Consider the following 144179-nt stretch of genomic DNA (forward strand, 5'->3'; position numbering starts at 1 on the left):
GCTGAAAAATAACATAATCCACCTGTAACTTAGTGTAATATAGTACAATCAGCAGCAGTGAATTGACAGTGTGCTTATAAATCAGTATCATCAGTTGGGTCTATCTTCTCTAGATTCTGATTCGGGAGCAAATGACACACAACTAATGATGGGACGGGATTATGGGATGAACACAGGATACTTTATCACAATGTACAGAAAAAAATGACTTTTGTATCCAGCAGTAGCAATAGTTCCCCCAACAACAATATGTTGTTCATTTAGTTCCCATGTATAGTTAGCCTGGTGTGTATTCTCTTTGTAGTGTGTTATGTTGAGATCTTGCAAGCTTGTCTGTCCCAAAGCAACGGTGTCATCTATAGTGGGACTCGTGTGACTGCTGTGGTGTTGGAAAAGGCTGTATCTTCTTGCACCTTTATCCTGGTCCTGCCTCTTAAACTGTTATTAGCTGTTATTATTTAATAACTGCTAATGTTTTCTGTCTTCTCTTCAGGTGGTTACAGCTCAGAAACAGCAACTTCACTATGATCAACAAGTAGGTCAAGTATGGACACCACACCTCGTCAACTGTATAGAGCAGGGGTCGGCAACCCGCGGCTCCGGAACCGCATGCAGCTCTTTCGTTCCTCTGTTGCAGCTCTCTGCAGCGAGCGGTGCGGAGCAAAGACACTGATCAAAGCCGTTCACTTTTTCACGCTAACTGCCTCAGAATAGTGGCAACTAGTCACTCATCAGTGAATGAGCGAGAGTTACACAACAACTGAATGACACTGAATGCCACACCACACTCATGGTTGTAACATCAACCAAAAAACACTGAACTCCCACAGTGCATTGCAGCTCATGTACTAGTTGCTTTCGAGTATTTAATTCAAATGTATTTTTATTTTAGTGCATTCGTTTTTTAAATATAATTCTAAATTTGAATTGATGGTGATCTTTTAACATTAAAATAAAATGTATTTAATTTTTTGTTGCACAAAATATACGCCACAACTGCCGACATACGACACCCGCTCCACCCGGTTCAGCCCGCTATTTATTGAACTTTTCGACCCCAGGTAAGCCAACCATGGATAAATCCCCGTTTTGTATGCATAATGAAATTTCGTTTTCTCTGTAGCAGTTGTTTCATTTCATAAATGCAACACACTATGGGCCTAGCATAGAGGTGAAAACGATATATGCAGTGTTATCTTCATTTTAGATGTCAAAGGGGTTTTGTGGCTCCCAGTGTTTTCTGTCCAAATGGCTCTTTGAGTGTTGAGGGTTGCCGACCCCTGGTATAGAGTATGGATTCATTTCCAGTGACGTTTCACCAAGTTTCTTTTTCTTTCTTTATTTTTTTTTTTACTTTTTTCTTTCATTACCAGTTCAGTTGAATTTTGTTGTTGTTGTTTTTGTTTCAGAACCAGTCATTTTAATTGAATAGATTTTTGAATATTGCTGTAATAATGGCTACCTGCTACAGTTGAATAAAAATACGGAGAATGGAAAATTGTAGCTGTTCTTGTTCAGCTTGGTCTCATTTTTTCTCATGTTCTCATGTTTTGAAAAGATCAAATTATTGTTGTATACTGTTATATTACATCTAATCTAATATAGCCTACAGCCTTTTTAAATAAAATAATGCCATTAAAACAACTAATAAGAGCATATTTCTGTAACTTTAAGCATTATTATTCATATTACAATGTTAACTTGCCGTCTTTATGGGTAATTTCATTATTTTAAAATGTAAAATGATAAATTTGATGTTTTCTAAAATTAACAGTAAATTCTTGCAATCTAACCAAATATCTAGTTTTGCAACAGTTTTTTGGCGTGTTTTGAAAGATTAATCACATTATTTTGTGTCATATACTGTTGTATTACATCAAATATAAATTATTATACAGTCTCTTCCCATAAAATAATGTAATTAAAACCGATTAATAACAGCATATTTCTGTAAATGTAAGCATTACTATTCGTAATGCTTACATTTATTTACTCCACAGGTCAGATATTCAGCACTCCAGACCAGAGACCCTCACAAGATGACGGAGGGGGAGGGGAGGAGAGAGTGAGACACAGTGGTTAGTAAATTATAAGAGATAGAAAATAAAATGGTAAGATATTAGAGGACAGGAGCCAGAGAAGAAAGAGGAGAGGACATGTCCTCAGTGCATCGTCCCCCTGCAGCCTAGGCCTATAGCAGCATAACTAAGGGATGGTTAAGTCCAGCCCTAGCTATAAGCTTTTTCAAAAAGGAAAGTATTAAGCCTGACCTTAAACGTAGAGACTGTGTCTGCCTCCCGAACCCAAACTGGGAGCTGGTTCCATAGGAGAGGAGCCTGATAGCTGAAGGCTCTACCTCCCATTCTACTTTTAGAAACTCTAGGAACCACAAGCAGACCTGCACTTAGAGATTGTAGTGATCTGTTGGGACAGTACGGTACTATGAGGTCTTTCATATATGATGGAGCTAGGCCTTTCAGGGCCTTGTATGTAAGGAGGAGTATTTTAAATTCAATTCTAGATTTTAAAGGGAGCCAATGAAGAGAAGCTAATACTCGAGTAATATGATCTCTCTTGCTAATTCCTATCAGTGCTCTTGCTGCAGCGTTTTGAATCAATTGGAGCCTTTTTAAAGAGCTACTTGGACAGTCAGACAGTAACGCGTTACAATAATCCAGCCAGGAAGACACAAATGCATGAACTAGTTTTTCCGCATCATTCTGAGAAAGGATGCTCCTAATTTTGATGATATTACGAAGGTGAAAGAAAGCAGTCCTGGTCACCTGCTTTATGTGAGAATTAAAGGACATATCCTGGTCAAATATAACACCAAGGTTTTTCACAGTAGTACTAGAGGCCAAGGTAATGACATCCAACAAAAGCAGGTGATTAGATAATGAATCTCTGACATGTTTAGAGCCAAATGCGATAACTTCAGGTTTGTCTGAGTTTAAAAGTAGAAAATTACAGGTCATCCAAGCCTTTATGTCTTTAAGGCATGCTTGGAGTTTAACCAGCGGATTAGTTTCATCTGGTTTCATGGATAAATATAGCTGGGTATCATCTGCATAGCAATGGAAGTTTATGCCATGCTTTCTAATAATATTGCCTAAGGGAAGCATGTATAATGTGAATAATATTGGTCCTAGCACAGAACCCTGAGGAACTCCATCGCTTACTTTGGGTTAGGGTTAGGGTTAGGGTTAGGGTGAGTCGTTGTTTACATGGACAAACTGGAATCTGTCTGACAGATATGATTCAAACCAGTCTAGTGCAGTTCCTGTAATCTTGATCACACTTTCAAGTCTCTGTAGTAGAATATTGTGATGAATAGTGTCAAATGCAGCACTGAGATCTAGCAGGACAAGTATAGAGACAAGTCCATTATCTGAAGCCATGAGGAGATCATTGGTAACTTTAACCAGAGCTGTTTCTGTGCTATGATGAGCTCTAAAACCTGACTGAAACTCTTCAAACAAACCCTTCCTGTTTAAATGATCAAGCAACTGATTGACAACAACCCTTTCCAAAACTTTAGAGATAAAAGGAAGGTTGGAAATTGGCCTATAGTTGGCTAAAACATCTGGGTCAAGAGTGTTTTTTTTTAAGTAATGGTTTAATTACAGCAGTTTTAAAAGACTGGGGCACATATCCTGTTAATAAAGAAAAGTCTTTCCAATTTCTGTGTAATTACTTATAGTAAATTCAAATGTTACAAGAAAATGATCGGAGAACCGGTTGTTGTAACAGATGTTACAGGTTTGTTGTGGTAATGTTCTATTCAAGCCATAGGTTGAGCCTAGAAAAACTTTAGAGTGGAAAGAAGTCTTAATCAAGATTAAAAGATTCAAAGAGTTTATTGTCACATGAACAGTATAGAAACATTATCCTTGTAGTCTGTTCTTTTTACACCTCTTAACAGTGTAAAAGTGTAGTGTAATAGTCAATTACGTCACCTAACCCCTAATATGCTCCCCACTGCTCCAACTGTACGCATTACTGTGTGTGAACAAGTGGATGGGTCAAACAGCAGGACAGAATTTCCCCTCAGGGATCAATATAGTATATCAAAATCAAAAATGTTAGTGGGACAAATATTGCCTTTATTTTAAAATAGGTCTAAGTAATAAGTCTGTATTTTGCTGGTTTTAGGCAGGTGTGCTGTAAATGTGTGTGCTGTAAATGCAAATGCTGTAAACTAAGAATGCTGTCAAAAATAAAAGTGTTAATAGTTTATTTTCATCAATTAACAAAATGCAGTGAATGAACAGAAGAGACACTTAAATCAAGGATTGATACTGGTTTGAAGGCAAACGGTAGAAACACCAAACATCGATGTGATTTAGATTTTTCTTTTGTTTGTTCTTTTTTTATCAATTATAAAATGCATTCATTGTTTATTTTTTCGAAAGTATTCTTTTTTACACATTTTTTCCACACCTGCCTAAACCTTTGACATGGTACTATATATTTATTTTTGCTTCTCATAGCAAACCTAAACTTGCCTTTAGAAATCTTTTATTCACTCTAATATAACACTAAGAATCATTGAAATGCACTGTCCTGCTTGTTTTTAGAAACAAAATGTTTCTAAAATGTAGCAAGGGGCCCCACAGAGAGTTTTGTCAGTACCTACTTATTTTCTGTATTATGTGGAGGTCTTGTAACTATTTTTTTTTAACAGCTTAAATAGTTATGCACATAAGATTGTCAGCTATATGCAGTATTATTAGACCCTACATGTTTCCTTCAGCTTGATGTATGTATCTATGACAGAAGTTTGTTTATCTTGTTTTTCCTGTTCTTCTTTTCTCTCTATCTTCTCTGTTTCTACCTGCCTGGCCTTCAGCAGATGTGTCCTTCCATATGAGCTGGGTTCTGCTCAAGGTTTCTCCCTGTTAAGAGGGAGTTTTTCCTTGCCACATTGCCCTCGGGCTGCTCTGGAGGTTTCATGTTTTTGTAAAGCGTCTTGAGACGATTTGTATTGTTATTGACAATATATAAATAAAATTGAATTGTTATGTTCCTCGTGTGTTATTTTCAACACACACATTTCTCTAAAGTCAGCAAAAGCCCTGTGCTGCAATGAGGAGAATCTCTTTTTCTTCTATTTCATGTCCGCGTGGTGAAGAATGATGCTGCACTCTGATTGGCTGCCGGCCGCTGACTTGCGCTCCATCCTGCAGACCGACTCTGGCAGAGCCGGCTCAGTCAGCAGTCCTCCCTCTGATCCTGAACACCACTACCTGCTGCTGCTGCGTCTCTCTCTCTCTCTCTCTCTCTCTCTCTCTCTCTCGTTCTCATTCATGAGCGCGAGACGCATCTGCGCGCTCCAGCGGCCGCTGCAATTTACCGAATTCACCTGAAGCAGGAACAGGATCACTTAACAATGCGTGCCAATTGCATTATGTGCCTTCGCAATCCATTGTTACTTTACTCTTTTAGTCTGACGAGGCAGTGACGAGGAAGTAAGCTTCACCATGGATTGCCTTTTTCTTCTGATATGGACCTTACCCATCCCGCTAGTTGGTTGCACTTCAATCAAGCTACTTTCCACCCTGTTGTCCTGGAATATTATCAAGGCATGTTTCAATTAATGGAATTCATCTATATATGCAACCTATATGTAACTTGTGACAAAACCAAACAAGTATTTCTCTCTTTTCAGACTGGTTTATCAGTTTTAATCATTGTGAAGATTGATTCCAAATTAAGCTCAGGCGCAACTCATGTTTCAACAGAGGAATTGCATTTATCTTAGCTTCTACTGTTTGCATTGCTCGTAGCCTGTTGCCACCTGTCCATTCATTATTTGTTGTTGCCTGTTTTTGCAGTCACTGCACATTTGCTATTCGCACGCCTCCCACGCTGTTTCAAGCGGTTATTCTTCCAGCAACAGCCACAGATTAAATCATGGTAAGTGCTTGTCTTCTGATATCTCTGGCTGTTTCTTCCAGCTGGCAGTGTGCCATGTTTGTAGACAAAATTGGAATAAAATGAGTTGCATAGCAGTGATCGGTTCAGTTATATTACAAATTCCTTGTGGAATGTCTGTTTATGTGGTTAAGATAAATGTTAGGAATCCTTATTGAGCTCTTCATAATGTGTTGTCATGCTGCTGCTCCTGTTATAGCATGGCCAGTGAGTGCAGAGCTCAATCAAGGGTTCCCCTTTCATTTCATTATCATTCTACAGAAACTGTAAAAAAGATTTACATACTTTAATTTAGTGAAGGAAATGGGAGCTGGAAGCATCGGAGCAAAACAGATATATTGTGTCTCAATGAGGGTTAAATGTAAATGATCTAATCCTGACTTTACCAAATACATTCTGGAAAATGTTGGGCATAACTAACAAAAGCAGAAGGAGATAAAAGAATATGTCAAAGTATTTTTGCAGAACAAAGTACTACACATTGGAACTTTCTGACATGACCTTTCCACCCCTTTTCTCCTCAGACTTTGTGTTTGTAACCCCAGTGGAGGTAGACTCTGAGGGAGCATACCTGACCCACAATGTGGGCAGGCCACGCCCTCGGAACAGGAGATCCCTGTCTCCTTCCCTGCACTACCAGCTCTCTGCCTTCGGACAGGACATGCACCTAGACCTGCATCCGTCTTCAGTGCTTGGTCCGGGGTTCACAGTGCAGATAGTAAGCTCAAATGGCATTGCTACAGTAATGGACGACCCATTGTTACACAACTGCCTGTATCAGGGATTTATCCGTAATGTCCCAGCTTCCTCAGCAGCCATATCAACATGCTCTGGATTGGTAAGTGTGCCAGTCAGTTTTGGAATAACTTTTTATATTTCATATTCTGTTTAAACTGATCACATGCTTATCTCCTGAAGTGGATTAAATGGTTTCTACGTGGTACGGGAAACATTACACTGCTGACAGTACAGTACATGAAGAAAGACAGTAATTCAGTTAATTGCAGAGACAGCAAAGTCATGGGATGACATAGTTAGTACTGTGAAGTAGTGGGACCCTGAATTGCTGACTGAGTGACTCGAGTGGAGAATTTTCTTTTTTTGACATGTGGAAAGCCTTCAACATCACATTTTCCATCCATTCCCTTTTACTACATATCACTATAGTTTTTGTCACTGCTAAACTATTGTGCTGCCTATGTAGAATAGCAGAAGAACTAAGTCAACAATGTTGCTTTTAGATAGTGACAACCTTTCATCTTTGTGTTTAGCGCAGAGCTGGAGTCAGGACAGATCTGTAATAATCATATTACAGTAATGTTAAAGGCTATTTAAGTTACACAAATTGTAAATTGAATGATTTTGACTTGAACCAATTCATGAGTTTTTTACTGGAATTATTTGTACTTATGAAATCTACAAGCCCACATGAAGCAGAAATTCATAGAAATATTCAAAAGTTTTAATTGTAGAAAAAAATACACTATTAATAACAGTTTGCCATGAAAATCCAACTTCGGGGGGCGTTCCAGTTGAAAATTCTGACTCACAACTCTGAAATTCTGAGGCTCCCACTAACAACATTCTGTTGCCAGACACCACAGGACACCCACAGAAGGTCCATTCTCTAATGAGTTACAACTGTTTTGAAGGTACAAGGGAGACCTGCATAATATTAGGAAGTTGGTTTTAATGTTTTGCCTGATCGGTATATTGCAAATTTGGCAAGCCTAGATTACAGGACTAGTGTGTAGGATTTTAATTATGTTTTTGTGAGTGCATAATCATCAGTGACCATGAATTGTCATGTGTTCATCAGCTTAAAAATATTGAATCCCTACACATCTACATAGGCAGTGAATTCTCTTTGGGCCTCCATGGTTTAACACAAATTCAAAATGGATGAAAGAGGGCCTTTTCAGATTTTATGGAAGTGGAAACCACCATATGGTCTCGTACATGCTAAGAAAGAGTAGGGTGAGAGAGAGGTAGTCAGATAGATAGATAGATAGATAGATAGATAGATAGATAGATAGATATCACTGTATTTTTCAAAATTCTGACGGTACCACAGTATATCACTGTATTTTTTTTATGCATAATCAGGTGTTCACAAAATTTTCTACTGGCTGAGAGAGGAAATAATATAGTAGCTAGACTAAGGGTGTACTATTCTACTATTATGATAAACATAAGTAAACATTATAGAATAATTTCACACCACACAGTAAAATAGGTTTGCATGGTCCCATGTTAGCACTGCAACTTTTGCCCAACAAACCAATTTTAAAACCAAAAAACCCCAAACTTCTTCATGGTCCTGTTGTTCTGCCATTTCATTTACAAACCTTTCCATCTTCACCGTGCCAGTAACACAGCTGCACCATGCGTCTTAATGAGCGCTACATGGAAAATGGTCTAGTCCGTCTCTATAATCAAATACAAATATTAAAAATTCATATCACAACGAAGAAAAAAATATTAGTTTTCGGTATGAACTGGTATCCTGCCCAGCCCATTTATTTTAAACACCAAACACTGTAATTACAAAATTGCTTTACTGTGTTGTTTTGTACTCTGATGGTGTTGATTTTGCTGTGTACAATTCAATGCAGAGAGAATCTCAACACTTTTAAAGTTTCTATATGGGTTTCTATACCCCAAAGGGTGTTAATTTGAATCTTTTTGAAATGTTGGTATGTTAACACTCAATAATAACACTCTTATTATTGACTCTTCTTATAGTTAACATTTAACACTTCTCACTTTATTTTAAAATGCACCACAGTAACAAATACAAAATACATTTAAATCATATAACTGTTTGTACAAGACATTAGATCAAACTTTCTACATACGTTGTTCCCAAACATTAGAGAAAATGAGAGAATGAGTCCTGCAGCTCCTACAGCAGGTGTTGAACTGTCTCTAGTCTCCATACAAGATTGGCCTCAGTGTCATGGTAGAATTTCTGCTTAAGGAAACACATACAAACACAAACAAAGTTTTTAAAAAGGCGTCAGAAGGACCAGGACGGAGTAGCCTGCAACAGGGCAGTAAAGTTGTACCCAGTTAACTTTACCACTATCGCTGTCTTGTTAGTCTCTATCATCTTTACCAATATTTTAATGAGAAAGACAGAAAGCACCCAAATAATGTATCTAAATGTCCCTGTAGGATATTTGAAACACTTTCTTCTGGTTTATGTACATAGGCACCGATTGTACTAATGTAGCATTGTTTAGTTTGGGTCAAACAGACATGTTCACACCATTGTATTTCTACAGTCTTTGTTTACTTGGTCCCTGTTTTTAGCTGTTATATTAACTACTTTTTCTGCCATTGACAGTAATAACTGTAATATTCTACACAGTTATATTAACCGTGTAATTGTCCATGAATTAGCATTTGCTGACTTTGGCATAGCTAGAGAGCTCGTCGTAGAAATGAAGAGTTAAATGTGTTGCACTGAAAGTTAATTCACCAACACTCCATTTTAACACCAACTATTTATTCTCAGAGTTATATATACATTACATTACATACATTTAACTCTACAAAGAGTAAAATTAACTTTAATTTTCTTGCTAAAATTTCGCCAACACCAGAATTTTAACTCCATAGCATTTGCTGTGCTATTATGACACATTCAAGATCTACTAAGTAATTATGTGTGTCAGATGGTTAATCCTAAAAAAACAAACAAATTGGGTGCATTACATTAGGCACCTACAAGAGCACTGAAAAACTGAAATCATCATCATAATACACAGTTGTAAAAGAAGTGGCAATTACAAATCCTGGGGTAGAGGGGCCCCTGCTGATATTCTTTCAGGGGGGCCAGAATTCCTAGCAACTGCCCTGGTCACAATAAAACACCATTGACCCGTTCTCTTAAAAAAGGACACAATTCAAGGACACAATTAGATTTTTTTTCTTTGCCCAAGGGGGAACCCAGGGCAATCAATGATTGGATGGTCATTTGAACTCTTGCTATCTTTATGTTAGACATTTGCTCAGGAGAAACGTTCTGTGTGTTTGACTGGTGTGACATATTGGACAATGAAAGGACAAAGAAAGCATGGTTGTGTTCTGAAGGGTCAAAATATGATCTTCATCTAGTCTTCTACCAAGAATATTTGCACGTAGAAATGATCTTTCAAGCTGGCCATTCAGCCTACGGATGAAACTAAGCCATTAAATTGGGAATAAAGACAGTACCTAAGAGGAGGAAGTCAGTTGGTGTTGAAGCTCTCCCAAAGGCCTGCTGGTCTCTGTAGAGAGTTGGAGAAATTGACTGTTTTACTGTCAAAATGAGTTTGGAGAAGAAATTAGTGAGAGAAAGAGAAGACCCTGCATGAAGGTATCAGGGCCAAACCACGGGCAGGCTGTTTTTAAACCGTTGGAAGTGGGATTGGCTGTTGTAATGAGGAGCAGGGCAAGACTGTATTAAGAGCAAAGCACGTTGGATGGATGACTAGCAATGTAGGATTTTCTACTGTATATCCTTAGTAACTGAACATGGCATTATTTGCTGTTTTTTAAATTACTGTCTCTAGCTTCCTAGGAGGCACCATATTTAATGACAGAATCACCATGTTTCTTAAGCTTCTATTCATGCATCTCGGGTTATTGCAGGTCTTTTCAGCAGTGTGAAAGGATTGTCACAGCATTTCTTCTTAGGTCAAATGAGCCTTCAAGCTACCTGGGAATTTAACAGTTTGGCTAACCTGCAGTGTGAAACACGTCCCGCATTGTCCTAAATTACCCGATGATGCTGATGTACCTACCTGTTGCATTCTGATTTTGCTGTCTGTGTTTACCTTGCTGTGTTCTGGCACTCTTTAATGTGTTATGATGATGTTGTCAATGCGATAACGAGAGGGAGGGGGAAAAAACAGACATGCAGCTCTCACAGTGGGAGGTCAGACAAGCGAATGATGACAGTCTGAAAGTCCATTTGTGCCAACCAAGGCAGATCAATCCTGGTCAGAAAATCCCGCGGCAACAGGCTATTTGAAATGTGAAAGCAGTATGTCAAGTTATCTGTTTCTTTCTTATGAGAGATGAAAGGATGTCATTTCAGATGTAATGCTCTTTTCTCTGAGAAGTGGCTATGAGGTGGGGGGTCATGTTTCTTTCTTCTTTAGAGACTTAGCCTCATTTAGGGTCACTTTGCTGTTGCCCCCAATTGTCTTCGCATGGTGTATGAGGGATGGTCAAAACTGGTGGACAGTCTGAACTCTCACAGGTTTTTACTATGTAGTGCCAGTTCAGAGCTGTTCACCCCCCATGAACCCCTGTCCTCCTATTCCCTTCCATGATAGTGTTATGATATAGGCCCTGCATACTGAAGCTGATGCTTTTCTGCATGAAAATCCTTATAATCTAACCAGAAAGGTTTTGCAGATTTTAGATTATGAACAAATAAATAATGTGTGACAATAATAATAATTTCTAAAAAATACAACCAGGTGATCAAAATCCATGCAGTTCTGAGAAGTGTTATTTCCTTCACAAGGCCCCTTTTTTTCAAGATGATAATGAGCTAAACATGGCTCTTTGATGACTAAAACATGATGAGATGTGTATGACTTTTCGTTGACAAGACGAGACTGGATGTAAATTTTAGTGTGTGGTCTGTCAGACGTTCAGAATGCATGACCATTCTGCCACTTCACTATGGGCAGTGGGGATTCTCATTGGCTGTTTTGAAGCAAGGGGAGCTCGGCTGACATAGTAAAGGAACATACCGGTAGCTAATTCATGTTTCATTCATTCATTGCATGATGAATCGACTTGACTACCTGGCTAGTGTGCGATTTAGGACTTTACCACTTGAGCAAAAGTTGGAGATTTGGAGTTTTGGAACCATGTTGACCGGAGGATTTAATCATTTTTCAAGAGTGAAAAGACAAAACTAGGTCATTCAACCAGGAGTGGTTTAAACAGAAAACTTGGTTAAACGGGAGCTCTATCGGTTAAACATCTGTGATGTTTAACATCTGTGATGTTTAACTGGCAACATGTGTGGGTGTGTGGGGGGGACACAACATCACAGAGCTGTTTACCTGTCTATGGAGCTGAAATGGCTTTTTGGCTGTGGTTTATTATGTGTGGTGACTTTTGCATGGCCCAAGATAGTGTCACAAACCTAAAAAGATGAATGCACCAGTTTAATACAATATGGAGATGGCTATTAGTCAGCTTTCTATTTAATATATAAAAACTATTCATTTTATGAGTATGTGTTCATTTAAGAGCAAAAATACACATTACCATAGCACCTCTATAAAAGTAAACTATTATATTATATAGGGGCTATTCTAAGGTGTGTTCCCCACTTTTTCACAATATAGGTCTACTATGACTGAAACATTGTAAAAGACCTACGAGACCAGTGCGCGGCGTTTCTTGGCCAGCTGAGACACACTGCCACTGTGTTCTCCACAGAGGGTAGGGAGGGAATCTCTAAACAGAACCAGAAGAGAAAAGTTCATCTTTAGTTGCCAGGGAAAATAACAAGAAATGTGAAGTGGTACAAGCATAATAGAGATGAACAAAATATCAGTAATATTAAACAGCACAACATACACATTAATTTTGCCTGATCTTTTGTATGTTGTCTGTGAACTGCTGCATGATTCCCTGAACAAAGACTGAGTCGAAGGTCCGCTTCTGGAGCTGGCTGTGGAGAATGTCTACATGAGGCATGATGAGTGGAACAGTTTCGGGAAGAAGCTGAAACTATCATCCTCCAGTAGTTTCACAAACCCTCCAGCTTCTCTCACATGGGCAGGATCAAACTCTCCTGAGTCCCTGATGGTTTCAAAACACTGGAACAGTTCTTTGTGGTCAAAAACAGTGTTCACAGCTTGGCTGTGGAAGTTCCACATCACTGTGCTTGCTCTTGGGAGTCTGTGGGCCACCACTCTATCAAGTACACTGGTTCTCTTTGGAGATCTTATAAAAAAAGCCAGAGAATGCAGCCAGGTCTGAGAAGAAATAACTCACTTTTGGGATATAGGAAGTCACCTGCTGCGTGATAAGATTAAGTTGGTGAGCATAGCAGTGGACATAGCGTGTATTTACATAGACATCTTGGATCTTCTTATGTACACCACTTGTAGCTCCTCTCATGACACTTGCACTGTCATATGCTTGGGAAATGAGTTTCTCTTCTGGATGTCAGGGAGAAAGGAACTCAACCTATCCAGAAGTGCTGTGGCGATGGACTGTGGCAAAAACCTCTCTTGGACATGATGGGCTTTATCAATGTAGTGGATCACAAGCACCAGCTGACAGTGGAAATGTCCATTGTTTCATCAGCCTGGATGGAGACAAAGTCTGCACTCCTGATTTCTCCAATAATACACTCTCTCAAAACTGACAGCACGCAGTCAAGGAGTTAATTCTGTACAGTCTTAGATGTTCCCTTAAACACAGTGACAGTCTGCAGTTGCTCATGCAGAACTGCATCCAGTGATGCTACAAAATCCATCAGTCTTCTAAAAACACCAGGATTTTCTGAGCTTTCACTTTCATCATGGTCACACAGGGCAAGTTCAAATGCACCACATAACTTGACACAGTCTATGTTTTTTGATAGAATGTGCCTGTTTTTGTCAACCTCCTCATTGTGCTTACGGATCCCTACCCTGTAACCTTCATCGAGGTGAGATGAAATGTTTGTTTTCCCAAACATGGCTAGTTGCAGTGCATGTTCCATCTGCAACCCAGAAATTTTCAGAAAAGTGCTTTAAATCAGTCATACCCATTTTAAACCATGCTGGGTCTGATCTTGACATTTGAAAAAGGATGCAGGGAAAGCAGAATAAAGCATTAGCCTCGCTACAGGTAGTGGCTTGATTTGCATACCACCATCCTCCCGCAATGGGGCTGACGTTACAGCTGCCTGTCACAAAGTGTGGCTGACAGGTCGAGCCGCGGGAGTTGGAGACTATCGGACAGAGACGCAAAATGGAGAAAGAGAAATTAAATAATTCAGTGAAGTTACTTAACGTATCAGGAGAAGCTTGACATGAAAGAGCTCCGACCTGATCAGCCGAACATCACAATTAATCAGCAATGTAAAGACAGAGGGAGACAGAACACTCTCTGTCGGTGTTTTTCCAGGGCCTGGTTTAGCAACGAGGCTTGGCTAACTGCACGGCGGTGGTGGGTAAAACAATAGACATAGATACCATAGACATAGTATCTATATTTATGTGTAAAACACACTACAAAAAAACACAAAAGTGTGCCTAAAATTGATTTTTTAATTGGTTGTTGCAGGAGCTTAGACAGACACGTCCTACTACACCTAGAGTCCAAATTTACTTTCTTGCAGATGTCGTTGACATGGTTGTGATGTGGTTATCAGAGGTTATCAATTTACAAACTCTGTCTACACCAGGCGTTTGGCTCCCTGTGTTGTGAAAAAGGTGTCTGCTCTTTTCCCAGGCTTTGATATTGATGCTGAATGTAGTTTGTGGTTGCAGAACACATCGTGATGAGACTATAGGAATATAGATGGGTTTGTGTGCAACATCATCGCACATATGTGCATGCAGCCAGGGGGCAGACATTTCTCATTTGTTTACCAGCAGAGTCAGCAGAGAAGGAAAATGACAAGGACCTGTTGTGCTGTAAACTGCATGAATCGACAAAAGGAAGGCTGGAAACTGTTTAATATCCCGAGGGGAACTCATCCTTTTGCCAAGATAATAGGTAGGTAGGTCATTAAAAGGGCAGATTGGGGTCCCGAAGGTCCTAAAGGTGTATTATGTAAATTCATTGAGCGAAATACCCGTCAGTATTCGGGGGGTGGGGGTCCCTATCTTCCGATTGTTGCCCCAAATAAATAAATAAAAGAAGCCTGTAGTTCTGTTTATAGAGACGTTGACAGGTGAGGTGCGACAAACTAGTGACAGGGAGTTACTGGCAGCCCAATAACTCCTTCTGACCACAGCAACCACATCTGTAGGCCTATTTCTTCCTCACTAGTTTTTTCATTACGGATCGAGAATGAGCGAGTGAGCATTCGGGAGAGAAACAGGTGTGCACTGGCAAAAACTGAAACAAGACAGTTGAAGAGAGAAAAAACACAGAATACACAGAGGCTTATGTCTTTATATGTCCAAGAGACATCATGTTGTGAACAAGGGAGGATCAGATGGTGGCTCAGGTTTGGTGACTGTCACTGTCAGTTGCACGTCTGTCAGCAGCTGCTCCAATCACACACGTCACAAACATTATTTTTAAGGGGTAGATGTTGATTTTGTTAACAGTGACTTTGTTGCCCGTTACTTCATATCTGTTGGCTGCTGTCTTATCTTCTGCAGTCGCCTTTTATTTCATTTATTTATTTCTTTTGTTTTGGAAAAATTTGAGACCCCCCTCAAATTTTGCTTTTGAGGTTTTCAGCAGGTCTCACGGGTTAATGGATAAATTGTACTAATATATAATATAATAGTAATAGCCTACATGTCACTCTCCTGAACCTTCAGTCCACTGCGGACGGTTGTGTGTACTAGTAACAGATCAGCGCATTCACTCTCATAGGCTACCTGGTATACTGTGGGGTGTTGGTGTGTGATGGACTTGAGGCAGCTCTGTCAGGTGTCGCTTTGGTTGGCGGAAGTTGTTGGTTTTCAACTTTTGTGGCTCAACCTTTTTGTGGGACATGTCTTTCCAATGATTTGGTTGGGATGTGCAGGTGACCTCCTCGGTGCGTCTTTGTCCTGACAGCTCAACTTGGCACATGATGGCTGCAGCAGAGACTGGTGCAATGGATAGATGAAGAGAAATCATATACTCACAATATCTGCTGTGCGAGACTTACCCTGCCATGCATGTGCAGTTATTCTCTGGCTGCTACAACCTGAACTCGTGTCATAACTGACAGTAGTTTTGCACATACCATAAAGTACATAATTATACGCGTCCAAAGATCTGTATGCATGCAAACTGTCCTTAGTCTACACACTAAGTTTCTCAATTAGATATCTGCCACTATTAGATATATGTATATGTCGGGCCATATTATAGCTGGCCATTTGGACATATCTACAATCCATTCCTCACTTGGAATATGATATGGGTCTGGTAATTTCTCACCAGTGCTGAGGACCAGTTTGTTTAGGGAATTGGTTCCGTCTGAGCTGCTGAGGCTGTTGATATAATTGGTCTGAGCCATCTCTGTCAAGACCTAGCTAACGAGCTGTCAGACCTGTAGTGTAAACCTATATTTACAGTGACATTGGCGTTGTTTTTAATATTGGCAGGCTCCATCTCCGTCTCTTCCATTTTCAGATTGATTGTTTTGGATCAGAACACATCAAGGACAGGCTTATTGAGGAGGTTCAGTACAAATACTTGTATGACTTAAGTGAAAGTTTCAGTCGCCATTGTTGAAAGTGAAGCAGAAAGTGGTCTGTGGCCCCACGGCGGTTGGTAGGGGTACCTACCTAGGTTCTCTGGTGTCCTCTTGGCTGGGCTTTGTCTTCCGGTGCTGCGTGGTGACGGGTTTGTGGCGGCTCCCTTGGGTACCCGGTTGTTCGGGTACGACTGGTTCGGGTGGTGGCTTGGTGCTTCCCCTCTCCCTTCGATGGGGGGCTGGGGTCTCTTCCTGGCGGGTGGGGGTTCCCTCTTCCTGTGGTCTCCCTGGCCTGGGTGCGCCAGGGGCATGGGGCCGGCACCTTGGCCCCCCTGCTCGGATGGTCCCTGGTCGGGACGGGCCATTGTGCTCGCTTGGTCGGTCTGGGGGTGTTGATCGTCGCTCGCCATCTGCGCTGGGGTGTGGCTTGCCCCGTGGCCACGGTGGTTCTCTGGTCCTGTCACCCATGCGCCCCACACTGGGGTGGAGGTTTTGGGTGCTGGGGCTTCTGACCTGACTCTGGGCCCTGGTAACGGTCTTGCTCATATTTAGGGAATGCCCACATGCATGTGTGTTGTCACCTGCCAGCCCGTGCTGGATCACATCAAGAAGAATTGATGAGTCCCGGCTATTAAGGGCTGGATTATTGTTTTCACTCTATCACTACGTGCCCTATGGCAAACTTCTCTCCTTCCATTGGGACACCCTTACCCCCCTGAAAAGAAAGTGAACATGTATTAACATGAGTTATTGCACAATATCAGTGTAGTGAGAAGTTGTACAGATTCATGGCCACAGGCAGGACTGATTTCCTGTGACGTTCTGTAGTGCATTGTGGTGTAATCAGTCTGGTGCTGAAAGAACTCCTGTGTCTGACCAGTACGTCATGGAGTAGGTAGGACACATTGTCCACGATTGCTAATCTTGAAGTCCAAGATGGCCACCCCTGTGGGTAAACAGTAATAAGAAGCTCCTGTAATACTCTGTTTTACGTCTTGACCTTCACTTGGAAGTCTGTGGCAACTTTGAAGTAATACAAAAGATATCCTTGTCGTGTGATACAAGACAACAATCCAGTGTTTAGATCCTCTGATATACCACTAGCTACCCGCTAGCTACCCGCCGAGCTAACATTACAGCTAGCCGTAGAAGGACGACTTTGCCGGTGTTTGTTATATCGACCCCGAATCACACTGTTGAATGAGGACTGATCTTCCAGTACAGGCTGTTCAATACGCTTACCGGAGGCAGCTCTAACTCAACAGGCCCTTTCTTTGGGCCTGTGCCGGTAAGTCCCGTTTCCCATCTTGCTGACCTAGTGTGGGATTTATAACTCTGCATTTTTCCCCTGTGGGCTCCCGTTGTGGAGCCCTTGCGAGTAAGTCTTGCTCAGTGCCACCACTTACATCCCTCACCTAACACAACACCTGCCCTGTGTTGCGTTCACCTTTACTGGCCACAGCTATTTGTGTTTCCTCAGTGTTCATCACGTACAGTTTGCTATCAATCATGGCTCAACTCACCTCACCATCCTGTGGCAGCTGCACCCGCCTCGCTCAGAAAGTTACCGAGCTTGAAGGACGCATTTCTAACCTGTATCAGATCCGCGAGGCTGAGCTGTTTATGGACACAGTCACATTCGATCCACCGGCACCCGAAGCCACTTCTCCTGCCACTGCCATTTCTCCTCCGGAAATCAACCTCCACGACCACTGGATGCGCCAAGGTGCCAAGCCCAAAGCTCAGGGCTCCTCCACCCCATCTGCACCTGAATCCTGGTCGCTGATCACTAGTCAAGACAGACGAGGGCGCCCCACCGCGCCGCTCCACACCTAAACATTACATTCACTTGGAAAATAGATTTTCCCCACTGGACCAAGATAATCCTACTCCTCTCACGGAGGAACCCCGACCCTCTCCTCCGGCTCTGCCGTCTCCGTCTCCTCTGGCTCCACACCAACTACGCCGCTCCATGTCATTGTTTACACGACATGGAGCCGCATGCGTGCATCTTGAATACTTGAGACAACTGTCTCACTGATCCCGCGTCCCAGGTGGAGCTTGGGCAGCCCTCTGTGCCATCGGCCACACAACATCTGGGCTCGTCCCTCTCTGGTCTGGTGCAAGTGGCTCAGCACCCCGTGAAGCACAGCACCTCCACCTCTACTAACACCAGCTCCAACTTGGGGAAAGCGCTCCGCTTCTCCTCCAAGAATGGGCCTCAGTCAGCGAGTACGCGTCACTCCAGACCCCCGCTTCTTTTTTCCGTCAGTGGGTCTCGGAGGGCAACAGGCTGCTGAGGATATTCCTGCCGACCGCTCCCCTGTTCTTGTTGTTAGAACTTCTATGGTCCGACACGTGGAGATCAGCAGATGCAGCACTTCCTGCCACCCAGGTGCGCTCGTTCAGGACATCAATGACATCATCCCACAGCTGCTTTCTCAACGTCCATCAGTCTCCACCGTGGTCGTACACGCTGGTACGTGCAACCTAAAACTGCAGCAACCGGAGAAGCTTAAGGAGGACTACATCTCCCTCATAAGTACTATTATGCACTCCAACAAACAGTGTGTAGTTTCTGGCCCCTTTGTTTCCCCCTGTTTAGGTGATGTAAAATTCAGTAGACTCAGACAACTCCACATCTGGCTGAAAGGATACTGTCGCAGCCGAGACATCCCATATGTGGACAACTTCACCTGTTTTTCTAAAAGAACTGACGTCTTCAAAAACGACCGTTTCCACCCAAATCTTAATGGAACTCGCCTCCTATCCCTGAACATTGAACTCACCCTGCAGTCCTGCATGGCTTACTCTGTTTGACAGTCACCAATTCCACACTCCAAGCACTATAGCAGTCCACTGACAATCTCATCTATCCCTGTTATCACAAACTTTAGGCAGTTCAGAGAACCTCAGTAATCTTGTCCATATCTCTCCAATTATCATCTCCCCACACAGAAATGCACCTCAAAAAATAAAAATAAAAATGGCTCTATTAAATGTCAGGTCACTTACAAATAAATCATTTTTAATAAATAAACTCATTAGTGCCCACAATCTAGAATTCACTCTACTTACTGAAACCTGGCTGGATAAAAATGCAACTGCTACACTCATTGAGAATGCACCTCCAAACTTTAATTTCTTCCATACCACCAGAACTGATAGGAGAGGTGGTGGAATTGCTGCTGTTTTCTCTGACGCTTATAGCTGTAAGGAAGTCCACCTTGGTGAATTCATATCATTTGAATACCTTGCCTTGTCAGTACACTGCAAATCTACAGTCTTAATAATAACTGTTTACCGAATCCAAATGTGGATTTCTTTCTCAGCTATTATCTAAAGTTTCCACTGATTATGACTGTCTTATTATATCTGGTGTCTTTAACATTCGCATTGACATTGAAACTGATCCAGATTCCATAAGCTTTAATAGTCTGCTAGAGGCATTTGACCTCTCTCAACATGTCCGTGGACCCACCCACAATAAAGGACATACTCTTGACCTTGTCATCTCAAAAGGACTTAACATTACAATACCTCTTGTTGTGGATGTAGCTTTTTCTGATCACTGTTGCATTTATTTTGATGCTTCTGCTTTCCCTGTACAACGTAATAGCTCTCGATTACTCAAAAGATGCAAAATTAATGACAATACTATCAAAAGCTTTCAGAATAATATAAAAGAGATGTCGCTATCCACAATATCTTCAACTGGGGACCTTGTGGACAACTTCAACTCAAAAATACAAAGTGTCTTTGACAAATTGCACCACTCAAATAATTTGAATACACTAAATATGTAAAAAAACAAAAGGCTCCCTGGAGAAATGGAGTGGACATCAGATGCTTAAAGAGAAAGTGTTGTCAGGCAGAGCAACAGTGGAGAAAAACAAGACTTCATAATGACATTTATAAGAATAAACTGAATGACTATAACAAAGCAGTCAAACAGGCTAGACAGTCATTCTTTTCTAAAATTATCAATGAAAATATAAATAATAGTAAAGTGCTTTTCTCCCCTGTTGATAGACTTACCTTCCCACCATCCATCATTCCCTCTGAAATGATGTCCTCAGAAAAATGTGATCAATTTGCTTCTTTCTTTAATAACAAAATCATTTCTATTAGACAAAACATTAGTGCCCTTAAATCTAGCACTGAACTCACCATTCCTTTCTCCAGGAACTCCACCTGTGTCATATCTCACTTTAACTCTCTAGATCTGACAGAACTTGACAATATTGTTGGTCAGCTCAGGTCCTCGACCTGCTTCCTGGATCCTCTCCCAACTCCATTTTTCAAAACTGTCTTTAACTGGTCTCTTCAGTCAGGTATATTTCCCGCGTCACTAAAAACAGCTGTCATCAAACCACTTCTGAAGAAGAACAATCTGGATCAAAGTGTCATTACAAATTAAAGGCCCATCTCCAACTTACCATTCCTTAGCAAAATACTTGAAAAAACAGTTTACATTCAGCTCAAGAATTATCTGGCATCAAATAGCCTTTTAGACACCTATCAGTCTGGTTTCAGTCCCCACTATAGCACAGAAACAGCACTTATTAAAATTTTAAATGATCTACGTATAAACACAGACTCCAAAAAAATCTCGATTCTTGTTCTACTTGATCTTAGCTCTGTGTTTGACACCGTTGACCACAAAATTTTATTGGAAAGGCTTGAAAGGTGGGTTGGCTTGTCTGGCCCAGTTCTAAATTGGTTCAGAACCTACCTTTATGATCGGCAGTTTTATGTCTCCATTGGTGAATTCAATTCAAACAAAACTAACATTACATGTGGGGTACCTCAAGGGTCAATTCTTGGACCACTGCTATTCAATCTCTACATGCTTCCACTCTCTCATGTCATACGCAAACATAATCTTAGTTACCATAATTATGCAGATGATTCGCAACTTTACATTTCACTACACCCAGATGACCTATCACCCATAAAATCCCTTACTCAGTGTATCAAAGATAGTAATTAAAAATTAATCCACACATTTATAACAAGTAGATTAGATTACTGTAATGGTTTATTCACTGGACTCCCGAATTCAGGTATTCAGAGGTTACAACTAATTCAAAATGCAGCTGCCCGTATTCTGACTGGTACCAAAAAATATCAACACCTGTTCTTAAATCTTTGCACTGGTTACCTGTTAGAACAAGAATCAATTTCAAAATACTGCTCCTGGTTTATAAAGCACTACATGGTCTTGCACCTCACTACATCACAGATATGCTCATCACTTACACCCCAGCAAGAACACTTCGGTCAACAGGCAGTGGCAATTTACTCATCCCTCGCACCAGATCCAAAGAAGGGGAGGCAGCTTTTAGTGTATATGCCACACAAAAATGGAACACCTTGCCTGACACAGTTAGACATGCCACATCAGTAGCCATCTTTAAAAACTTATTTTTTCTTCTTTTTCTTCTTTTTTCAACAGCATTCTGCTAAGCTGTGTGCGTGTGTGCATGTGTGGTTGTGTGATTTTAAGTGTGTATGTGGTGAAAATTGTATACATATGATTGTTTACTTGCACCTTAACCTTTCAATTGATTCCAAACTGATTTTTATGTAAATGTTTGTATTGTAACTATGTATACCTCTTGTAAAGCACATTGAGTCTGCCTTGTGCATGGAATGTGCTTTATAAATAAAATTGAATTGAACTGAATTGAAGATGGCTTTAACTTTGTGAAGCATTCTCCTGTCTGACACCACCGTCAGAGGGTCCAGCTTCACTCCCACAACGTCACTGACCTTGTGGATCAGTCTGTTCAGTCTGTTGTCCCTACCCTGCTGCCCAGTACACAATAGCATAGAAGACAGCACTAGCTACCACAGACTCTAAATCATTCTGAGCATAGTCCTGCAGATGTTGAAAAAAATCTCAACTGCCTCAGAAAATCGAGGCGATTTTAGGAAGATTTTAATTACACTCAAACATTACATGTATTTACGCACACCTCCACATTTCTAGCTCTTCGAGCTAATACTGAGGTCTGCAGAATCTTATCATTACACACTCTCACCTCATTTGCAGCATTGTATTTTTTAAGTCAGTAACAGTATGAGAGCTGAACTGTAACCCAGTTAGAGAGCAATTACCAGCACTTTGAAGGAGGACAGTTCCATTTGCATGAGCTGGTGTGGGAGTAGTCCTGTGCCCTGCTGTGTCTACATGGGATAACGAGTGGAACCATGCCCAAGGCCACTGTTTGTGTCTGTCCTCTTCTGCTGTGTTCCCCAGATTAGTGAGGCCAAACAAGGGCCCATATGAGACATTTATACTTGTGCGCTCGTCAGTCTAACTCGCTCTGTAACAACTCCGCCCAAGCACTAGACAGCGCTGTATCTTATTTGCCAGTCGGGTAAATTTTTGTTTCTACTTTATGCTTCACTTTCCAATTCCTGCTTTACTTTGAACAATGGCAAACACAAGTCATACAAATGTCTGTATCTCCAAACCTCCTCTGTTAAGATCACAGAGCTTTGGAAACACTTTAGCGCAGAAGCCTAAATTACGCTTAAAGCGTACTGAAGTGTTGCAGAGGCTCCAGCATTAATGCACACCCCTTCACCGACAGCATGCGTACCTTGCGGCATCACCTCCCCAGAAATGTAACTACTGTGATTGGTCCACTTAGTAATCACGTGTTTTTGCTTTAATATTTCCTGTTTCTCCATCTCAGTGATTTTTCGAATTAATTGATTTGGATAAATAAAGAATCGTGTAGGGGAAATAAGTTATTCAACATTTAAGTCTAATAACTGCACTTGTCGATAGGAGGCAGCACTTACAGATGAAAGTACACTGTAAGATTTAAGCAATTACTATTGGATCATTATTAATTATTAGTAATTAATCTGTCAAATGTGAGGCATCAGCTCTCAGTACAGTGATCATCTAATCCAGCTCACAAGGACCTTTCTGACGATGACTCAAGTGAAATATATGGTTTATTTACACAATTGGTGAATAATCAATAATAAAAAATATTATGAATAATATAACAATTGGTATAGAAAATGATGAGAATAATGAGATAAATGAGTTTTAACGAAAGTGAGAAGTGTGAATGAAACTGAGGACGCATACGGAACCTAATCTGCTAAATTAAAAATTAAGCAAGTAGGGTTAAGATTTGTTCAGATATATCACACATACATCAACTCCGCTCGAAGATGAATTTATTTATGCACAGGGAACTCCGTTGATGCCGCTTCAAACCACTCCAGGTGACCAAGGCTGTCCTTGTGAACTCAGTCACCACCACGGTGCTGTCGGGGGAAACCAGCGGTACCAAGGTGTTGAGAGCCGTTTGATGTGACACGTGTCACCTGCAACATTGAGTCTTCCTCAGTGCACTTATGAAGTTGCCATGTGGCAGAGTCTGATGACGTGTGGTAAAAGAAGTAGTTGCCAATAATGAAATAGAAAAATACTTGCAATGGCCGGTGGAAAATATCTACAAAAATATCATTAATGCATGACTGTCTTGACAGTTAAACCAAATTCAGCTTGAACTTTGAAAAAGTCGTGCATTCAATGTGGCGAGAAAAATTCAAGAATAAAACTTAAACACGCCAATAGGTGAAAAAAGACGAATACGAAGACAAAGACAAATAGAACGAAGAGAGTAAAACAACAAAAGAACTAAAAAGAAGTGGAAGAGAGCTAAAGGACAACTGAAAGAGAACCGGAAAAATGACGGTGAGGCGGAGAAACTATGCAAGCTTGTACGAGTGCACCAACTTCACAACCCTACTCTCATACAAGGTTGACAATAATTCCGGATCCACTATGTGATGGACTTCCTGCCTCAACAATTCGAGAAGACTGGCCAGACGCTAGTTTATCACACCACTTCTCTCCGGGGTGTAATTGTTGTAAAACTGGTCTTTCAGCCTTTAGAGTGATGTACATTTGCATGCTTTCATTTCAAGAGCATTGAATAATGTTGAACTCAGAATTAAGATGAGACACATGGAATCAAACACTTTCAATCAAACATCATGTCGGCCTGAAAATGCATTATCAGAAACATTCATTCATTTCTATGACTTTCCTCAAAATCCTGACTCCTACTATTGTTAATAATAAGCTATGCTAACTAGTATCGAGAAGAAGGAAAGGTAGATTATATTCAGGCTACGCTAACTAGTCTTGTTTTGTAGAATATAAACCTATTAAAACGCTATAACAGTAATACTTGGTAGAATTACGTTCCAAAGATATTTCCTTAACTTGCCTCTGGATGGTGTGGTTCCATGGTAGAACCTTATGATAAAAATATTCAAAGGCTAACCTCGTCATCGTAAGGCCCACAAAAATGATATCAATATCAATCACAAGCTGGGTGTAGTTTAAACATTGTATTTTTGTGTACATTTCATAGTCTCTAGCTGTAGTCAAAGAGAGGTGCTGCAGTTCTAATTTATGTACGACATTTATCTTATATTTTTCTTATATGTGGATTAGCATGAGAATAGTCTTAAAGGCAAAATAATTCTTGGTTCTTGTCGTTAGGAATGTACTTAAAATCATGTTTTATGGCTTTGTTTTATGGGCTCAGAAATCTGCAGAAGAAAACAAAACAATCTTGTCCATTATGGACTATCCCGAAAAGTCCTTCACCTCCTCCTGGTCAGGGGAGAAATCAGATGTTCTCCTGCAATCGGAAAGGTTAACTGAAGAGGTGTACTGCAGATAGTAGATACAAATGTTGCAGCCGCTGTTGAAAGTTAAGCAGGAAGTGGAAATCAAAATTTAACCCAACTGGCAAAAGAGACACAGTATCGTCTAGTATTTGGCTGGTGTTGTTACAGAGCAAACAAGACTGACAAGCGCACAAGTATAAGGCCTGGTTCAAAGTCAAAGTGAACAACGCAATGGTGCAAATGTGTGCATGAGCGGAATTTGTCCATAACATTTATTCCATTCCTTTTTGACACTTTCTATGCTCTTTCCCATAGCAGAAGCAATTTCTTTCCTCGCATTCGCCCATGAGTGTGGTGGTATTCTATTTTTCCCACTTGACGCTTGGAAACCACATCAATAAGAGTAGATCAAATTGTTGAAGCAGGAAGTCCATCACATAGTGGATCTGGAATTATTGTCAACCTTGCATGAGAGTAGGGATGTGAAGTTGGTGCACTCGTACAAGCTTGCATAGTTTCTCCGCCTCACCGTCATTTTTCCAACAGTCTTCTTCTGTTGTATAACAAAGTGGTTAATAAGTTCATTACATACATTAGCAGCTCCCACGGTCAGATTGTATTACACACGTTGCTGCGTTATGGCAGCCAATTTGTCACTGTCAGGAACTTGGCACAGGGACAGGGACTCAAAAGCAAAACTCGAAGCTGGCAGTATGGTTGAACAAAATGTTTTACTTGGAAAAAGACCAAACAAAAGACGCTCTCATGGAGGATACAAAAATGTAACAAAAGGCTCACACTAAGGAGGTTGAAGAATGAAAACTAAATGCAGTCAGAATCAAAAACACAAGACCTGGTGTTTCTAAGACTTGGCAAAACTCAAGTGACACAAGACAAACTGACACAAGACAAAGGGAGACAAGGGCTATTAATACATGAGGGCGGGGAACACAGGTGAGACGAATCAGGGACTGGGGAGGCAACCACAGAAGAGAGAAAAATCACCCAAAGGAAAGAAGTCAAGTGCCTGAAACGAGAGGGAAAAGGTGAGTACAAAATAAAACAGGAAGTGAACGACAAGACATGAGTGAATTAACTTGACATAAAAGTGCTCAACAGAATTAACAGACTTTACGTGACATGACAGTCGTTTTATGTCTCCAAGCGTTGCGTCATTGCATTGATCTTGTTGACTATGAACCAGGCCTAAATGTCTCAAACTGGCATAGGCTACGTGGCCACCCTTTTATGACACTAAATAACTTTTTATGCTGATAAAACAGCTATTTGAAGTTACAATATAAAAATTCATTACCTAGGAAAAGGATTTTTTTTTTCATGTTACAGACTGATGACTTTGCTGATGGGAAATGACCTGGCTCATCTTGTAATCTGACTGTGAGATTATGATGGTGTGACAGTGAGATAAATGAGCTTGAAAATGTGACAGGAAAGTAGTGTTTAGGGGTGAGTGTTTGCCCTTTTAATCTAACCAAGTCATGCAAGTAATAATGTAAAGTGGGAACTAGAGGTCTTCTTTCAGACACCTAGTCTTTCTCTGGTTTCTCAGCAGGGTGTCTGTGAAACTCTACTACTCATCTATCCTGTCATCAATATACAGATCAGTAGATTTATTATTTATTATTTCATTGAATGAGGCTGGCAAAGATGGTTACAAAAATAGTTTCAATAATCAACAACGTGATAATGAGCATTTTGAGCATGTTTAAACACATCAGTTTGCTGTGATCACCTGTAATTTTCGGTTATTTGAGACATTTTGTGATTTATTTTTAGTATTTCTTGAACTGGGTCAATGACTCAAATATACCATCCTTGGAAGTTCATAAGATTCTAGAAAATGTCAATGGCAGAGGAAGAGGAGCAATGTCGATTTGCAAAGCACAGTAAACACAATTTACTGTGTCTCATAGTTCTCATACATCCTCACTCTTCACATCTTCTTTCCGAGTCGTTTAATATATCCCTATGAAATGCAGTGATGCCAGCTCCATTTTAATGAGTTAATACAGTTATTCATAACCCAAAACAAATAGTTCTTTCCACAATATACTCCCAGCGCAATGCTGGAGCATTTTTGTTCTGCAGGCAATTCAATGCTGTTACTTACGTGATTGACAAAGCAGAACAAACCTCCACACAACTTGACCACACAGACCTTACATGTAGTTGAAACAATGAAATTTGACCCACCAAGAATGTCATAACAAAGTTATTGGTAATTGTAATGATGGGAATGATGAGTGTTTGACAATAAAGAATCTTGAATCTTCAATTTAAGATGAATTATGTCAACAAAAAGAGACTTTTTTTTTTGCATGAATGTTTTTGAGTAAATTATTATTTATATTAAACCCCTAACCCAGATCTCATTTTAGTTTATTTTGCGTGTTTGTGTAATTCAATTTCTTTACAGAAAAGTAGTCGTTCCATGCATTTTAAGACCTCTCCTCCCCTTAGTAGTGGTAAGTTCTTGCCACTTTGTAAATCTGCATAATGTTAGGATAAAGTTTAGGTTCTAAGTTGTAAGGATGGGGTTGATCTGGGTGGGTTAGCTGGGAACAGCTGCTTCAGCTATTCTTTAGCTTTGTGACAATTTATCAGGTATTTATCATAATTAAAATAAAAAATAGTTACTCCTAGATTTTGTGAGTAGTCACATTTTTAATCATTGTCTATCCGTTGTCTGTGTGTTTTTCAGTCCGGTTTAATCCGTGTGTCTCAGGATGAGTATTTAATAGCCCCACTACCCCAATTTCTGGCTGAAGAGCACAACTACACTGCTCCTGATGATCATCACCCACATGTAGTCTATAAACGCTCAGCAGAGAACGTTGTCCACAGAAGATCCAGCAACCCATCTGGCACCAGTTCTTCCAGACCTGACAACCCTTATATTCACCAACATCATCATCAGCACCATCATGACTTCCATCATTGGAAGCAGCCAAGGCAACACTTCTGTGGACGTCGAAAGCAATGTATGTAAGGGAACCATATAGTCCTAATATGCTAATCGAGCTGACACATATGTATGATTGTAACTATGCATTCATACAATTTGTAGCATGACTAGACAAAACAATCATTATTATATACAGTCGTGTGCAAAATGCTGTAAACTAAAAAATACTTTTGAAAAAGGAAGTGTTAGTAGTTTATTTTGATCAATTAACAAAATGCAGTAAATGATGATGCCATCACTTCCAGGACTTCTGGTTCTTCTGTACACTGAAGACAGTTCTCAATGACCTTGATTGTATATTTGGGGTCTTTGTCCTGCTGCAGAATAAATTTGGGGTCAATCATGTGCCTCCCCGATGGTACTGATGGTGGATAAGTGTCTGCCTGTATTTCTCAGGCAATGAATTAAATTGAATTGAACTGAACTGAATTCAATTGAATAAGGATCAATGCTGGTTTGAAAGCAAAGGGTAGTCACACCACATATTGATGTGACTTTGAGTGATGCTCCAGCAACGCCCAGCGACCCTAGTGGCAATAAGTGGTATAGTGGTGTAGTGTATAGTATTTTATCGCAGTGTATAGATGATTTCATAGTGTATGTAATGAAATTTGTGAAATCATCTCATGTCATCTTCTACTGCCGCTTGTTAAAAGAAGCTAAATAATGAAATAAAGTGGTCTCTTTTGGTCTCTTTCTGTACATGTTTATTTATTATTATGTATCTTGGCTGCATTAAATATGAGTTAACTCCATAATGTATTATCATCAATTGTGACCATTGTAATAGAGCAACAACAACCTGAGGTTATTCAACTCTGTGACTAGTTTGAGCTTTCTTTAGAGGGGTGATTGGAAACTGCATGTGGAATGGATTTCCTTTGTTTTCAGCACCAGAGCCTGTCCCTTATCCCCTAGCACAAGCCAGCAAAAAGACATTTATGTGACCCTCACTGTGAAATTTCATCTCTCCTCCCTTCCTTTATTGCCTTTCCCTTTTTTGTCTTCCTAGATGCTCCCAAGCCTCCCGCAAGGGACAGTTTCATCACGTCTGAAGAGTATGCTGTACCTGAGGCTGAAAGGCCAGGGAGGGCAAAAAGATCTCCCATCAACACCAACAGGGTGGGGGGTCTGAATGTGGAGACCCTGGTGGTGGCAGACAGGAAGATGCTGGAGAAACATGGCAGAGAGAATGTCACCACCTACGTTCTTACCGTCATGAATATGGTGAGGGTGGGAACAGAGGAAAGGAGGAAAACACGAAAAGAGGAAAGGAGGAGGGGCAACAACACTATTAAACAATGATAATTCAAAGAATTCTGATTGCTCTATTTCTCCAAGCTCTGTTCATTAATTAAACATGAGAGAATCTCAGCAGACCATTACAACCTGCCAAGTGTCATATGGGCTGAAGGGATTTAATGTTTGTAAGAAAATACAGCATATTAGTTCTGAATGAAAAGATGAGTTTATAAGCATTTAGATACAACTTTTCTCCATTCTGTACACTCAGTATATTCACCTGAACCATATATGTGTCTTTTTGACCAGTTGCTTTTGGTAGCTAAAGTCAGTCCCTCGCATGACCCTTGCATTGTATTATTACAGTCTCTTGAAAGTCTCTCTAGATTAAATAAAAGTGCATGAAACTGACACCACTCCAGATATAAGAGGTCTACATGTACGCTTACCTAGATCAGAGCAGTGCCTGCAACCAAAGCATGGTTGAGTTTTATTTGGTATTCTCTTTGGAAGATGCACATACAACAATTTGATAACAATGTATACATTTGTGAGGAGTGGTATTTGTTACAATGCTGGCTATAAATGTTTAACGTATATGTCTAATGCAATATCCATGCTTAAGGTTCATTAAAACTTTTTAGAAAAGGAATAGCCATTGTTATTTTACCATGTTTTCTGTTGAAAAAAGGTTCAATAAGAGGTTATACGTCATCAAACTGTTTTCAAATCATTAACAGGTCTCTAGTCTATTTAAAGATGGCACCATTGGAACGGACATCAACATTGTAGTGGTAAGCTTACTGCTGCTGGAACAGGAACCGGTGAGTGGATTCAGATTAACACTGCAGAACTTCATTCAGTTATGTTGTTTTTCACAGGACACTGATTCAATCATTCATCGCTCATCTTCCTCCCTTCACTTCTAGCTGGGCTTGACTATAAATCACCATGCTGACCAGTCCCTCAACAGTTTCTGCCAGTGGCAGTCAGGTATGGTAGGAAAAGGTGGTAAACGGCATGATCATGCTGTTCTCCTCACTGGGCTGGACATTTGTTCCTGGAAGAACGAACCCTGTGACACCCTGGGTAAGATAGTGTTCAGCTCAGCATAAAATGATAAACTTCTAGAGTTTAGAGCTTAACAACAAAGTTTTGTGAGACATGGGAGCTGTCTGCAGGTATAATAACTTGAAATCCCTACCAGTTAACAGTAATAATACAGATGTGTGATTTCTCTTTGTCCATGTTGTTTTTCTTGCGTAGAAACAATATGTATACAGACAGCAAATACAGAGGAACAGAGGGGCATAACATTTAAAAAAGTTCCCTGGACTCAAACGCTAACACCAAAAACTTAAAAGGTACCCTGTAAAAATCCATCAGAGTCCATCAGATTGGCTACCAACAATAGCAAAGACACTATGAAACTAAACCAGTGTTATTCATGTTTAACATCTAGCTTTCTAAGTTTAACCCACACAGTGGATGTTTCTACTTTACACATTCTTAACATTTTGAGTCCATTGGGAGAATCTGCTGCTAGGATATGAGGAAAAAACAGGGCTGATCGCTGAGTATTCTCATCAGCTATTCAGTTACAGTAAATCCCACAATTATCTTTTGACTCATCCTCAAAATCTAAAAACAAACTGTGGCATAGGTGACAGATGTTAGTTGCCTGTCAAATCTGTCAGAACAGTGAATGTGCTGGATACAACTCAGAAAGAGAAGGAAAAGAGATACATGGTTTTTTAAGATATTTGAGTTTTGCCACTGTAAGTATTTTATGTTACCAACACAATATACTCCTCACCATACCATCATCTCTGCAGGTTTTGCTCCGATTAGTGGCATGTGCAGTAAGTACAGGAGTTGTACTATCAATGAGGATACGGGACTCGGCTTGGCTTTCACCATCGCTCACGAGTCAGGACACAAGTATGTTCAGTATCAGTCATGATACATCAAAGTCAAATGCAAAGACAATGATACACCAAGTGGTCGGCCATTTGACAATGTTATTCTGTGTGTGTCTGTGGCTCCCTCACGATTGCCACTTGTCAGACTGCTGCCAGTAACCTTTTAGACAATTCATTTTGTATAATGATTTATTGCCCCCCCCTAGCTTCCTAGGCTGCCAACATCTTTCGCTTTCAACTTTTGATTGACAAACAATTCTACTTGCTGACATGAAGAGTTATTTCCTTTCACAAAGACCCAGAAAGTATGTGCCAAGTCGGCCGTTGGATGTGGTATGTTAAAGTACCATCCTTTGGTGTGAGGCAACATCACAAATGGCCGTCATTGCTTTATCGTCAATTTGATGTGTCCAGTCTTTAGGATGACCTGATTTAAAGGGACAAATGCAATTTAAACATTAGGGAATAACGTTCGGAGTGATCTTCATGAGCAAATTTATAATGTAAATAAAATAAAACGACGGAAAATAACGCATGCACTCGTCTCTTAAAGGTTCTTGTCTTTAAAGTCTTTAAAGATCTTGTCTGGATATTTGTGTCTCCTTGTGTACCACCAACACAACAACTTACACTTCATGCCACTCTGTGTAAGTCTCATTATGTGCAAATTGAAGTCCCTTTTCTTCATTTTACTTTAGTTTTGGGATGATCCATGATGGGGAGGGGAACCCATGCCGCAAGACAGAGGGTAATATTATGTCTCCAACTCTGGCTGGTAACAACGGGGTCTTCTCCTGGTCCACCTGCAGTCGACAGTACCTTAGTCGCTTCCTTGGGTAGGTGCTTCCCTAATTCCCTAATTTCCCAGTCAGTTGTCAATTTACTAGCTGAATGACACCGGTGGTTTACTCTATTCACCAGAACAGCCCAGGCATCCTGTCTTGTGGATGAGCCCAAGCAGATTGGTCAGTACAAGTATCCTGAACAGCTTCCTGGACAGCTGTACAATGCAGACACACAGTGCAAATGGCAGTTTGGCTCCAAGGCCAAACTTTGCAGCCTTGATTTTGTAAAGGTAAGATATTTACCATACATTTTAACGTGACTTTCTTTTGATTGGCTAAAAAAAATACCACAAAAACGGTTAAGATTACCTTATGCAAATCATCCCAGTATGTTTGCACATGGGTTTGTTAGCTTCATATAATCTCTATAACATGTGGAATGCACGTTAACATGTGCAAGTTAGCATGAGCAATCTGACTTCAATAACAGGAAGAGTAGCTGCCACCTCCAGGAAGAATAGGGATGAATAAACAATAGTAATATAAATAAGTAATCATAATTTTTAATCATCTTTTTAATTAGGCTTTTACATGTTTTTATTTCTTCTTAAATCTATTTTATCACATTTGATTTTTATTTAGGTTATTAGTGGTTTACATGGTTTATGGTTCTTTTATTTACTTTCATAACCTATTTTTACTGGATGAAGGGTGTTTTACTTTATTTATTTTATTTTTATGTATTTATTTGTATTTAGCCTTTTAGTTTTCCAGTGTTTCCTCGTGGGGGCCTGCCACGCTTGGGGCTATTCCTGTCTGCCTGTGGGCTGCCATCCCTTAGGTCCCCTCGGTCTGGGTGGTTAGATGCTCCGCACTTAGGCGTGGGGCCGACCTCTTAGCCTGGGTCGGTGTGATCGCTGTGGTGGTGTCCCTATGGTCAAGGGGCTGGGACCCCTTGACGTAAAAAGAGAGTAACTCTCTTTTTACTCTCTCTCTTTAATCTCTTTTTAGCTCCGATATGATATGATATGATATGATATGATATGATATGATATGATATGATATGATATGATATGATATGAGATGATATGATATGATATGATATGATATGATATATCACCTGCATAGCATGGACATCACTTTGGTTCAGACTGAAACATGGTGTTTTCTAACGGAATTTGTGTGCTCAAGATTATGATATAGGAAGTCCTCTATACAAAGTCCTTGTCATTCAAGCAGTGACACTGGCCAAAAAGCTGTGCCAACAGCAGAAGAAAATCACTGCTATGTAGCCGTCACTGTTGAGAATATCATTACTTTCCTCAGACAAATAAAAAATTCCCTTCGGCCATAATTTTTTTAATGTTTACTTTAATTCAACCATTGGTACTGAGCCGTAGCCTGACGTGCGCCTCCCCAGAAATGTGGCTACATGTGACGAGTGCTGTCATTGAGCCGCTTGGTAGAAACATATTTTCATTATCGGCGAAATATTGCCAAACCTTTGTTGAATGTGAAGCAGTACAAACTAAAATGAACTCGAATGGCAAGACACAGCACCAACTAGCGTTTGGGAGACGTTTTTACATAACTAGCCAACCTGTCGAGTGTTGGCTACTAGGGGTTCAACAACTTCCATTTTTTTAAAGTTGACTAATATGTGACGACAGAGAAGTCGAGTCAGTGTTCAGTAGTCGAAAGTCAAAAGTAATGCTTTGCAACAATGAAATCTATATTCTTGACCTGAATACATATATGTAGTGTTTCACACAAAGAAGCTCGAAGGCTTTTCTGCAAGGTAACTGAAACTTAAACATGGGCTGCTGTTGGCTGTAGACTACACCAACGTTATAAACACCATCAATCTGACACTTCTAATATTTGACTCTCACTCTGCAAAAACAAAACAAAAACCAACCACAAAAACCACAGCAACAATGTCAACTAATATAACACAAGAGAGCTTATCAATACTGTACACTGCAGGGATATATTGTCTATTTAAATCTGCACCCTCAGTAGCATTTAATAGTACTTTACAGCACGTTATATCAGAATTAAAACTTTCTTTATACCAGAGGAGTGTGTTTGTGTCATGTGATTGAGGCTAGCTGACTTCCAGCTTAAAGCGTCATGGCACTGCAGTAAAGTGGACTAATCCAAAAGGTGCTGAATAAGAGCAATTGGACTTCTTTAGTTTTTCAGCTTCTTCAGAAGTGAAGAAGCTACTCAGATGAGTGGCGAAATGTCTTCAAGAAAATTCTACATGTCCACTTGCCCTTATTCAACACCTTTTGGATAACCATGACCTGGATGATTGAGAACTTTCACAGACATAAAGTGGACTAGTTGACTAGTCGAGAAAACCCCTACTGCCTACGTGCGTAGGTTACGGCGTCTAATCGGGCAGAGGAATAAACTGCACTTAATGATGCAGAAGTAAAGTGGCACTTTATTAATTAGCTGGATTTTTGCACAAAGACCCCAAAACACCTAAATTCGACCGTCCATTAAAATGCATTCCGTATGAATGCACCCTCCCCCCAAACAACCACCCACCCTTTGTAATCTTGGTATAAACCTTTATGTTAGGTGCTTTCAGGGTGTGAATTCACATGTAAATGACGTTTAAAATACTAAAAGCTTTCTTATTGGAGAGCTGCTGGGAAATGTACTTGCCCAATGGTACATATGTCAGCTTAGCTCACATGGATGCACTTTGGCTATTCACAACTCCCTCAGGCAACTCCCCCTGTTCCAAAAGAACATGAAATACTGCCCATCTCCATTTCTTAGACCTATGTGCTAGTTGCTGGGTGGTATATTAACCTACATGCTGATTTACCATGGTTTTGGATTATCACTTCTTTAATGATTCTTTTGTCTGTGAGTGGCCCATGTACAGTAGTCAGCCAGTTGCTCTATGTCAGAAACGTACATCTGAATGAAGAGAAACACACACAAGCTTTTCCCCAGTTCTTCCCCTGCTTCCTTTCTGGTGCCTCACTCATGGCCAGTTGCAGTTGGGCAGTTGGGCGGGTTGCCAGACTCTGCCGCCTGTCTCTCGACCCCAGCTCTCCCTCTGTGCTCAGTCTCTCGCTCTGTTTCTGCATTGTTGGGTCAGATGACACATACAATTATAGCCCGTTTCATTAAGAAAGCACAGTGATTCGATTTGACACAGAGGCTTTGTAGAGAAGCCTTTCAGAGGCAGTGGGGCCTTACTAACCAGCATGATGGTGGTCCTGGAAAGAGACAGCTGTTGTCAGGTCAAGGAGAAGGAAAGAGGGGAGGAACGTGATACCAAAAGGTGCCATATTATGACAGCTGAAAACACCATTCCGTATGTTTTTTTCATTCTGTGTTTTGTTTGGCAGGACATCTGCAAGTCACTGTGGTGTCACCGTACTGGGCATCGGTGTGAGACCAAGTTCATGCCTGCTGCAGAAGGAACCAACTGTGGTCCAGATATGGTAAGAAAAGGTCGTTTTGGTCAGTAGCATCCACTCCCCAAGATTCTGCCTGGCAAACTTTGTCATTGATCCACTATTTAGACACTGTGTATAGATTTTTAAAAAATGATGAGTGACGAATATGGAACTAGCATTTAAGAATTTTCACTATCCAGATCCAAAGTAAATCTCTGCACGTTAAGAGAAGAGAGCTCAAAGAAGCTCAGTGGATGCTTACTAGAAAACAGGGGAGTTACTAATATCAATAAATACTCAATAAAGTATCCATCTGTGCTGCTCATGCATGCACATGTAGATTTTCAAGTAGGACTACATCATCTTTTCTCACATGGTAAGATTCAAATTTACAAAAAGAGAGATAGTGATCTGTGTAGGGTTGGATCGACTATCCACGGCGACATAGCTGACTCTCAGTGGGATCGAATGTGGTGTACTCTGGACTGTGGTTGTGTATGTGCTGTTGAGTGCGCATGCATGTGTGTTTCAGCTGTAGTTAGAGAAACTGTGGTCATGTGTTCAAACCAGCAAATTTAGGCAAGATGCGCAGACTAATGTTAAAGTACTGAAAAGAAAGCTATTTCTGTTGTCTTCTACTCTTTTGTTTCCTTCTTTCTCTATTCTAAGTGGTGTCGGAGGGGTCAGTGTGTTAAATATGGGGAGCATGGTCCTCGGGCGGTCCATGGCCAGTGGTCAGCCTGGTCCCAGTGGTCTGACTGCTCCAGAACCTGTGGAGGAGGTGTCATGTACAGGGAGCGCTCCTGTACCAGTCCAAGGTATACATGCACATACATAGATAGTCTTCTAATCTGATTCATTTTTAGCCATTTTAATGCTTTAGATAAGATTAGCAAGCCAGAATCATGATGAAGTTCACACTGTTGCTTCTACAGTAAAAAAAAAATCTGAGTTGCAGTTTAGGCCAGAAAGTAATTCTTGATTGTTCAAAATTCATGTCCAAAAGCCTTTCTTTCTGAACAACTGGAAGCCTTCTCTATTAGGTGGCTGTCATAATAGATATATACACACATTCAGTACACACACACTGCTCTCATCAGTCATGCTGGCAATCCAGACAGACAGTCTATCTCTCCCCATGCTCCAAGCTGCAGACTCAGATCCCATTGTGCCTATGTCTTGGTTAGCAATTTAGCTCTGTGCAAGTCATTACAAGAATCAGACATTTTTTCATAGAATATCTCAGAGCAGAGTGATCAAATTTTGGCGTGGCTGTCACAGAACAAAGTAAAGGTACAATAAAGCCACAATAGAATGAGCAGATCTTAAACTGAATGAACTGTCAAAGAATAAAAATGAGTTTTAACAACCTGTTTAATGTGCAGAGGCAAACTGTTCCAGAGATTGAGGGGCTGTATATGAGAAAGCAAGTGCTTCAGTCTTGTTCCAGATACAACCATAAGACAGAGCTTAGCAGACCTGACTGACCTTATGGTGCACGTGGTCGTGGGAGATCACAGATCAAAGGCAACACTAAAATCAAATCATTTAAAATGATCAATCAAATTCTATCTTATCAATCCAAAACTTACTGAGAGCCTGTAAAGGGAGGCCAGGAAGGGCGAGATATGCTCTTGTTAGTTATCAAGCTGTAGGGTTCTGTGCCAGTTGTAAGCATGACTGAGAGGCTTGTCTAACATCAGTACAGATTGCATTACAGTAGTCAAGACAAGATAAGATAAATACTTGGATAACGCTTTCAAAATCTTTATTAATGACTTCACTTTGGATAAAAGCCTTAGCTGGAAAAATGGACGTTACCATTGTATTAATCTGTTTTCCCAATTTAAAGTTCTTTAATTAGGCCCCCAAAACACTATTTGCTGAAAAGTCAATTCTGACAAAATAAATGAATACCTGCCATAAATTAAATACCTAAATATCTGACATAAATGCTATTTATTTATTTATTTATTTACGCACCACTTAACATGCACAACAAAATGATATTCAGATTTGTTCTCCTATTGGTTGCTCGAGTATACGGATCGAATGCACATGCCTTTTCACAGTCAGCCATGTAGTGTGATTTGAAATGGTGCAGCAACGGCAGGGAGGAGCTAATATAGACATGTCGGTAATAAAGAGTAGATGCCGCATTCACATAATTAAGAGTAGACACAGCACTGATTACTCCTGTGTGAGAAACGTCATTGCCATCTTGGACCAGTCTACACTCAGCCTCCAGCTGCAGCTACTACAGTACTGAAGCACTGGACCGGAGCACTGTGCAGCTTCTCCTGTAAAATCAGTGGACAGAACAAAATGGGACACAAGGAAGGACTTTTCACAAGTAAGACTGAACATCTCTATTGGTTGTTGATTCAGTAGTTACTGTCTTGTAGTAATCTGTTCAGTCACAGCTAGCTAATTAGGGCTAACTCATGTTTAGTGCTAGTACTAAAAGTTATGCTATGAAAGTTAAAACTATGAAACTTTATAAATCATGTATTTATAACACAGATGTAGATTACAGCTGACATCATGAATGCTGTTGTAGAAATAAGCCTAGTGTGACTGGTATAACACTGACACTGAAAGGCAGTTTTTCCTTCAGACTGCCTTGGAAGTTTCAGGACAGTTTGTATTGTTATTGACGCTATGTAAATAAAAGATTATTGCATTTTTTTGGCACAGACAGAATGACTGTATCCACCTCTAACTAGTAAACTACTTCTCGTTATGCTTTTGTTGATTCACAGTAAATATGCTATGTTATATGATACAGGAGCAGCCAGGATCACTTGGAGCTTCTGTTGATTTCTAATTACAATGAATTCTACAAATATATTTCATAATTTTTTTATGTGCTGTATATTTTTTTGTGTGTGTTTTCCCTCAAAGGGAACAGAACAATAATCCATCTGCACACCAGTTCCAGTCCATCTTCCACTGTCTGATGGTCAGACCACGTGGTGGTACAGGATGAATATATATTGCATATTAATATATATATTTTTTCAGTTTGTTATGGCCGCAACGCCAAGACCACCATCACTTTTGAGATTGCGATGTATCACTTCCTCCAAATAGCTGAGGGTCGATTATTGTGCCGGTGTACGACACTAAATGCATCAGACGGGGTCCACAGCAAAAGGCAAATAGTCCTGACTGACAATGTTTATTTAATTATTTCTGTCATATTTTTAGGTATTTATGTATTTTTTATTTTGGCAGAATTGGTCCTCCATATAGCTCATGTTAGAGTTGGCGCTAATAAATGTTGTTCAACCATGATTGCAACACAGGAAAGAATGAAGATTTCTGAGTAGATGGCATGTAGAAGGGTGCATGTGAAGTGGTGCATCAATAAATTAATTAATTAATAAATAAATGGACAAATAAATAAATAATTAGCATTTATGTAATATATTTCGGTATTTATTTATTTAATTAATTATTTATGTCATATATTTAGGTATTTATTTATTTATTTAATTATTTCTGGCATATATTTAGGTATTTATTTATTTTTTATTTTGTCAGAATTGGTCCTCCATATGGCTCATGTTAGAGTTGCCGCTAATAAATGTTGTTCAACCATGATTGCAACACAGGAAAGAATGAAGATTTCTAAGTAGACGGCATGTAGAAGGCAGAAGGTGGGACAGTTGCCTGTGCTTATCACTTGAAGCAATGAAATGAATTTTGGACCAGTCACAGCTATTGTAGTTTGCAACACCAAGACATGTTGTTACATTTCTTTGGAGGTACATGTCAGGCCATGCTAAGTGTGGGCACATGCCTCACAGTATAGATAATTCACATATAGTACTCATTCTTCTCATAATGATGAATATAGGTCATTATGTTGCAGAATAATGTACAGTTTTAATTCACTTTCAATTCAGTTCAATTTTATTTATATAGCGCCAATAATGATACAAATTGTCTCAAGACACTTTACAAGAAATTACCCTTTTACTTTACAAGTATGACAGGAATCATGGGCAGGTTGGTGAATTGTTCATCTAAGTAGGAGTGGACAAGTGGAGGAGGCCATGATGACTGTGGCAGATGAAGTTTATGGAGCTCCACAGGTCTGATACACAGCACTTCAGACCATGAAGACTGGGCTGGTTGATGAGGCCACGACAGCAGATGTAGGTTAGAAATCCACAGGTCAGATATTCAGCAGTCCAGACCAGAGACCCTCACAAGAAGATAGAGGGGGAGGGGAGGGGAGGGGAGAGAGGGAGACACAGTGGTTAGAAATAGAAAAAAAATTATAAGAGATTAGAGGACAGGAGTTTGGTGCCGAAAAAGAGAAAGAGAAGAGGGCATGTCCTCAGTGCATCGTCCCCCTGCAGCCGAGGCCTATAGCAGCATAACTAAGGGATGGTTAAGTCCAGCCCAACTATTAGCATTGTCAAAAATTGAAGTCTTAAGCCTGACCTTAAACGTAGAGACGTGTCTGCCTCCCGAACCCAAACTGGGAGCTGGTTCCATAGGAGAGGAGCCTGATAGCTGAAGGCTCTACCTCCCATTCTACTTTTAGAAACTCTAGGAACCACAAGTAGACCTGCACTTTGAGATCATAGTGATCTGTTGGGACAATGTGGTTCTATGATGGAGCTAGGCCTTTCAAGGCCCTGTATGTAAGGAGGAGGATTTTAAATTCAATTCTAGATTTTAAAGGGAGCCAATGAAGAGAAGCTAAAACAGGAGTAATATGATCTCTCTTGCTAATTCCTGTCAGTGCTCTTGCTGCAGCGTTTTGAATCAATTGGAGGCTTTTTAAAGAGTTATTTGGACAGCCAGACAGTAACGCGTTACAATAATCCAGCCTGGAAGACACAAATACATGAACTAGTTGAAACACATGAAACCAGGTGATTAGATAATGAATCTCTGACATGTTTAGAGTTAAATACAATAACTTCTGTTTTGTCTGAGTTTAAAAGTAGAAAATTACAGGTCATCCAAGCCTTTATGTCGTTAAGGCATTCTTGGAGGTTTTTTTATTTTTATTTTTTTGTTTTCTGTTAGGGGTTCAAAGTCTTAAAGTCTTAGTGTAAACTAATAATTTCCTCCACACTTTGAAAGAGGACAGTGGAACCATTTGACAGAGTTCATTTTCACTAATTAACAAAAACTGAAGGGAACACAACTGCCTCATACAGTACACACTCACGCACTTATACATAACTAGATCATGCCACCAAGGCTACTGCACTCTCTTGATTGGTGGTATGATCACTACCACCAATCACACGTGACATCACACCCCTGAAAACAACCCTGAAAACTAAGCCCCTATTTCCTTTTTAATTGCATTTCAATTTTTGTTTTGACAGCCACCTCAGGTAGGATTTTTTCACATCTATTTCAAATGTGTTTTCAGCTGTTACCAGTCATGCATTTATTTATGTAAATGTAGAAGTAGTGTTTTTTCTCATTATCATATTCTGTCAGACGTATAAATTCTGTTCAGATACTAAATGTTGAGACATTTACCCATCTCGACTACATCATCCGGTAACACTTTCTATGAAGGTTGTATTTATAATGCCCTATGAATGCACTCATAATATTTTATAAGGTGTCTATAAAGCATTATAATGGTCATTATTACCATCTATACATATTCACAAGTCGTCATAACCAACTTCATGATGCATTATGACAACTGGTTATGAATGATTATTATTTTAATCTGAATAGTGCATTATAAATATGTCAATATCTGCCTAGTCCCTTGTTCATTTTATGATGCATCATAACTACTTTGCTTTGCTAAATGTGCATAGTGATGCATAATGAGTTTTGACTTCACCTATAGTGCTTTATATCTGTAGTTATAAGTATATGTAATAAAGTTATAATAATGTATATATCTCCCTACAGCACACTGTTATAAACAGCTATGCAATATCATAAGTGCTATTTGTCAGCGCTAAGTAAAGTGACAAGAATGTGACACTATTATTAACAGATATAAGTTACTATGAGTAATTAAATGGTGCAATGAACTAAGTCCTAGGTCTGGCATCTTTACCCCATATGCACAATGTTAATGTCATAGGTGTTATTTGTCAGCTTTAGGTAAATTAGTGCAAATGAGGTGTTGTGGATATAAGACTATTATAAACAAATATGAGGCACAATGAAATGAGAGCCTGGACAGTAAAGACAAAAGGAATGCATTTAGTTCACTTTATTTTCATTTAAACCAACACACATAATCAGAATGATTATCAATGTTCTGAGCACATTACACAAACACATGAAACACGTGAAACAGGCCACAAAAGTGGCACGGCGTGCTCCTAGAGATGTGACTCTTAAAAGTGCCTTTGGGTTGGTGAGGTGATTCAGGGTCAGAGGTCAGGAGATGGTTCGACAGCAACTACAAGAAGAACAGAGGCAAATCTTTAGTGCTCTAGCTGGGTTTGTTTTTATGCAGAAAGGTTTGATTGAAAACACATAAGCAGATCACGTTTTTTTGTTTAAAGCAGCCTAATAAGCCATTATGTTTCCGCATATCGTGCAGGCAGCGCAGATTACCCGTAGGTGGCTTAAGCTAGCTACACGAAAGTTACCAGACTAGTTTTAATTCACAAATTAGATCGTTTTCATATTCTTGCGTTTAATGATTGAAACCATTCGAAATCATTGTTTTAATATGTAAACGCTGTGCTTCAAAGTAAGGCAAAGTAAAATATTAGCTCACAAAACACTAGCAGGACAGAGAGACAACCTACCTGTCCTGGAGAGGACTCAGCGAAGAAAGAGCGGAAAACCCGCAGTCAATGCTTTACGACAGTGGGTGGAGCTGAGGAAGGAGGTGGGTGTGGTCAGAGGTCAGGGGTCATGGACTAAAGAATGACATTTCTACAATAATAATAATATAAATATAAACGATATTAAAATAATATCTGACGGCATTCAATAAATGCGGACATTTCTAGCGATCCTGTATAAAGAAGCGGTGTCACGGTGGATGTGAAACTGTCACGAAAATTAATCTATTGTTTGGTGCCTGCCGATTTTTCTCAAATTTTCATGCCGCTCGAAACGAATTTCAAACTGATGTATTTCAATTGGAAGTTATTTCGTGCTATGAGGACGACTGTCTATGTGACACTGCGCAATGAAGAGGTTTGATTTTATTTCATTTAGACTAGATTTATAATGGTCTTATTTCGGTTTTCAATGTAACGTCAATTTTGCTGCAGGATTCGGCACTTTGAGATTCGAAAAAAAATTCATGGTTATTTGTTATATCGGTCTCTTATACAGGATCGCTAGAAATGTCCGCCTTTATTGAATGCCGTCAGATATTATTTTAATATCGTTTTTATTTATATTATTATTATTGTATAAATGTCATTCCTTAGTTCATGAAACCTGACCTCTGACCCCACCCACCTCCGTCCCCAGCTCCACCCACTGTCGTAAAGCATTGACTATATGTACTAATCATAAAGGGGCTTTTCTTTCCTTTCTCCGGGACAGGTAGGTTGTCTCTCTGTCCTGCTATTGTTTTGTGAGCTAATACTTTACTTTGCTTACATGAAGCACATCGTTTACATATTAAAGCAATGATTTCGAATGGTTTCAATCATTAAACGCAAGAATATGAAAACGATCTTATTTGTGAATTAAAACTAGCCGTGTCTGGTAACTTTCGTGTAGCTAGCTTAAGCCACCTACGGGTAATCTGCGCTGCCTGCATGATATGCGGTGACATAATGTCTCATTAGGCTGCTTTAAACAAAAGCACGTGATCTGCTTATGTGTTTTCAATCAAACCCTTCTGCATAAAAAAAAAAAAAAACAAACCCAGCTAGAGCACTAAAGATTTGCCTCTGTTCTTCTTGTAGTTGTTGTCGAACCATCTCCTGACCTCTGACCCTGAATCATCTCACCAACCCAAAGGCACTTTTAAGAGCGACATCTCTAGGACCACGCCGTGCCACTTTTGTGGCCTGTTTCACGTGTTTCATGTGTTTGTGTAATGTGCTCAGAACATTGATAATCCTTCTGATTATGTGTGTTGGTTTAAATGAAAATAAAGTGAACTAAATGCATTCCTTTTGTCTTTACTGTCCAGGCTCTCATTTCATTGTGCCTCATATTTGTTTATAATAGTCTTATATCCACAACACCTCATCTGCACTAACTTACCTAAAGCTGACAAATAACACCTATGATATTAACATTGTGCATATGGGGTAAAGATTCCAGACTCAGGACTTAGTTCATTGCACCTTTTAATTACTCATAGCAACTTATATCTGTTAATAATAGTGTCATATTCTTGTCACTTTACTTAGTGCTGACAAATAGCACTTATGATATTGCATAGCTGTTTATAACTGTGTGCTGTGTGATGTATACATTATTATAACTTTATTACATATACTTATAACTACAGATATAAAGCACTATAGTAGAAGTCAAAACTCATTATGCATCACTATGCACATTTAGCAAAGCAAAGTAGTTATGATGCATCATAAAATGAACAAGTGACTAGGCAGATATTGACATATTTATAATGCACTATTCAGATTAAAATTATAATCATTCATAACCAGTTGTCATAATGCATCATGAAGTTGGTTATGACGACTTGTGAATATGTATAGATGGTAATAATGACCATTATAATGCTTTATAGACACCTTATAAAACATTATGAGTGCATTCATAAGACATTATAAATACAACCTTCATAGAAAGTGTTACCCATCATCCTTTTTGCTCCACTTGCATCATCAATGCTTACTTAGGAGCAGGGTGGACACTGATGTGGCTGTTCCATCCATCACAGCCGGCTCATCTCCTAATCCCTGTGAAGGATCAAAGAAGTCTTGTAGAGGCAGGCCAGCACTCATATGATACTCATTATGCACCATGTCTGGCAGAGCAAAAAAGGGCCCCAGAGGCTTTTGTATCTGGTTATCTAAATTTACCATTCCTGTGGCACTATAGAACACTTTGTAGCAGCAGGTGCTGAAAAAAACAAACTGATGCTGCTTTACTGTAAATAATGGGGTCAGTGGGGCACAGAGAGGATGGAAAGATCATGAGGGTTTAATATAAAATGAATGTAGAGTCATGATATAAATATCGTATCGTATATATAGCAGGACAACTAGTTGTTGGAATCTCTGGGACTGATGTAGAGATTAAGTAGGGACCCCCTATATTTTCCTTTTTTTATTTCGAACATGTACAACAGTAGGGTGGCTGTGCAGCTGCATAAACATACAGTATCTGACTGGTGTGTGTGTGTGTGTTTACATATATGTTTACATATATATACACTGTATATAAAATTATTTTCAGATTTTAACTTTAAACATTGCTAAATGTAGTAGGGACAGTGAATCACCAATCCATTTTGTCCTCAAGTGTTGGCGGATGGGAGCGTCTCTTCTACTAATATTGCAGCGTGCCTCTGGGATTTCTTCTGGGGTCTGAATAGACTCTCGGGAACTTGACAGAGTCAGCGTGTAATATTCAGCCTTGTGAATGGCTCAGCAGGGATAGGGGCGGGGCCTACTGTGTACAGGAATCTTACAGATCTTGGATAGTGTGGTGCTCTGTGTGAGAGGATGATGACACGGCTCCTGTATTGCTGAATGAGTTCTGACTGAAAGATAATGTTTTCTGCCTCCATTTATCCCTTAAATATGTTGGATTCATGTTAACATGTATTTAAAGAAATTTAAATTTGTGGGGGAAAATTTAATAAAATATATAAAAATATCTAATCAACCTAAGACTTTGTGAACCCCCTGCAGCACCTCCGCAGATCCCTTGTTGAAGATCTATGGCGTAGGGTGAATTACATCTTTTCAACTCCACTACCACCCTCAAACCTATACATCTACACCCAAAGAAATCAGCATCCCAGACATATTCAGACCTTATACCAACATGTAAACCTGAGTCACGTTTTAGTCCCTGACCTATGACATTCAGAATATCTGTGTCCCCAGTAATCAAAATGTGAATGTGTTGACAAGGCCCTTCTGCTCTTAATCTGAGTAGAGCAAGAAGGATTACCCCGAATCTCATTGCTTTTCACTAATGTTATCTTCACTCCATTAACAAACTGTCTTTATATTTGTAAGCTTCTTAAGTCCCCGCATACTAAGATGGAGTGGGAAAGTTGCGTGTACACCAATCTACTGTAATGTCTAATATGTTTTGTTTGGCAGTACACTCCTACAAAATCTTCAGGCAGCAGGTACAGCCTTAAAATTATTATATTTTTCACACACCATTTTATGAGGCAAGCATCTTTTCCTCAATATCTTGTATATTGTGCTTAGTCTTGCAACAAACCATCTGTGAGATCTGCCGATTAATGCGTTCCCTTACAGGCAATGTTGCAAAACAGAAAACAAATCTTCTCCTCTGCCCTCCATCCCGCCTTGCTCCTCCATTCCCCTTAGACCACCTGCCAGATCAAACAGAGTCAGTCTAATCTTTACCAACCAAGACTGGGAGATTAGGTTCACGAACTTGACCTGGTTTTGTAGGAAGCGCAATTTGTCAAACACTCAATTTAGCAGGGTGCACGATAAGGGGTGAGTGGTGGGGTGATGCTAGACAGACGCTTGTTTAGTTGAATGATGCTTAGACAGACGCTTGTTTAGTTGAGTCCCCCTGTAGACTTGTAAAGGTATTTTAAGGTTTAGGCTCACAGCACAGCAGCAGAATGTATATATTTGCTTGTGTTTTAAATGAAGATTAGGAAGCCCTGGAAGGGGCAGGGAGACTCAAGAAGAAGACTACACAAATTGACTTGGTTTTACATTTGACATTTGACTTTATTCAAACCAAAACTCAAGTTAATTTCATTTAAATCACCAAATCACAACAGAAGTAATTTCAGGTCACTTTTCCAATAGAACACGACCAGACCATGTTTTTTAATAGATGGTATCCACGTGATGTCGTAGCAAGCGGAAGACTCCGTGGTTATGAGTACTGAGTGGCAAAAAGTGACAGATGAACATGGAGACTAGCTGCATTTGTTTAAATTATAGGCTTTAATGCCATCTCAACCGTAAAACTAAAGAAAAAATGGAAAAGAGCTGTTGTGCAATTGATTGTGCTGACTGATTTGAAAAGCAGTCTGAAATACATTTTTACAGGCTCCCAAAAGCCTAAGAAAAGAGAAGTCAATGGATCACTGCATTACAAAGAAGCAACTACAATAAAGACACTGAAAGGTGTTGTGATTCATATTTTGTCAGCTAATATTAATTTATGCTGTATTTTTTGATGAAGTCATACCTTAAGTTACTTCTTGAGTTACGTTCTGCAGTCAGGCAATATTTGTCAATGTTGTTGTTTTGGTGTACTACCTTTTTAATAATAAATAACAATAACACAATAAACAAAATATTTGCAATCACTCCTTGTTATCCTTTTAACGTCCGGTCGGATGTTACAGTATTGTATGGCTAATGTTACTTCTTGGTAAAGCTCTTAGCGTTAGCATTTTTTATATATATATATATATATTTATCATAACTGAAATTAACCAAAACCATCTTAAACTAACTGAAACTGAGGATTATTCACATTTGCAAGTAAGGGTGTAGTCTACTACAAAGCTATTAGAGCTGTGTTGTATAAAGTACCAAATGTCATACTCCAGTTTATTTATAGTATTTCCCGCCGTTGAAATCAAGTCCATTGGTCCACTAGCACCTTACATAGGATCCCAGGCAGAATCTTGGTGTGACTGTTGATGGGGTGCTTAAATTGGACAAGCAGGTAAGCTCAGTGGTTAAGGCTAGATTTTTTTCAGCTTCGCCTTCTATTTAAAGTCAAACGCTACTTGAAAATGACTGATCTAGAAAAACGTTATCCATGCCTTTATCACATTGTACTTAGATTACTGCAACTCTATGTACGTCAGCATTGGCCAGACTCCCACACTGTGGAATGCTTTTCCCTGCTTCTGCCTGGTCTGTGGCTAGCCTTCCCACTTTTAAAACTTTAAGACACACCATTTTACCCTAGCCTTTGTCTGAGCAAGACAGAATAACATACATTGACATATAAATATCAGGATAACTGATTTCTGGCAACATGTCAATGTCAATGACCATTTGTTATTTTAAAGTTTGTATGGATCACTGTTGAGTCCACATTTTTCCCGGTCTTTACTGCTACATTTAGACATGTTTTTGTCACTCAGAGGTGAGTGATACTGATCTAATTTAAGCGAAGATATTTAATTTTATTTTTCTGCTAACTGTTGTTAATTCTGCAAATGGAGTTGGAGATTTTGGTCAGGATTAATGGTGTCCTCAGTGCTGAGAAATACATGCAATACCATCAGGGAGGAGGTGATTGGCCTCAAATTTATTCTGTGGCATGACAAAGACCCTAAGCTTACAGCCAAGGTCATTAAGAGCTGTCTTCAGGATAAAAAAAGAACAAGAACTCCTGATCTCAACATCATCGAGTGTGTCTGGGATTACATGAAGAGACAGAGTAAAACCCAGCAAGAAGTAAAATTAAAAATGTAATTTTCCATTGCAATAGAAGGATTTGAGTTCCTTCCAAAACTCTGTACAAATGTACCTAGAAGAACTGATGCTGTCTTGAAGGCAAAGGGTGGTCACACCAAATGTTGTTTTGAGCATAAATTTCTTTGGTAATGTGAATGCATCTAAGGTTATGTTAAACAATACCTCCTCAGTAGGGGTCTCTTGTGTATCGACAAATCACAAAAGCTACTATAAATGATTGCCTGAAAAAGGTAAAAGCACACCTGATATCTGTTCATTAGTATTGAGGCATTTTAAAATATTCTGTTTACTGAATAATAGATAAATCTAAACACCACACATCTAACAGTATGAATAAATGATGTGGGATTCTGTAGCAATCGTAAGATGTGTGCTTTGGGTGAGAGGTTGGTTCCAAAATATGTATTCATCATCAAGTCAGGATGCACACACAACAAACAGCTGTTTGTGGTTCTTATATAATGGTAGGTTCAGATCCATAGAAAGAACAGTTGTTAGTAGTATTCTACTGCTAACCCAAATGTAGGCGTGTATTCGGATACAGAACACACAAATTGCCCAGGAGGGATATTAATGTCAAGGTCTGAACAGGGCCATAATGTCCATTCATTGTATGCTATTCGCCCACTTCTCAGCACAACCATCACTGCCTGATATATCTCAAACCTTGAAATGTGCTGTTGCAAGTTTCTTTTGGATATCTAGGTTTTCAGAATTCCATGGGCTTGATCACTGATCAGCTATCACTTCTGTGAACAGTTACACCAGTATCCTTGATTATGTGCTATAACTGCAGTGACTATAACTACAACTACATTTCCATCACCCCTAGAAATTGGTAAAACCTAAATATCATGATAAAAACTGGTAGTGGAAACGCCTACATTTTGGAAGACCTCTCAAATATTGCTAAAACGGTTTTACGCTCTCATAGGGTGTTTTTTTTGGCCGTATCAACATAAAAGTGTATCGCAAAACTGCAATGGAAACACATTTTTCTCATTTTTCATTTTTCTTCATCCTCAAAAAATGAAGTGTCCCATGATGAGAATTTAAGAGAATTAAGGGATATCGCGAGATAAGACTTTATGAGAATTACAGCTCATTGGCAAAAACACCTTTCAATTCCAGAAATAACACTTCTATTTTGCAAAAAACTGTGATCAAAACACAGCTACAGTAAACTTGTCAGCAGTGCTGCTGAGATGAAACTCCTCTATCTCCTTTGTCCATACTATCATTGTTTACTGTCTTGTCTTGTCTTGTCTTGTCTTGTCTTGTCTTGTCTTGTCTTCAACCTAGACCACAGAGCAATGGTAGATTTTGCTTGGGCTCAAGTCGTCTCAACCAGCTGTGTAACACTCGACCGTGCCCTCTCAACGCCATGGATTACCGTGCCCAACAGTGTGCTGAGTACAACAGCAAGCCCTTCAGGGGCTGGTACTATAAATGGAAGCCTTACACCAAAGTAGACGGTAAGAAAGTCAGTCGATTCAAAACACAAAAAGTACAAGTTCTGTTGAGTAATGCATAACTTGCTCTGAGATTTCTTTCATCTTTACTACACAGTACTTCTTGAATATTATGAAGACAAATAGTGATTTATTGTATTCTTGGCACAAAAACGCTCATTCTATGAGACCCCAGGCCAGCTAAATACACAAAGAAATGTAGATTGCTCAGGGCAAGCTTTTTCTTGTCTTAATTTGCTTATCTTTTATGTGGTAGTCTGCACACCATTTTACTCTGTTATTCCAAAGCTCTTTTATAAAGTCTTTCTGTAATGCCACCCTCTATTTACTGCCACAATAATTAGGGCCAAAAAGCAGGAGGAAACTATCACTGTGTGTAATGTGCATTGGAGACATGTAACAACCTGCACTCTTTGACACAGTGAGGATAGATTTAAAATGAAAGGCTGAAGGCCAGCTTTGTTACATGGAGCAGTGGAGAGAGAGTGCAGAGAAGGAGAGCTGTGTGTCTGGCTGTCGTCCCAGACCTGTTTAAGCAGTTGATGAATGGAAGGTGGTATAGTGAAGAACCGATTCTGAACTGCCTTCTGGGACCTTGGGTCAATCCACCTTTACCATCATTTATTTTAATCAAAGACAGCTGAGACTTGTCTGTGATAACTGATCTGAACTATATAATAAATCTGTAGCTCTGCATGAATACTCAAGTTTTCCAGTTCAAACTCAGCAGCATTATATTCTGTGTATTGATTCAGCTGTAACATTAAAACCATTGAAATAAATAATATTGACCATATTGTGACATTACTGGGAAACTTTTGAACCTTGATTTGTGTGGATGGTACTTGTACAATCTGCCTGAACCAGACGAGGCCCCACCCCAAAGCAATGACACTCCTTCATGGCAACAGCCATCCACAGCAGGATGCAGCATGACCCAGGCACACACAGAGAAATGGTCCAGGCACAACACAAGAAACACGCACAAGGTGTTGACCTGGCCTCCAAATTCCCAAAACGATCAGTTATCTGTGAGATGCACTGGAACAAGCCTAATCCACAGTTGCCCCTCCCCTCAACCCACAGTAACCTCTATAACTGATTAGGTCTCATGAACAATGATAGTAAATCAAAAATTCACAATTTTGCTGCCTTTGCTGTTACTCTGTATAAATTGTCTAATTTATCTTTCTCTGTGCAGATGAAGACATTTGTAAGTTGTACTGCATTGCAGAGGACTTTGACTTCTTCTTTGCCATGTCCAGTAAGGTCAGAGATGGCACCTCCTGCTCTAACCATAAAGGAGATGTCTGTATTGATGGAGTGTGCGAGGTACTTTGTCTCTAGGGACTGATTTTACTCTGCAATTAAACTTTGACCAATTTTTTTTTAATTTTTTTAGCAAAAGCTTTCTTGTTTGACCTTCAACGTTATCAGGAAGATGCAAACCTCTCAAACCTTGAATATGCATTAATTCATTAATTTCCATCCACGTATCCGAGGTCCAGCAACAGGCTAAGTAAGGAACTCAAGACGTCCCTCTCCCCGGCAAAACATTCCACTTCCTCCAAAGGAATCCTGAGGCTTTCCCATGCCAGATGTGATATATAATCCCTGCAGTGAGTTCTGGGTTTGCACTGTCTCCTCCCGGCTGGCCGTGTTCAGTAAGCCTCTCGAAGGGAGGTGCCCAGGGGGCAGATGCCTGAATCTCCTCAGTACCCCTTTTGATGCAAAGGGACTCCCTTTAAATGTCTGACCTCACTCTATCTCTAAGGCTGAACCCAGCCACACTTTGGAGGAACTTCATTTCAGCTGCTTGTAACTGCAGTGCCATTCTTTTGGTCACTGTTCACCGTTCATGACTGGTAAATCGAAAGCTTTGTCATACAGCTCAGCCCTTTTTTTACCATTATACTTTGATACAGCACCAGCATTACTGCAGCTGCTGCACCAAACCATCTGCCCATCTCTCGCTTCATTTACCAACACTACCAACACGCATCCTGAGATACTCGAATTCCTTTGCTTGGGACAGGGACTCATCCCCAACCAGGAGGTTAGCAATCCACCACTTTCCAGCCAGCAGAACACCAGCAGAGGCTGAGTAGTGCGATACCCTGATAGTTAGAGCACACCCTCTGATCCCCGTTTTTAAAAATGTGTACCAACACCCCATTCTGCCACTCCACAGGTACTGTCCCAGACCTCCATGTTACATTGAATGGGTGAGTCAACCTGGACAGCCCAACAATACCTATCCACTGGGCAGCTTCTTAACTACCTCAGTGACCTCTGCTAAGGATAAGGAGTCCATGTTCTCAAACTCTGCTTCGTTCTTAGAGGACATGGTGGCGACCCAGATGCCATCTCCTGCAGGTGGTGACTCTGTGGGAAGGTGACTCCATGTTGACTCTTTGGACTGACTCAGTGTGTCCTAGTTTCCCTAGTCCGGACGAGGTGCTGCAATTCGTTTTGTGCCTTTTCATTCAGTGCGTTTACATGCACGTGAAAAAAAAAATTAATTTACTATACTACTATACTATAACAGGAGAACTTAAGTGCATGTACACACGTTACTCCGAAGTTCTCCTTATCCGATTGAGACACCCAGATAATGCGATTGGAGTAGGAGTTTTCAATCGGATAATGCTCCACCATCGCTGCGCTGGCGTTTGACCCCGGAACTAACACGTCCGAGAAAGCCGATCACAGAAGAAGAAGAAGAAGAAGAGAAAGAGAAACGGAGCTGTCTGAGGGTAGCACAGATCTTACCTGCATCAGAAATAGCACGAACATTACGTAAGAGATTAAAAAATGTAGTATTATCCGTCTGGTTGTTGTTTGAAATGCCGGTCTGCCGGTCACCCGGAAATCAGGCCGTATTAATGAGGTATTATCCCGCTGAAAAGACATGTATCACCACCTAATGTGGAGAGGAGAAGAGTTATTCGATTTTCTCCGCTGCATGTAAACTGGGACAAGGACTGTAGTCAGAAAGTCGAATTTTGAGCATAGCTCGATTAAGCTCTGCATGTTGTGGTCTATGAATCGCACTTTGTCTGACCCCTCCCCTGAGATTAATTAATCATTATTATTGGAGTAAAATTTTATGTTATGGTAAAGTCACCAAACACTTAAAGGGTTTTTTAAATTTTTCTATTAGGAAATGTTGAACCTATATATGCATTTTTCAGCCACTGAAACAATAGTGTGTTTATGGGGTTTAAGCATGTTTTTGTGTGTTTAGGCAGTGGGCTGTGACCAAATTCTGGGTTCCCAGGCTTCTATTGATGCCTGTGGCATCTGTAAAGGAGACAATTCTACTTGCAAGTTCATCAAGGGACAGTACACCCTTCAACACCGGGCTAATGGTAAGCTAGCCTTTGTTAATAGTGTGACTGAACATATTAAATGATATACAGTAAGCATTTCTGCAAGACATTTAAATAAACACACAGGGGTACAAATTAAAACAGACAGAAGCAGAAACATGCATTTAATCTTCATAATGGACTAACTGCAAAGAAAAGGTCAAGTGCATTGTATCAGATGAAACACACCAAAAAAAAAAAAAAAAAAAATACACAATCATGTTTAGCTTTGACTGTCTCCCTCTCTTTTCCTCAGAGTATTACTCCATGGTAACAATCCCAGCTGGCGCTCGTAGCATTCGAATTCAGGAAATGGAAGTCTCCACCAGCTACCTAGCCGTCCGGTCTCTGAAGAGGAACTACTATCTGACCGGGGATTGGACTGTGGACTGGCCAGGGAAGTTCCAATTTGGTGGGACTGTGTTTGACTACCAGCGCTCTTTCAACAAGCCTGAGACTCTGTATGCTGCTGGACCTACTAATGAGACGCTGGTGTTTGAAGTAAGCCGCTGTTTCTGGATGACATTCGTTTATAGCAATTGCTGGTGACAGAGCCCTTGGCAGAACTGCTGCAAATCTTTTTTTAATGCCTGGACATGATGAGGTTTAGATGAAAAAGGAAGTTTGAGCAATAGGGAAAACAGCTACATTTGTAGCTGCATAAAATCATCTTCAATGACAAATTCATTGTTTTGTTTGATAGATTAGATTAGTGATGGTGCTGGAATAGGTGCACAATGGGGTAGATTCTAATCAATTAGAGCTTCCTGCAAATCTCAAGTCAAGTCTTGCTGCACATTTTTAAAAATATATAAAGAGTGAAATTCAAAATTTTACCTTGCTTTGTTGACACAAATTACTTAACTACCAATCATGCAAGACTCACTCAGTAGCTTTTATAATTTGGGAAATTATTTCTTTAACCATCAACTTTATGACAGAGGAAAGTGCAGCTGACATGCAAACTGACATGCATACATTTCATTATTTTATTCTTTCCAAATTTGCAAGTTGTTACACTGTAACTCTTGAGACCACTTTCACATTGTGGATCAGTCTCAAACCCCTTGTTTATAAACAGGATAAAAAATAGAATAGAGATCTTTTTATTGTCATTGTATGCATGAAATAATGAAGTAGCAAAATACCATCACAGCAATGCTTTCAATAAGAATATGACTGAAACATACACAGACACAGTAAGACCATAATAAATGTCGAATATATTGAACAAGAATTTTGTAATATTTAGATGGGTTTTAGCCACCAGCTCCAATGTAAAAACATGTACTTGTTGACATGTACTGTATGTATACCTATTCACTGGCATAGTTGCGGGACCCATGGTCAACTGCCCTTACAGGTGATGAAAAGTATAAAATCCATTGCTTCAAGTGAGATATTCTGCAAGTATAGCAGATGATCTTTGAGGTGATATTTTTTTTTAATGTATTTGTTTTATTCATGTTTGTAACCAGTGGTGTGTTAGAAACCAGACTTTGGGAGGGAGTGTAAGTCTTAACCTGTCCTGAATAAAGACAGTGTAATGCTGGACAGTCATATCCTCCTGACAGCAAAACTAATTCTGGCAGTAGGATTTGTGGTATGTTCTTCTCACATAACTTTGTCAGCAAAATGATAAATGACCAAAAAAAAAAAAAAAAAAAAAAAAAATTGGAAAATGATTATGCCCACTTCGGGGATAATGCATTGGGTCATTTGAGAGATATTTTGTACTGGGAGTTGGTATCAATCATGAAATAAACCCCCCACCCCACCCAAAAACTAAATCGGACATGTTTTTTTCTCCACTGTTCCCCCATTTCATCATTAAAAATAAAATAAAATCTTAAGAGAACACTTTGGTTCACCTGTCAGATGGGGTTACAGGGTTAGGGTAAGTACATTTACATAATGCATTGTGGCTCCTGGTTGACTGTAAGCAAACCATTGCTCCCCAAGCAGACGATCATATTCAACACACCATCAGACAAGCAGTTAAACAGAGTTGTCACAGGTATGTTTTTTTTTTTTTTCCTTTTTAACATAATTATATAAGAATTTAGTTTGGTTTGTGCCAGGTTCCATCCAATATTAGGCATACTTTTAGCTTGCTAGCTGTTAACAATGTAGCTCAAACGGTCTAGCTAGCAGTTAGTTCCTTGACACCTCAAAGTAGCTAGCAGGTTAGCTTAATGCTACAGTTAGTTGCCTGACAGCTAAAACTAGCGAGCTAGCTTAATGCAACACTTGATTTGACATGTTTTTACTCAAATTAGCCAGCTTACTTTATTACACAGTACTTAGCTAACTGTTACATTAAGCTAAATTAGTAGACAGCACCTAAGTCTCCTATACCTAGAGCTTGTAACTTAATCTAATTTGGAATATTCTTTTTCAGAGAAGTGACATCAGTCTGATGACATACATCATCAAGCATGACAGAGCCCAGACGCATGTCTAGATCTACCGGAAACATTTATAATGCAGATATCGACTCTCCTCCCTCCAAGAACTTACAACCACCCACAAAACTCCCCAAACTGCAGAGTGTCATGATACGGTACCACCTGGAGATGGGCAATGAGAGAGTGACTACAACAATGGCAACACGGGAAGTGGCAAAACAGGTCTACGCCAAGTACTACCACGACACTGTGTTTTGTGTTTCCTTGAGCACCATCCAGAGGAAGGTAGAGAGGATCTGGAAACAGTTCAGTGAGGGCAGAAAGAGGTATGGACAGACATGGAAAGAAGACTCACTGGCTGTCCAACAATACAAAAAGTTATTTCATAGAAAGTCTGAGCTCTTTGATGTATTTGCCCATGACCCTATACAACAGCAATCACTGGAGAAAGAGTGGTGTATAAGCATGAGTGAGATGGAGCACAATACTATGAAGACCAGAAGACAGAGCAAAGGATGTTCTGTTCCAAAGGTGTGGACCCTATCTGGTACCATAGCATGATGCGAGCCCAAAGGTTGAGGGAGAGGAGTGAAGAGTACCAGAGGAAGAGAGACCAACAGTTCTCATATCAAACTCTGGACCACAGATCACAGATATCTTGACTGAAGCTTGTGAGGTATCCAGCTGCAGCAGCAATGAAGAGAAAGAGGGCACACCCTCAAAGCGACTGAGACAGACGTCTGAGACTGACAAACAGCTTCAAAAGGAGAGTGAAGAGAGTGAGGTGTGAGCAGAACCCAAGGGAAGGGAAAAAAAAAATCTCCACATATGTTGCTGAAATGTACATGGATGAAGATCCACTGCCACAAGAGTTTCAACACATACGATTTTCCGAGAGAAAAGTCCGGGATGAGTTCTATACAACTATAGCCAATATATCAGGAAAGGGACTGTCTATCAGTGAGGTGAGCTCAGCTGTGACTGAAGTGGCAACACTATGTTTGGACGAAACTGGAAAAGTGCTGGGGAATGTGATGAGATCTTTGACAAAGATACAGCGCCAAGTACTAGAAGCATAAGGGCAGCTCTGCAGCAAATTGAGGCCCAAAGTCTGTGTCCAGTTGTGGAAAAGCTTGAGGAGGAGAAGGAGAAGGGTAGAATGAAACACCAGCAGGGCAGATCTTTTGTGGCACCCACACTACACTGGGCTTCAGCAGTGCCATGAATAAGGGGATGCAGTTGGTGGAGGCTGATATGAAGATGGAGCGAGTGCTACAGAGTTTCATGGTGGATCTGGATGTGGACAGCAAGAATGGCAGTGTGGCTGGACAGGCACTGGACATGTGCCTTAAGTTGGTGGCTCCTGAGTATGCCCACAAACCCTGGAACCGCTACAGGGTCAGCCAGAACCCTCACATCACTTCTCATTAGAGAAGTGATGTGAGGGCTTCCCTACCTGAGGGCTTCCCTACCTCAAAGTGGTTCTCGTGGTGTTTGCCTGCCTGGGTGTGCACTTGGTGGAGCCCTTCTATTCCAGAACCATAGAGAAAGATGCTACCCATACTCAGCTCGGGGAGTTCTACAAGGGACTGCATACAGGCTTAGACCAGCCAATCAGTGACAACTACACTATGTTCACAACACCTGTAGTGTCTTACAAGCTTTTCAGTGCTGTAAAGAAGACCTACACAGAGGAGGTCCTGAACTCAGTGTCAGACGTGGCTGCCGAACACTTGGATGAAGTGAAGAAGCTGACCGAAATCAAACAGCCCGACCTGCAGACTGTCCTGTCCAGGCAGAGGAGGGACTAAGGGATTGATGAGGAGACTTTCCCAATGGACTACCCTGTCAGTGAACAGGCTGGTAATATTTATGACACCTCTTTGCATAACATTGTGATGGAGAGATAATGTGGCAAAGTGGACTACAGACTGAAGAAGCTGGGCAAACTGAACGCAGTCAGTACGTTGATCATTTTACAGAAGAGCCAGGAGCTTATAGATGGACAGATTCCGTCCTTTAGAAGTTTCAAGGCAGCAGCCCACTCAAAAAGAGTGGTTGAGCTCTACTGGAGCAAACTTATGAAGGCAAAATTCAAGATTGGGGCAGACCAGAAACAGGAAATGGCTCAAAGAAAGGAGAGGAAGATACTATACATGTTAGACACACTGAAAATCTAGAGGTGGACCCTTCACTGACAGTGCGGAAGTTGAGAAATTGTTTTTGGATGAACGTCTGAACAACAATGCAGAGCTGCAGAGGATGAAGCTTGAGGTTCAGTTTGCCAGAGAAAGTACCATGCTTCTGCCAAAAGTTGATCCTATCTTCAGAATCCAGGTGAACCTGCCCAGTGGGAAGAGGAGGATGAAAACAGCACAGGAGTTTGGAGATACTCTCATTGCATACCTGGAAAAGAGGAGTGACCGAACCACACTGGAATATGCAAGATTCCATGAAAGTCTTGAAAGGCTGGCATCTGGACAGGAGTGACAGAATAATATAGGAAAATGTGAGGTGCTATTTAAGACTGACAAGCTCAAGTTCTTTCCATGTCAATGTGACTGAATAAAAATTATTTAACTGTTTTGTATTTGAAATAAAAATCTTATCAAGTATTCCAAATGAGTTAAGTCTTTTAGTATAAGCAGACTGTAAGAATAGTAAATGCATACAAAGGGCGGAACAGCCGAAAAACACTCTTTTTGTGTTATTTATTATTATTTTAAGAGCGATGGGGGATTATTTTCAAGATACAGAGTTACTTTGAGGTGTAACAGTTCTTCTATTAATAGTGTTTATTATTCCCAAATAGATTTTAAAGCATTTATTCAACAGTATATAGGCAAACATTAAGCTTATAGCTTATGCATACCAGGCGGAATGTGCAGAAAATGCACTTTTTCGGTTCTTGTATTCATTTCCAAAGGGTGGGGGGTTATTTTCAAGATACAGAGTTACTTCTGGTGTCACAGTTCTTGTATTGATAGTGTTAATCAAGTCCCAGAAGGGTGTGTTGAAATTTTTAGTGTGAATTTTGAATCTGCGTTGACGTAGCAAGTACATTAGTGGCACAAAGTATTTGTAAGACACAAGGAAATGTCAGTTAAATAACCCTGAAGAATATTGTAGCTGTAGCTGCTGAAATGTACAGTACTATGCAAAAGTTTAAGGCAGGTGTGAAAAAATGCTGTAAACTTAGAATGCTTTCAAAAAAAGCGTTAATTGTTTATAGTATATTTCCATCAATCAACAAAATGCAATGAATGAATAGAAGAGAAATTTAGAAATTTAAATCAAATCAATATCTGGTGCCTTCAAGACAGCATCAATTCTTCTAGCTACACTTGCACACAGTTTTTGAAGGAACTCGGCTGGTAGGTTGTTTCAAAGATCTTGGAGAACTAACCACGGATCTTTTGTGGATGTTGGCTTCCTCAAATCCTTCTGTCTCTTCATGTAATCCAAGACAGACTTGATGATGTTGAGATCAGGGCTCTGTGGGGGCCATGCCATCACTTCCAGGACTTCTTGTTTTTCTTTACACTTAGTATAATTAGTTCTTAATGATCTTGGCTGTATGTTTGGGGTTTTTGTCATGCTGCAGAATACATTTTGAGCAAATTATATGCCTCCCTGATGGTACTGCATGATGGATAAGTATCTGCCTGTATTTCTCAGCAGTGAGGATACCATTAATCCTGACTAAATCTAAAACTCCAACTTCAGAAATGCAATCCCAAACTTGCAAGAAACCTCCGGCAATCTCCACTGTTGCCTGCACACACTCATTATTATACTGCTCTCAACCCTTCGGTGAACAAACGTCCTTCTGCTCCAGGACTCTGTGCAGGCCAATCAAGTTCTTCTTCACCAAACTCGCTCATCCATGTCTTCATAGAACATGCTTTGTGAACTGGTGTAGTCTTGTTGGAACAGGAAAGGGTCATCCCCAAACTGTTCCCACACCAAAATCTCTTGGTATGGTGAAGCATACCTTTCACTGGAACTAAGGGGCCAAGCCCAGCTCCTGAAAAACAAATTTAACACTTGGCACAACAGCCATTTCAGCCATTTCACCAACTTTAAGTTTCACCTCAAAATCAAGTCATTTTTAAAACCTGCTAATGGTCTTAACTTGTGTGTGTGATGACTAGTGTTTTTGCACTACCCTTGTTGTGGATGTGAACTCGCGGATTAATTTGGCTGAACATTGTGTTACCTGAGCCAACAGAAACAATGGCTAAACCTACACAAATAGCACCCATCTTGTAATAACCCGACACTATCCTTTAAAGAAAGGTTTTTACTAAGTCTCATCATACTTCTGTTGTGTCTGTGTGCCCCAGTCATGCAGAGTACTCAGTGGTAGCATGCAGCTGATCTGCAGATGACACAAGCATAATCTCTATAAGTATGTCCTGTAATTACAAGTAGGAGAAAGAGGTTGAGAGAGAAAGAATGATTGAAAGAGAGAGAGATGAGAGGGGATTAAGAGATTAAGAATTCTGCAATTGAATTCTTTGGATGTGAGAAGTTAAGGCCAGGGCACTGAAAAAGAAAGGAGCTAAATGAAGGTGCAGATCTTGGTGTTTTTCGCACATTTTATGTAACTGGCACAGGGACACAGACATGACATATGGCTGCTTCCGGAGATCTCAGTGGAAGCAGAGGGGATTACTCCCTCCTAAATTGACATTCTTGTCCTTTGGCAATGCAAGTTCATGCCCTGTCAAGGGCCAAACATTGTGAGACTGAAATTTGCATCCGCCACATATGTCAGTCATCATCATCTCTGCAGACTTGATAAGGATTGTGGTTTCTGGGCTGTGAAAACTATGACACTCAGCAACAGAAGACTGTGATCTGCTGTTGCACTATTGGAAGATATACTGACATCAGTCACACAATTTAAAGAAATTTAAATCTGGAGTGCCGCTCCAGAACCGACAACAACACAGTTTTATGACTGAGTTATTATTTATTGATTATCATACAGCTGATGCAGGAGGTCTTTATTTCTAATGTGACTCAGGACGCATTACGTTCACACTACCAAAGGAATGCAGACACATGTGGGCACATGTGAACCAGACCCCCTCTAAATGTGCTCAAATGTGATCTCAATGCATCTGGGGGGTGGTCACACCTGTCTTTTATCCTGGCACCTAAATTGGATCTTATTGCAAGGTCTAAACAGGCCCTATGTGTGTTGCAAATGAATTGTTCATTTTTAGTAGATTTTCGTGTCTTGTTGTGACTAAATCAAGGTGGTGTTTTGCTTCTGATTTTAGTTTCTTTGTCTATGAAAGAGGTCACACGTCCAGTGCCTTTGAAGTGGTCACAAGCATGAAATCATTATTGCTATTGTGACTGATTTCAAGAGGCTAGGATTTTGTTTTGCAGTAGGTAAGATGTGATATTTTCTTTTGTCTCTTTTGTTTTACTGATTCACATGTCTGTCAGAGACTGCAGTTGTTCTAGATAAAAAAAAATAAAAAATGCAGAAGGGGCATGTTGGGATATGTTTGAAATTACTGTTTGAAAGAGTCCTGGAATGGTAAGACAATGATAACTCTGTGGTTGGTTGGGTGTATTTGACATTTTGCAAGGCTTAGGAAAGACTGATCAATTATTTAAAAAGCCTCAGTATGTGTGTCTGTTTACACAATATCACAATATTATCATGAAATATTTGTGGAAAAATATTGTTTTCTGTTTCAAAAGGTGTGGCCGCATTAGACAGACACAAACAGATACAAATTATATTTATTTTGTTTGTTTACAAGAAAAACTAACAAAGCTAAATTCTTGAGTTTCAATATTTCTCAACATTGTCAATATCAAAATCAACAAATAACAGAGAATGTGTTAATACTGAACAAAAAATAAATAAACCATCACATCATCAAATTAATATTTAGTACTCCTGCCATCAGCAGCAGTAGAGCTCTAATCCTGGCTGGCATGTTCCCCACGAGCCTCTCACACTGTTGATGGGTAATCTTGTCCCATTCTCTTTCTCATTCGAATAACTACTTTCAATTCTTCTAAATTCTTTGGTTTACGCTTTGAAACAGACAATTTGATAATCCACCACAGATTTTCAAAGGGGTTCATATCTGGGGATTGACCTAAAATCTGGATACTGTGATCCTGTAGCCAAGTTCTACTGGCCCTAGATGTGTGGCAAGGAGCATTATCTTGTTGAAACATCCAGTTCCAACATCAACACAACAGTGCACGTGCAGAAGGGAGGATGTGGGTTTCGAGAATGCCACAATTTTTGTCAAGGGTGTGGTTGATGGGAAGAAAGTACTCTTATAGAATATGACTGTGGGGATGTTCACTTTTGAGCTTTAGGCTTTTCTCTACCTTTATTTGACCACTCTCACATCCTGCCACCAGTTTCCCATCCACTGATGATGATAAGATAAACTTTGCAAACATTCCCTCTAAAGGACAATGCATTATTAGCCTGCTTTAAGCTTTTGCTGTATATTGATGTGCTGAAGAAAGAAGTGATCACTGCTGACAAGTCTTCTCTTGCATTTAAAAAGGTTTATTACAAGAAAGAACAGTGTCAAACTCTTGCCAAATCCGAGAGAGCTTTTGGCCAATCGTTGAATCCCCTTTCTCGTTCAGCTCCAAGAGTCCCCTTATATATGGTTCTCATCCCCAAGAACCCCCATTCACAAAGAAAACTTATCTCCTTATGTCTAGTTAGTTTTACGATCTGACATCCGATAAATAACTTCTTCTTAGTTCCTTTAAACTTTGTACACATTCCACAAACAGGAAAAGACACAGGAAGAGGGCCGCAAGACAAAACAAGAAGAAGACCATATATTACGCTTTGATTTTTGGTGATATTATCAGGGAATGGTGGCGAACAAACTCAAAGCAAAACTTGTGTCTGCACTTAGATTCCCTTTAAAATTAATATAACTTTAAGTGCAGATTAGGCATAGCAGGTTATGGCATGCAAGCTTAACTTTTGCTGCTTTATAAAAGACAAGTCTGTTTGAGTGTAGGTCTTTTAAGAGTTCCCAGTTGAATTTGTAATCTATTTTTGTTCTGAAATTGGTGTTACAATCATAATAACTGATGATCTTCAGACAAGTTCTGAAGTTGTCAGGATGTTTTATTAAAATGACTTCTAAGAAGATTTATTGATGTTTATTTGGGATGGCCATTGCAGATAATCATATCCTTGGACTGTGTGAGACACAACGAATGTAAACTCCTACTAATAATACCTGCACACTCACATTTCAGGTATGAGTAAAAGACTGGGTTACTGGCTTCTATGAACAGTGGGTGCCATTAACTAACTACCTATTGTCCCTGCGCCTTTATTGTCATGTGTCTCCTTCATTCTGAAAACCTCTGCACGTGAATTACATGTGAATTCACCTGTGCCAGTCACACTAATTTAAATATGATGCTTCTCCTTTTATGTGTATGTCTGCTTTCATTCATCCATTAGCCTCTGCTTGACTTGAATTTCCAAATAAATCTTCTGTACAGTAAAAAGTAACTCAAAATTACCAGGTGGTATAAACGATGTGGTAAAAAAGAACTAGCCCTCAAAATAAAACAGAAATAGTCCCTCATATATATGTGTACTGTCCTGTCCACTTATAACTGTGTGCTGAGCCAGCTGGATGAGAGATGGAGTAAAGTGCCCCTTAATGTTTCCAGAACGTTGTTAGTGGGTGGTAGGCCCAGCAACTTCAGGGAATGGCCGAGTTAGGCCACCATGTAGTCATTGGTCTTTTTAGTGTAATGCAGTGAGTCACCCTTCTGCGTGTGTTTGTACAGGCATGGTGGTTCTATCAGTCAAGACATTTATATTCTGTAACTGCTTGTCCTCTGGAGTCGTGGGGGGCTGGAGCCTATCTCAGCTGTCATTGGACGAAAGGTGGGGTACACCCTGGACATTAAAGGACATATCTTTGTCAAATATAACACCAACAGTTTCCCACAGTAGTACTGGAGGCCAAGGTAATGCCATCCAGAAAAACTGTATGATTAAATAATAAATCTCTGAGGTGTTTAGGCCTTTACATTTTTAAGGCATGCCTGGAGTTCACCAGCTGATTTGTTTAATCTGGTTTCATGGATAAATATAGCTGAGTGTGAGTTTGAGCTACATAGCAATGGAAATTTATTGTAGTATTTCCTAATAATATAGCCAAAGGGAAGCATGCAAAATGTAAAGTGAAGAGCAAAGTTTGAAAATTAGAAAACCTGATGAAGATGTGTTTTCAAAAATGAATGACAATCTACATTCACACAGCTGATATCTTCTTGATATCTGATAACTTTTTTTTTCTTTCTTTCTTTTTTTTTGTCTGACAGATACTTCTGCAGGGAAAAAACCTGGGTGTGGTGTGGGAGTACACTGTGCCTCGCACTGAAAGGAAACCCAACCACAACTGGGGTGTGGTCCGCTCCAACTGCTCTGCTTCCTGTGCTGGAGGTGAGTCTGTTCATATTTGGATGTTTAAGTGTACACAATGACGGATAGTACAAGAAGATTTCTGTGTATGTGACCCTTTTGCTAAATTGTCCATGCTAACATTTTAGCTTTAGCTTTGTTATCCTTACTTTATAGTAGTGTATTATGTATGTCAACATGATCACTGTTGTTTAGCTCAGCTACTACAGAACTTAGTAAATGTTCCCTAGTAAACTTTGTAAGTGCCATGGGAGAATGGAAAGCATGGCAACTGCCACTAAGACGAAACAATCAATAACAATGAAAGACAGGAAGAAATGTGTACACATAATAATAAAATGTGTGTATCTGTTAAATTGTTCTGCATGTATGTTTCTGTGTGAATGTGTTTTTGTAACATGCACGCCTCTCTTCTACTTTTATCTGAGGAATTTAGACTCTGCTGGTCCCAAAAGACTCAGAGCAACTTCTCTGCTGACTTGTCAGAGGATGGCTGTGTGTTCTGTATGTACTGACTGTAGGACCACTCACCTTGTCTTAACAGGATGCCAGAAGGCACGCAGTAGCTATGGCTATGACAAAACTGGCCTTTTCAGAAGATCCTTGCAAAATCTACATTAACCCCCTCTTTCTATCTTCGTGTCTCTCTTAGGTCGTATCTCAACCAAGGCTGTCTGCCTGCAGGACCAGAAGGTTCAGGTCAACTCCACTATGTGTAATCCCAGCACCAGGCCAATATTGGGCTCCCATCTCTGCAACACACAGTCCTGTCCTGCATAGTAAGTGCTGATGCATGTGAGAACATTTCTTTGTGGACAGTTCCCTGTGGGATACGTGGCATGTATCTTTATGTTGCCAAATTTTCAGGAGCCTTAGTCACTAATTTTATTATAGGTGTACACACGCACACACGCACACACTCACACACACACACACACACACACACACACACACACACACACACACACACACACACACACACACTGTGGCTGCGCAGTCTAGAGATTGCCTGCGGTCCATTTGCTGTGGCCAGCAACCACTCTGTTAACCCTGTATTCTTCTCCTCTTTCAGTCCTCTCCTCTTCTCGGCCCACTCTATAATTTTTCCCATTTTTTCCCATTTTCCTTTTTTGAGAAAACACATCAAAGTCTTCTGCATCTCTTTAATTATTGCTTTGCAGTGTTTGCATTCAGATGACTATTTCATTTATTCAGAACTGTCTTGGCATTCACGAGTCTTAAGCAGTGGATGAGCCCGTATTCATGCAATATTGTACTGTCAAATGGAAAAATGTCTTGTTTTTATACAGTGATTTATTTAGTGATATATTTATACTTATTTTTTCTGAGAAAATTCATATTGTGATCTTTGGCAAGACTTTCACACCCCTGCCACTGGTCTTTTTCAATAACTTTTAGGTCAATAGAAGTAAGAGGTTTCCAGGTTTTAAATAGGCATTTGCTTTTGCAAACAATTTACAACAGCAAGAAACAGGAGAGAAGAGAACAATACAAGAAATAGAGGGAAAAACGAAAAGAGTCAAATTTAAGCAAAGGAAAAACACATCAAATCCACCTTGAAATGATGAACCTCTCATACAATATATTCTCAACTCAGAGTTTTGTCAATTTTTTCGTAGCAATATCATGGCTATGTTTTATCTTCCTTGTCAAGACACTGTATGTAATTTTAAAAGAGACTGTCCATCCAGGCATTAATGCAGCAAGCAGGAAACCAGGAAACATTGCATTGAACTAACAAGTTGACATAGCGCTGAATAAATGGCCTTTCTCCTGAAATGTGTAGGCCTTTGGCTGAAGCAACTGGAGTTAGTGTACAGCACTGCCCCAAAGAGCAGTAAGGGAGCCATGTCTTAGGTTCAAAGAGAGTATACACACACACGCACAAGCACAAAGCCAAGACATTTTTGTTTAAATAATGTGTTCAGTTCTACACTGTGAGGTGAAAAAGGATTTAAAGCTCTTTGTGTCTGATGTTAATGATGTCACATTTACCATTCTACAACAAGTCCAGGCTGATCTTTCTCCTGTGTCAAGCCAGACAGCTATCATGACACCTCCAACATACAGCCGCTGTTCCTCATTGAGTTTCCTACACTCGAAGGCACATTTCCTGCACCTAATATCAGACATTCTTACGCCTTGGCAAAGGGTATTAATGAGTCTTGTGGAGTGTCACAACCAACTCTTTGTGTTTAAGTGAATAAAGTGGAATAGTCCAGATAAATAATACCAGTATGATTGTCCATTCACTGAAAGAAAGCAACTTGACAGCCATGGATGTTGTACAGTAGCTGACATTTTTTTCTCAGTTGGTTCTGTGCAACCCAGTTTATGGCCAGTCGAGTGAGCAGCATGAAAGCTTTAACAACTGCATTAAGACCTCCAAGATGTATGGGCACACATTCAAGAGCCCAGCAGAGAAAAGGGAAATTGACAATGAGGTGGGTTGAAAGTGTCTGTGTGTGTGTGTGTCTGACAGGAGAGGAATGTAAAAGTGCCTGTTTATTTCTGCAGCTTGTTTCTCAGGTACTGACAGGAGACAGCGGGATTCCCACGGGGGCCCAGCCAGTCTAGCCATGCAGGGCCACAAAAATACACACATATACAGTACAGTACACACACATGCTCATCATTTCCCTCTCATCTATTTTTGCTTTAGACTCGCGTCTTTTGTCTACATGTTATACTGTGGTCATTTCAACTGTGGCAGTGTGCTCTGAACATAAAACAGGGTTACAGTGAAAGTCAGTCATCCAGGCAAATTGCAGTAAGGAAGACGTGCACTTTGTATTCTCCAGCAGTTCCATTTTTACCATTTAACTTTATTTCTCTTGTTCTTGGAAGAGGCCATCTGTATAGGGTTTTAACTCAGGTTGGGGATTCCTCTGTATGCATCAGTGGAGTATGTATACAAATCAAAGTAAAAAATTTTGAACATGTACCAGAGAAGACATGCTATGAATACATTAATAATATATATGCACATATTGATCCAGAGATATCTAAATAATAGAAAGTTTTAATCGTAAAAATGGTAGAAAAAACACATTTATCAACTCATGTTATGTAGAATGTGCGGGTCAATTTTATAGCAGTTCTCTGGTGATCACATGCTGAGGGCAAGGAGAGCCAAAAAAGTAAATAAATAAATACATTTTAAAAAATGGGAGAGTAAATTATTTTGTTATTCTTCATTATATGTTATGGTTCATTTTTTTCTGTATTAAATGTTCTTTGTGTTCAAGAAAAAAAGGTACATTCAAGCAGTAAAACAACAAGCTAAAAAAAATAGTGAATAATTATGTTGAAGACCAGATGTCTGAATCAAACTAATTTTTAGGGTAAAAATAAATATTCATTAATGGGTACAGCCTGGTTTGTGGGCACACAAGTACTGCATGGCCAATCTTCTCAGAACCACCCCTACAGCAGTGTACTCTTTCCTCAGAATATGTTAGCTATAGAAAACTTTTAGAGATACAAATTACAGCTGGGCCAGTGGTTTTCAGTGAAGCAGAGTGGCACTTCAGCCACTCTTCCCCAATGATATATTGTTATTTATAAGTCAGGGACTATGGAGGAGGGAAAAAAAACAATCCTTTCAGGTCCCAGAGGTTCACATCTTTCCCTTTTCCAAATTGCAGTTTAGTCTTGGAGCTTCATTTGCCTACTACATTTGTGAAGGGGAATGAAAGCATTTTTTTCTTCTTATGAAGCAGGTTGGTGGTGTGGATAAATGGTCTTTGTGGTAGCAGAACTGGATGTGGCAATCTGAACATCTCTCTCTTTCCGTCTTCTAAACCTGTGGCTGTCAAACCACTCATTTGCTGAAATCTCCCTTTTCAGCCGAGACAGGAGCTATTTTAAAAACAGCAGTAGACCTTTCATCAATGGCAAACTAGAATTTCAAAGACAAGTCAAAGAATACCATTAAAAAATGACAAACTTAGTTTTACAATGTGAAGGGAAAGGGGACAGGTGAGATAAAAAGTGGGAGGAGGAATGGCAAAGGAGAGAGTAAACGTGTGGGAATTCAAGTACACATCTGTCTTCAGTCTTATTCTATGTGGTATTTTGCAGCTGACCATAGAAACTCAGAAAAGCTATTGTGTAAAGTTGTATATCCAGTATGATTGGAATTCAGCCATGGGATTGGTTTCCTGGCAGAGTTTAGGCTACAGGTACATTAAAGTTTACCATCCATTCTGTCATTCACTGATGAACGCAACAGTCTCTGCACTCCTATCCTTTCATAGTTGGGCAACTGGAGACTGGGGGACCTGCAGTCGAACATGTGGAGGTGGTCAACAGACCAGGACGTTGCGCTGCCTGAGGAAGGTAACATACCAGAGGGAAGAGGTAGTGGCACACTCCCATTGCCCTGTCATCTCTCCTGCCCAAGTCCAGCCTTGCCACACCCAATCCTGCCCACCAGAGTGGAGCACTGGGTCCTGGTCACAGGTGGGTAAATGGCAACATTCACAATTCATAGTAACAGCGTGACTTTAAGTATGGACTAAAGTGAAATCCCTGAATCCATGAAATCCTTAAGATACTGATGATACCCTGAGTTGGCAGAAGTTCACAAGTCTAGTTGTGCTCCACATGTCCACACCACGAGAATTATCAAAATTCTTGTGGGAATAGTTGCTTTCTCCCTCCGTTATGTATCAACTCAAAAGTACCAACTCTGCACCTGCAGAGGAGCACCAATGCGTGCAATATGTGTTCAGCATATTGAACAAATATCATCATGATAATTTTATGCTTAACCAGGTGTCCCCACCAAATTAGGAAAAGTCATGAAATATGAAGCAAAAAAATTAAAAAAAAAATTAAAAAAAAAATGTAATGATAAACACTGAATGGGGTTAAAATGACCCCAAGTATGACATTCCCCTTACATGAATAGATAAAAGGTCCCTCTAACGCTCATGTGATGGTATCTATGTCATCTGTAAACTTCCGTAAACCAGAGGCCTGGGAGTTTGAGGGCTCTGCCTAGTATCTTAGCTGTTCCTTGGATCAGGGACCACGCTGGCCTTAACCTTCCACATCTGTTCCAGCTGCTCTTTGAACCCTTTGTACTTCTCAACATTTTTGTGTTCCTTCTTTCTGATGTTGGCATCAGCTGGTATCTACATATCTATCACCACCGCCCTTTTCTGCTCTTTGTCCACCACTACTATGTCTGGTTGGTTAGTCAGGACCTGTTTCTCAGTCTGGAAGCTGAAGTCCCACAGAAGCTTGGGCCTGTTGTTCTCAACCACCTTCTGTTGTGTGGTCCGTTGGGACTTGGGTACTTCTATTCCATACAGGATACCAATACAGTGTAAATGGAGTCTATCCCAGCTGTCATTGAGCGAGAGGTCTCCAGTCTATCACAGGGCCAACATGGAGAGGCAGACACAGAGAGACAATCATTCACACTCACAGCCAATTTAGAATCCCCATGTCTTTGGGCGGTGGGAGAAAGTGGACTACCCAGAGAGAACCCACGCAGACACATGGAGAACATGTAAACTCCAAACAGAAAGGCCCCAGTCAACCAATGGATTCTGTGAGGCATCCATGCTAACCACCACAGCACTGTGCCGCCCTGGAAGATAGTATGCTAACCTAATGTTATAAAGATTGTGTATGTTTACTTGTTGGACATTGGGATTTAAACATTTTTATCTTTAGCAGTTTAACATGCAGACATTTCACAGTAGGCTGAAAGCATCACTGTATACACTCCCATAGATGCCAGATATAAACTCTCCTCTTGCGTTACAGCAATAGCCGTGTCCTTGTAGAATTGTTCCTCTCATTAGCTATTGAGAACATACTGATCTGATTATCCAGATTTTAAATCTTAACTATCCAACATGCTAGTTATTGATCATATGGACTGATCCTTGGCACTGAACAAAGTGCTGACTGGATTCCTCTTCTGATTTCCGAGAGGAATGAATCTAGGGATTGCACCTGGGCATCTCAGGACAGGTTTCAGGCCAGGTTTTGCAATTTGTATTGTTATTAACACCATATAAATAGAACTGAATTGGATTGAACTACTGCAACCCGCTCTGTATGTGTCTATTGTTAAATAATGTTTTTCTGTCAGGGTAAAAGGTTATGTGGGATCTCTGTCATTGTACATTTATTGAGTCAAGTGCAGAGAGAGCATTGCCTAACGATGTCTTTACACATCTGCATGACAGAAACTCATGCCTAAGACAAGGGATAGACACTGACAGGGAGTTTGCCATGCAAGCTGTCAGCTGTTTCACTCAAGTGAAAACAAATACTCTGCTGCCCTCTGTTGGACATGTGAAAGACGTGTTCAGTTATTGCAGTGAATTTATTCAAATATTTTCATTCCAAACATCACACAAATGCTTATACTTTTAGTACCTTTATCATCTCTAGTGACTGAACCGTACATGCATTTAGTGACTTTAGTGATTATTTTCTGTTTTTTAACTACGCCCTTTTGTGTGATTTGTTTTTATTTGGAGGGTGGAAAAAGATTTATGGGTTGTTTTCTCAAACCCCATTCAATAATTCTGTTGTTAACCAACCCTGACATTAAAGGTTTCACTGGTTTCTCTTTAAATACGTTGCTTCATACTGTTTGCTTGTTCAACATGTGTTGAGTAATGAATGCATTTGTAGTGTCTGTGCCAAGGATTTAACCTGTGTTAATATGGCCTAATTCTTAAATGTGATGGAAATTGAAGGTTAAAACACAACAGCCTATAATCTACAAGGAGTGCATGCATTAATATTTAATCTGTGCATGGTCATTAAGCCTTAGCTTTGATTAATGTTCTCAAGATCATCTGTATTTTTGAATTTGGGAGACTCTTCTTTGTTCTTACACTTGTCCACACTCAGTGCTCCAAGTCCTGCGGCCGTGGAGTGAGAAAGCGGATCATGTTCTGCCACAACACTGATCCAGGGGCAAAGGCTGTAGTGGTGCCTGACAGCATGTGCAGACAGCACCACAGACCCAAAGCCCAGGAGACTTGTGTCCATCGGCGCTGCCCCAAGAACGAGAGGCTGCAGTGGATCCCCACTCCCTGGGGAGAGGTAAGCGAAATGCAGGAATGAAACTTGAGGAAGTGAAACCTAATTGAATGATGAATAAAAACAACAAACACCTAAACCAACAAAGCACTTGTATTTCTATTTTGTTGTTTGGTGATGTGTGCGTCTTATTTCAAAAGTAGACATTTGGTGTAAGAGTGAAACATGACTTGCAGCTACACAAATCTGCTGTTTGGGGGTTAGGAGCTTGCTGAATGCACGGTGTAGCTGGAAGGGAAAATGTTTTGAAATATTTATTTATTTCAAGTATCATTCACAGTATAGTATTTACTGCGTACATATGTACACACATGCAAAAAAATTGTTGTCTGCATTTAGACTTAGACTTAGACAGACTTTAATGATCCATGAGGGGAATTACTTTGTCACCATAATTTCTTTGCACATAAAGGTAAACACTAATTAAATTAAAGTGAAATAAAAAATAAGCAGTTTAATCAAAAATGTATAAAATTAGCATTATGAAAATACAAAAGTAGTTGGCAAAAAAGTGTCCAAGGTGATGTGGGTGTTTGGTCAGTTGCATAGCAACAGTGGTGTGGATCGCGTCATAATGGTGTTTCTCATCAATGATGTTTCCTTATCGGCTGAGAGACGGATGTAAATTCAAACGTGAGTGTGTCTGAAGCCTGGCACAGACACACTGTGGTCCTATGAACCAGGTCACCTCTCACGATACACTCCCTCAGCGTCCCATCAAGCGCCCACATTCCATTGATCCTGCTGCTGAAGACCTCATGTTCCCCATGAGTACAGATGGCACAGACCCGAACCTCCTTCTCTGCTCCACCACCGCCAACTCCAGCCTGGCATCCAAAGCACTTCTTCTGAAGGTTAGCGGGAGTCTGAGGTCTCACTCAGGTCGACAGTGCTAGCAGCCAATAGCAGGAAAACACCAACAGACACAACAGCCACTCCGCTGAACTCCACAACCAATGACCAACAACACAGCCAAAAAAATAAATAAATAAAAAGTCCAGAAAAACAAGAGCACAAAAAGACAAAAAACTACCAAAAAAACATTTGATTGGTTCAAGGCACAGAAAAACAACATTAAGTCAGACAAAAAACAACCATTAACACACCAAGAATAACCTAAACAGGTTATTCTTCGCGGAGCTACTGGCGACATGCAGCCACTCTTTCAGGCGCATTTAAAAAAAAAAAAAAAAGTCTTTCAGTCTACCTGCAAACTGAAAGGTTTCAACCACAGTGTTTGTTTGTGAGTTTGATACACTGCTGCACTTTTTTCCTCATCATCCACTGTAACATTCTGCTATGTCTCAGGCCACCATAATTATTTAGGAGTTTCCTCTCCTGAGAAGTTCTTTAGACAAACAACCCATCCTGTGAGGCTTCTTTACTTTATCAAACCAGTCTAGCCACAACTTCATTAGCTCACTCAAAGGGAAATCAACATACATTAAAGCATTGTTTTTATACCCTGGGAAGTTTCCGTTCATCCTCATTAATATAAAGTGCAGTGGTTTGAGTCAAAGATGCATTTCTACATATTCTGTGCTGCTTAATATGAAATGAAAAACAGCCCCTACTGTGTATTGTATATTAACTCAATATGTGCTGCAACTGGAATTCTCCACCTCATTTACGTACACTTCATACTCTAAAATTATTCCTCCTGCCTGCATTCTCTTTCAGTGCTCCAGGTCTTGTGGCTCAGGTTTCCAGAAGAGAGCGCTTCGCTGTGGGGAGAGAGACTCACAGGGAGGGTATGTGCCTTTAACTACACACCAAGACATTCTTCTATTCTAGGTGTCATCAGTGCACTGTCCTCTGAGTCAGAATTCCGGTGTTTTCAAAATGGAAAGCTGTAGGAAGAGTCCTTTTGAGCAGACAGTCTCTTCTCTCCTCTCCCCATAGGTATGTGGAGTTCCCCATACGGAGGTGCAGGAACATGGCCAAACCTTTGGTATATCTTCAGCAGGGCTGTAACCAAGGTCCATGCTCAGAGCTTTCTCAGGTAGTCCCTGACAGAACAACTTCCAGTGCTTCGATTGTGGGCTGGTACTCGTCTCCATGGCAGCAGGTACATTTGCCCATGCTTTGCCCAGCACTTTACTGTTCAAGCTGTATGCCTTACAGTTTTGATAATTTTTTGACACTATGATTACAACAGTGTCGTGTTCAGACCACAACATCTAAGTATTGCTGCAGAGTATTCTCCTGTCACTGTTTCAAAATGGAAAGGTCAAGGAGTAATGGGATGTAGGGATTTTGTCTTACTGACATTGGTGATTAGCAGGATCACCCTATCTCAATTTAAATTCCATTCAGACTAATTAAAGTCATAGTGGTGGTCTACCAGAATGGGTCAACTGACAGCCAGTGTTAGATTTAGGTCAGTTTTAACATGATTGTTGTCTTTGATGTGTGTTTCCATTCAGGAATTGGACTGAGTAAGATTCACTTCGTAAATTCTTATCACAAGAACAGCTCCACAATTGGTTTGTAGTCCTAGCAGCAAATAGATGTGCAGTAAATAGAGGATTTTTTAGAGAAATTATCTTGAGATTCAACACTCAGCTGGGCATGACAAATACTGAGATGCCTCTATGGGCTGCATAGTTGCCCAGTGTCCCCCAATATTAATTGTATCAGTATCAGTACAGTATCACAAAGCTTGATACTGTCTGATACTGCAGACACAATGTACTATATAGGTGGTGTAAGTTCACACATGTATTTTAGTTCTCTACCAGCAGTGGAACAGTAGATAGGCGGCCTTCAGATGAAATCCAAAACTTCCACACTCTTTCAGAGCCTTATGAGGGAAGGTTGAGTAGTCTATGTGTTACATCATCTATTTTGCAAGAAGTCTTAAGGGCAACCTTAAGCTCAGTGTTTTATTCTGCTGGATCTCAAGCTTGCAGCTTGCTGGGTGGGTACATGCTGGTTGGGATGTTTGTTTTTTTGATCTGCTCTTTGTTTCTGCACAGACTTTCTTCCATCCTTCCCTCTTCATTTATGATGGCTGCTTTTACTCCACTGACTTCTAAGTTTAATCTCCTTCTCCTATTCCTATCTCTGTACGTCCTCTTGTTTCTTATCATGGATTTCCTTTTGTCTCTGTGTCATTTCTTTCCTGTCTCTGTCTCAGTGCTCTGTGTCCTGTGGTGGAGGGGTTCAGACTCGGATCATCCAGTGTCTTCACCAAGGTCGCCCGGCAGATGGTTGCCTTCACCATCAGAGACCCATGACTTCTAGGGCATGTAATACACATTTTTGCTCAGGCGCTGCTCTGGCTCCAGCACAACACCCTAGTGGCCAGGCTACTGGACCAGAACTGAAAGGTAAAGTGCTCTGATGGAAAAAGACAGATTCATTACTTAAAAGTACAGTATAAGTATAGTGCTTGAATTTATGCTTCATTTAATAAATTCCTCCATAGATCACAAATAGCAATTCAAGTGAAAACTACATTTTTGCATATATGTTGACTTGTCTAGCCATCCATTTTTATTTTTTTTTATTTTTTTACCTTAGATGATAATATAGCTTTATAGCTTTTATAGAAATAGAAATTTTGTTCAGACAGCCCTAATTTCTTCCAATATCATCAAGTGAAATTTTTTTTGAAAGTTTTATTTCCAAACACTGCTGTACTTACTGCTAATTTGCAAATACTTATTGTAAGCGTGGTAACCCACAAAACTGCTCCCCACATTAGCATACAACAAAATGCAACACACTAAGCAAAGACTGTAAACATTATACATGGTAAACATTATATAAGTATTATCATCATGTGCTTAGAATACACACATTAGAATTTTGTTCATAGCATCACTGTGCGTATAAATATAGCTGAAGTGATCACTCAGTTTGGTATCAACACAGAAGTAATAATTGCCCACAATTGCCCAGGTTATTTCTCGAGGTTGCTACTTTTTCTTTTTCTTTTTTTTTTAATCTATTCGTGTTATGTAATCACAAGTTATATATTTGGACAATTGGTCTGGCACACTCATTTAAAAATGCAAAATGAGATGGCTTTTTGGAATCTTTCATAGTAGTCAATATTCATGGAGTTACGTGGTTTGAACTATACCTGATTTCTTGTGTACAGATGATCGTTGTTTGGACCACTTCAGCTGGTGTCACTTGGTTCCCCAGCATGGTGTTTGTAACCACAAGTTCTATGGACAGCAGTGCTGCAAGTCCTGCTTGAGCAAGATGCCATAAGTCTCTGCCATCTCTAAGTCTACGTCATCCAACCTCTGCCACAGATGCCATTCATGGGCGATTGCTGGCTACTCACACCTCTCAACGATGTGTGCTATCTTCCTGGAGTACTTGACAAGTGTATAAAGAAGTAAAAAAAGGGGTGTCACTGACCACACTGAAAGGTCAGTGGTAATCACTCTTTCAGGAGAACAATAGTGTTTTTAGCTCCCTTATTTGTTGAATATTTGTGTCTGGTTTTATATGCCTTTATTTAAGTTATTATGATTTTGAACATTTGTAATTTTTCATTCTGTCAAGTGTTTTGTGGATCTGTAACTTTGTATTTCTGTGTTCTGTCCAGTCACTCCATGTCCATCCATGTAATGAGATTTCACTGGACACATTAGTAATCAGTGATGCCCTTGTGCTTGCCACATTATCTACCTGCTGAATCCTACAGGGATACAATTTTCCTTTACATCCCATTCATGTTAACACGATGAAAACATGCCTATAGGTGTATGTCAAGCATTTTATTGGTTGTTATTGGTCATATTCATCTCTCTTGTATCATTGTGGTAAATAACATATTAGTCTCTCTTAATTTCTCCTAGCATTCTTTCTACCTATTACTGCCAAAATAAGGTGAATAATGAGCAAGGTTAATGCACACCTAATGGACAGAAGAGGAGGGTAGAGAGGGACAGAAGAGGATGATTGCTGGATAAGCATGGGTGCATCTAGATAGAGGTTTTGATTGTTGAGAGAGAATGGTGTAGGTGGTTTCTCCATAGATGTTTGGTCCAAGTGTAGAGATGTGCCATGTGAAAAGTGTTCATCTCAAATCAAAAGATAATTTGTTATTATACTCCTTTTTGGTTCTGGCCAGTACCCTATAACTGGCCTAGAATGAGGTACATTTAGGTCACCTTTAGATATAAGCACTGACCCTTTGCACACACGTCACAATTGTCAGGTGAGCTGTTAGGGAGACGTTGCCATGATGGACAGCAGAAAGTGATAGATAGACTGGGAAATTCCAAAGCCAATAACAAAAACAAACAAAAGACAGATGAGTCGCTATTCTATTTTAAATTTAAGCAAACCAATAATCAGAATAATGTTGCGCTGTTGTCGTGAGTGTCTAGAGTGACTACATGTCCTTCCTGGGAACAGTTCCCATTTTGGTTGGTCCCCTGGGTAAAGCAGAAATGTTGTGACCAGCACACACAATGGCTGGAAAACTCTGAGGTTCTCTGGTAATCCCAAGTAGTCTGGTAGTCACAATTATTGTCATTAATTTGATTCCCAAGACTTTGGCAGTGCCTTGTTTGGTTGTGTAAATTAAGAAAGATGCCAGGCCCACATAAATGATTAAATTCTTCGACCAAAGTAAAAGTAAACAAACGGATGCTAGCAGTTCCAGCTCCACCGATGCTAATATGGAAGAAGCTATCATGTTAGCCCTAGCTAAGCAGCGCGATGAGCTGGAAACAGTTGTTACCTGCACTGTCATCAAAGCGGTGGAGTTTGTGGATGGCTCCATCAAAAAGCTACAGAGAGATATGGAGAGTTGTATGAATACTGTCTGCGGCTTGTTGTCCAAAGCTGAAAGAGTACAAGGCAAGGTGCAGACCATGAGATGCCAGGAATTAGCCAACACCACAGACCTCGGGAAAGTACATCACAAGATAGCCCTGCTAGAAGAACATAGCAGGAGGAATAATGTCTGGATCAAAGGGATCCCCACCAGGAGGGAGGGCGACAGAGTGATTGCATTTCTCCGAGAAATTTCTCCTAGGAAACAAGACTATTGAGATAGAAAGGGCACACCGCATCTACTCCGGCAAATGAAGGGAAATTTCCCACAGACGATGATACTAAAGCTACCCAGGCACGAAGGACGTAATGGTATATTGAGTGGAGCACGAAAAGCAGCGAACAATGCCCCGATTCATGATGCCAGCAGGTCGCTGCACTTTCATGCTTACCACAATGCATTCACGAGCCAAAGGTGGAAATCATTTGCTGGTGTGCAAAGGCTGCTTTAGGAGAAGGGCATCCCATCATGCTTTAATGATGATTTAACCTGCTACTCTCAAGATCAGTTTGGACAGTGAGCAGCACAGCTTCACCACTCCAGAGGACATGGAAGAATTTCTCCTAGGGTCTGTACAAGAGGACGGGATGTTGTTCTGGGCGCCAGCAACTGACCAACATTGCGGGTATGAAATGGAAGATGAGGGCGTGACGATTCGGGAGGGCACTGACACTTAAAGGTAGTGATGTAACGGTCCGTATTGAGGCTTTGAAGTGTATGCCGAGTAGGGGAGGGCGCGTATCGATGCGCGTATTGAGGCTTGCTTCATTTAGGGGAGGAGCTGAAAATGATGACATCCGAAGCCTCGCTGCCTGGCTGATACCATGTGACTGATTCAGGAAGTGGTTCGCCTAAGACCTGCCACAGTTGACCGTTGTTTTAAAATAAAAACCAATGATGTGTCCCCTAAACCATAATCACTGGCCATACCTCAACGTTACAAAAACAAACCATTGTCCAAACCCCAACCCCAGCCACCCTCACCTTACTGTAAATGATCCATTTTCATCATTTCCAAATAATCATTTTCCATACTTCCAGTATATATATATATATATATATATATATATATATATATATATATATATATATATATATATATATATAATACACAGTATATTGCCATCACAACAATATACATGTTTTGCATACTTGTTTATTTTGCTGACAGTTTTATTCACAGGCTTTCTGCAAAATGCCACACACCTCAAACTCATGCCAACTGATATTTTTGTGTCCAGTAGATGTCCTACTAGAGCAAATGAAGCTTCAAGAAGCTTTGTGCTGGAGTAATCCAATTGGATGAAAGGCTTCAATGCTTCATGAAGCTTCATCTGCCCATCACTACCTAAAGGAGGAGCGGAGAGCTTTAAATATGTCTAAGAATTTGGATTTTTTTCATAGTAGGTTTCACAAGCCAGTTGCATAGAGTAAAACTGCATGGACAGATACTCACACAGAACTTTAAATGTTTATTGCACCTCAGACTACAACTGGTAGACATACTGTACTTCAAGTATTTACTTCATCACAAAAATAACACAGTTTTACACACACCAAGATAGGTTTTATTATGTGTAGTCCAAATGTCTGCAGTAGTACAGACATAGTCTAATCATTCAAATGCATCTATGTATTTAGAAAATGTCTTTCTGCATGGCGGACTGGCACCTGCTCTCCTCGCTATTTTGCCAATGAGGGCTCTGAAGGAGTCGGAGTCAACTGTTGATAACGGGAGCATGTTCTCAACAACATACCTGCCTATCATTCCATTCAGCTGAGTCTGTGTCACTAGTTTTTGTGAAGCTGGATGGCGTGGCTCTGTGTCCTTTGTTAGCAGAGCTCACATTAGCCACACCTGGGGCCTCCTTATCACACCCCCCTCTCTCGTCCAATCACCTTTGATGACAAGCAATCAGATGAGAAATAGTGAGAGACACTACAACAAAATGGATAATGCGGCTAAAAAGTGAAAACGCGGAGTGGAAAAACAAATAGATAAAAAAAAGAAAAGCTCTAGCAACCGACGCTGCTACGAGCAAAAAATAAAATTCAGAAATGTTTGCTGCGGGGTCCAGCGTGGCCGGAGCGGCTTCAGGAGTGGGTCTCTCTCAGCAGCAGGTGTCGGACAGTGAGTCAAGTGAGGCTCCCGCTGCCATGGTGGTGCACAATCACGGGCTGACAGATTCAGAGAGCCCTGAAAGAGTTGTCAATCGATCACAACATACAGTCAATGATCACGACACAAACCATTGTGGGGCGGGACCTCGTGACATGGGCAGGAGTCGCGGGACGGGCAGCTGCTGCGCCGGGAGACGGGCGAGTGGAGGCATACATGGTAAGTAATGTTAGCCTGGGGCTGGCTATGCTACATTTAGAGACACGTCCAAAAGAAAGTACAAAACGGTTTTATATTGAATGTGATGTGACCTAATTAACTGCATACTTGTGACAACATATTAGCCCAGAGTTGAAGGACCGTGACTGTGATATTATGGGTTATTATTGTTCAGATGATTTAGCTAAACTAACAGCTGCTAACGTCAGCAGTCTCTTGTTGCCATAGCAAGAGTAAACACTGACATGGACTAATGAGCTGAAAATAGAGATGCAGAATCAAGCTATATTGTAAATGAAGATGAAATACTTTGAATTTTAGCATGAAATACAAATAAACCTATAGGAAATAATTAGTTTAATTGGCAATACTTGCCACTGAATTTATTGTAATCTTTGAATTCATTAATTATTTACTGAGCTGATAACTATTTCGTAGGTATAATTTGTGTGTAACTTTAATTTCTGTGTAAATGTGATTATTTCCTGGTTGAAGATTTTAATTTCAAACATCTGCATATCTTTTAAGTTTAATTAACAGTTATGCAGGTAGGCTTAGGGCTCTTTTGAGACACAAGTCATCCTTCATGACAGATAAATTTGTTCACCAAGTTTCACTACGTCACAAAAAGGCTACATGGCTACATATACTTGTCAGTACACAGGTACTGAGTACAAGTTCTGTTTGCTGTTTTTTGCAGGTCATGAATTTGGTGAGGAGTGGAGCTTGCTGGCTGCGGACAAGGAAGTAGGGCAATACATACATGTGCACATACACGTATATGAGAATGCATATCTATTCAGACCTGTAATTCATATCTTATACTTTTTCACACATGCATAGATCTTTTTTTTTTTTTTCAATTCTCTATTTATGGTTTCATAATGACCGAGTCACTGTTAAAACAAATGAGTTCCAACTTTAATGCTGCTACTGTCTGTAATATGTTTCTATTTAGATTATTTGTCAGGATATTTTGTTATTATTGTCAGAGTCTGGTTTTAACTAATGCTGGGCTTACACCAAAAGATTTTCACAGTCACGGACTAAAAACTGAAAGGGTAGCATAAGGGTTCTTCCCGTTAGTCTTGTCCCAGCCCGAGTCATGACATAACTTCTGTTGTGATTTGACACTATAATGAATAAAGATTGATTGATTATTGATTGATTAATTGATTGATTGCTATAGCTGTCAATTTTAGTCTTTGAGTTCATAGTTGCGTGCCTTATTTGTTAACTGCTATCAAGGAATATGACTCTCCTTTGTAGTATGCATGAGAGAAGACGCCGCAAGACTTGTGGACTTCTAACGAGGCTATTGTCAATGGGAGCCTGGGGGCTCAAGGTGTGAATGGTGTTGAAACTTCTTGGGGACAGAAGTCAAGACTAAATTATAAATACATGGTAAATTAAATCTCAGTCCACCTCCTCTGTTTAGAGAAGGTTTTTCCACTTTGACATAGATGGCTTCCTTTACTCCTCTCTCAAACCATCTGTCCTCTCTGGCCAGGACTTTGTCGTTGGTATCTTCAAAGGAGTGTCCTTTGTTCTTCAGGTGGAGGTGGACTGCTGAGTCGTTCCCTGATGAGCTGGCTCTCCTTTGTTGGGCCAAGCGTTTGTGGATGGGTTGTTTTGTTTCTCCAATGTACAAGTTTGTACATTCCTCACTACACTGAACAGCATACACTACATTACTCTGTTTTTGTCTAGGTGTTTTGTCTTTGGGGTGGACCAGTTTCTGTCTTAGCATGTTGCCAGGTTTGAAATAAACTGGGATGCGTTTTTTACCAAAAATTCTCCTCAGTTCCTCTGATACACCAGCTATGTAGGGGATGGTGATATCTTCCTTCTGCTGTGCTCCTCTTCCCTGTCTTTCCTGGGATATCTTTTTGAGCCTCTGACAAAGTCCAGTTGGGATATCTGCATGTTTTGAGGGTTTGTTTGATATGTTGTCCCTCCTTGTCCTTGCCCTCCTGTCTAGTGGGTACAGTCTGTGCTCGATGCTGGAGGGTTCTGATGACTCCTAGTTTGTGTTCCAGAGGGTGGTGTGAATCAAATAAGTGTTGGTCTGTGTGCATGGGTTTTCTATACACTTCTATGTTGATGCTTCGGTCTTCTTCAACATGCACCATCTGTCTAAAAAGGCCAGACAGTCCCCGCTGATGTCCTCACTGGTGAACTTGATGTTGCTGTCCACTGCATTGATGTGTTTTGTGAAGGATTCCACCTCCTCTGTCTTGATTTTAACCCAGGTGTCGTCCACATACCTGTACCAGTGGGTGGGGGTTGAACCTGCAAAGGTGTCCAGAGCTCTGGTCTCTATTTCCTACATGTAGAGATTGGCCACGATCGGTGACACTGGGGACCCCATCGCACAACGGTGTTTTTGACTGTAGAAACCTCCATTGAACTGAAAGTAGGTGGTGGTCAGGCACAGGTCGAGTAACACACAGACTTGTTCTGGGGTGAGGTTGGTTCTTGAGGCCAAGGTGTTATCCTTTTGTAGTCTTTTCCTTACTACATCCGTGGCTTCTCTCGTGTGGATGCAGGTGAACAGTGAAGTGACATCATAGGACACGATGGTTTCTTCTGGGTCCAGTGTGACGTCCTTGACTTTGTTCACAAAGTCCCTGGAGTTTTCGATTTGGTGTGGGGTGTTGCCTACTAACGGCGCCAGGATGGGTCCTAAATGCTTGGCAATGTTGTATGTGACAGAGTTTATACTGCTGACAATGGGTCTGAGTGGGGCTCCCTCCCTGTGTATTTTGGGGAGTCCATAAGTACATGGTGTAGCTTCCCCTTGGTACAGACGGTACAGATATGATGCTATTGATAAGGTTGAAAAATGAACACGGGAGGTAGATTGGTAGGCACTGAAAAAGGTAAAGGTACCTTGGTAAGATATATACAGAGAATAGATGGAAGACTTCACAGGGGGTCACTTACATACAGAAGTAGGTCATCAGCATATAATGAGACCAAATGTTCCTCTCTATATCTCCTTATTCCTTTGAATCCCCCTTCTGACCTCAATGCTATGGGCAATGGTTCAATGGCAGGCGCGAACAGCAGTGGAGAGAGGGGACACCTTTGACGTGTGCTACTCTAAAGTATTGGAGCGCTGTGTATTTGTGCATACTAATGCCTGAGGAGAGGGGTACAGTAATTTGACCCAGGACATAAATGGGAACTGAATCTGAATCGCTGCATAGAAAAAAATAGGTAAGGCCATTCCACTCTATCGAAGGCCTTCTCGGCATCAAGTGATATAACCATCTCCAGATCTGTAGGGGAGGATGGCGAATGAATGATGCCGAGAAATCTCCCGACATTCGAAAAGGAGTGCCTCCAGTTGATGAACCCCGTCTGATCTTCTGAGATGATTAAAGGCATAATAGGCCCAAGCGGCGTGCTAAAATTTTCATGAGTATTTTCACATCTACAGGCAGAAGAGAAATTGGCCTGTATGATGCACAGTTTAGAGGTTCCTTGTCTTCTTTATAAATGAGAGAATAAGAGAAGAGACAAGAGTTTTATCCACAAAGAAGTAATCAGTACAGGAAAAGGAATGATGGGCGTGCAAGAAAATGGAATATTGATGAGAAGATGGCTTCGTAAATCTCCAGAGATCGACTAGCCAAACTGGTCCATGGTGGCTGACAGAGTTTGTGACATTTTGAGGGCGGAATAGTTCAGTGGCTTGATCTGTCGAGAAGTGGGTCAATAGCACAATTCAAATCCCCTCCAAGAATCAAAGTATGAGAGTCCAGATTGGAAATTAGAGAAAATACAGAGTTGAAGAAGCTTTGGTCATCCTAATTAACAGCGTAGATTGATGTTAAGACTACAGGCTTTTGGTATGATGTTACCTGTGTTCATTATGTTTTAAAGGTTACAGCACCTCCTATAGGGCTTAAGTAAAATTAAGCCTGTTTCTGCTATCTTAGATCTGTGTGTTCATTGGCTGTTTAGAGTCTCATGGTTAGTGGTCACATGAGCTTAGGCAAGTGCCAGTTAGACAGATGTAGGAAACAGCATGAGTACAGTCTCTATTTTCATCTGACTTCATCCACCTGTGTAAGCCTTGGAGAAGCTTTGTTTGTGAGTATATTAGTTCATTTATGTGTATAGAAATAATTTCTGCTCAGACTTAATTGTATTTCATATTTATTTGCTAATTTCATAGTCATTTTATTGTATTTGTTTTCAGTTTTACACTGTTGATGCTACTGGTATAACTACCACATGGAAGCTCTGTATCAGCAATAAACGGATGTACAAGTGCATGTTGAGAATTCACTTATGCTCCTTCATCATTCAAGCTACTGTGGTACATCAGCCAAGTTACAGTGTTCAGCTATCTGGTTATGTGTGCCTCGCTACGTGCTCAGGTGCCAGAATATACAGTGGGGGAAATAAGTATTTGATCCCCTGCTGAATTTGTAAGTTTGCCCACTTCCATAGAAATGATCAGACTCTGGTTTTTATGGTTGTTTACTGGTTATGGGTATAGACAGAATATCAGTTGAAAATGCATAAAAAACACACAATCTAAAAGTTATAAATTGTTATGTATTTTATTAAGGGAAATAAGTATTTGATCCCCAAGCACAACACAAGTCAGTGCTTTGTAGAGAAACCTTTGTTGGCAAGCACAGCGATGAGACGTTTCTTGTAGTTGGTCACCAGGTTTGCACACAGCGCAGGAGGGATTTTGGCCCATTCATCTTTACAGACAGTCTCTAAATCCTTCAAGTTCCTTGGCTGCCTCTTGGAAACTCGGAGCTTCAGCTCCCTCCACAGGTTTTCGATCGGGTTAAGGTCTGGAGACTGACTAGGCCACTCCATGACCTTAATATGCTTCTTCTTGAGCCACTCCTTTGTTGTCCTGGCAGTATGTTTTGGGTCATTGTCATGTTGGAAAACCCACCCACGAGGCATCTTCAGTGTTCTTGCTGAGGGAAAGAGGTTTTTGTCCAAGATGTTACAGTACATGGCTGCATTCATTGGCCCCATAATGCGGTGAAGTTGCCCTGTACCCTTTGCTGAAAAACAGCCCCAAAACATGATGTTTCCACCTCCATGCTTAACCGTGGGTATGGTGTTCTTTGGGTCATACTCACGTTTTTTCATCCTCCAAACACGGCGGGTCGAGTTAATGCCAAATAGCTCAACTATGGTTTCGTCAGACCACAGCACTTTCTCCCAAGCCTTCTCTGAGTCATTTAAATGTTCACTGGCAAACTTAAGGCGGGGCCTGTACATGTGCCTTCTTGAGCGGGGGGACCTTGCGGGCACTGCAAGAGTTCAATCCATAACGGCGCAGTGTGTTGCCAACTGTTTTCTTGGTGACGGAGGTCCAACTGCTTCCAGATCATTAACAAGCTCCTGCCGTGTTGTTTTAGGCTGCTCCCTCACCTTTCTCATCATCATCCTCACTCCATGAGGCGAGATTTTGCGGGGAGCTCCAGACCGAGGACAGTTGATGGTCCTTTTATTGGTCTTCCACTTGCGAATAATGGCACCAATAGTTGTCACCTTCTCACCAAGCCTTTTGCTGATGGTTTTGTAACCTATACCAGCCTTGTGCAGGTCTACAATCTTGTCCCTGACATCTTTTGACAGCTCTTTGGTCTTGCCCATGGTGCTGTAGAAGTTGGAATGTAAGAAACTGATTCTTAGAGCAGGTGTGCTTTATATACATGACGAGTTAAGATCAGGAGTATTGGTAATTAGTTGACTGAGCACAGCTGTGTGCCACATGCGCACCAGCCAATCTGTAGGAGCCTGAATTCTAAGTGAATTGTTGGGGATCAAATACTTATTTCCCTTAATAAAATACATAACAATTTATGACTTTTAGATTGTGTGTTTTTTATGCATTTTCGACTGATATTCTGTCTATACCCATAACCAGTAAACAACCATAAAAACCAGAGTCTGATCATTTCTATGGAAGTGGGCAAACTTACAAATTCAGCAGGGGATCAAATACTTATTTCCCCCACTGTATAACATACGAGAGATAATTGTATAACGTCCTTCTGGATCTGTGATAATATTACTGGGGGTAAATTGAAAGTTTTTTCTTATTAGTATGGCTGTACCTCTTGTCTTACAGTTGAAATGTGAGTGAAAGATTTGTCCTGTCCATGGTCGGTTCAACTTTCTATGTTCAGTTTTTACCAGGTACGTCTCCTGAAGTAGTATCACATCTGCATTCAGATTTTTGATATAGGTCATTATATTTGTTCGTTTCAATGCGGCATTCATGGCATCAGTCATATTACAACAAAAGGCAGAAAGGGTACCAGGTCTACTCTAAGATGCAGACAGCAGGAGGTGAATAATCACAAATAATGTCAGAAACTTAAACCACAAAACTATGAAGCTTGTCAGTACTGAACACACCAAAAAGGTCTCTTTACCCACCCTTTCCCCAACCCTCCCACCCCATCTGTGAGGAGACATAGTGCCCCGCCCGTGTTCTCTCTCATGCCCGCCGACCCCTAGGAATGTCATCAACTACTAAACTAACTTGCTCATACTTCCCTTTCTGAAGCATCTCACTTTGAAGAATCATCTCAGAACCCATAAATGAACATGTATTTTAATCTATTACAGAACCCTTTGAATCTTTAACAAAATACTTCAAAGTAGACTAGGGGGATGGCTATGGAGTAAGCTGTGTTTGATGTGAGCTCCCGTTAAACCTCTATTTTAAATGAAAAAAGTAAAGTGTAATCCATATCATGCTACAGTAAACTGTTTTACGCGGACAGTGTAACTAGTATATGGCGATGCCCAGATGGAAACGAGGCTGAATAAATTTAAGTTCTGGATCTTCCAACACAAGGCCCAACACCTACCGGGACCAGAATACTGCCAAGACCCAGGCTAAGGTGACTCCACCCTCACCTGCCTCGGACAATGTCCGAATGAATGTCGAAGGCTTGAAGTCAGAAGTCCTTCTTTCTCTCAAAGTGGACATTTCAACGGTGTTGAAGTCAGAACTGAAAAACGCCCTCGCTGACGACTTTGATTTCCTCAAGAACGAGCTAAAGGAGGTGAAAACAGAGATAATTAACAGCACCGTAGTGCTGAAGCGCGAGATCGACCAGGCTAAAGTTAGCATCAAAGAAGTGGAGGGGGGCTATCAGCATGGTCAAATGAAGTGGTTACTTTACAGGAAACTGTTAGTGGGATGAAGACAGAAATTGCAGAACTGAAAGCGAAGTGTGAGGATTTGGAAGGGCAGTCGAGGAGATGCAACATAAGGATCATCGGTGTACCTGAGACTCCCGACTCCAGCACTACAACATCTATATCAAAGCTGCTAACTGAGGTGCTACAGTTGGATAAAGAGCCACTAATTGACCGAGCGCACCGGAGCCTAGGACCGAAGAAGCCGGGCGGGAAACCTCGAGCCATCATTGTTAAGCTGCATTACTACCAAGAGTGTGTCCATATACTGCGGCGCGCTCGCACCCGGGGACAGCTCCGTTTCAACGGGGAATCGATCACCATCTTCCCGGACTACACGACAGCTGTGGCTAAATCTCAGGCCGCGTTTACAGAGGTGAGGAAGTTACTTCGTGATCAAGAGGGAGTCCAGTACAGGATCCTGTTTCCAGCGCGACTCCGAGTCACGTTCAGAGGGGAGGGCAGGGAATTTACTGACCCGGACAAAGCTATGACTTATGTCAAGAAAAATATATATATTTGTTTTTTGCACTAAACTGAACAAGGCCTTTTTTTTATTTTTGATGGTTAAAATGTGTTAATATCTTAAAATATACAATAGTGTTTGTTTATCATTTTGCTTTATATTTATTTTCCACTTTCATAATTTTTGTATTAATGTCAGTGGAATAAAGCATAGACAGTCACAAAGGCTATACTTTGTTTATTTGAGAGGCTGTAAACGCATCTCTTAGTGTTGGGTCTTAAGCCTATCGAGCAAATGGAGGAATATTGTCAGTGATTAAGGAGAGTGATCCGGTCAATGAATGCTACTGATCTACTGATTCGCGTTGCGTCACTGACTCGAAACAGTTCGCGAACGGATCACTTACTGATTCGTTCTTCAAGTGAACCACCAGTACATTAATGTTTTATTAATTGTTTCGTTTAATAGGAAAACTGTATGTATGGTTTTGTCCAGTTCCAATGATTGTCATGTTTTTATCAGTGTTGGGCACGTTAATTTTAAAAAGTAATTAGTTATAGTTACTAGTTACTTATCCCAAAAAGTAACTGAGTTAGTAACTGAATTACTCCACTATAAAAGTAACTAGTTACCAGGGAAAGTAACTGTTGCGTTACTCTTCCTTTTTTAAGTTTAAATATGTTTACTAATTAGAATTTTTTCTTAGTAGGTTTCACAACTCAGTTGCATAGAGTAGAATTGTATAGACACGTATTTACACAGAACTTTTAATATGTATTGCCCCTCAGACCCCAACTGGTAGACATGTACCGCTTTCCGCTTTGATGACCTGAAGAATGAACCCGTCAAACCCCCGCTCTTTCAAAAGGCTGCTGATATTAGAATAAATCACTGTGTCCTGTACAGAGCCCGATAAATGCCGCCAAATCCTCCTTTCCTTGGATGCAAAGCGCTTTCATGATCGTTAAAGTGTGGGAGATCGCTATACAAGCTGGATATAAACACAATCGCACAGTTGCCGTTCACCTATGCGCTTCCATTAACGATCATGAAACAACACATTTGATTTGTTTGGAAAAGAAAAGGATCAACAATCTCTACCCTTCAGAGATCAGTCTTTATGGGAGAAGATCAAAACTTGTTTTTGAGCTGAAGCTTCTTTAATGATACAGTCTATCAGGCCATCGAGACAGAATGTAACAGGCAGATACAACAAAATCAGACCAAAAAACCCGTGTCGACCCGGTCCAACCAGTGACGGCTTGCAACTTTTCTTCCACATTCAGCAATACTGCCGCTTACCTCTGCTAGTTGAGTGAGGGTGTGATTTGTGTATAAGCCAATCATCACCTATGCGGTTGTTTCGCCCCTCCCTCCTCTCCTAGCAAAAAACAGCTTTGCGGCTCCCGTGGCTGAGAACCAAGTAACGTGCCCCATTTAATTTTCAGTAACGGAAACAGCGTTATAAAGATGGAAATAGTAATTAGTTAGATTACCCCGTTACTGAAAAAAGTAACGCCATTTATTTTAACGCCGTTAATCCCATCACTGCTAATATTACTATGTAGCCAAGTTTCTGAGATAGTGATGATATTAGGTTTATACAGAGTAACCCAGGCATGAAGGGATTCAATTTTAGAAACAAGTCTTCTAATATTAAGATTAACTATTTTTAAACCTTTAACACATTAAATTATGCCAGAGGAAACAACAAAAGCAACAGAACAGTAAAACAAAACAGAACAAAATTAAGTTGAGGGGGAGAGTGAGGAGAGTGGAAGAGCAGCAAACAACATATGAACATAAACTACAAACACAGAGAGTGTACATGCAAAACACAAAACCTCGACATACAAACATAACAGGGTTAAAAAAAAAATAAAAAATACACGACAAACACACAGAGACAATTACTGCACCAACTCCTTGGCAAAGAGAAGCGGACCAAAACAAAAAAGTTAACCGTTAAGGTAAAGAGTTCATGGAGGAGTTCATGGAGGGGTTCATCGGAGGCAGAAAGGCAGCTTCAGAGGCTTTGTGATCATTAAATGTTTGTCCAGTACCGTCAACCCACACACAAAGTGCAGGGGTATCGGAGAGAGTACTTGAGTTTAAGATCGCAGAGCATGCGCTTTACCTGGTCGAAAGAACGGCGCCTCCTCATCAGGTCAGCACTGTAGTCAGGATAGATGAAGATGCGACTCCCATTGAATGACAACTCCTTCTTTTCACGGACAAGACGGAGAATCTTTAGCTCGTCTTGGAAGTGCAGCAGCTTGATCAGAATGGGCCTTGGGCTGGATCTGTCATCCTGACGGAAAGTGGGGGTGTGATGTCCCCTCTCAATGGCCGGTGGAGGGGAGAAATGCTCCTGTCCCAGATGTTGAGGGATCAGGCGGGCCATGAACCTGAGCATTTCATCGCCTTCGGAGGATTCAGGAACTCTGATGAAGCGGAGATTGGCGGACCTACTCCTGTTCTCCAGGTCATCAACTTTGTTCACGAGGTAGGAATTATCAATTTCCAATTTTTTGACACGGGTGGTGATTTCACTTAGGACATCCTCGTTTGCTCCAACACGATGTTCAAGGTGAGCAACATGATCTCCAAGAGTGGATAACAAATTTTGGATACCGTTCAATTTGGAGACAATTGAATAAAGTCGAAGTATGCAATCATATCAGATTTAGACTGCATGATGGAGTCAGATACGATCTTCAACTGGTCAATGAACTGATCCATTGTGTGGAAACTTTGATGTAAAAGTCTGAAGGAGAAAAATTAATGATCAGTCCAAAAAGCAACCAGATTAGTCCAGCGACAATAGATGAGGAGGATTATTTAGAGATGATGAGATTAGGAAACCATGTAGCACCACAATTTCAAAAAGAAAAGGCAAGCAAACAGCAGCTCAACAAACAACTTGCTCACTCAGCGGCCATCTTCTGCATTCTGTTTTACAATGATAGGAAGAGCCGACATCAAAGGATCATATGAACGCTATGAACGCTTGGGCGCCACAAGCCAGTTATCCCTGTGGTAACTTTTCTGACACCTCCTGCTCCAGAAAGTCAGAAGGATGAGGCCCCATTTTCATGGTCTGTATTCATACTGAAAATCAAGATCAAGCGAGCTTCTGCCCTTCTGCTCCATGGGAGGTTTCTGTCCTCCCTGAGCCCGCCTTAGGACACCTGCGTTACCGTTTGACAGGTGTACCGCCCCAGTCAAACTCCCCACCTGCCACTGTCCCTGGAGTGCTTGATGCCAGACGCAAGCATGCTCTAACTACCACTGCTCGCCTCCCCTCCTCACCATGTAAGTGAAAAAACTAGTAAGAGTAGTGGTATTTCACCGGCGGCTGAGGCCTCCCACCTATTCTACACCTCTCATGTCTCTTTACAGTGCCAGACTAGAGTCAAGCTCAACAGGATCTTCTTTCCCTGCAGATTCTGCCAAGCCCGTTCCCTTGGCTGTGGTTTCGCTAGATAGTAGGTAGGGACAGTGGAAATCTCATTCATCCATTCATGCGCATCACTAATTAGATGGCGAGGCATTTGGCTACCTTAAGAGAATCATAGTTACTCCTGCCGTTTACCCGCACTTCATTGAATTTCTTCACTTTGACATTCAGAGCACTGGGCGCGTCAACACATGCGCGTCACATCGTGTCAACACCTGTGATGCTTTGTTTTAATTAAACAGCCCTTAGAGCCAATCCTTATCCCTTACCTGCCTTGATCTAACATACCAGAAGCTGTTCACCTTGGAGACCTGCTGCAGATATGGGTATGGCCTGGCATGAGATTTACACCTTCCCCCCCAGATTTTCAAGGGCCAGCGAGAGCTTACTGTTACCACTGGAACCGCGACGCTTTCGCTGCAGGTTCATCTACGGAAACCTTGTTACGACTTTTACTTCATCTAGATACAGCCATACAAACAATGCTAGATAACAAGAAACTGGAGCATCAAAAATGACAATTTCTGAATATATTCAAAATATAGACAAAACTTGAGATTCTATGACTGAACAGCCTGTACATGCTGCCCATGCATTTAGAGTTGGTTATAAAATATAGTTACAGCATACATTTTACGTTGTGGTAGTATGAATGCAGTCCATTTGTTCAATGAACTTCACACTGTTGTAGTGAGGTTGGCATTTTCACTATGCACACAGAAATATATGAGGATCACTTTGATTTTTCATGTGTGCCACTGAACCTTCAAATATTTCCAGTTTAACAGTTTAATGTCATATAGAATGGCCATTTTTATACATACCTGATGTAAATGCTGTGACAAACGACTTCCTATAGTTGGTCAAGTAATGACTGCAAACACTACAATCAATCAAATGTATGTTTTGGAAAGCATTTGACGTAGTGACATGTACCTAAGTGGCTCATTCCAAAGATTAGTCACACTATCAAAATAGTGTGACTCCTGTTACTGCCTCTCTGTTGTGCAGGACAAAGTGTGTGTGAGCTGTAATATCACAGACTCTGTGGATCCAGAGTAGCCAACATATGTCAATAAGAGAAGGCCTGGCCTCTTTCCACTTTAGCAGGACTCTGTGTTTCTGATCTCCCAGTCAGTAGCAGCCAACTGAGATGACGTCTCACAAGTCACTGCTGCATCCTCTTCTCCATCCTCCAACAACTGAAGGAGCTCCTGACGAAGCACTAACCGGAAAAAAATAAAGAACCCTGCCACAAAGTGAACTAAATGCTGTAGGTGGTATGGCTTAGGACTGCACAACAGCCTATACATTTCTGCCTAACTCAACCATAACAACAACTATAAATGTCAACTTAAAAAGTGAAATCACAACATATCAAAGTAGGCAAAGTACCTTTTATTGGATTGACACTGGCAACATCACAACTAGGTCCTTCACCTGGACATTAATGCTGATCAGTTGATGCTGAAAAAAAGAGATTGAATATTTACTTACTGAAAATCTTTGGTGAACAAAAGTTGTGAGCATGAATACTGACCATGTGCCAAGCCATTAGTACTTAGACTGGATGACAGCCTTTGAGGAATAACATCTCCCGTTTGTCACGTTTTTTCCAGCGCACTGGTCTTGGCTGTGGTTCACCCTGTGCCTCATTCTCCACAATTAACAAGAAAAAAATGCAACACTTAAAATACAGTCCATGATGAAAGCAAAGATTATCAAACATCTTAAGTTAATTTCACAGAAATTGTATGTGTGTGTATATATATATCTATATCTATAGATATATATATATGAAAATCTAAATAATACAACTTTGACTCCCCACAATAAATTAGACAAGAATGTTCCCTCTGTAACACCTGTTTCCCCTACATCACTTTTAAAAATAATAATGTTACCTCCATATCCTGAAGAAGTTCGTCGGCACCCTGAAGATCTTCCTCCAGCTCAAGATCCTCTGAATCCATCATTGGTGGATTAAATAGCTAATCTGCAGTAGCCACGTGTAGTCGTTACCATACTCTATCTAGCAAGCATGCTGAAGGACACAGTAGCCATGTTTGAATGTCTTAAACTGCATCCAAAATCAGACGCCTTTGTTTGTTTGAAGCTTTTCTGAAAAAGAAAAGAAAATTGCAGAACTTTAGTGAATCAAGCTAATCTGTCTTTCTAAAACATATCACTTCCTCAAAGTAGTCATATATATTTACATACCTGCGTTACAATCAATCAATCTATCAATCAATTTCTTCTTTTTCTTCTAAGAGGGTCTCAACCTGTGCGTACACTGGTTGCGTCTGATTGGTGGAGCTCAGAGCGTCCAAAACTGATGGGAGTGGTGAATTAATCTATAAATGTGTTTTACATGTGAAATGAAAATAATAAACCTAACAAAGCATTATTAACATTTGCGTTTAAAAAGAATTTAAATGCTTAATGTTGCCATTTTTTATCCACTGTCCTCTCTTCCATTTCTGTTACTTCTTATAATGTAATCCAGAAAAAACATATTTTCCCGACTAAAGAGCACACCTCAATATAAGCCGCCCCCACAAAGTTTAAAAAAAAAATGGAAATGTACATATATAAGCCGCACCAGGCTATAAGCCACTGATATCTACTGAACTGATTAGTTTAACTGAACATAACTGAACTGATCAGTTTCCGAACGGTGACTGTAGCATAAAAGTAAAAGTGCTGATCAAATAAAACAGAAAAGTTATTGATTGGTTTATTCATCCTCCTCCTGCGTACTGAAACCCCTGAAGTCATCTTCTTCAGTGTCAGAGTTGAACAGCCTCAGAAGAGCTCCATCACATACGTTTTCTGTGTCTATGTCAGTGTTGCTCTCCGTGTCGCTGTCATCCCGGGGTAAAGCTGGCTCTGAAGCTGTGGTGCCCTGTTCACAGAAATCCACAGAAAAGCCGCATCTTTGCATAAGCCGCATGGTTCAAAGAGTGGGAAAAAAGTAACGGCTTATAGTCTGGAAAATACGGTACTACTCTACTACTACTCATACCCTCACAAACAATGCCAATCTGACAACATATATTATCATATCAACAACACCACCAAACGGCAGTGTTCAAGATCTCACTGTATCAAATGTACAAGATCAAAACTATAACGTGACAACAATGAAAAACACAATGCACGACTTATGGCATGAACAGCACACAATATGTAAACTACATTATCAATTCCACTTAGAGTAAAAATAACTTAGACTCACAGATCGCTTATCTTTGGAGGCTCCAAAGAGCAGACATGGAAAGCAATAGAGCGGCAAGCTCCTGGTAACTTTGTTTTACACTTTAACCACTCCTGGTTGAATTACCTATTTTTGTCTTTTTTCTGTTGAGAAATGATTAAGTCCTTTTATCTCCAACATCTGCTCAAGTGGTAAAGTCCTAAATTGCACATCAGCCAGATAGTCAATTTGATTCTTCATGAAATGAATGAATGAAACGTGAAGTACCTCTTACGTTATGTACATTAGCTGAGCTAGCTGACCTGTGCAGTTCGCCTCCCTCAGGCAGGCAATGAGAAGCGCTATGGGGCCCTGAACTTCAGGCCAGGGCCAAGGCCCCTAACTGTAGGCTGACTGTGCTACAGCAAGTTTGCCCATTGCTAAGTATGGGAATCAGTTCAATTTCTGTGGAAAGCTGGTACACAGTGTGCACTTGGCCTGGCCTGTCAACTCCAAAATATGCCTGTCACACTTACTACCTTCCCTACTCAGGCTGATCAATGCAGGTATTTCTTTCCTGTTTTCAACATGCTCTCAAGGTCCATCTTCTTTTTCCAGTTGGCAAAGCACCAGTCCGGAGCAGCTGTTATTTCAAGCTGTGACATTCCTGCCGTAGCTGACTTGCAGGCAGGCTGGCTGAGATTATCATTTGTGGGTTCTTGGTCTGCAGTAAACCTTGATAGAATGACTGACAATCAGACTAATCACATCTCAACAGAGTTCCATTTTGTGTGCTTTTGTGTATGACACAGATGATGTGGCTGCCTGCAATGCGGACCTCCTAGTATTTTCTGTAGAGTGCTTGCAGGTGGATGGCCTTGGCAGGGCTTTAGAGGTGTGCAGTTGTGTGGGAATCACAGTATGGGGCTCATTTGTTGCTGCTAGGCACCTCCCCCCAACGGTAAGAGACCTGCCTCTCACAGATATCCATGATTAAGAGCACGCAGACTGTCTGTGACAGCTCTGCAGCAAGCCAAGCCTTTGTGTCTCTGTGAAGCTGCATGATTTAAGAGCAGGGTAAAGATCCATGGATATGTGGCTCACACCTAGCTAAACATCCTAATGAACCCTTGACCCCAGTCCTTGCCCAGCGCATAATTTGAGCCTCTTTCATTAGCCTCTACGATCAATCAATCTTTTACATCTTCTTCACCTTATCACCCTCACTCCCACTTGTTAGGGGCTACAGGGCAACGCCCGAGCCTCCAGTCTACAGCAGCAAGCTGTATACTGGAGTGTAGCTACTTTGTGATTACAGTCACACACACACATGCGTGCGCAAGCGCACCCTCCTCACCCTCGCCCTCACCCAATCACCCACGCGCACACACACGCGTGCGTGCAAGTGCGTCACACACATAAACACACAGGTAACTTTATGTTATTAGAGCTTAATACACACACACAGGCGCACGCAAGCATACCACACACATACACGCAGGTAACTTTATGTTGTTACAGTTACAGATACACTAGGGAAGAGTAATAGGACGTACAAACATTCGCGCGAAAGCATGCATTACTCTCTCACACACAGGCTAGCTGTGCTAACTGTAAGCTAATTGTACTGAATGTAGGCTAACTGTGCTAATTCCCATGTTGACAGAGATGGTACCCCTGGCATTAGCTCCCGTAGCCCCTACAAAATTTCCCAGAGGGAATTTTCTAGTTTCATCCTATTACTCTTTGCTTATGCTTTTTTAAGGGTGTTTGGCTTTTGGATCACCCTAATCACTTTATGCTAATCACTTTACCTGTTGTGTGTTTTCTGTCAACAGGGGGCATCATCTGAGAATCAGAACCAGCTGTTTCATATTCAAGCCTTCCGAATTAAGCTATTATAACTTAGGTTCCAGAAGGAAACTACGCCTCATGTACCTCATGTGTCTGCTGTCCCCACCCCTCCCTGTTCTTTTCCTCCTCTTCCATATTTCATTACAAGTATCAGGGGGACAAGGAGCCAAAGCTTCCTGAGATGTGTCCCACCATGAGTTTTCCTTTCTGGTTTCCTCTGTACCTGAAGACCGTCATATATCTATGCATTCCACCACTCTCCTCACTGTCATTTCTTCCACACCTCGGAACACTCTGATCAGTTTTTGTTAGTAAATTCACTTTTTTTCACTTAGTTGTTAAATAGAATACAAGTCTAACAACTATCCTAAACAAAACAAAAACAAAAGCTCTTGGGGATTGTATTATAATATTACAGTCATACAGATTGTATCATGTGATTATTGATCCAGTCCAGTATCATGTATATGTACCGAGTCCTGTATATGGTCCACTTTTACCATTTTCTGTCCAATTGTGCTTCCTGTAACCTCAACATGAGTGTCAACTTTTCCATTAAAAATATTTCTTCCATTATTGCTGTGCATTGTTCTTTCGTTGGTGGTGTTTCCTTTCTCCAGTTCCTCATGATGGCTTTCTTGCCTGCCAGCAGCAGTATTTTAATCAAATAGTCATCACTAGTAGTAACAGTTTCTTGTGAGAAATTACATAAGTAGAGCACCGAACAGGCCTTAGGTACTCCATATCCCAATATTCGTTGTAGCTCATTACATATAATTTCCCAAAATACAGTTATTTTTTGACACCTTCAAAAAATGTGAGAGTGATTTACATTATAAGATTCTCATCCTCGCCAACATTTCTGACTGCTATGCAGCTGCTTACTTTTCATTTTTGGTGTGATAAAAAAAACGGATACGATTCTTCCATGCAAACTCCCTCCATGTTATGTTATTATTCCCTTTTCTGCACATTTCTTAAATCTTTGATCATATAATAAAATTGCTGTCATAAGCCATCCATTTTAATATTTTTGCATCATTCCGAATCTTGTGCATTTTCAGTACTTCTAATGTGTACACTGTAATTGGATCCATATTCATTTTGATTTCCCTGTAATATAACTGATTAACACCGGCCATATTTTGAATTGGAATTTGGTTTACTTCTTTTTTTACATCTTTCCATTTTGCTATAAATTCTGGTTTACACCAGCAATACACGTAGAAATAGTCCATCAGATTTGGAAGACCTATACCACCTTTTTCTTTGGGGAGCTGTGAGTTTTATATCTCCCTCTAGGTTTTTTGCCACTGGCGACAAACAGCATCCTTGTCTGGTCGGTCTTTGTAACCGTATTTTGTCAGTCAAATTTCCATTGATCTTTAATCTAGCTGACCGTTTTTGATATAGTGTTTTGATCAGTTGAACTGATTTATTACTGAAACCAAATCGTTCTAGCACTTGATAAAGAAATTCCTAATTAACACAGTCGAATGCCTTTTCTGTGTCAATGCTAACCAGAACAGTACTTTGCTTCCCTTTTTGTGCTTGGTTGATTATTTGTAAAGTTCTTCGTATACTGTCTTGAGTTTGGTGACCTGATATGAACTCCGTCTGATCCTCATCTATTAATTCTGCAATAAAAGTATTTATTCTTTTGGAGATGATAGACATATATATTTTATAGTCTATCTTTAATATTGAAATCGGTCTATAGCTTTCACATTTGTCTTTATCTTTGCCCGGTTTTAAAATGATTGAAATAATTCCTTCTGCTCATGTTGGTGGCATTTTTTTTCCCGTTGAAAGAGGCCTGGAGTATTGGTATCAACTCTTCCTTAAAAACCTTGTACCATTCTGCAGGGTAACCATCACTCCCTGGAGATTTATTATTTTTCAATGAATTTATCGCTTGAGCAATCTCTTCTCTTGTAATGTCCGCTGTCAGTGCTTCATTTTGTCTAGAACCAATTGATGGTAAGTCTAATTGCTTTACCAATTCTCACTTCTTACTCATTTGCAGCGGGTGGTTGCATATATAGTTTTTTATAGAACTCTTGAAAAATCTTCTCAAAGCCCTCTGGTTTGTGTATTAGCTCATTAGTATCTGGGTCTCTGATTTTTTGTATGGTATTCACTGCTTGTTGCTTTCGGATACGTTTTGCTAGTAGTTTTGTCATTCTGGGACCAGTCTCAGAATAATTTTGCTTCAAAGTATTCTTTTTTCCGTATTTGTCCAATAGTATTTCAGTTATTTTCATTTTCGTGTCTTTAATTTGTTTACATATTTTTGAGTCATTTGTCTTCTGGTACTGTTGCTCTAATTTTCCTTCTTCTTCTTCTAACTTCTAATTTTTTAAAAAAAATTTTTTAATAATGTGGTTCTAGCAATTATCTTACCCCGAGCAACCGCTTTCAACGTATCCTATATAATGTGAGGACCCACTTCTCCATTACTATTTTCTTCCATATATTGCCTAATGTCTTTATTCAAATCTTTCACCAGTCCTTTATTATTTAGTATTCCTACATTCAGTCTCTAGATTGTTTGTCTTTTCCTGGCATTCAGATTCATTTTTAATAATGCATTATGATCTGATATATCTGCAACCCCAATCTTACATTCAATCACTCTATTTCTATCCTCATTATTTATGACAAAATGTGTCTGTGTGTGTTGCCGAATAATGTGTAAAATCCTTTTCAAGAGGATTGAGATCCTGCCAAATGTCCATCATTCCCAGTTCCTCTAATGATAGCTTTACAAATTTTGATATGTTTTTTGTTCTCATTTAAACTTGTTGTGTCTAAGATATGGTTCATGACTACGTTGAAATCACCTCCACACATTAAAATACCCTCCATTTCTGTGGCAGTAACTTTAAACAAGGATTTAAATAGTGTTTGTTTCCTCCTGGAGGTGCATAATCATTTATCAACGTGACTGGTTCATTTTCCCTTTACTAGTACATATCTTCCTGCTTTATCTGTGATTTCCTTTTCACAAACAAATATAGTTGAATTTGGGATTAAAGTTATAACCCCCCTCCTACGTCCTTGTTCATATGTACTATAATATGAATTTCTAAATCCAATTTTTTAATTAAATTTTCATGCTCTGTCTGGGACAGGTGAGTTTCCTGTAAAAATTTAACATTTATTTATTTATTTTTTTCAATTTTGTTACGACTGTTCCTCTCTTTTTAGGTGTATTGAGATCATTTACATTTAAGGACATTATTTTCACATCATTACAAACCATATTATTTCACTATTGTGCACTTGTATTCCCAAAGCAGCAAAAGTTACCCAAACATGAACAAAGTTAAAGACATTATGAACAAAAGAGAGCTTCCATACGGGGATTTTTCTTCTTCTCCCCTGAGTCCCTGTTGGTGGGTGGATGGGAAATCCTCTCCTGTGGGGGCCAATCCCTAGACCTAGAGTCATGTCAAACTTAGTCTAGACAAGTCCAACCTTAGTACACCCCGCTCAGTCAGTAATTACTCCATATTTCACTATAATATATGAAACCCTTTGTATTAATTCTCTCAACCAAAGGGTCATGTCTCATGTTTACAACCTTATTATTTCAATACGTGTTGACCCAGGTTAATGTCATTTAAGTTCTGTTACCTTTTTACTCTGATAAGATGTTAGATAACAGGTCTCCTCTGATATTCTTCCAACCTTTCCTTTGCTCGTTGTCCCGTCATATCCTGCCATGATATGCTATGTCCAACTTGTTGCTATCTCTAGAGCATCTCGAGTCACCAATTCACCAACCTGCCAATGATTCCTGTTCTACTCACAAACTGTCACATAAGAGCATCAGCTACAGTGGGGGAAATAAGTATTTGATCCCCTGCTGAATTTGTAAGTTTGCCCACTTCCATAGAAATGATCAGACTCTGGTTTTTATGGTTGTTTACTGGTTATGGGTATAGACAGAATATCAATCGAAAATGCATAAAAAACACACAATCTAAAAGTTATAAATTGTTATGTATTTTATTAAGGGAAATAAGTATTTGATCCCCAACAATTCACTTAGAATTCAGGCTCCTACAGATTGGCTGGTGCGCATGTGGCACACAGCTGTGCTCAGTCAACTAATTACCAATACTCCTGATCTTAACTCGTCATGTATATAAAGCACCCCTGCTCTAAGAATCAGTTTCTTACATTCCAACTTCTACAGCACCATGGGCAAGACCAAAGAGCTGTCAAAAGATGTCAGGGACAAGATTGTAGACCTGCACAAGGCTGGTATAGGTTACAAAACCATCAGCAAAAGGCTTGGTGAGAAGGTGACAACTATTGGTGCCATTATTCGCAAGTGGAAGACCCATAAAAGGACCATCAACTGTCCTCGGTCTGGAGCTCCCCGCAAAATCTCGCCTCATGGAGTGAGGATGATGATGCGAAAGGTGAGGGAGCAGCCTAAAACAACACGGCAGGAGCTTGTTAATGATCTGGAAGCAGTTGGGACCTCCGTCACCAAGAAAACAGTTGGCAACACACTGCGCCGTTATGGATTGAACTCTTGCAGTGCCCGCAAGGTCCCCCTGCTCAAGAAGGCACATGTACAGGCCCGCCTTAAGTTTGCCAGTGAACATCTAAATGACTCAGAGAAGGCTTGGGAGAAAGTGCTGTGGTCTGACGAAACCAAAGTTGAGCTATTTGGCATTAACTCGACCCGCCGTGTTTGGAGGATGAAAAAACGTGAGTATGACCCAAAGAACACCATACCCACGGTTAAGCATGGAGGTGGAAACATCATGTTTTGGGGCTGTTTTTCAGCAAAGGGTACAGGGCAACTTCACCGCATTATGGGGCCAATGAATGCAGCCATGTACTGTAACATCTTGGACAAAAACCTTCTTTCCTCAGCAAGAACACTGAAGATGCCTCGTGGGTGGGTTTTCCAACATGACAATGACCCAAAACATACTGCCAGGACAACAAAGGAGTGGCTCAAGAAGAAGCATATTAAGGTCATGGAGTGGCCTAGTCAGTCTCCAGACCTTAACCCGATCGAAAACCTGTGGAGGGAGCTGAAGCTCCGAGTTTCCAAGAGGCAGCCAAGAAACTTGAAGGATTTAGAGACTGTCTGTAAAGATGAATGGGCCAAAATCCCTCCTGCGCTGTGTGCAAACCTGGTGACCAACTACAAGAAACGTCTCATCGCTGTGCTTGCCAACAAAGGTTTCTCTACAAAGTACTGACTTGTGTTGTGCTTGGGGATCAAATACTTATTTCCCTTAATAAAATACATAACAATTTATAACTTTTAGATTGTGTGTTTTTTATGCATTTTCGACTGATATTCTGTCTATACCCATAACCAGTAAACAACCATAAAAACCAGAGTCTGATCATTTCTATGGAAGTGGGCAAACTTACAAATTCAGCAGGGGATCAAATACTTATTTCCCCCACTGTATGTGTTATATTATTAGATTCTATGTGATGTATCTATGACAGAAGTTTGTTTATCTTGTTTCTCCTGTTCTTCTTTCCTCTCTATCTTCTCTGTTTCTACCCGACTGGCCTTCGGCAGATGGGTCCCTCCATATGAGCTGGGGTCTGCTCAAGGTTTCTTCCTGTTAAAAGGGAGTTTTTCCTTGTTAACGTCGCCCTCAGGCTTGCTCTGGAGGTTGCAGGCTGGTTTTTGTAAAGCGTCTTGAAACAATTTGTATTGTAATTGGCGCAATAAATAAATTTGAATTGAATTGAATTCAGTCATTTCCTCCACTCTCCTCGCGTTCACGTCTGGTTCATCCACAGTTAATCCCCTTGTTTTCATGTCATGCGTTGCATCTCCCACGTTGTTATAGCTCTTAACACTGCTCTTAACAGCGTGTTGGAATAGTTTCTTTGGGTAGTTCCAGTTCTGAAAATCCGGACATCATTTCGCAGAGACCTCGCTTGAAGGTCTGTTAGGTTTTTCAAATTGAGTGGATTTATTTCTCCGACATGGGCAAGCTGAAAAACTATGCTGTCAACCTATCTGCCATCTTCCGGAAGTTAAATTCCCTGTTATATTATCTTTCCAAAACGTATGGTGCTTATCAGTTTCCTTTAAAACTAAATTGTCCACCTGTTCATTAGTTTTGGACTATGTTGGCAACATGAATGCACTAATGTACCAACTAGTATTAAAAAGCCTTTTTTTTATTCCTTCTTATTGTAATACCCAGAGAGTCAGTGATCTCTCTTATGCCTATTCCTTTTCTTACTTTCTCTATGGTGGTTTTGTGAGCATTGCTGCACTGATCCATTGAGTAAAAAGATTTTACTTAACATATTTTCTACTTTAGGCTATGCATATTATTGATCTGTGTGTTTGCTGCAATGCTCTCTCATCTATCTTCCTTTGAGCAGCCGCGTTCTCATAATTTTCCCCTGAAATGTAAGAATTGATTAGGATCCTTGGCACCAGCTGCAGCAATACCCGCCTACCTATTAACCTTACAACCTTGAGGAAACTGCATCGGCTGCTGCAAAATGGACTGTGCTCATTTTTGTGTCTTTTTCGTGTTCAGATTTGTCCCTGTTGGATTTGTCTGAGAATTAATCCTCCCAGTCGTCTTTCTCCTCTTCCTTCTTGTAGATGCACTGCCCTACAAACATCTAAACATGCATACACATACAAAGACTGTCTTTAAAATTATATTCTACTGTGTTAGAAAGAGATCCAGGTGAAATGTACACTATGTGTGAGAGATAACATTTAGTGGCTCTGTGGTTAGCACTGGTTCTTCCCAGCAAGAAGGTCCGGGTTCGAGTCCAGTTCCCACCTTTCTAGGTGGACTTTGCATGTTGTCATTGTGTCTGTGTAGGTTTTCTGTGGGTAGTCCAGTTTCCTTCCACCTGAAAAGACATGCTAACCCTAAATTACCCTAGGTGTGAGTGTTTGAGTGAAAGGTTTTTTATCTATGTGTTAGCCCTGCTATAGACTGGCGAACTGTCCAGGCTGTACCCCGCCTCTGCCCGATGACAGCTGGGACTGGCTCCAGCAACGACCCTAAGTGAGGATACGTGGTAGTAGGAGATGAGATGAGTTCCTTATCTGACCACCAGAGGGGAGTGCCCACTTAATAATTCCATAGCTATGTACTTTGTGGCTCCCTTACACGTTTGAAATGCAAATTGAAAATAACAACATAAACAAAGAAAAACAGTACCAAAATAAGTCAGACTGTCTCACATCTAGGTGTTACAAGTATGAAGACGAGCTTCACTTGATTTCCTTGTACCCCCAAACAAAAACACTGATATGTCTGACCTGTCTCACATAGTTAAACACACCACCACAATATGCATATTCCCAAACTTCATTACGACAAGCTCAATATAGTCATGTTTTATTGATGAATTATGCGCTCAAGCTGGCTGTGGGGATGTAACTGTACAACAGATATGTAAATTCAAGACCTATCAATTTTTCAGACGTTTTGGTCCAGAATGCCAGCTGAATCTCTGAGGCCATCTTTCATTTTTGCCCCTTGGTGATAAAAAAATGAATGGGCAAAAACAAGCCAGGCTTGATTTTTAGAGCACTAGTGATTTCCTAAAATAAATTAAAAGTGATAAAGTGCTCTCCAGCACATTGAGGGCAAAGCTGCATTGCAACTAATCAAAGGGAAACGTCATCAGACAGAAAAAGAGAAGGTCAGAGCTATTAAGAATTAACTATTACTTTTTTGTGCAAGGCAAGCAACAAATGTGTGTGCATATTTGTGTGTGGTTTTCTCCTTCACCATGGAAAAAGAACTAGGGAGTGTGTTTGTAGGTAACTGTCCAAGGTTACAAACCTTGATAAATACAGCTTTGATTGTTATTTGATAATTAAATAATTAAATCTTTTAAGTCAGGTTAGAGTGGCATGCAGAAAATGAAAATAAGGATGTCTTGTCTCCTACTACTGCAGCTCACAGTGTTTAAAAACTCAGCTGCATTCTTTGTGGGGGGCTGGTTTGTGCTCAAGAAAAGCTTCAACATTGTCAGGAATCTTTAGAACAATGGAGTAAGAAAATGCTAAAATTCTCCATTTGTGTATGCATGCTGTGTATGCATACTGTGCACTGAAGGAGGTGTGACATCTCAATCGATACCCATTAACAATACATACGAATGTGAGCTTAAGGTGCATTTTCTTTTTGTGTGGGGGTACATGATTTCATGTGTGCGCACATAATAAGTTATACAACAATAAATCATTACTTTCTTTACGACAACAGTGACAATTGCAAATAAATCTCAACATTTGTGACTGTTAGGAGCAGGACAGATTTTATATATACAGTATATATAGACAGAGAGAATGAGACAGACAGAGATGGAATCAGAGAGAGTAATCCGACAGATTTCAGTGACAATGTGCCTCACAGCCACTTCTTCAGTGCTTTTTACCCAGTGCCTCCAGTGAAGTGCACACATGAAAGTTAAGAAAGCATCGTAAGCAGCTAAAGCGGCAAACAGCACCATCACTGGTACAGAACAATTGTAACCTGCAGATGGAGTCAGTGCAGTTGACGGTCAGAGAAAGGACTAGCGTAAAACCGAAAACCTTCCCCACACACATCCAAGGATCCATGGAGCTCTCATCTGCTGCAGAGACTGAGGTCCTTTGGAGTGCAGGGCGCCCTCATTAGGACCTTCTACCACTCTGTGGTTGTGTCGGCCACCTTTTATGTTGTGGGGTCCGTTTCACAAAACAGGTTCAACAAACTCTGAGTCTAATCCTAATCTCTGAGTTGATCTACTCTGAGTTAGAAAACTCCGCAGATTTGAGTTGGTTTAATCAACTCAGAGTAGTTTCACCCGGAGTTGAGCGCGTGCGACATGTACATATAACTAAGCCAGCACCACCAAATCCTATTGCACTCATACAGCGAGTTTCAACACGTTTTTAGAAAGGAGTGAAACACCGCTGCAACTGCAAAAGAGAGGGAGATGGTGTGGGAGAACATTGCTGCTTGGGTCAATGCGTAAGTTTAAATGTAGTCCTTTACAATCACAATAATATTCATTCACTGCTTGAATGGTAGTCTATTCATTTATTCCATAGGTGCAATCCCATGGGGGAGAAGCGCACTTGGCAGTAGCTTAAGATGAAATATAAAAACATTGTTCAAAGAGGTAAGACCTTGGCATTGAGGGACCTCATTTTGATCATGTTTTACACTGGAAAGTAAATATTAAGTGGCTATTGGACGGTGCAGCTGTTTTATCCCCAACATAATGCTGTTCTCACACACATAAATGTCTTCTCATCTATATCATGTTCTGTTAAATAATTAAGCCTGTTTAAACTAACACTGACTTCTACTCAGCCAACAGAAAGAAGGCAGATGCCCGTTAAACGTGTGGTGGCCCAGCACCTCCACCTCTAACAGAGGCAGAGAAGCCCTAAGCCAGAATATTGGAAGGCCAGTGGCTGAGAGAATCCCTGGAGGGAACTCATCCTCTGAGTCCACCCCCCAAGACACAAGTACCCTCATAAAATGTAATGGGCCTAGAGATATCTTTTTTAAGCTTATTCTTACAAATATTTGTTTTTGTTTTTTTTTGTTTGTTGTTTGTTTTTTACCTTTTGTCCCAACAGATTGTGATGGTATTGCTCAAAAAGATAATTGTCTGGAAATGCTAAAACATAACCATCTCCTGACAAATATTTAATGATCTGCGCAGTAATGTTGCACCTTCATCCACGGGATCATTGTCAAAAGGACATGCCATGTTGGTGGCAAAAAGTTGCCTCCTACTGTGCCTAATGGACTTCTGATAGAGCTACTGACTCTTTTTTTAATGATTTCTGACAGACAGAAGAACAAGGCTACGCCAAAACTCACCTGCTGACTGAATGAATGAAAGAGGAAATCAAATGAGGGGCAGAGACAGAGAGAAACTCGAGGTTCACTGAGTAAAATCCTGGTCCCAACCAGGTTAGGTTCATAGAGTCTGTTACTACGGTAACTGACCGAGAGGTTATGTTATCTCTCTCTCTGAAACAGGCTAGTTACCCCGCTTTCTCTGGTTTGAGTTACCTCCCTTTGTGAAACGGAAAACTCAGAGTTTCCCTCATTTCAAGGTTAATAAACTCAGTTTTCACTAAACCTGCTTTGTGAGTGGTCTGCTGGGGCAGCAGCATCACGGCAACAGAGGGGAGAAAGACTGAACAAACTAGTGAAGAAGGCCAGCTCAGTCCTGGGCTGCAGTCTTGAGCCTGTGGAGGTGGTGGGGGACATGAGGATATTGGCAAAGCTGTCATCAGTCATGGACAACACCTCCCACCCCCTGCTTGAGACTGTCAGAGCCCTGGAAAGCTCCATCAGCAACAGGTTTCTTCACCCACATTGCGCAAAGGAGCGGTACCGCAGGTCCTTCCTCCCCTCTGCTGTCAGACTCTACAACCAGATCTGCTTCCAGTAGACACACAACTACATATGTGCAATGTCCCACTTAATGTGCAATATCACTTACGTTTCGTTTATATACGTGCTGTTTTTTGCACTGTCTGCATCTCCCTGCCAACGGGAGACGTGTAATCATATACGTACATTTATATTTATAAGCACCCACTTATTTACTTGAACACTGCGTTGTTTTTGTTTTGTGTTGTTTTTTATATATTGTTTTTCATATTTTTATATTCTATTTTTAGTCCACCTATATGTGCACTGTCTGCACTGTGATGTTGAATGTCTGCTGCTGTTAACAATGACAGTTTTCCACTATGGGATAAATAAAGGCTTAGCTTATCTTATCTTATCTTATCTTATCTTATCTTATCTTATCTTATCTTATCTTATCTTATCTTATCTTATCTTATCTTATCTTATCTTATCTTATCTTATCTTATCTTATCTTATCTTATCTTATCTTATCTTATCTTATCTTATCTTATCAGCACAAGAACAAACATGCCTTTCCTAATGATTCCAGTTAATGGACGTCGTACTTACAGTAGACTTTAAATGTACCCCAACCTCAGCTTTGTTCTCTCTGCAGTTGCATTAACTTTTAGCAACTGCAATCACATCTTGCTGCTAAATGCTACTGATAGAAGCAATTAGTATCTTCTTTATTCCAGCTACCCTCACACTGATTTGTTGCTACTGACAGAGGGAATTGTTTGGTTTATGTGCTGTCCTGCTTATGTTTTGTTTGTTTTTCTTTGTTTTTTTTTCGTGTGCTGTCTGACTGGAGACTGCAAATTGAATTGCTAAATTGATAAATTAAGTTGTTTGTTTTGTTTTGTTTTGTTTTGTTTTGATTTGATTTGATTTGATTTGATTTGATTTGATTTGATTTGATTTGATTTGATTTGATTTGAATTGAATTGAATTGAATTGAATTGAATTGAATTGAATTGAATTGAATTGAATTGAATTGAATTGAATTGAAATGAAATGAAACGAAACGAAACGAAACGAAACGAAACGAAACGAAACGAAACGAAACGAAACGAAACGAAACGAAACGAAACGAAACGAAACGAAACAATCAATCTAAATGCCCGCTCAGTCCCACCATTCTTTCTCAGGGACAACTCATGCTCATGTAAAAGTAGAGCTCAGATGGGAAAGTTTGTTGGTATTTGGGTGGGGTTTCCTTTGTGAGAAGGGAGAAGTGGGCAGGTGTGTCTGGCTGGTGGCTGGTGAGGTTCTGTTTCCTTGTTAGCTTTGCTACAACTCAGCTAATCATCTAACTCAGTGGTCAGTCCACCCTCCAGGAATCTCAAATACAGTGCTTCTCCCTCCACCCTCCCCATGTTGGCCTCAATTAGTGAGGAATTAAAGTCCTTTCTCATGGATAGGATTCATCGGGGAAGCTGCTCCTTAATTACAGCAGCTCTCCACGTGCTGCTCGGGACTGATTGCAAAGCAAGACATCTCTCAACTCAGCCCTGTTTTGGGGGTTTCTGGAATATAGCATTGTTGAAAACAGCGGGCAGATGCAGATTAGTTATTCAGCTGATACAATGGTGCACAGCTACAAGTGTCACAGTAATTTTGTCACTTTCTTATCCTGCTGCCTACAGTGAGTCTAGGGAAAGATTTTTTTGTTTTTCAATGCAGAAACAGTTAACAGCACAGCTGTGAAAAGTTTTGTTTTGAGGCCTTGTTTTGTTTTTAAAAGTCTTGTAAAAAAGTAACTGGCATACATTTCCATCTTCATTTGTAATCATCATGAATAATAAGATAATGAATTATCTAATTGTGTTAGCCCTGGGATAGACTGGCAATCTGTCCACAATGAGAAATTGAAGGTCCCACACTGTGTAATATTTCCTTTAACAGGTGAAAAGGGCAGGTGGTGGTCATATGTTTGATTGTGTCATGTTGGACAGAAACACAGACTAAAATTTGTTAAGGCTAGCAAGCAGACTGCTGCCATTTACCCCTTTTGGTGCATTTTCTCATCACCAGAAGTCCCAGGTCTGACTTCCCGCTGTAAGAGCTCAACATGTCGACAACGTCATCATTAAACATTTAAGTATATATATCGCGAAGTAAACAACAGATAGCATGGTGTATTTTTTTAACACTTTCAGTTTGTTGATGGTCAAACCCCCACTCTTTCAAAAGGCTGCTGATATTTGAATAAATCACTGTGTCCTGCACAGACCCTGATATCTGATGCAGAATCTTCTCTTGTAGTATCCCCAAATATCCCCAAAAAATGTGGGATATCGCTATGCACTCATAACTAAAATACTGAGGTATAAAAATAAAAGCAAAGGTAAAAACACAGAATAGGACACTTAGAAACACAAGATGCATAGGTAGATAAGGTCAGTAGTCCTGATGATATGATGGTAGTGTTATTGTAAATAAACAGTATATAGTAGTAGTATAGTATATAATATAATGATATAATATATAACAGAGTATATAATAGTAATAAAAGTATGTAGTACTAATAATGGCAGCAGCATCAGTATTTAATAATAATAATAATAATAATAATAATAATAATAATAACATACACATAAAAACGTGTCATATGTGCAAGGTGGCCATACATAATTGCAATATATAATATGTAAACATGTATTCATGTTTACATATTATATATTGCAATTATGTATGGCCACCTTTAAGTACACCTGATCAAGACAACTTGCTGAAGTTCAAAACATGCATCAGAATTCACCGATGCGCTTCCTTTAACGATCATGTAACAAAACATTTGATTTTTTTGATTGAAAATGAACAAAAATCTCTGCCCTTCAGAGTTCGGCCTTTATGGGAGTAGACCAAAACTTCGACACTGTCTGACAGGCCGTCGAGTGACAAAATCAGAATGTTCACAATGAGCGAAAAACCAGGGTTAACCTGCGTCAATGCTGTTTTTTTGCTCAATGTGAAAGGGGCTATTGAAAAAGTATGTGTTAGGATGTTTGTTTTTGTGTTACGAGTCTTAAGAGACCAGCTCTTCACCAGATCGTTGTAGACCACACCATGGTAATACCTGTTTTTTTTACTTTTGTGCCAACAACCTTCTGTCAGCTTTTTAAATTTGCTCGCCTCACACCTGTTCCCTCCTGTTTCACCTGACCTTCCCTCCTCAAACCCGTCCAGCCTCTCTGTATCTGTGTGATATGAAAAGCACAGAAAACCCTCCTTGAATGTCTATGAAAAAGGCCACAAGAGCCACTTGTGTCCCAGGAATGGGAGCAGGCTGAATCAGCTGCAATATTCTGGAATTAGCAGTGATAGCTGACTACCCAGAAAGACAAGTGGGTACGCATCTCCTTATGTTATTTTTACAATGAATTTCTGAAAAAAAAGAGGTTCAATAGTGAGTAGGAGTCATCCATAAAAATGATTCACTGGTACTGTTGGCATCCACCTTATATCAAGTCTGAATTGTCAAAATACAAACTGGGTATGAAGTTATGTGTAATCTCTTTAGAGGGGTATGTCCACCATCAACATTTGTATGTTATTTACATTTTCCTTGTACAGCTATTACCCATTGAATAAAAAGCCCTTTGGTGAACTAACTCAGTTATTGTAAAGCAGAGACTTGGTCTTAGCCTCATAAAAAGCAGAGGTGGCCTATTTCTCTTTCACTGGGAAACTACACGCACGCTGTATCCACTGCAAGACTGACAAATATCACCAGGCTGCCTTCCACACTGGGTTTTACATGCTGTATCAATTGTAGGGGAGGTTTCATACAATCATATGAGACAGATTTTTTTCTAATCTTTTCAGAGCTTAGATTTTCAATAGCATCAGTGATGACATGAGAAATGAGCACCATCATTATTTTTGAGGGGAAAAAAAGGGAGATAGGCGGATATGGTGAATGTTGAAAAGAGACTGGGAGATGAAAGAGCATTTGGGGTGAAAGGGAGCGTTGTCAAGACAACAGCAGATAAATGGAAACCATTTTTTAAGCTTTAACCTACTGACCCCTGCTTAAAACCAAATTGACAGGTTTCAGTCCAAGTCAGAGAAAATAATGTAGCATGCATCGCACATAACAGTGATTGTGTGAATGCCTGCCTACATATGTGAATTACCATCCCCCATCACTCATGATGACAGTGTGATATAAGTCAAAGATAAAAGTATGCGGAATGGTTAATTGTGTGTAGGTGTACAACATACAGTCAACATAAGGTCACACACTCCATAGCCAGATAACAAAATACATAATTAAACATAAATCCAGCCTTGCAGTTTTGGTGTCACATACCATGATGGGGGTGGCAGACTGATCTTAAAACATCTGCTATGTACTTATGGGTTTTGGGCATTCCTTTAGAAAGGATTCTGTCGGTTTCTTCAAAATGTAAGAGAAGTGTCAGAATAATTTTGGCTGCCATCTGCCTTGTTCCCAGAAAGATTTACCAAGAAGCAAGTTAATTAAGCATTACTATTCCAACATAACTGAATCCTGACATAAATCTTCTTGAGCATCCGCCTCAAAACAATCCAAAGGTGCCCCCTGTCACAGTGATGTCTAAAGATAATAGCACTCTTAGTTTTTCCTGTTTGACACCCTTCCTTTTATTCTGAAAGCACGATATTGAGGGTTTGGCAGTTCACACAAAAATGAGAGGAGGGGAAGCCACAAGTTTGTTAGCACAAAATTAAAATGTCATTATGTATCGCTATTCTTAGCCGAGACTGCTGCAGGGATCTCCCATATCTCTGACTTTATACAGTGAAATGGTGTGTAGTTGCACAATTTCATCTAAATTCAAAAAGGGACTAATGTCTATTGTCTAATAGGATTTTAGTGTTCACAGGATGTAACAGAAATGACCAGGCAACACCCTCTAATAATAGTTAACTCTGTGAAAAGCATTACCTAGATAAGATGATAACAAGGTATCTAGATGTCAGAGTCAGTTTTATTAACTTAGAAATGTGATTTTTATTTAACTTGGGCAATGCTCCAGTGATATAAGGTGGGAAAACTACATGCATCAGATCATTTTTGAACTGCAATAAGATGCAAATGATTGTGCAGGGCTAACCCAATTCATATTTAATGCTACATATTTTTATGCATTCTAAAGAACTATTCATTTGATTCAGTGTGAATCGCTTAAAATTGCTCACTTCAGAATTGTGCCTCAAAAACCTCACCGAAACATTTTCTAGTATTGAGGATGTATTATACTGTTTGTCTCTGGAGTACCAGACTACTGAGCCACAGCCGCCCCAACATATACTGTATCTTCACACCACTGTGTCCAAGTGCAGACTGACCAATTGTCTGTCACCCCACTGGGATTTTCTTAGATGGGTCCTGGGGTTGAAATCATCGAGTCTATGCAACTTAACATCATTTGTACATCAGACCAGCTTACTACAACTTTGGCTAACTACACATCTCTGACCCATTTTGGAGAAATACAGATGAACTAACCACTTCAATGCAAAATTCCAGAACACAACAAAAACAATAGGAATTAAATGTGTCTTTTTATGACACAAAGACACAATGTTAAGTAAATATACAGCATGTCTTCTCTGCCTACTGCAAAACAAACAGAAAAGGCTTTGTTTGATCCTTCTTCAGTCATGTCCCATCACTCTCCCAGTATCACACTGATGCAGTAACCTTTCTCAGTAGCCAGAGGTGTCCTACCCAAACATTTATTTTTAACTAGTTTGCAAGTGAGCAAAATATTTAACATTTCAATCCTGCTCAACAAATGGGATGCTAGTGTGATGAGTAGGGCTCTCCTCTTCCTCTTGCCGGTGAGGCCACACCCCGTAATCAGCCTCACTGATAACAGGTGAGTGCTAATCACCACTCAGCCCTCTTAAATGTAACTGCAAGCAGCCCGCAGCAGGCTGGCCTCGCTCTTCCTACCCAACCATCCTGGTGGAGCAATATTTATGTCCCAGAAGGATCAGAGCTATATGTGGACGTAGTGGCTGCTCTCCCCTCCTTGCGCTGTGTAGTGCATTTGTATACCAGATCACATGCAGACAGTAACTCGCAGCTCTCAGGAGTGAGATGATGGTGATTGCTGCATGACCTAATTGCTGTAAGATAAGTGTAACACTAGATTCCAGCGATAGACTGATTACTAGTTATTCTCCCAGCGTCTCTACGTGTGCTGTAGTAGAAGTTAATCGGTGACTTAACCCTGTTAGATTAGGTTAGGTTTCTAGCATTATTGTCAAGGAGGAGCTCTGACCTACTGCTGTTTTTGTCCCCACTTAATTTACTTTGTGTAGTTTTAGGGTTATTGCGTGAGTGTTTATATGTATATATATATATATATATATATATAGTTGTGTTTTTTGGTGCGAGTACAGGTGGGCTGCCATATTTCTGTAGGTGGTAGGTCATGTAGTGAAGGACTTCCTTTTTGCTTGCTTCTCCCCTGCCTGTGTTTTGTATGTATAACTTACAAAATTTTGCATGATTATTTTGATTTTGTGTGAAAAGCTTATTGTGTGCCTTTTGTGTCGCAGTGTGTTTGACTTCCCCTTATCCCGGCCTGGTGGTGGTTCCCCCGTCCCCTCACTCACTCCCTCCTGCAGACTTTACTGACACCCCCTACCTTGTACTGGTAAACATTTTTAGACTGCCACCGTTGTTGTGCATTTTAAAAATGTAGGTTACCGAGGGTTGCAGATTTTTGTTCAGTTTTTAGATACCTTGATTGATTCAATTGAGCCAGACAGGGTCTCTGCTACTGTGCTGCCCTTGCAATATGGGCTGTGGCTGACAAGTATCTGCACCTCTGTTATTATGCTAGTGTTTATAGTTTATAGAATGAAGTAAAGCAAGTGATGGTGATTGCTGCGCCAGTTGTTTCCATCAGCTAGGATTGCCAGTGTATTTCATTCTCTGCTATATTGCAGAGAGAGCTAAATGTCTGTGCATTTCATTGTCTTTTTATTTTATTTTCCTTTTTTTTACTATTACCATAGAATCAGTCTGTCAGTGAGTCCTTGTATTTCCAGTCAATGTTGAAACCTCCCCTTGCAGTGTCACCAATGCAAAAAGCAGCCTGTTGAGCAGCCATCGGTCTGCTATCATTTGATCAATGCCCAGGTCCCTTTGTGCTGCTAAGCAACAGATAAAAGAGGCTGTTATCAGCTCCACAGCATCGGCCACAGATAGCTACGTCGCAGTGGCGGAGTGGGCCAATGGAAATGAGGGGTAAGAGAGGGAGGAGAGGGGATTACACTTCAACAAAATGTTGAAGAGAAAAATCAGAGAGGGAGGGATAAAGAGGAGGATAAGGGGGAGGACAGGACAGGACAGCACATTGTGGGTCAGCACCTTGATACAAGGTTTTACAGCTATCACAAACCCTCTGGAGGGAAACACAGACTGGGAGGAGATGAGGAGATGAGCTGAGTGAATAAGAATGAAGGAATAGATTATAAGGAGAAATGGAGAACAGCCAACCCGAATCTTGTGTCTGAATATAACTTGAGCATAACTAGATTACACCACAGGATGGTGCCTCTTTTCTTTTTACTGCTTGCTACAGCAGGCAATACTATTTTGCTTCTGTTTTTTTACTTCTTCACGCCAAATAGGTTTGTTAACTGAGTATGATATATGCCGTGATTTTATATGGTCTTTAACCAGGTGAATAGAGGTATATGTGGAATTACCTCATCTCCTGCCTTGCCCCTCATTTTTGTGTTGAAGCTATGCTAATAGCACTTGTGGCTGAGTTTTCCTCCAACTCCACATTGAACACTTATTCTTAAACTCGATCATTGACAGTGACTGCTAAGAGCACACAGTCAAAGCAAGAAGCAGCAGGCCTGCACAGTCAATATGTTAAAGTTAACAAAGTTAACGCACGCACACACACATATATGTCAAATAAAGAAAACACATCACTGAGCATCTATTTTTTTAACAGATTTATGTGCCTGCTTTGTTACAACCTGAATCATTTATCCCATAAGATCTCTTTTCTGTCAACAATAACTGTCTTCAGACCCATCAAACATTGCCCCCCCCCCCCCCCCCCATATTATTTAAGTATATTTGATTTTTATTTTTTTTATTTTTATTTTGAAACAAAAGCTTTTATTTTGGCAACACTTGTTGAGTAAGTTTTAATTTTTAGTGAGCCTGGCATTTCCATACTTGAGGGTTTTTATCAGGTGACATGTTTTATGGCTAAAATCTTCAAATGTAGTGGAATCTACATTAAGTGTCAGTCTGGTTTCTGAAGGACACTGCCCTGTGTTTGTTCTGTGTTGTGGAGGTGTGGCTCCATGAAGTATGAAGTGAGAAATCTAAGCATTTTCAAGGTGTCTAAACAGCGATGGATGCGATGGATTAGGAGAGTGATGCTCTGGAACACATTTCCACACACATTAACAATGTGCACATCACAGTAGCTTTATCTCACTTGTTCCAACACACTGCAAATGTGTTTGGGCATGCATCAATTGCTTTCACACAATTTTCTGCTGTTTTATAACATTATGTAGCAGCATATAATTATGCGGCTGGGCGTGGCCAGGAGCCAATTATGATGGGGTCGTGGATAAAAGAGCGGCCCCTCCTACGCCTCCTCCCTCTGTCTCCCGCTGGCGTAATTTCTGGGAAATCCTGTGTGGCTGCAACAGGTAACTCCGGGGGCCGCGTACGTTTTTGCCAGTTTTGCATTTGCGGGAGCCTTAACTATTTCTTGTGCTGTGACAAAGGGGCTGTGGGTGGATTCTGGCTCCATGTGGTCTCCTTGTCTGGTGCGTATCCTCTCTCGTTGTGCTGGATCTCTCGTTATCAGTAGTTTAATGTAGTGTGGTCACAGGTAAATGCTGGTAGCGGCTCGCTGCTCTTGCCTCGTCTCACTGGTTGCATGAACAGGTGCTGTACCATAAGGTATGTAGTTCATTCTTTCTGAGTCTAACCTGTCCTGTGGGGGGAGCGATCGGGTATTTAATTTCCTTTTTTGTTTAAGTAGGATCAAGTCCATCACCTCCATTGGCTCCCTTCCGTCTGCATGACCTCTGCTGCTTTGTCCTGCTTCAAGTTCCTGTCCGTCCGTGCAGCTGTTTCCCGGCTCGGGTTTGGCTGGCTCCGGCGTGCTGCGGTGCTTTGCTGCCGTCCGTCCTATTGCGCTGGTCGCCCACCTGTGGTTGGGTCGTTCGCCTTCGCCGCGGCTCGTAGCAGCCCGTTCTCGGCTGCCAGCGTCCGCTCTTTTTTTAGTGAGGGTTTCGTGACCCCTTTTATCTGGTTCACACTTTCGGATTTCGTTTTTCATTCAATTCCGATTGTGTTTAATTGATGCTGGCAATTTGATTTGTAATAGCACTTTTATCATTTCATCTGGTGATATTTTAACTTTGTATATTTGCTGATTATATTTGGTGCTTTTCTTTTTGTTTCAGGGGCTGACGGCCTGTAGTGGTGTGGGTGATCGTAGGAGATCCTCCTGTCTGCTGTGCCGTTTCCAGGGATGTGGGTCGTTCACGGGTGTGCTCTTTTCACGTGTGTCTGGGGGAACTTTTACTTTGGGGACCCCTCCTTTCGCTTGCCATAGCTACTTTTAGGACGAAGCCCTTGATTAACTTTTGTTTTTGCATTTTCGTTTGTTTGGATCCTTTGTATTAATAAAATATTATTGTGACTAATTTCATGGGCCACGTCTCTTGCTTGCCGAGCAACGGACCTGTATTGTGTAAAACCGAAGATCTGGTAATAGTAATGTCCTTAGGGTGAGTACCTGAGGTGGCGTTGTCTGGCAACAAGTACACTGATTTCAGTGTAAAATAACTAAGTACAATTTATTAGCCCTACTGCCCCGCCACAATTATAATTTGCTTATGTCAATCAAAATGAACTCTATTTGTGAATGCTGACCAGCCATAACTAAAAAACTAAGAGTCTTCATTCCTTGAGTCATTATTTACAAAAATGTTGAACTACTTGTCAAAATCTGTCAAGCAGATTTTATACATTTCTTTATCATTATTACCCCCCCCCTCCCCCTGAAAATGTCTCCTAAATTCAACAATTTTTCTCAGGTGAACCTCAGCTTTCATTGATCAAAGATTGCAACTTATCTTTGAAATAGAAGGTCAGAGGGGTGAATACATGGGAAGGAAGGGGAAGGGGACAAAACAGGAGACGAGTACATAAGCAGAGTCCTGATGGAAATAATCTGCGCTCAATGTGGCATGGCATCCAGAACATTACAGATTATAAGGAGCACCACAACATCCTCTCACTCATCAACACCTCTTTGCTAGACCAACTCAACACCCTTTTTGCATGCTGAAGAGGACACCAGACAGGCAGAGGACATACTGTTAACATCAATGGAACAAAATCAGCCCATCACCCTCCAGCAATACCAGGTACTGTAGAGTAGAGTGGAGTACTGTGGAGGGTGTTGAAATCATGTGCCCGTCAGCTTACTGCAGCAACATCTTTAACCGTTCACTGCAGCAAGCCACAGTCCCCACCTACATGAAAACCGTTACCATAATCCCTGTGCCTAAAACCTCCTCCATCGCAGGTCTGAATGATCACTGGCCTGTAGCCCTGACACCAGTAACCATGAAATGTATGGAAAGACTGGTGTTGCAACATGTCAAGGCCCAGATTCCACCGAACCTTGACCAACATCAGTTTGCCTAAAGGTCAAACAGATCAACAGATGTCTCTATAGTCCTCCACATTGCTCCAAGGCACATTGAAAGCCCCCAAGTATACATCAGAATGCTATTTGTTGATTTCAATCATTCAACTACAACAGACCAAGCTGAATGGTGTAAAAGCTGCACAAACTACAGCTTGGAACCTCCCACTGTCGGTGGATCATGGACTTCCATCACAGGAGTGTTGCACAGATGTGTTCGGAGTCCCACCCTGTTCTCTATGAAAGAGCAGGGATTTGACCGGTCCGTTCTTCAGGTAATCAGCAAACTGAAAGCGTTAAAAGAAAGGGTCTTAAAATCCTGTCCTTACAACCCTACTCATAAGGTCCTAACTGGTCGTGCCAGCCGTGTGTCAGAATTGTACTCCTTTTTAGGGTTAGTTAGTTACGATCAGCGCTTAGTAGCGCTTGCTGCCTTCCAGCAAGAAGGTCCAGGTTCGAATCTTACTTGGGCCTTTCTGGGTGGAGTTTGGAGTGTGGGAGGAAACTGGAGTACCCAGAGAAAAGCCATGCAAACACTGGGAGAACATGTAAAGACGACTGGGAGAAGATGCAAAGGGTAATTGATGATTCTAAACTGACCGTGGTGTGAGTGTCAGTGGTTGTTTGTCTATGTGATGGCCCTGCGATGGACTAGTGACCTGTCTAGAGTGTACCCCACCTCTCACACAATGACAGCTGGGATAGGCTCCAGCAACCCGCACAACCCTAGTGAGGATAAGCAGCTGTAGATGAGATTGTGATCTGAATGTTTTTAATGTGTTTTAATTCTTGCCTTTTCCGTACAATAGGAAAGTGATGAAGAGGAGTGTGCAGATCCTTTGGGTAGTTTGGGCCATTGGTTGGGATTAATGTGATGGTGCAGGGAGCCTCTTTTACCATGAGAGAGAAAGCTACCTCACATTAGCAGTGGCAAAGGGAGGTGAGTCAGCATTAGTCTGTGGGTGCTATGGACCACAGCCCACTGTGCACAGGTTTTCTCGAAGATGGCAGGCACAAACTGAGATTCTTGGTCAAAGAGGATGTACTCTGGTGCACCCCACTGTATTAGAATTTCTCTTTAAAGGATATGGGAGACTGCTTCAGCAATGACTATGTGAAAAGGAAACATCTCTACAAACGTGTGTAGTAATTGACAAAGACAAGGAGGTAGAGATTCCCAAGTGAGTTTGTTGCAGTTTGTTGCATTTTTCCAGGAGGTTTGCAGGTCTCAGGTTTGTGAAACTGATAAACTCGGCAGCATCACACATGTTCTCACACATCCAGACATCTTAGCCCAGTACACCAGGGCTTGTAAATTTTTAGGTTTTGTACCTTCTAAAATGGCCAAATAGGGGGTCATTGTGGTAATGATGGAGTGACTGTGTGCAGAGTAAAGGGGGGATATACACCTGGTACAGAGTTTTGTGAGGTAATTACAGTAAGGTTCTTGGTTTCCTGTTTGGTGTTACTCCATGTTTTCTTTGATTGCTTATTAGTTTCTCTTTGTTAGCTCCGCACACGTTATTTTCACTTATCTTGGCGTCCCTCATCTCTCTTGTGTACATATAGCCCTGCCTTTCCCTTTGTTCCCTGTCTCGTCATTTTTGTCCTCATGATATTGTCTCCATGTTCAAGTCTTCACGCTCAAGTCTTGCATTGTTATAGTCGTCTTGTCACATTTTTGTCCGCTATGTTCTTGACCTCTTTTTATTTTGTCTTCTGTCTGTACCTGTCATACGCATTACCCTTCTGTCCTGCACTTGGGTCCAAAGGAAGCAACCAAAACCTACCTTCCTGACAGGTACACCTTTTCCTCTAAAACTGTGAACTTGTCTCATGTAGGCTGTGAATGTCAGCGTCCTTCTGCTGTGCCTTACAGATGGCTTCATCCATAACTTGGAGATGCTCGTGCTGTTGTCCTGCACTCCAAGAGAGATATGCCCAAGTAACCAATGATTGATGAAAATCAACTACTGGAGCCCAGGACAGAGCACAGTATTGTATTTTCCTTGATGGTACTGAACTGTGAAGGACTATTCTTAAAGGTAAATAGCCCACCAGATCAGTTGAGTGCTGGGTTGTAAAAACCCAAACAACAAATGATTAGTGACCACCATAAAATGTCTGCCCTGCAAATAATATCTCCATTTCTCCAGAGAGACATTTCTGCTCAGTCATGAAGTAATTTCTTTTAGCTTGAATTTAGGTCCCCAGTTCAGTCTGCTGAGCTAGGACGGCTCCCAACCTGATATCACTAGGATCGGTGCAATGACAAAAGGGAGGTTGAAGTCAGGATGCCCCAGTATTGGAGAAGAAACTGGGTGTTGTTTCAGGGACTTAAAAGCTGCCTGTCATGTAGTTATCCAGATGAATTTGGCTCCTTTTCACTTGAGAGCAATGAATAGTTGTGTCAGCAGGGAAAAATTTGGTACAAACCCAAGTAACCTCTTAACTACTTTGATGTTTTGTGGAATGGAAAATTCCTTTACTGCCTTTGTTTTCTCAGCAACTGCCGCACCGGGCACAAGAAGAAGAAGTGACTCTTCTACATGTTCACAGTGAGATTAGCATCTCTCAACTTGTCCAGAACTGCTTAGATGTCTCCACCAGTCATTGGAAGGTGTTCCACCTGTTATTGAGTGATTTGAAACTTGGTTGGTGACACACGATATGGCTTCTCTTTTTGATTTTTTGCCGGCAACTCATGAGTGAGGTAGACTTTCTGTGCAAGCATTTTAGTACTTCCTAATGTGGTTGTGCAGACATCAGAGGTTTTCTGTAATTGACATAACAGCTGAGTTTTTCCAAAGTCCTCCAAGGAAGCATTGCTGATGGTATATGATGAAGTTAAGTCCAACACCTGCATCCATCCTAAAGGCTATCCTCCTTGCCCATCTGCTAAGTACAAATGTCCCGTGGTCCAGGACTTCATCACATCCTGCTGCCCTTGTACTTCAAACAATGTGCTCTCATTGATCAGAGTGTATGAGGACCCGGTATCCAGGATAGCGGTTCCTTTCCATGGACTGATGCTCAGTGGCAGGGGAGAGTACTGCCAGATGGGAAAGTAGAGACTGCTGCTCCCGAGTAGCTTTGAGAAACAAGGAAACCAAGTGTAGCATGACCTCCTTGATGGTAAAATGATTAGTCTGGTTGCTGATGCTGCTGGGGCATAGATGAAGTAGAAACTGAGTTTAATTGAGGACAACACACTGGTTTCCTTTGAGCAGGTTGGTTGGGGCTGGGTTGGTTTTGTCACACAGGTGAACACAGTGAAGATAGACAGGAAATGGGAGGCAGAGAGGGGGGAATGACACGCAAGAAAGAGCGCCTAGTGCAGGATTCAAACCAGTGCAGCGAAGATTGTAGCCTCAACACGTGGGGCGGGTGCTCTACTGAGTGAGCTAAACATCACATCTTCCACCCATTTCCAACACTTTTCCCCCTGTTTGAACTCTATTTTACACCCTCTCTGCCAATTCATCTTGATAGTCAAGACAAAAATGTAGCAAGTAGCATGTAGAAATATGTTCCCAAAATTGTCTCCAGGTATGAAACTTTATAATGGGCCACATCCCACCAGTCTCTTGCAGCCCCATGAAGAACATTTCTTAAGGTGGCAATGATCCTCGTCATTGAATGGATTAAGGGCTAGGAAATTCTCACGTCTTTCCAGGTATTGAGGTGGATCTGATGGGTCATTTAAAACCTCCAAAAGTGTGGAACAGTATCCTGGGCTTAGGAGGTAGAGCAGTCATCTAATAATCGAAGGGCCGGTGGTTTAATCCCGCTCATATCCGTAGTCTGTCTATCGTGCCCTTAGGCAAGACACTTAACCCACCTTGCTCCCAGTGTGTACCTCACTACCGCGTGATTGTGAGTGAGTGATGTTTGATATTTTCGTCACCTGTGACTAATGAGGTAGTTTACCACCACCAGGGTGTGACTGAGCGAATGAATAATGCATTCAATTGTAAGTGCTATGAGCATCTAATGATAAAGCACTATATAAAACCATTGCATGATTATTATTATCAATACCGATGAATCTGCTTCATGTTTCTACTTTTTTGGAGGCAGAGATTGTGCACCAGAAGCAGAACACCCTGCAGGTGCTTGTGCATGCTCATGTCCATGCCTAGAAGAGTCTCTCTCAGGGGTTGGGGATACTTATTCAAAGGCTTCAGAGCCTGAGCAGATTGACTCCTCTGACAGGGCCGTGCTTGCAAGGGCAGCAGCATGTGCGCAGCTAGTCTGTCAAGCATTGTGCCAGTTCCCTCAGTTCAGGTGGGCTTTCTGTCCTTCCTGATTTCATGACTGAGCTGCAGTCATCATGGCGTACTCCAAGCTCTGCATTGCTTCCAAGACCCCAGATGGCTAACCTTGCAGGATCAGCTATGACCCCCCACATTGGCCCCACATTTTCCATTTTGCCATTATGCCATGTAGTGGCAGCGCAGGCTGGCAAGGATGTCAGTCATCCAAACAGATGCTGTATGGCAACTGATAATCAGCTCCTTAGAGCTTATCATGCTTCAGCTTTGGCAGCCAGGCTAGCAAGCACAAATTCCTTTTTGCTGCTTTTTTCAGAGGACCTGCTGCTGAATATGGCTTCAGCAGTCCCGAGTGACGAGATGGCAGAAATGTTTCATGTGGCTGACATGTTACTCCGAGGAACCAGTGCACATGCTCTGGCCCTTGGTTAGTCCATGGCCTCCATGGTCCAACCACCAAGTTTGGCTGTCACAGTCTAGCTTGTCCGACCACGATTGCATTGCTGTGCTGGCGGCCCCAGTGGTGCCTGGTGATGTCTTTGGCCCCCCCATGTGGCAGCCTTGGAACAGTCTCGTAGAACAATTCAATTCAATTCAATTCAGTTTTATTTATATAGCGCCAATAACAATACAAATTGTCTCAAGATGCTTCACAAAAACCACCCTGCAACCTCCAGAGCAAGCCTGAGGGTGACGGTGGCAAGGAAAAACTCCCTTTTAACAGGAAGAAACCCTGAGCAGAACCCAGCTCATATGGAGGGACCCATCTGCCGAAGGCCATCCAGGTAGAAACAGAGAAGATAGAGAGAAAAGAAGAGCAGTAGAAACAAGATAAACAAACTTCTGTCATAGATACATACATCAAGCTGAAGGAAACATGTAGGGTCTAGTAATATAACACATAGCTGATGATCTGTGACAGTTTGTGAGTATAACAGGAATCATGGGCAGGTTGGTGAATTGTTCATCTAGGTAGGAGTGGATAACTGGAGGAGGCCATGATGACTGGGGCAGATGCAGTTTATGGAGCTCCACAGGTCTGATACACAGCACTCCAGACCATGAAGACTGGGCTGGTTGATGAGGCCACAGCAGCAGATGTAGCTTAGAACTCCACAGGTCAAATATTCAGCACTCCAGACCAGAGACCTTCACAAGATGATGGAGGGGGAGGGGAGCGGAGTGGAGAGAGTAAGACACAGTGGTTAGTAAATTATAAGAGATAGAAAATAAAATGATAAGATATTAGAGGACAGGAGCCAGAGAAGAAAGAGGAGAGGACAGTCAGTGTACCTCAGTGTATCGTCCCCCTGCAGCCTAGGCCTATAGCAGCATAACTAAGGGATGGCTAAGTCCAGCCCTACCTATAAGCTTTTTCAAAAAGGAAAGTCTTAAGCCTGACCTTAAACGTAGAGACTGTGTCTGCCTCCTGAACCCAAACTGGGAGCTGGTTCCACAGGAGAGGAGCCTGATAGCTGAAGGCTCTACCTCCCATTCTACTTTTAGAAACTCTAGGAACCACAAGCAGACCTGCACTTAGAGATCGTAGTGATCTGTTGGGACAGTATGGTACTATGAGGTCTTTCATATATGATGGAGCTAGGCCTTTCAGGGCCTTGTATGTAAGGAGGAGGATTTTAAATTCAGTTCTAGATTTTACAACAAGGGACAACAACAGAACAAGGGAGCTGATTTGCTAAATGAGAGGTGTGCCAGCCCCACGCTTGCCCTGGAGCCATCAGCCCTTTCCAACTAGCTCTACAATGTCTGGGCCACCACAACCTGCCATCCAGGGATTCCCTGTCGGGTCAGCCAGGCACGCCAAAGTTCCTTTCACAATGATAGCAGAGGAACCATGCATCTTGGAGGCACCAGACCACAATCATCTGGGGGCCAGCCCCGCCGTTAATGATTGTACTCCTCAGCACCTGGCTCACTGTTGCCAGTGTACTCTGTGTCCTTAGGTGCTGACTATGCTGGAGTCAGGATACAGACTCAGGCCTGGCCACTGCAATTTATAGGAATCGTTCACACGCTCTTGCACAACAGGGCAGGTCGTCAGTCCCTTGTCTTGGCCCTTCTGTAGAAAGGGGCCATAGTGCCTGTCCCCAGCAGTGAGGTGCACCATGTTTTTTATTCGACCTACTCCATGCTATCTTGAACCACAACGGCTTCCCACAGTCCTCCCATTCGGCCTGTCCTTGTTATCTTGTTAATAAAGTGCATGGAGGTGGCACTGGTCCCTTTCCAACACTATTCTTATGTTGGATTACCTGGATGGTTGGTACATTTACTCCACAACAGAGCATCAGGCCTGGCTCGACAGTGTAAAAGTTGTTGAATCACCTCGGGAACCTTGGGGCGACCTTGAAGAGGGAGCAGAGTTGCTTTTTTCCAGTGCAAAGGGTGGAATATTCACCCTGAGAGGCTATGTTGTTTTTTTTAATTGGACAATACAGTACAGACAATACAGATATGAACAACAAAGATATGAATAATGTGCATTTGTGTGTGTGTATGTGTGTGTGCGGATGTGCATGTGAGACCTATTATGGTGTTGCCTTTAATAATTTGTATGTTTAGCAGTAAATAGTTAATACAATAATAAAGGAATTATAATACCGTATTTTCCAGACACGGAGAGCAACACTGACATAGACAGAGAAAAGGTATGTGAGGCTTCTTCTGAGGCTTTTCAACTCCGACACTGAAGAAGATGACTTCAGTGGTTTCAGTGTGCAGGAGGAGGATGAATAAACCAATCAATAACTTTTCTGTTTTGTTTGATCAGCACTTTTAATTTTATGTTACAGGCACCATTTGGAAACTGATCAGTTCAGTTATGTTCAGTTAAACTAATCAGTTCAGTAGATATCAGCTGCTTATAGCCCCGTGCGGCTTATATATGTACATTTCCATTTTTTTTTAAAAAAAACTTTGTGGGTGCGGCTTATATTGAGGTGCGCTCTATAGTCTGGAAAATACGGTAATTATTACATTGTTAATTATATTATAGTAAGGATATATAAAGAATATATGAAGTAAAGTAATGCTTCCATCAATAAGTATTTAAAAAGAAAGTAATAATGATAATAAATAAAACAGACAAAACAAACAAAAACTATTAATAATTATAGTGATAATAATTACTATCGTGAAATATAATGGGAGATAGTGGATGCCATATCTGACTGTCACATCCCGATTGATGGCAGAAATATGGGTTCTGGGTTTTTGAAAGGGGCAAGGCGTCAGAGTCTCCTTTTGAGCCCTTGTCCAGTTTGGGGCTGGGATTTCTGTCCCTCAAGATGTTTTTTATTCTTGCAATGACTTTTGGTGAAGTGGATCTCTGAGCTGTATGCCCTGTCTGTGCATCCATCTTGTTTGAGGTTGGGGAAGGATGGCTCTGCCATTTCTCTCCTTCCAAATCCAGCCTTCTTGCAGAAGGTGTTCCCTTGTTCCTTCGTGGTGAGGCCCTTGGTTTTGGAGCCCTTTCACCCTCCACCCCATGACTCTGTCACTCTGCTACCAGGTTGTCTGGATTATTATTGTGCATTGCTGAACGAGGTGTATCCGTACATTTAATATTGTCTCCAGTTGGCCAATTTGTGGGTCACTTGATTGGATATAATCAAGTCAACTTTATTGTCAATTCTGACATGCATTGACTATTTAGGAAAATCTGAGAAAAATATAATTTGCATAATAATTTGGAACACAGTGTATGGTAACTGACCAAGAGCTTAAGTTACCTCTCTCTGTGAAACAGGCTAGAGTTACCCCATTTTCTCTGGTTTGACTTACCTCCCTTTGTGAAATGGAAAATTCAGAGTTTCCCTCATTTCAGGGTTAATAAACTCAGAGTTTTCACTAAACCTGCTTTGTGAAACGGACCCCTGGTCACCTGCTTTATGTGAGAATTAAAGGACATATCCATGTCAAATATAACACCAAGGTTTTTCACAGTAGTACTGGAGTCCACGGTAATGCCATCCAAAGAAACCAGGTGATTAGATAATGAATCTCTGCCATGTTTAGAGCCAAATACAGTGACTTCTGTTTTGTCTACAGGTTATCCAAGCCTTTATATCTCTAAGGCATGCTTGGAGTTTAACCAGCTGATTAGTTTCATGGATAAATATAGCTGGGTATCATCTGCGCAGCAATGGAAGTTTATGCCGCGCTTTCTAATAATATTGCTGTCCCCCTGAGGGACTCCATAGCTTACTTTGGTGTATACAGAAGAATTATTGTTTACATGGACAAACTGGAATCTGTGTGACAAATATGATTCGAACCAGTCTAATGCAGTTCCTGTAATCTTGGTCACACTTTCAAGTCTCTGTAGTAGAATACTGTGATCAATAGTGTCAAATGCAGCACTTAGCAGGACAAGTATAGAGACAAGTCCATCATCTGAAGCCATGAGGAGATTGTTGGTAACTTTAACCAGAGCCGTTTCTGTACTATGATGAACTCTAAAACCTGACTGAAATTCTTCTAACAAACCATTCCTGTTTAAATGATCAAGCAACTGATTGACAACAACCCTTTCCAAAACTTTAGAGATAAAAGGAAGGTTGGAAATTGGCCTATTGTTGGCTAAAACACCTGGGTCAAGAGTGGGTTTTTTAAGTAATGGTTTAATTACAGCAGTTTTAAAAGACTGGGACACATATCCTGTTAATAAAGATAAGTTTATCTGATTTAATATGGAGGTATTAAATAATGGATAAACCTCCTTTAGCAATTTAGTTGGGATGGGGTCTAAAAGACAGGTTGATGGTTTGGATGCTGTAATTATTGAAGTAAGCTCAGGAAGGTCAATTAGAAAGAAAGAATGCAAATATGGACGAGGTCCTAAAGATGTTTCTAATGCCACTGTACTTAAATCTTTGACAGCTGGAAGGATGGTATGAATTTTATCTCTAATGCCAACGATTTTATCAGTAAAGAAGCTCATGAAGTCATTACTGCTGAGGGCTGAAAGAATAGATAGCTCAACAGAGCTGTGACTCTTTGTCAGGCTAGCTACAGTGCTGAAAAGAAATCAGGAATAGTTCTTGTCTATTAATAAAGAATATGCTGTTCTAATCTTAGGGAGAGTTTTTTTTGTTTGTGTTGTTAAACTATCTTTCCAGGCTATGTGAGCTTCAACTGTGAATTATACCATGGAGCTACCTTCTTCTGATTTATCACCTTCTTTTTCAGAGGAGCAATTAGATTTAAAGTTGTACTAAGTGATGCTGTTGTGCTGTCAACAAAATAATCTATTTGCGTTGGAGTTAGATTGTGGTTGCTGTCATCCATACCGCTGACATAAGGCACTGAGGTAACCACAGAAGGAATTAATTCCTGATATCTAGTTATGGCATCATCAGATAAGTATCTACCATGAAATGTCTTTCCAGTTTCAGTGTAATCCCTTATTGTGAATTCAAATGTTACAAGGAAATGATCGGACAAAAGAGGGTGAGAATATATTGTCAGACCTTCAGTTTCTATGCCATAAGTTAGAACAAGATCTGAGGTGTGACTGAAATTGAGTTAATCCATTTACATTGTGAGAAAAGCCAATTGAGTCTAATAATGACATTAATGAAGAGCTAAGACTATCACTGCTAACATCAACATGGATGTTAAAGTCACCTACTATAATGACTTTATCTGTTCTAAGCACTAAATCACATAGAAACTCAGACAACTCAGCTAAAAAACTCAGAGTAAGGAGCAGATGGGCGATACACAACAACAAAGAGAATTGTTTTGTTTTTTTTTTGTTTGTTTGTTTTCCAGTCTGGATTTGCAAGACTAAAAGTAAGGCTTTCAAACAAATTAAATCTTTGCTTACATCTAGGATTAATACATAAATCAGAGTGGAAGATTGCTGCCACTCCTCCCCCTCGGCCAGTACCTCGAGGAATGTGATAGTTACTATGACTGGGTGGAGTGGACTCATTTTGAACTGATATATTCATCATCCTGCAGTCATGTTTCAGTAAAACTAAATAGATTAATCTGATGATCAGTTATCAAATCAGTCACTAAAAGAGATTTAAGTGAGAGAGATCTGACATTTGAAAGACCACATTTAATTTTCTTATTGTTTAGTTGTACTAGTGAACTTGTGTTGCTTTGTTTAAGGTTACTATGAATAACTCCTCTATTGTTGTTTTTCAGTTTAAAACATCTGGGAGCAGATAGCACATCTATGGAGTTTGGGGCGTTATGGGTATGAGACAGTGTGTAAGACTGCAACTCTGCCTCCTGGGCTGAACTCTGGGTTGTCATGGTTTTGGGGGGTTAATAAAATCGGCCAAATTCCTAGAGATAAGAGAAGCACCCACCAAGGTGGGGTGAACTCCATCTTGCCTAATCAGACTAGGCTTTCCCCAGAAAAAGTTCCAGTCATCAATGCAGGCCATGTGATTGGCTGGACACCACCTATATAACCACATAACTAGAATGACGAAATTCGATTAAACACATCATCACTGGACAGATTGGGCAGTCCGACATAATTTTTGCAAACTTACACACCGATTCCACATTAACTTTAGTGACCACCGATTGGCATAACCGTTGGTCATAACTGCCAACATGAATAACAGTTGTACCATATTTAGCCGTAGCCTTAGCCAGCAGTTTGAGATAAGATTTCATGTTGCCCGCTCTGGACCCTGGAATGCATCTAACTATGGTCGCTGGTTCCTCTAACTTCATGTTCCACAAAATAGAGTCAACAATTACTAGAGTTGGTTTCTCAGCGGGTGTGTCACTGAGCGGGTAAAATCTGTTTGAAATGTGAAGTGATTGGTGGTGCTCTGTGGGCCGTGTAACACTATGCTTCCTTCATACCATCACCCAGCCGCCCTGGTTTCTGGTTCTGCTCTGGAACAGTGTGATGAACGTAGGAACGTAGGACCTCAAAAGCAACTCCCTGAAACAACAACAACAATAAGAGCCAAAAACAGGGTTAACACGACCAACAACCCAATTGATAATTAAACAATATCTCAAACAGAAAGATGGTTAGACTAAAGAAACTTAACCACTTGGGCCAAAGAAACAAATCAGAACACACACACAAAAAAAAAGATATAAGCTAGAGAGTACCTGAGAGAAACTAGAGACTGCCAATAAGGTCAAATCAAAGGAAAAGCTGGTCCAAAATGAAAGAGACCAGGAAAAAAAAGCAAAAGAGAAGAGCAGCAGAAGAGCCAAAGTCAGGGGCCACAACCACCACCAGGGATCAACAACAGAACTGAGCCACCTGAGGCCCTCCTGGGAGGGGTTTACTACGCTTGTTTATTTTCTTGAGATTTAGCTGGAAGTGGGGCCTTCCGTGTTGTTTTTGGCAGTCGGCAGCTTGATGGAGTACATATCTGTGCTCGAGGGCGGAGGTGCTGTTTTGACATTTGTCACCTGAAACAGCTCACGCTTGGAGAGACACATACCATGGTGTGTTGACTTTCATTCATAGAACCACGGTTACCTTCTGTTACCATTTTGGAGGCACATGGGAGACCTACACAATATTAGGAAGCCCGATCGGTGCACATGCATATGTAGAATGACTGTGGGGGTTACATTTTTGTTTTTTTAATTTATATTGAAAATGTACTGCATAGAACCTATGAAAATAATACAAACACTGCTCCCAGATAATGGATAAGCTGCTTTACCTAGCAACAAACTGAGTTTCACAAGTTTGTTATTTCTTAGTGTTTCACTGTATATCTGAACTGGTGTATGTTAGAGCATCACTCTGTGGCACTGTGTTTTCATTAACTTGATCTCTTTTGCAGCATTGGTTTACAGTAAACCGATTATACTCTGGGTCCATTATATATGTTGTTATGTCTGTGTATGTACGTGTGTTATCAGGCCACATGTAAGGTGGCAGAAGGCTAGTAATCTTACGTGGGAGATTGACAGGCTTTATCATCTGATGACAAGCTCCCGTCTACCACTTGTCCTCTATATGACACAGTCTTTCACACTACTCTGTCACAGAGGAAGGGAGCTGGTAACACATGAGCATGCACAAACACATATAAACACACTCCATTTCAACTTTTAGATCAGGGTGTGAGAGAGGGGGAAAGGCTCAGAAAGAGAGTGTCAGGGAGAGAAATAGATTCTTATTCACTGGGACAGCAAACTCCTGGAGTGAAAGGCACCACAGAGCATGCACAAATGCTTACCTACTTATAAGAATTCTTTATTTGGAGGTGATTGTATGGTATCTCTCTACTACAAGCATCAACATACACCACTGAGCTCTGCTTTCCCATCTATGTCTCTCTCGGTCTCTTGTTTTTTTGTATTGCTGCCAAAAGCTATTCATGATTGCTGCTAGAAAAGCTCAACAGAACAGTGCATGTGCAGAAGGGAACATGTGGGTTTTGAGAATGATACAATATTTGTCAGAGTTCAATGTGCCATGACAGACAGTGAGATGACCAACACCAGCAGCAAGTCATGTATCCTCAAACTACTGCCTCCACCATTTTTGACAGTAGGTACTGTACATGCTGGAGATAATACTTAGTCTGGCCTTCTGCTTACCCTCACATTAGCAGGAGGAAGATAAAGGTTCAAACTGACTGTCCAGTTCATGTGTGCTTGGACCCAGTGACGCCAGGCTAACCTCTGTCTCTCATTGATCAGGGGCTTCTTCACAACCTTGTCGGAAATTAATTAACACTGGACACCAGTTTGGTTTCACTTCTGCTGCTGGAGATGCTGTGATGTCATTCAGCAGTTTTCCCTGCACATAAGGATCAGGATGCAGTCAATTCTTGTGAAATAAACCCTTGGATGCCAAAATCTGGGTTTGTCTTCCAAATCATTGGTTCGTCTGTATTTCTGCAGAGTTAATCCAACTGCTGAAGGACTGCATCTGCACTCTGATTTGTATCAGATGTACTTGAGCCTCTGAAGAACTTTCAAATAGACATGAAGCACAGCAACAGCTAAATGTGTCTTTTGATAAAAAGCACAGCCTTCATTAGTGGATCACTGGTACCAAAATGACCCAATACTCAAACTTTGTTATGTATTTTTATGGAATCAATCAATTTTAAGTTTTTAATGGCTGTTGTTTGTTTAGGATTTTGTCTGTGAGTGTACTGAACACAAATGCATGTGTTGTCCAAAACACACTGTTTGTACATGCAGCTTTATGTACGCAAATGTACACAAATGTCAAGCATAATAATTTCATATGGAGAATAGAAAAGAGGAAACAGACTAGTTTTCTAGGGCAACAAACTCATCATTGCAGGTCGAAAGCTTGCCTTAGTATATAAATAAAGCCTGGCTCAAGATGGGGGGTTGCTGTTTGCAAACAGCAATAAACTAGGTCAAAGATAAAGGTAGTTTTCTCTTTGATGTAGGCAACGGTAAAAAAAACTTTCTGCACTAAATGGGATTTAATGGGTCTGCTACCCCACCACCTCAACATGTACAGTGATGAAAGTCAATCCTTATAGCCTTGCGGGGGTGTAGCAGTAAATTGTACCATTCTCCACTTTGAATAAGGGCCCACCTACCCCAGTTGCCCCAACAAAAATCCTGACAAATTACACATTTTTATACAAAGTAATGTCTTGACCCTTGGAAACTGCATCAATACCAGTAGATCGTGTCTTTCAGCCGAGAAGTCCAACACATAGTGGATCTGGGCTTATTGTTAGGTACATTAAATTGAGTATTTCCTATCTTGTGTCGCACCCCACCCACCAGTTGGGCAGTGTTCTATTTTATCATCATTATGGTTGCTGGCTTTTTATCAGCATGTGCAGTCACACACACATCACTATACCATAAATAACAAAAGTCATAAATTAACTCATTCATATAATATTTTTATCATCATTGTTTTTGAAATATGTATTCTCTCATGAATGCACTACATATGCAAACCAACTCTCAAAGTGGGTATGCAATATGTGTACTTCCAGTCAACTTTAGAAATAACCAGTTTACATGCACAGCTTAATTGACCTATTCTCAAGATTTGACTTTTGGAACGTGGAGTTGTCATGCAGCAGACCAGCTTTTCAAACAACAAGCTGGATAACAGTCCAGCTTTTTTAATCTTGTATGTAATGTGTGCACTACTTATGGTGCTGATAAGATACGCGGCTTCCCTCAGGTGGTTCTTGAACCGGCTCTTTCTTCTTCTGCAACCAGCTTTCTTGGATTTTGTTGTTCTGGGGTCATACACCAGAGCAGTGGTTGTGGAGCACGTATTGTTTAACTTTGAATAGGCATTAGAAATAAAACAGAGGGAAGCTTGAGGTGAACACTGTCACTTTCAACCATGAAAATGTTGCCTTGCTGTATTTTTGGTGCCAAAACCGAAAAATCAAAAACACTAACTTGAAATTTTAGCACATACCAGCCACTGCCAGCAGTAGACAACTTTGGTTTGGCTTTGGTGATAAAAAGGAAGGATTGGAGTCATCAACAACACACACACTTCCTATCAGATAAGATTAATATGTAATGCATCACCAGTTTCAGCATGAATAATGTTACGGGTTACACTAAATTGTGACTTAAATTACTTATTGTAAATAGATAGTAAATGAAATAGATGGTAAATTAAATCTCAGTTCACCTCCTCTGAGATTTAATTTACGATCTATTTACAACTCAGTTTTGACTTCTATCCTCAAGAAGTTTCAACATCATTCACACCTTGAGATTGGAGGCTCCCACTGGCAATAGCCTCGTTGGAGCTGCATTCATAGGGTAAGTAGCCTTGGCACACAGCCTCCCCTCTCAACAACAGGTAAATACCAGCCATTATGGAAATGAGACACCAGTTTCTTGTCATTCAGAGTTTTCCTATTTAAACCTCAATTTCCCGATAGTCTATCAGAACTGAAGAAGCTACTTGGATGAGTGGCAAAACGATTTCAAGAAACTCTGGAAGTCCAGTTGCCTTTATTAAACGCCTTTTGGATTAGCATGACCTGTATGACTAAAAATCTTCACAGACACATGGTAGATTATATTCAGGCTACGCTAACCAGTCTTGCTTTGTAGAATATAATTAAATGCTATTACATTATTACTTGGTAGAATTACACTCAAAGACATTTCCTTAACAAACCTCTGGATGGCAGTATGATTCCATGTTAGAAACTTATGATAAAAATGCTCAAAGGCTAACTTTGTCGTTATAAGGCCTACAAAGATGATCAAAACATGGTTTTGACACTGATCACGAGCTAGGTGTAGGTTAAACATTGTATTTTTCGTTACAAGTATACATTTCATAGTTACTAGTTCTAGTCAGAAATAGGTCCTGCAGTTCTAATTTATTTACGATGTTTAAATGCCAGGGATTCAGGCACCAAGAAGTCTGGTCATTCTTATCTGTGGGGTACCTGGATGTAGATTAACATGTCAGATAATCTTAAATCCTTGGTTTGTTAGCACTGGAGTGTGCTTAAAAGCTAGTTTTTTGGCTTTGTTTTATGCGCTCAGAAATCTGTAAAGCCAAGAAACAGTCCTGTCACCCCCTAACAGTTGATCTACAAACTGGATTGGATGGGGCTCAACGTCTCGCTGTGACTTCCTGAGTCACATTAACCCGCTTCTGGACTTCCTGAACGGGGGACCACAGAGAGTATGGGTCGGCAGCAACACATCTAGCACCATCACCCTGAACACGGGGGCCCCTGCTCCTCACCCTGCTTACCCACGACTCCACAGTGGTGCACAACTCCAACCTCCTCATCAAGTTTGCGGATAACATGACTGTGGTCTGTGACTGACTGTGATGTGATCTCATCAGATCAGCAACAAGGACGAGGCAGACTATAGGAGTGAGGTGAGCCACCTGTCCATGTGGTGCACACACAACAATCTCTCTGAATGTGGACAAGACAAAAGAGATTGTTGTGGATTTCAGGAGAGCACACACCCAGCATGCTTCTCTGTCCATCAACGGTGCTGGGATAACAACACGGCATCACTGGCCAATAAGGCTCAACAGCGCCTCGACTTCCTCCGCAAACTGAGGAAAGCCAGAGCCCCAGCCTCTATCATGTGCACCTTCTACAGAGGCACCATCGAGAGCATCGTGACCAGCTGCTGTTTGGTACAGAGTCTGCACCGCATCCTGCCGTAAGACCCTCCAGCGCACAGTGAGAGCAGCTGCAAAGATAATCAGTGCCTCTTTCCCATCCCTCCAGGCTCCAACACGCAGCTCATGCGCAAAGCACTCTGCATTGCAGGTGATGCCACCTCCACAACACACATTGCTACTGGACACTACATTACTGGTCACAACTCACTGGACATTTATGCCTACGGCTCATCAAGACTGTGTACATATACATATATTCATTCATTCCACCCATACTTTCTGCACTATTCAACTCAGGGTTGCGTCAGCCACTTTATGTGATGCTTAAAAGCAAGTTTCAGGAGTACCTCACAGAGAACCACACCCCAACTGCACCTCTTCTGGCTGAAATACCCTGCCTCACCTTCTCCTGTTTTGTTCTCTCATTCCACATGTGCGCTTGCCAGGGCGTCTCGCAGCAGGGCAACTACAGCTTTGCTCGCCAGTCTTGACGACCTGTTCGCTTCAGCCACAAGGATCTCTCCCAGGATCTGCATTTATGTCTCCTATCGCTTCAGCCCCACAGACACCAGTTTCCACAACCCGGGTGCTGCTCAGCAGTGGACTGCTCTGCTATCCCATCCTATCAGTGATCCACGTCCCGCCAGGCTAGTCTCCATTTTCCATACAGAATTCCTCTGCATTTTTCGGAGGACAGGGATGGCGGGGACCTCCACCAACACCTCCGCCAGCCCCTCCACTCGCCACCACTCGCAGGGTCACGTTGTTCTAGGTCTCTCAATACTCATATTGAGTCAAAATATTAGATTGGATCATAGCACTCAATGAGTCCCAATGAAAGAGAAGTCTAATTGCACCGAACGGACAACAAACTTTTCACCACTCTTATCTCGGCATGTCGTAGAAAGTCAATCACCACCAGCGCTCTTCCGAATGCTGTCATCACACACGACGCAGCACTGGCTGTCGACACCAGGTTCTTGAGTATGTACAGCCTGCACTTTTGGATCCATTCAGCTGCTACATTACATCAACTACATGTTCGGCCTGCATTTTCGGCTTCATTCGGCTTCTAGACTACGTCAATTACATGTAACCCAGTTAAAAAGATAAAGAAAAAAATAATGGGTAAAGAAAAGCACTCATTTTCTTATTTCCTGTAATAAATACACATTTTTGTGGTAAAAGTATGTAAAAGTATTACAACGTTACAGCAGAGCAAAAGGATCTGCAGTGAGTGTCTGCCACAGACGCTACCGGGAGAACGGACAGGAGGAATCGTCTATGGCCCAAGCTGCAGCATCCCGCTGTACCATTGTTGTTTTCTGGCTCCCACAAACGTAAGCATTGACCCAGGCCTGCATCACTCCACTGAGACATTGGGTACCCATTCGATTCCATTTTATTTTTCATTTAGTGAATGAAAGTGCCGGCTATAGGTGAAATAATTTGTTGTTCTTATGAAACTTGGGTGCATATTGAAAGAAAAAACATTGAACTGACAGAGAAACTGGTTCTTTAACTTAAATGATTTGTGTAGTGAGTTAAAGGGACAAATAGGTCTAATATTTGAACTTGAATGCTATATTATTATGATGTGAACACTGTTAACACACTTTGTGAAGCAAAGGCAAACTAAATTCATTCTCTCTCAGTCCTGTTATCATTGTCATTTGTATCATCTGTTATCAAAACTCTCCTGTATTATATTAAAAAAAAAAAAAAAAAAAAAAAAAAGCTTGCATATCATTATAAAAGCAAATTCAAGATCACAGAACTGAAATTTAGGGACTCGTCGCCTTTTGTGACCAACAGTTTTCTCTGTTGCCATCTGGTTGTTGGTAAACTCCATCTGTCTGTAAGTCAAACTGTGTTTTAAAATGTCTTAAACTCTTTATGATCTTTACAGAGAAATATTCAAAACGATGCCAAGGAAAACCAGAGAAAAAGTCATCATTTTAGTTTGTGTGAATGTGGCCTAAATCTGGGATTACATGATATTACCAACAATTCATGCTATAAATATTCCAGGATTATCATGAGCTGTTTTATGTTTTATTTTTTACGCAGCTTCTGTGAAAACTAGACTGAAGCAAGTGAGCGCTTACTTAACACATTGAGGGCATTACACTGGCTGGTGGATGTTTCAGCAGATATCCATAGCGGTGCATGGCTGCTTTCAGAGCAGTAACAAAGCAACATGAGTTTCTAGTGAAAAAGTTCACGTGGTGAGAAGAAACAGGGGCGTACCTGTTCCCTGGGTCCTATGTTCCCCAGGTCCCTAACCGTCCCTAACCCTGTTCCCCGGTCACATACAAAGCAGGGGACATAGAACCCGGGGAACATAGGACCCGGGGAACATAGGGATGATCCCGAAGAAACAATACATTTCCAGGACAGAAAAATACTCTGGTCTCCTTCCAAGAAATACAGCATTATTATATGTAAATCCCTATTAACAAGCAACACACCTCTCCCCAAATGTGTGTAAAGAGTGCTGGAGCCAACAAGCGAGTATGGGTGGTATTTTGGGGATCTGCATCGTTATGGACACCTCTTAGAGAGAGATGCACTTCACATGGTGGGACTTTCGTCGTGTTTTACAACAGATTTGCACAAGCTTGATCCTAGTTAAGGATTCTGTGGCAATCTCATGTTGTGTGCATGTCAGGCAAGAGGCGGGGTACACCCTGGATCAGTTACTAGTCTACTGCAGGCTAACCATCACACCACTGTGCTGCCCAGCGTCAAACTTGGTAACATAAAAAGTTACTTTTAGTAAGTTGTTTTTATATGGCACTTTTCTACCTGTACAGCAAATTGAGAAGGGTTGAATTCTTGGTGTTAAACTACACATACACTAGTAGAATTAATTATACTCTGGGTAGAGTTATTCCATTATAATTAACTCTCAGTCGATAAATAGTTGTTGTCAAAACCAAGTGTAAAAAGGAAGTGTCACTAAATAAAACCTCTAGGAGTAAATGTTTAAATATTAACTCTGAACTTTTTACTCTAAATTCTGATCCTGTATTTAACACCTAACAACTCTTCGGGCCCCCGAAGTCATTTTGTAGCACTGAGCCACTGAAACTTTACTTGTCGCACTGTTACTAACCACCTGAACCCCTGCTTAATGAGCTAGAGGTTAGCATGTGTGCCTGGCCTCACTGTAACATAGAAAGAGAGTAACGGCAGTAAACGATAGCTTTGGCTTGACGTTTTGGCTGAATGAGACGAGTCATGCACTTTGTAACCACAGATATAAAACATGATAAGATGATGCTAATGGTTCGGAGTTGCTAGCTAGCGTGCTAATGTGGTGCTAATGCTACACTGTGCCTTACTGTTGCATGTTCTAATATTTGTGGTGCAAGTTTGAAAATAAAGTTTTTGAACTGCCAAACATGACTACCTTTTTATTTTAGTAAAGTTTATTTTCCAAGTATTTTTTGTAGGATTATATGAGAATTATATTGACTGTAGTTAAGAATTAGTCCTCTGAGAGACTTAATTGCTAACACTTGGTGTTAGGCAGTGTGTTAAATTTAACTACAAGAAGAGTCAAATTTACACTAACTTTAAAGGTACCAACACTTGAAAAAGTGTTGAATTAACACTGAGGTATGGACCCATATAGACACTTTAAAAGTGTTAGGATCAACTCTTACAGTGTTAATTTGGGTATGCTGATTTTACTGTGTGTTTGTACTAAAAGTGCTTTACAGACACAGACATACATTCAAGCAAGCACACACACATTGACACTCCGGTGCCACTGGGAGCAACTGAGAGTTCAGTGTCTTGCTCAAGGACACTGAACTCTCCCAGTGCATGGCACTGGTGTGTCACAGCCACATCTGTGACTGTAAAGCGCTTTGAGTATCAATAGGTGCTGTATAAAAACAAGAGCATTTACCATTTACCATGAAGGATGAATTCTCAGTAAGCATGAATTCAACATGCATTAATGCTGCCTCTGGATTTGCTGGAGATTTCTCCCAGCAAGACTGTGCTTCTCACCATCCAGCATCCAGCAGTGGAATGGCAGATGCCCTTGCAAAAGACTGTGGTGTGGAGGAGGTCTGTGTGAAAAGTTCCTCTCTTGTCTGGGCAGGAAGACTCAACCTGGCATGCACCACAACAGCCAAAGTGATGCAACAGTGTACCTGTCAAACAATAAAGCAAAGATTAAGATTAAAGACAAAAGCTTGCTTGATATTGACTTTCATTATGAATACAGCCTTACAACTTTTGACTTTTTGGATTTTAAGCAAGACGTGTCAGGGGTAACTTACTTGTGACAGCCAAGCATTCACAGCAACAGAACTTTTTGACCCCTTGATGTTGGTTCTTCCTGTCATTGTGAAGCAGAATTGTCCACACACTAAAAGGAAATGTGAACTGGGTTGAGACTATCTTAGACTCAGACTTAGACACACTTTGATGATCCACAAGGGAAATGAATTGGTCAAAGTAGCTATCATTGTATAGGTTAGTTTTACCCTGCTAATGATGTGTTTTTGTGATAATAATCCTTTTCAGTATGAGAGGAACTCCAGGTTTGGATATTTAGATTAGACTTAGACTTAGACAGACTTTAAAGATCCACAGGGGAGATTAATTGGTCATAGTAGCTTGTTGTTACAAAAAGATGGGCTGTTATACAGCTGGATAGAGTAAGGTACAAAAGAAGTTTTGTGGCAGCGGAGCTGAATCAGTCAACTTCACTGTCATTACACATGTACAGGTATAGAGCTATGGAGTACAGTCAGACATCTAACCAGAACTGCAATAAGCAGTGTATACAATGTATACATTGTGTGTTTTCTGTGAACCACAAACATGCAATGCTATGCCCCGAGCTATGTGACTTTACTTGAAGTTATTTTAATCTCTGAAACTGATAAAAAAAAAAAAAATTCAAGCAGTATAACATCAGTTTACAATGCAAATGAGTAAAGTAAGCACATAGCAAAGGTCAGATAATTAAAGCTCTAATGTATCTAATACTAATGTATCTAAGTTGCACTTTTCACACACACAAAAAAATTTTTAAACTATAATACCTTTTAGGAAGTAGAGTGACTTTTTAAACTCAATATCGCTTCAATAATTACAGATAACAGATAACAACGTCTGTAGGACTACATTCCAAATGCAAAATGAGTCCTACCTTCAATTTTAAAAGCATGGGTAAGATGAAACAGAATCTTTTCTGTGATGTTTCACAGACTAATTGCTATACTTGACCATGGAATAGGATTATCCACAAAGCAAAGTCTCCAGATACTAAATTATTAAGAGGTTTTTTATTTTTGATACTATAAGAATGTTTTGTTTTCTCCACAATTTCAAAATCTGTGCCCCTGCTAAGTGCACATACATAAAACACAAACTGTTTGCTGAAATACGCGTCACATTTCAAGACACTTGCAGCACGTTTGTCACTGGCAGTGACCTTTCCCCTTCCATTCACATGGCTGAAAGGAAGGGGAATGGCTGAGATATGATGCTGACCACATCGTGGGCTTTGGCTCAGTAGGTAGAGCGGGTTGTCCATGTCCTCTCTCTATATAAGAGCAAGACCATTTACCATTGTAATTCTAGTAATACCTGAGTTGGTCAAACTTCAGGAATATGTGTCAGTAGTGATTATTATGAACTTAGCTGAATCACACCAAGGGCAAAGGATTCCGTAATGTTATCCACATCTTCCCTGATAAAAGTTCCTATGAGCTCTAACCTTGAGGTTTCCATTTATTTGACCAACCAAAGAAAGTTCCAATTTAAAACAACGTCTTGTGACACAGAACACGTAGAGAAGAACTTAAAGCCAGAATTAAATGCATTAAGAGATATTTACACTGGGAGAATAAAGGATTAAGAAAGCCATCTTTCTGATATTGCCCACTTTTATTGACTCAAGCAAAACTGTTAATAATGAATAACGATTGGGTAGGTAAAATCCCCCAAGATTTATGCTAATAGCATTTTACCATGTGGCCCATTGGTAATATTGATATTAATGGGCAGGCTGGGAGATGCAAGAATTTCTGCCAAGTAAATTCTTAAATCAATATTGTTTTCATTACCTGTATCATGTTCACTCTCTCTAACAGCAGCACTCTGAGGAAATTTTTTATGTACGTGTGCAGTCATGTGTGCTTCTGCATGTCTGTATGCCTGTAAGCACATGTAAAACATGCCCTTGTTGCTTCATATCTCACTACTCCATTTCTATCCCCCACCAAGTCCATTTACCATTCTATTCACCAAATCATCAGTGGCATGTCTGTCCATGCATGATGAAAGAAATCATGACGTAAATGATTTCAGAATGATGTTCCCCTTCCCATCCCATCCTGACTCCACCTCATGCCACCAGACATTACTCCAGGGTGTAGAAAGACTTCATTCCCTCTCACCTCCCTTATGGAAGTCTCACACGCACATCTGCTCCACCTCCATCTACGATTAATTAGCATGGTGCTTATGCACTGCACTAATAAAGGCCCAGGATTACGCTTCAATAATTACAGATAACAAGATGAACACTGGAAATGAAAAGTCATCAGGATTCCTTTTCCGCTGAGCTTGAGTGACTGTATCTGCCTTCTCCATCTCTGTGTGAACATTGGCTTTGTGTGTGCCCAGTCTGCTCTGTTATTATTGGCATTAAATTTTACAAGGGGATTGGAGTGTAATTGGGAACATCCCGCACTTCACTAAACACACACGCACGCACACACTCTTAGTTACCTGTATTTGTCATCCAGTGAACCCCACTCTAATTTTTTGATTCGATCTCTGCTCTTTGGCCTGTGATGTAGCATGGGTTTCTACTGTCGTCTTAAAAAGATGGAGTGTAATGTTTGTGTGGGCTGGGTGCTAAATGCTGCCTGCCCTTGTTAAGCCTGTCTGGCCATGTAGATGTCTCCACTCTCAGCTATTAGGTGCAACTGAATCAGTTGTCGTCTGCTGCAGGGAGTGTAGCGCATGTCTGATAATAACATGTTGATAGAAGGCATTAGCTTGACAGCTTCAGCAGCCTGATATACCGACAGACTTTAGGGTAATCTCAGGGAGAGATGGAGAGTCAACAATTTAGTTCTATTCACATATTATTCTGTTTGTGTTGTTAATAATAGATCTATACATGCTTCCCTTAGGCAATATTATTAGAAAGCGCGGCATAAACTTCCATTGCTACGCAGATGATACCCAGCTATGTTTATCCATGAAACCAGATGAAACTATTCCGCTGGTTAAACTCCAAGCATGCCTTAAAGACATAAAGGCTTGGATGACCTGTAATTTTCTACTTTTAAACTCAGACAAAACCGAAGTTATCGTATTTGGCTCTAAACGTGTCAGAGATTCGTTATCTAATCACCTGCTTTTGTTGGATGGCATTACCTTGGCCTCCAGTACTACTGTGAAAAACCTTGGTGTTATATTTGACCAGGATATGTCCTTTAATTCTCACATAAACCAGGTGACCAGGACTGTTTTCTTTCACCTTCGTAATATCATCAAAATTAGGAACATCCTTTCCCAGAGTGATGCGGAAAAACTAATTCATGCATTTGTGTCTTCCAGGCTGGATTATTGTAACTCGTTACTGTCTGGCTGTCCAAGTAGCTCTTTGAAAAGCCTCCAATTGATTCAAAATGCTGCAGCAAGAGCACTGACAGGAGTTAGCAAGAGAGATCATATTACTCCAGTATTAGCTTCTCTTCATTGGCTCCGTTTAAAATCTAGAATTTAATTTAAAATCCTCCTCCTTACATACAAGGCCCTGAAAGGCCTAGCTCCATCATATTTGAAAGACCTCATAGTACCATACCGTCCCACCAGATCACTACGATCTCTAAGTGCAGGTCTACTTGTAGTTCCTAGAGTTTCTAAAAGTAGAATGGGAGGTAGAGCCTTCAGCTATCAGGCTCCTCTCCTATGGAACCAGCTCCCAGTTTGGGTTTGGGAGGCAGACACAGTCTCTACGTTTAAGGTCAGGCTTAAGACTTTCCTTTTTGAAAAAGCTTATAGCTAGGGCTGGACTTAACCATCCCTTAGTTATGCTGCTATAGGCCTAGGCTGCAGGGGGACGGTGCACTGAGGACATGTCCTCTCCTCTTTCTTCTCTGGCTCCTGTCCTCTAATATCTTATCATTTTATTTTCTATCTCTTATAATTTACTAACCACTGTATCTTACTCTCTCCCCTCTGCTCCCCTCCCCCTCCATCATCTTGTGAGGGTCTCTGGTCTGGAGTGCTGAATATCTGACCTGTGGAGTTCTAAGCTACATCTGCTGCTGTGGCCTCATCAACCAGCCCAGTCTTCATGGTCTGGAGTGCTGTGTATCAGACCTGTGGAGCTCCATAAACTGCATCTGCCCCAGTCATCATGGCCTCCTCCAGTTGTTCACTCCTGCCTAGATGAACAATTCACCAACCTGCCCATGATTCCTGTTATACATTACGTTATCACAAACTGTCTCACAGATCATCAGCTATGTGTTATATTACTAGACCCTACATGTTTCCTTCAGCTTGATGTATGTATCTATGACAGAAGTTTGTTTATCTTGTTTCTACTGCTCTTCTTTTCTCTCTATCTTCTCTGTTTCTATCTGGCTGGCCTTCGGCAGATGGGTCCCTCCATATGAGCTGGGTTCTGCTCAAGGTTTCTTCCTGTTTAAAGGGAGTTTTTCCTTGCCACCGTCGCCCTCAGGCTTGCTCTGGAGGTTACAGGCTGGTTTTTCTGAAGCGCATTGAGACAATTTGTATTGTTATTGGCGCTATATAAATAAAACTGAATTGAATTGAATTGAATAATCACAGGTCTGAACTGCTGTATGGGATAGTATATTAAACTGATTAAAAAATGGTGAATCACTCAAGGGCCACATGTCAGTCATCCTGTATGTTGCCCAGACTGGTTTTGTGCTGGGAGGAAAGATTCCCTCATCTTGCAAATAAATACAGTAAATGACATCTGTATAATTCATTCATTCATTCAGGACAGAGGTCCCCTCCTCCCCATTCATGGCTGTGGTGCCCGGAGCAAGCACCTAACCTCCAATTGGGCATAGCGTTGCAACCCCCTACTCCAACTCCAACCCACAGTAGTGCTTGAACAAATGGATGGGTCAAATGCAGAGAAGGAATTTCCCACTAAGGGATGGATAAAGGAATAGTAATTATAATAATATTATTATTATTATGGCAGAGGTGATCTTAATGCTCAACAGTACTCAGAAAAAGAAGTGCAACTATGAAGCAGATTGTGACACATACATTTTCTTTTTGTTGCACCATTAAACACCAAAGAACCAACCTAACCTTTCAGACCTTTGCCAGATTATACTCCAAAACCAGATTACAGCTGGTAATGTTAGGCCAAACCTTATTTTGGAAATTGAATGGTCATTTTAGTAATTTACAAATGATTTGCAGCTATTGCTCATTTAAATCAGACAAATAAAGTACACCACAGAGATAACAATGAGTATGGAGAAGTGAATATTGGGGAGAAAATAGTGAAAATGATTGATACATAAAATACTGGGGTGGATCCGTCTGTGGTTAAACAGTTCTTTGGAAATAAGAGGACAAAATAAAAACAAACTATGGGAGAAAAAGAAATCTGCAAAAGGGCATAGTGAAAAAATGCTCCTCTCTTTTTTCAGTGTCTGGGCAACTCAAAAATCTGATAAGCACTTAACCTCCAAAGCACTCCAATTCCTCTGCCACATTGACAGATTTCAGGAATAACACTGCACACACTGTTTATCACCCCACTGCTGTCATTAGGAATCACACAGATTAGCCTTGACATTCTCGCAGATGAGAAGGATAACAAAGGGAGAAAGTATTAGCATGCTAATGCACATCTAAAGAGCTGAGAGTGGACCTTTTTATTCAGATTTAAACCTACTATTCTGGTAAATTGTAAACAGACAATACATTTCAGACTCACCCATGAGCATGTCTGTGTGCATAAGTGAATGAATTGCATACTCAGGTGCTTTCACATTGCCAATAAACGAGGCTTCATTTGAGCTTATTTAACAGTGACAGAGACTGGACTAAAGGACTGAAGTGTTCAACTTTTCACCACCAGCCATTTTTAAGATTCTGCCACTGCCGCCTGCTAGAATGCCTTTGTTTCCCTCACAAGATGGCAGTGTACCGCCTTGGTTTCTTTGCTCCAGAGAGAGAGCTGAGAGGGAGAGGGATTCAAGGCTTATAGACATGATCAAGGCTCTTTGTTTGTACTTTAAAGGAATCGAAGTATCAGTTGAAGGATGCAACTGATAGCAGCGTCTTTCAGACTTAATAATGTGCTGCAAAGAGTTTTGCATGGTCTTATTGATTAGACAACTTTGGTTGCATGTAAAACAATGGGTTTGATAAAAAAAAAAAGTCTGTGTCTGGATTGGAACAGTATTTATCTCAGTGGGTGCATTATTTTGTGTGCACATGCACATATGTGGACATGTATTTATGTGGTTGAAAATGTGCTTCAGTTGTGTGTTTGAGTGATACACCAGAGCCATTTTCTCATGTTACTTTGCATCGATTATTTCAGCTTCATCCTTTGTTCATGCATTAAATAGCTCATAAGTATAACTCTACTATTCTTATTAGAAAGATGTGGAGATCTTTAGCTCAGACACATGGCAAGTTGTAACTTTTCCTTTAAAAGATGCTCCACTGTGGAAAAGCAGGCGACCTCCATTACAGGAACTGAAGATAAAGATCAATATAAAAAGGAAGAGATAACGCAGATAAACCTGCAGTATTACAGACAAAAACATGAGGAAATAGAGCAATAGAGACTCTAAAGGAGCATCTTAGTTTTTATTTTTTATTTTTGGTGTGATATGATCTGACTTCCATGTATCACACTCCAGATGTTGACAGTGAGCTCTATAAATCCATCTTAATGTCTCCTTTTCTCCTTGTCTCTATGTCTTATTCTTTTATGTTTTGCCCAAAAAGCCCACCACCTAACTGCTAGTCATCAATCTGGAACCCAAAGTATAAAAGTATTGACTTTTCTTTGCCAGGCTCAGCAGACGGATGTTGGCTTATTATTTTGGTTCAACCCCCGGATATCAAGACACATAGTCCAGTCTCTCTAGACTCTATTGATTAACCATTAAAAGACTGGCTGGCCTTTGGCTGTGTGTCCTGTGAAGTGTAAAGAGGCAAAACACACAGAGGTGATGGTGAAAACATTTTCCATCCTGCATCCAGTGCAGAACTTGACCTTTCAGCTGGACTGAGTTTAGCTATCCATATGTTGAAGGGAGCCCTTGAAAAGCTTCTTTTGCTTCCTGGAAGTACTCAGAGTGTCCTCAGCATTTGAACTGACCCTCTTTTGATTAGCACTTAAGTGCCTGTAGTTACAAGACAATATGACAATGTAGCAACAGTCGCCCAGTCAATATCATGTTTATTTCTGTAAATTGTGGCACTCATGCAGCTTTAGGTGGATTGCAGTTGAAATGTAAATGTACTTCTTTACACTTTAAAGCACATGCAAATAACCAATGCATACTATTCATATTATTCTACTGATGTTTTCATACTTGTATGTAAGTGCACTGGTCCTTC

The 144179-nt window shown here is 40.7% G+C and overlaps 1 protein-coding gene and 2 long non-coding RNA genes across 5 annotated transcripts; all 3 read left to right on the top strand.

Moving 5' to 3' along the window:
- Window positions 1-5245: 5245 nt before the first annotated feature.
- adamts18 (ADAM metallopeptidase with thrombospondin type 1 motif, 18) lies at window positions 5246-75540 on the top strand. 2 transcript variants are annotated; one of them, XM_047579716.1, is made up of 24 exons: window positions 5246-5582; window positions 5835-5916; window positions 6459-6784; window positions 27711-27990; window positions 28987-29201; window positions 29957-30040; window positions 30146-30305; window positions 31052-31157; window positions 31837-31974; window positions 32060-32213; window positions 35301-35396; window positions 36021-36169; window positions 49223-49395; window positions 50594-50724; window positions 52640-52763; window positions 53020-53264; window positions 63533-63653; window positions 64285-64411; window positions 67913-68117; window positions 70539-70733; window positions 72411-72481; window positions 72633-72798; window positions 73870-74062; window positions 74839-75540. In XM_047579716.1, exons 1-24 carry the CDS (start codon window positions 5481-5483, stop codon window positions 74952-74954), a joined length of 3759 nt encoding a protein of 1252 aa, XP_047435672.1. In that variant the 5' UTR covers window positions 5246-5480; the 3' UTR covers window positions 74955-75540. The 2 variants fall into 2 exon arrangements, with proteins under 2 accessions (XP_047435672.1, XP_047435673.1); XM_047579717.1 differs by having other exon boundaries at window positions 6459-6772.
- Window positions 75541-91492: 15952 nt separating this feature from the next.
- On the top strand, window positions 91493-95629 carry LOC125005608. Its single transcript, XR_007112466.1, has 2 exons — window positions 91493-94160; window positions 95038-95629. It is a non-coding gene; the product is annotated as an uncharacterized LOC125005608 (long non-coding RNA).
- Window positions 95630-114134: 18505 nt separating this feature from the next.
- On the top strand, window positions 114135-115273 carry LOC125005627. 2 transcript variants are annotated; one of them, XR_007112469.1, is made up of 3 exons: window positions 114135-114153; window positions 114232-114409; window positions 114492-114817. It is a non-coding gene; the product is annotated as an uncharacterized LOC125005627 (long non-coding RNA). The 2 variants fall into 2 exon arrangements; XR_007112468.1 differs by lacking the exon at window positions 114135-114153 and adding an exon at window positions 114919-115273 and having other exon boundaries at window positions 114188-114409; window positions 114492-114735.
- The last annotated feature ends 28906 nt before the right edge of the window (window positions 115274-144179 follow it).

Source organism: Mugil cephalus, chromosome 3, assembly GCF_022458985.1.
Source record: "Mugil cephalus isolate CIBA_MC_2020 chromosome 3, CIBA_Mcephalus_1.1, whole genome shotgun sequence".
Lineage (NCBI taxonomy): Eukaryota > Metazoa > Chordata > Actinopteri > Mugiliformes > Mugilidae > Mugil > Mugil cephalus.

Bases quoted from the DNA above. Each gene is read 5' to 3' on its own strand.
- adamts18 (XM_047579716.1), top strand. From the start codon at position 5,481: ATGGATTGCCTTTTTCTTCTGATATGGACCTTACCCATCCCGCTAGTT. The intron at 5,583-5,834 runs GCATGTTTCAAT...CTGTTTTTGCAG, and splicing joins TGTCCTGGAATATTATCAAG to TCACTGCACATTTGCTATTC. The intron at 70,734-72,410 runs GTAAGCGAAATG...ATTCTCTTTCAG, and splicing joins TCCCCACTCCCTGGGGAGAG to TGCTCCAGGTCTTGTGGCTC.